Source organism: Anarhichas minor, unplaced genomic scaffold (assembly GCF_050575085.1).
Source record: "Anarhichas minor isolate MPS153535 unplaced genomic scaffold, ASM5057508v1 ptg000136l, whole genome shotgun sequence".
Lineage (NCBI taxonomy): Eukaryota > Metazoa > Chordata > Actinopteri > Perciformes > Anarhichadidae > Anarhichas > Anarhichas minor.
Genome location: NW_027466582.1, coordinates 793,639 through 936,959, shown reverse-complemented (window position 1 = coordinate 936,959; position 143,321 = coordinate 793,639). Strand labels below are relative to the sequence as shown.

General features: G+C 41.5%; 7 protein-coding genes, 4 non-coding genes and 1 pseudogene across 23 annotated transcripts in view; 8 read left to right on the top strand and 4 right to left on the bottom strand.

Annotated features, from left to right (window-relative positions):
• The window catches only part of hivep2a (HIVEP zinc finger 2a), a 106,339-nt gene extending 97,370 nt beyond the window's left edge, over positions 1-8,969 (top strand). For all 10 annotated transcript variants that reach the window (XM_076084639.1, XM_076084642.1, XM_076084641.1 and 7 more), the window contains 4 exons: positions 1,791-2,655; positions 3,360-3,459; positions 5,200-5,298; positions 5,829-8,969. In XM_076084639.1, the coding sequence (XP_075940754.1) occupies positions 1,791-2,655; positions 3,360-3,459; positions 5,200-5,298; positions 5,829-6,560 (1,796 nt within the window). In that variant the 3' untranslated portion in view covers positions 6,561-8,969. The remainder of the gene's footprint in view (positions 1-1,790; positions 2,656-3,359; positions 3,460-5,199; positions 5,299-5,828) is intronic.
• A 10,742-nt stretch (positions 8,970-19,711) lies between these two features.
• LOC142942080 (uncharacterized) lies at positions 19,712-23,181 on the top strand. 2 transcript variants are annotated; one of them, XM_076084254.1, is made up of 7 exons: positions 19,712-19,888; positions 20,104-20,445; positions 20,576-20,848; positions 20,955-21,005; positions 21,194-21,274; positions 21,357-21,382; positions 22,612-23,181. In XM_076084254.1, the coding sequence occupies exons 1-7, from the start codon at positions 19,825-19,827 to the stop codon at positions 22,690-22,692; spliced, it is 918 nt and encodes a 305-aa protein (XP_075940369.1). In that variant the 5' UTR covers positions 19,712-19,824; the 3' UTR covers positions 22,693-23,181. The 2 variants fall into 2 exon arrangements, with proteins under 2 accessions (XP_075940369.1, XP_075940368.1); XM_076084253.1 differs by having other exon boundaries at positions 20,101-20,445.
• A 5,638-nt stretch (positions 23,182-28,819) lies between these two features.
• LOC142941862 (general transcription factor II-I repeat domain-containing protein 2A-like) lies at positions 28,820-30,767 on the bottom strand (annotated as a pseudogene).
• A 374-nt stretch (positions 30,768-31,141) lies between these two features.
• LOC142942413 (uncharacterized) lies at positions 31,142-35,337 on the top strand. Of its 3 annotated transcripts, none has more exons than XM_076084716.1 (7): positions 31,142-31,296; positions 31,510-31,848; positions 31,979-32,251; positions 32,381-32,449; positions 32,638-32,718; positions 32,801-32,829; positions 34,915-35,337. In XM_076084716.1, the coding sequence occupies exons 1-7, from the start codon at positions 31,233-31,235 to the stop codon at positions 34,999-35,001; spliced, it is 942 nt and encodes a 313-aa protein (XP_075940831.1). In that variant the 5' UTR covers positions 31,142-31,232; the 3' UTR covers positions 35,002-35,337. The 3 variants fall into 3 exon arrangements, with proteins under 3 accessions (XP_075940831.1, XP_075940832.1, XP_075940830.1); XM_076084717.1 differs by having other exon boundaries at positions 31,153-31,296; positions 31,507-31,848; positions 32,033-32,251; XM_076084715.1 differs by having other exon boundaries at positions 31,153-31,296; positions 31,507-31,848.
• Positions 35,338-39,688: 4,351 nt separating this feature from the next.
• Positions 39,689-44,077, bottom strand: e2f6 (E2F transcription factor 6). Its single transcript, XM_076084344.1, has 9 exons — positions 43,815-44,077; positions 42,496-42,801; positions 42,292-42,332; positions 42,086-42,126; positions 41,710-41,896; positions 41,353-41,508; positions 40,761-40,875; positions 40,349-40,487; positions 39,689-40,238 (listed from the first exon to the last, which is right to left on the bottom strand). Exons 1-9 carry the CDS (start codon positions 43,929-43,931, stop codon positions 40,201-40,203), a joined length of 1,140 nt encoding a protein of 379 aa, XP_075940459.1. The 5' UTR covers positions 43,932-44,077; the 3' UTR covers positions 39,689-40,200.
• A 3,753-nt stretch (positions 44,078-47,830) lies between these two features.
• On the bottom strand, positions 47,831-97,067 carry myt1la (myelin transcription factor 1-like, a). Its single transcript, XM_076084196.1, has 25 exons — positions 97,013-97,067; positions 96,050-96,083; positions 90,647-90,709; positions 81,445-81,542; positions 81,227-81,375; positions 81,034-81,178; positions 80,451-80,467; positions 78,777-79,358; positions 76,429-76,813; positions 74,302-74,436; positions 71,195-71,285; positions 68,930-69,043; positions 67,335-67,555; positions 65,101-65,396; positions 63,909-64,133; positions 61,803-61,813; positions 59,751-59,873; positions 59,039-59,107; positions 58,148-58,210; positions 57,977-58,060; positions 53,104-53,325; positions 52,752-52,843; positions 52,568-52,671; positions 51,552-51,695; positions 47,831-47,971 (listed from the first exon to the last, which is right to left on the bottom strand). Exons 1-25 carry the CDS (start codon positions 97,065-97,067, stop codon positions 47,831-47,833), a joined length of 3,663 nt encoding a protein of 1,220 aa, XP_075940311.1.
• Positions 97,068-134,835: 37,768 nt separating this feature from the next.
• rnaseh1 (ribonuclease H1) lies at positions 134,836-137,558 on the bottom strand. Its single transcript, XM_076084520.1, has 8 exons — positions 137,208-137,558; positions 136,793-136,917; positions 136,313-136,492; positions 136,047-136,146; positions 135,905-135,959; positions 135,723-135,807; positions 135,511-135,635; positions 134,836-135,137 (listed from the first exon to the last, which is right to left on the bottom strand). Exons 1-8 carry the CDS (start codon positions 137,333-137,335, stop codon positions 135,039-135,041), a joined length of 897 nt encoding a protein of 298 aa, XP_075940635.1. The 5' UTR covers positions 137,336-137,558; the 3' UTR covers positions 134,836-135,038.
• Positions 137,559-138,044: 486 nt separating this feature from the next.
• Positions 138,045-143,010, top strand: rps7 (ribosomal protein S7). Its single transcript, XM_076084234.1, has 7 exons — positions 138,045-138,097; positions 138,791-138,876; positions 139,179-139,250; positions 139,703-139,846; positions 140,763-140,827; positions 141,977-142,127; positions 142,901-143,010. Exons 2-7 carry the CDS (start codon positions 138,802-138,804, stop codon positions 142,976-142,978), a joined length of 585 nt encoding a protein of 194 aa, XP_075940349.1. The 5' UTR covers positions 138,045-138,097; positions 138,791-138,801; the 3' UTR covers positions 142,979-143,010.
• On the top strand, positions 139,361-139,578 carry LOC142942991 (small nucleolar RNA SNORA73 family). The gene has a single exon (XR_012952045.1). It is a non-coding gene; the product is annotated as a small nucleolar RNA SNORA73 family (small nucleolar RNA).
• Positions 140,260-140,477, top strand: LOC142942992 (small nucleolar RNA SNORA73 family). Its single transcript, XR_012952046.1, has one exon. It is a non-coding gene; the product is annotated as a small nucleolar RNA SNORA73 family (small nucleolar RNA).
• On the top strand, positions 141,677-141,894 carry LOC142942993 (small nucleolar RNA SNORA73 family). Its single transcript, XR_012952047.1, has one exon. It is a non-coding gene; the product is annotated as a small nucleolar RNA SNORA73 family (small nucleolar RNA).
• On the top strand, positions 142,342-142,559 carry LOC142942990 (small nucleolar RNA SNORA73 family). Its single transcript, XR_012952044.1, has one exon. It is a non-coding gene; the product is annotated as a small nucleolar RNA SNORA73 family (small nucleolar RNA).
• Positions 143,011-143,321: the final 311 nt, after the last annotated feature.

The window sequence follows — 143,321 nt, the reverse complement described above, 5'->3', positions numbered from 1 at the left end:
TATTGCTGCACCGTTCCATCAAAGGGACGTGTTCCAAATGTCTCGTGCATCATCTTATTAATATTTGGCTGCTTTGGAAACTGGGGATCACCACGAAAATGTCAAATAAATGTCTGTGGGTTTGAACAGAGTTTAGTCACACAACATATGTTGTATTGGTTTATTCAGTCAATGGGTTTAAGGAGGTACGAATTACTAACGTTAGGTTGTCACGTTTGTAATCTCGATTGTTTATTTATAGCCTTTGATTTATAGGGCTCCCTTATATTTTATTTATACTCCTGGTTGTCTGAGATCTATAGGACATTGAAGCCTGCTGTACTTTACTGTTTGGCTAACCATGAGTCTGTCTACATAATTACCCAAAATGATATCTTCCAGGGAAGGAGCTTAATGTCATTTACATTGGACGTAGAGTTGTACCTGCTGGCAGGTGTTTCAAAATGAAAGTGAAGGTTTTGTTAAGACAAACTCACATTTTACCGTCACATTGTGCCAATGGCTGACTGGTAGCAGGAGGTCATTTTCCACCATTTAGACCACGAAATTAAATGTTACTTCAATTGACCCTGTGTGTGTGTGTGTGTGTTGGCTTGGCATTTAATTGGGACACAACCCACACACACACACACATGCAGTGTTTTGGGGAAAGAGAGATCTTTAGAAAGTCACTCGGTTAGTAATTGAGATGTAAACATTTGTGGTTCGTGGTTGTATATGAGAGACTAACTGGAAAAGTAGTCCGGTGTTAGCAGATCTGATTTCTGCTCATAGCAGTCGGGTGAATACAATTTAATAACTCCAAACGGTTTATGCTTCTCTACGCTGGAGGAAGTCCAGGAAAAGCAAATTAAACTGATGGAAAAAAAGAGTGATGTATATCATAAATAATTTTATATTTCTATGATTTTGACTTCTGGCTATTTTGAAACTGAAGAACTCGGAGCAGGTCAGGATTTGTGTGTATCTTCATCAACTTTGAGTCTTTTAATACAAAAGTCTCAACAATAGACCAACTTTTTTATTCCCAAAATTCCCCTTTTTGTCAGTTATCATCCAATCAGCTTCATTTTACAAGAGAGTCGGACCCACAGTGATGGTTGGTTACCTGCCAACAGTAACTGTGCTGCTACTGTACCATGAGACCCTGCCAACATTTGGCTGCAGTCCATCCTGTAGAAAAACCAAAGTGTCAAGGGTTTAGTCTCAAATAACTTTGTTTTATGTCTTTTGTATTTTATTGGTTTGAGCTGGTGGGAATGTGGTTTCAGTGGTTTTTAGTTTCACATCGAATCTCCTTCTGTTACCACATATTAATACAAACTGTTTCTCTCTCTCTCTCCACATGTCTCTTTCTTCTTCCTTTGTTTGGTGTTCGCTCCCCTTCTGCTTCTTCTTCCTTTTCTTCCACTTCCTCTACTTTACCGTTTCCTCCTTTTTTTCATTTGTTCTTCTTCCGCACCCTCCGCTTCCCTTTCTTCTTCTTCATCTTCGTCCCTCAATTATCATATTACCTCCCATTCTTCTTCTACTTCTTCTTCTACTTTCCTGCTCTTCTTCCTTTTTTGCTTCCTGTTTCCTTTCGTCTTCCTCGTTCTGCATATTCCTTTTCCTCTTCTTCGTCTGTCCCACTTCCTCTACTCTGTTCTGTCCTAACCTGCTTCATTGTCTCCTCCTACCCTCTTCTTTTTCTTCTTCTCTTCCAATCCCTCCATTTCCTCTTCTTCCTCCTCTCCTTCTTCGTACCCTCTGTTTTCCTCCTCCACCTCCTCCTCCTCCTCCTCTTCTAGATATCGGAGAGGAAGGCCAGAGGACAGAGAAGATGTCCAGAGGCTCCATGGCGGACCACCAGTTCTCAGACGCCGACGACTCAGATGGCGGGGAGGACGACGGCGACGAGGTGGACGACGACGATGACGAAGAAGACGACTACGACGGCGACTCCACCCCGAAGACCCGTTCGCGCTCCACCAGCCCGCAGCCCTACAGCCTGCCCTCCATGTCCATCACAGCCATGGCCTCCTCCTACCCGGCTCCTCACCTTTCTCATCACTCGGCGTCCGACCTCCTGGGCAACACCAACAAGCCTCCGCTGTTCGGCTACTTCACCACGGTACCGAGCATCCAGATCACTCCGCAGGCGCCGCCCAGCGACCACGGCCAGACGGAGTACCACCGAGGCCTGCAGAGGGCGCTGGGCAGCAGGCTGCTAGCTCCACCCTCCTCCTCCTCCATGGACGACGACCTCCCCGTCCCATCCCCGGACCTCTCCTCCCCGTCCTCCCGCCTGTCTTCACCCGGGCTGGACCACTCCGGCTGCCCGTCCCCGATCTCCCCTTCGTCCTCACCTTCAGCACGCCGATACCTCTCCCCGCGTCGCGACCTCTCGCCCCGCGCCAGACACCTCTCACCCCGACGGGACCTCTCTCCTCTTCGTCACATCTCACCGAAGAGGGACCTGGGGGTGGGAGGGGGATACAGGCGAGACCTCTCCCCCAGGAGGGGACACCTCTCGCTGCTCTCCCCTCTCTCTCGGCCCACGTCTCCGGCGGGAAGAGACTACAAGCGTGACCTTTCACCACGAGGCCGCCACAAGGCGATGATCCGGCCTGTTTCACCTCGCCGAGGCCTCCACCAACACCTCCACCACCAAAGGTGAGTCGAGGGGATGTGTCTGACGGAGGTTTCATTATGTCTATGAAACGTCTTCAGCAACGTCCAAATAACAGGACAGCTTAACAATATTTAAGTTATATCTTTATTCTTCAATTCACAATAACATCAAGCCAGGCTTCATGTTTATCACACCCTCATTTAAAGTACTGCAGGTTGAATCTGGTAAAAAATAACGAACAAACATAACGTAAAAAAATAAAGCATATTTCAAAGTGTCAAGATCAGTGATGCAAGACTTAATCTTGTAATAGCCTAATTTAACAATGTTTTTTAACAGTGTGTAGGAATTAGGGGGATTTATTGGCATAAAATGTAATATGATGTTCATAACTATGTTTTCATTTGTGTATAACCACCTGAAATTAAGAATCATTATGTTTGCGTTGGCTTAGAATGAGCCGTTTATATCTACATAGGGAGCAGGTCTGTGTTTCTACGGTAGCCCAGATTGGACAATCTAAACATTGGTGACATAAAAACGTAAAAAAAAGGCTTTCTGAAGAGCCAGTGTTTGGATTGCCACCGTAGTTCTTCGACACGCTTGGAAAAGGGAGGAGTGATTGCAAGAGTATTCAGTTGGTTGCAATCTACAACCTCACCACTAGATGCCACTAAACCCTCCACACTGCTCCTTTAAGTTTTGTACCTAATGTGCTATTTTGACTTTGCTATGTGACCACCAGCCAGCAGAGTGGATCGCGGGGCCTCAGGACGGGTCACCAGGGTGGCGTGCTCGGTCAGGCGGAGCTGGGACGACGCCGAACCAGCTCGGAGATGGAAACGGTAAGAGTCCGAAAAACTCCTAAATTAAACACTCTATCGTCGAATCTGAATAAATCACGCTATCATTTGTTTTATTCATATCTGTTCCCTTTAATGTGCCAACCAGCTTTTCTCATTTTTTTGGTTCAGATGAAAGTTTTTGTTATAAACTGTGGATTGGATTATATTATACAATATTTTTGAAAAGCCTTCGTTTGTCTTTTTGTAACAGAAGCAGCAGAAAATCCCCACTTAGTCGTTATATCCACATTACGAATGATTATTTATCAAATATCTCGTGTGAATATTTTGTGAAGGCACCAATAGTCAACCCGATAATATTGTCGCCATATCGATATCAACTTATTTGGGAATAAATATCGTGATGGTTGTTTTTCTCAATATCGCTGACAGAAAAGCTTTATTTTGAAAGTTGAAGTTAAACCTTAGACTGTATATAAGAAGTGGACGCCTTTAGTTAGACGTTTAGGACGTCGCCATCTTGGCTTTTTGCAACCAGTGAACAGGAAGTGACCATATCTGGACTGAGGAGGAGTGACGTAGAGACGCCGTATGCATCTCTGGTAGAGACCTGTCAATCCCCGTGTAGCCCCGCCCTAAAGCATCCCCTGCTTTATGGTCTGTGTGACTCTAAATGGACCATAATGTACTAAATGAACATCATGCTGTATTGAAGAAGACTTGAAACTAGAGATTGAGACCATAAACTCATGTTTACAATGTTTACTGAGGTAATAAATCAAGAGAGAAGTAGAGTCATTTTCTCATAGACTTCTATACAACCAGAGGAGTCGCCCCCTGGTGGACACTAGAGAGAATGCAGCTTTAACACATGAAGCTTTGACTTCACATTTCAGAACCAGAAGTTGCCTTCTGTGTGAACCCTGACTTTGTCAGCAGGGTTGGAGTTTTCACAGTTTTCCACTCCACTTCATACAACATTTAGGTGCTCGAGTGTGATTTAGTAAACTTTGTGACACTCATGCTGTGGTCTACCTGGAGCAGAGATGTGGGGAAAAGGACGGAGAGAAGAGAGAAAAAAATAAAAATGAAAGAGGGAGCAGAGAAGGAAAGCGTCTGGCAGACGGAGCAGAAACATTCAGAGAGGATGAGGGAATAAAGAGCGAGTCAGATAGACTGAGTGCGTTAGAGAGAGGGATGATTGAAGATAGGGCTGCTGGGTTTTGGTGGTAATGGGATCTTGGCCGGCGTCGGTGTGGTTAATAACACGGCTGTTTTTCTTCTTAAGAGCCCTACTTCAAACTCTGGCTTCTGCTGCTGGTCCCACTTCAACAAAGCGTGAAGCGGAGAGTGAGACTGGCTCGGCTTTGATAACCGACCGGTCTCCAAATGATAGATTAATGTTTTAACAGCCATTACTCAGGCATAAGGAGTTTGCCTTCATGCTTCGTATTTGTTTTTCTTACCAACACCTGCCGGCCAGAACAACCGCACATTTCTGTTTGAGCACTTTTCATCAAGGCTTATTCATTTATTTCGTGACTAAATATTTGGTTTTCTATTGCGTAGCCTCAAATGTGTGTTTATTGTAACTAGTGCTGTGCAATGAGTGTGTGTGTGTGTGTGTGTGTGTGTGTGTGTGTGTGTGTGTGTGTGTGTGTGTGTGTGTGTGTGTGTGTGTGTGTGTGTGTGTGTGTGTTTGACATCAAATTTTAAATGAACAGAGAGGATGAGAACCCGTTTCACTGGTTCATGATTGATGCTCATCTCTTCTTCCAGGAACATTGTCTGGTCTCATCGTCAGCAGGGGAACGGGACCAGTCCAGCCCACCTCACCAAGTCCTGTTCAGCCACCTCCCTCTTCACTCCCAACTCCAGGTATTATTCTTTTTCATTTAATTATTTCATTTATTTCTACCTGTTATATTTTCTTTTGTAAAATTCTTTAAATAATTTTATGAAATTTATTTTCTTTTGTTACTTCATTTTATTTTGTATTTATGACGTGTTTTTTTTATCTGATTTGCTTTCATATACATGATTTGTTCTATTTATTTATTATTAATTTTGTTAATTTTTGATTTATATGTTTTGTGCGTAGTTTGAGAAGTTTGTAGCTATTTTATATATTTCATTGGATTTTATTTTATGAAGCACTTCATAGAAAATGAATAAAGAAGGATGTGTTTGCACATCGTTTGCACTTTAAACATTTTTTGCAGGTCTGTTGAGCAAAATAAGTCACACACAATTAATTAACAGATCATTTTAATAACAGTAGTGTGAAAGTACATATTTTATATTTTATTCAATAGAGCTCAATGGCACAGAGGAGGAAGGTGTTCGCATAAGGAAGATAATTACCAGACTCTTTTAACATATAACTCAAACAATAACTTTCATTTCAGGTGCGTTCGCCGTTCCCAATGATCCCCATCGGAGGGATCCAGATGGTACACTCCCTCCCCACCTCCGTCACCTCCCCTCTGGGCCAGCAGGCGGCGCAGCAGAGCGCGTCCCGCCTGCTGCTGCAGAAGAGCACATCGGAGGACTCCACCACCAGCGAGGCCGCCTCCCCTCATTTCACCTCCTTCCCTGAAAGGGGAGCTCGAGGAGGAGGAGGAGGAGGCGAGAGGCTGAGGGAGTCGACTTCCCCTCACCCCTCATCGCAGGAGAGGGAAGGAGGAGGAGGAGGAGTGAGGCGGGAGCAGGAGGAGAGCATCCAGACATGCACCAAGGCCATCGCTTCGCTCTGCATCGAGTCGGAGGAGCTCGCCGAGCGAGGAGGAGGAAGAACTTTTTCCTCTCCCTCTGCGTCGTCCAACGACTCCCAACATCCGCATCGCTCGCCGTCCATCTCCATGTCGCCGCCATCTCCTCACCCTTCGCTCTCTCCCCCACAAGGTCCCGGGATTCAGCACTTTAGCGGCCTGGAGGTCAGGCCTCACCACCCGTCAATCCCCGCCTCCCCTCATCCCTCCTCCCCCTCTCCCTCCTGCTCCTCATCCTCCTCCTCCTCCTCTCCTCACCCTCACAGCCCCGCACCGGAAACCCTCCATCCTCCAACAGCGTCCAGACTTCTCAAGCCGGAGAGAGACGGGGGAGCAGAAAGCACAAAGAGAAGCAGAGACGTGTCGTAGGGCTGCAGGCGGAGAACACGAGCAGGAGGAACGATGGATTTCATTTCTGTTTTTGGATAATAGGAAGGGATGAAGTGCAACAGAGAGAGGAAAAAACATGACTTTTGCACACATATTCTACTTCAGTTTATACATACAAACTCTCTCTCTCTCTCAACATGAACACAAATACATGCATACAAAGACAAACAGCTATGGTCAAAATACAAAACGGACTAAAACACAAATGGACTCCTGCAGTTGTAATGTTTGTGTGCAGCGTGGCTGCTCTAACCGGGGCCTGCTCTCTTATTTAAGGACTCTGAGAGAGGATCTGCATTCGGTCACACATGTACGGTGACTCCCACCAACACGAGCCCGACCAAAATCTGCTCGAATAAATTAAAGGACTGTGGTTTAAGCGGTACGTTAAAGAGAAAAGTTTAAAAAAGAAGAAATCTGACAGCTACGTGTGTGCCTTTTCTTTCATCTGTTTTTGTTTGTTTGTCTTTTGCTTATATTCTTATAAGCAAACAAAGCAGGAAGGTAAATGTAAATACAATACTATCACGTATCAGCTTTGTAATAAATGCAATCCCTCCCCCTCTCCTCCCCCTCCCTCCCCCCCCCCCTCCTCCTGTGTTTCTTTTCTTTTTGGACACCTTAAAGTCTCGACAAGCGATGTGAAGTTATGGATATTACTATTACGTACGGTTGCACTAAAACATATTTTTATATGAGTGAAATTTTAAAAATGGCTTTTTTTGTGTACAGCAGCAGTTCTATAATACTATTTATTATTGTTACCATGTTTCATAAATTGTACATTTTTTCTTAAATGTCGTGGAAGCCTTTTTCTACGTAGAGCACACGGGGGTTTTGCTACGGCTTACGTTAGGGCGAGGATATGTACACTGTAATATGGCTTTATATGTTAGACCTATTTATATACGTCTGAGTGAGCCCCCTCTACTTGGAGCTATATACACATAGAAGTAAGATTTAGCAGAATATTTACCCAGCATATGAATACAGTATATAGAATCTATCAACCTGTCTCTCTATCTATCTGTCTATCTATCTATCTGCACTTAACATTTAGAATGACATTCACATTAAGGTTATGGTAGTTTGCTTGTACATTTTCTCTGCTGCTCTTTGCCTCCTTGTCCCTGGTTGTGATTTGATCTTGTTTTTTATTCACTTTTCGTGGTATTATTTCCCCTTTTTGTTTTTTTTGTACGATGCACAGACTTGCTCTCAGCATTAAGTGAATGAACATGCCTTCTGCATTGCGCCGTGGCATTCTGCTCAATTGTTGTTGTGTTTTTTTTTTAACCCACACACCGCCACCTCCACACACACACACACACACACACGAATATCGATGTGACGCAGGTTTCAAAGTAGCCCCACTTTCTGAAGAACAACTTGAATCCTGTTTTAATCGCCGGATACCTGAACGGGGAAAACATTCCAGTCCATGTAAATATTCAGACCCCCCCCCCCCCCCCCGAACACACGCATTTTATTTTGGCATTGATGCACATTGTGGCAATCAACTCACCGACACTCTTATTTAATGGCTTTATTTTTTGGGGGACGCGTATACAAACAGACACCAAACTCTCTGACAAATGCACCTTATATTTAGGACCTCTGCTATGGAAGGTCCCGGCACTCTGATCCGCTGTTCTTCTTTTTGCAGCAAACTTTGATTGAGATGGACGTGTTTAGAAGGAGAACTGTTCTGCACTCTGAACCCCAAAACTGTCAAAAAAATGAATCCTAATAATACATTTTACTGGTTGTGACATTGAGGCTTTTTCTGCACTGCTTTTTATTTTTTTTATTGTATTTGACCCTTCTGCGACCCCTCCTCCTCTCCTGGACATCCCTTTTTGTAGCTAAGCAATATTTAGCCAAAACTCTGCTCACCAGCGGGGAGTGTGTATTTGTTGCAAGGCAACAACAAGCGTTCTTAAAAATCCTAAAATCAGGATGAGGAGGGACGGCTGGAGGACTTTTGTGACAGTTTTGGGCGGAGTCGGGCCGGCTGCAATGTGAGTGTGTATCTCTGTATTCTGTATCGGTGTGTATTCAGACCAGTATATCCTCTTCTTACGACTTTTTTCTATTTTGGATCCTCCCTCTGTTATGTACACTTATCATGACGACAATGATGTCTTTAAAAAAAGTCTCTCTCTCTCTCTCAAAGATATCAAAGCACAAGTCATTGTATAGAAATGACAACGATACAAAAAGAAAAAGGACAAAAAAAAAGGTAAACGTGCATATAAAAGGGTAACTTTTGTGATGGTGTTCTGTGGAATTAATACATATATCATGTATGACCCCAGTTGCAACAAGGAATCGCAGTAGAAGTGGAAAAAATGGATTGTTGTTTTCAAATAAATATGAATAGAATAATGTTTTTGTCTGCGCTCATTTTATTGATGAAAATGTATATTTTGTTCAAAAAAATGTCATGATTTAACAAGAACGTCACCAAAGTATTTGTGCTACACTATTTTTCACTAATAGCAATAACGTACAATTACATGCAGGCGCTATTGTAGTACCAGTAGTAGTCGAAGTAAGAGTACTAGAAGCAGTAAAGGCAGCTGTGATTGGAGCAGATGTAGTACTACTGGCTTAAATAGTTCGAACTAGTAGTTGAACATTCACAAGATTCATTGATATTAGACGTTTATTTATGTATCTACATATTATTTGTACTAAATGACAAGCAATAATTGTTCATTTTGAGTATTTTTTGTGAACAAAACTGATGCATTTCTTATATTTTAAGATACTGAGGAACTTATCGGTTTGCCACGTGCAGCTGTCCCAGTTTAAGCCTTTATTTAATTTATTGAACCTTTATTAATCCAGGTAAACTCATTTAGATCTTTTACTTAAGTGACGGCACTTCCATATTCATTTGAACCCAAACGACGATCTTTTACTAAACCTAACCAAGTTGTGTTGCCTAAACCTAGCTAAGTTGTTTTATTTTGAAAAGACTGTGTGCATATAACGAGGGGAAAATGACACGTGTTGATAGATTTCTTAGGAAAACTTTTTCGTAAGATATCATGTGTACCGAGGATACGTTGAGGGGCGACATTTTAGTTATAGGCCACTCTCACTGCTACACGCTCTTTTTGCCAATTGGCATGAAACCAAACACGCACCTTACACACACACGCACTGATCTCCATGCCGTAGATCTGCTGTTCCCAGCTCTGTTTTGGCCGTGTGGATGGTGGGTGGGTAGCTGGTGAGGGATCATGTCGTTGTCGCTCGGCTCGGGACGCTGCAGTTGAAGAGGCAGCTTTTAAATCCATGCACATCACACGGCGGGCTGCACGTTCCCCAAACCAACAGCATCAGGGACTTTATTGTGAAGGGAATTAGCCACTCCAAAAATAACGATTTCCCATCACATTTGTATTTTTGCACATCAAACTCAGAAAGTGCTTGGCATGTCTTTCAAACTTGTTCATATTCTGTCTCGTGCCCCGGCTGACTCAGCTGTCAATCAAACACGTCCAAACATCCTCAGAGACTTAGAGGCTCAGTTATCGTCTTATTAATACGTTTCCTAATGTCTTTTGTTTTTAATCTTCTTATCAAATCTGTTTGCTGGACCATTAATAACTTTTATTTGACAAAAAGACAAAAGACAAGAGAGAAAAACAGATATTGGTGTCAGTATGCGGCGATATGGGAGCGGTCCATCGATCCGTTCAGCGTGTCTCCGTAGTAACACCCGTGGTAATGATCACAGTACAAACCACGGTGCTGCAGCAATAGTGTTGTCAGTTGAAGCAGCAGCACTAATTCAAAAGCCCATCACCAACAATCTATTTGAAAGAATACTCTTTGAAGAAGGTCAGCTAATAAGTCCTCACCACATATGACTCCAGCTTCCTTTATTCCGTCTTCACAACTCGTATTTCTAATTTTAATGTAGTCCCTGTCATTAGCCATGTCCCACATATGTCTACCTGTCTACTTTTCTGGTGGTGTTTTCTTTTTGTTGTTGACACAACTGGGTTGGTGTCGACTTACATTTATTCTGTCGAGTCTGTCCACGTGTCGGCGCGTCCTGTGGCCTTTGATAGAAGATGATCAAGCGAGTTATTTCGGTCCTGATTAGCGTTCGGAGGAATCACTTTCATCACTAGTTTGTAAGGTGTGAGCGTAGTTTTCATGGTTCAGCGCTGCGAGCATATGGAAATCTCCCCTGAGACTCTATGAGTTGTGTTTTGTAGCAAGAGTGTGTGTGTGTGCGTGTGTGTGTGTGTGTGTGTGTGTGTGTCTTACACTGCCTTTGTGTCTGTATTTGAAGGTGTGTCTGGATGCTGTTTGCATGCATGTGCATAACATTGTTAAATTATGCAGACAGATTGTACCTGAATATTTTTTAACAGTGTTTGAAATCACAATTTCACAAAAAAAGTGAGACATACGGTACTTTCAATGCACTGCATTTCATAGACGTGAAATTACGAATATGTAAATATATCTATATTAGCGGTGCACTTTTCTCCCGGAGAGGTTGGTTTGATCGCTTATTAATCAAAAAAAGCTCATGTGTTATGTTGTTGAAAGTGTGTTGTTGTTGTGTAGCAGGGGTCTGTAGTGTCAGTGTTGCCCTGAGGGAAATGGTGACGTCCCTCCTTCATGCAAAGATGGCGAAACAATGAAATGATTTAATTGCCTCCATGAAAAGAAGTTATTGGTCCATAAATGGAGAACCACAGGCTTTCAGATTCATTCATGCAAAAATCGTATAAAACAAAAAACATTAATGTTGGACTTTAAATCAGAGACAACTCAACAAAGATATAAAGTATGATTGCAAAGACAACGGAGACAGCATGGAGCTAGAAAAGCGTTTTCATTTCTGCGCACTTTTTGGCAGTCGACCCACTCACATGACAAAGAAATGAAACAAACATAAAACCAACATATTTCTGCTGCGGATCAACCGGCTCTTAAAATATCTCTGCTGGCTCTGAGTTCACATTCCTCTCACATATTGACAGTTATGATTTATCATGAAGCGGTTAGCGGGCGATAATTAGGCATGTTGCTGATTGCGTATCATTTTTACAACTGGGAGTTATTTTAGCAAACTCACGCTATCGTCAGAGCCGCAGCCCGACCGACACAGGACCGGTGTCCAAGTGCACCCTGGGAAAGCTCTCATGTCTGGTTGTGTGTCACCCAAATCAGCTTGTGTACATGCCTTAATGGTTAGCAGCAAACAGCCTGTGTGTGTGTGTGTGTGTGTGTGTGTGTGTGTGTGTTGAAGGGAACACCACGTTGAGCTGCAGAGCCGTTCCCAGCTGTAATTAACTCTAAAGATAAAGCAGGGGTTTCTCCTCCTGCCAGGTTTTAGGAGATTTCTCTGCCTCATTTAGAAAATGTCAGCTTGCAGATGATCCACCGAGCAGCACACACGCAGCATTTAACGTAAACAGGAAGTTCATACAAAGTTTTTTGTTTTTCTGTAGGAGATTTTAGGGAAAACATTCCTTCTGAGTTTGAGTTTAGCAATTTTGAAGTAATCTAACTTCATCTGGAGGTGATTATCTGCTGAATTACTGTTCTAGTTTCAGTGTTATATCAGCAAACAAGCAAAGTCACATGACTCCTGCATCCACCTGCTCACCTGTTTCTCATTCCACAACCCCCCCCACAGCAGCCCATCTCCACCTGCTCCAGATTGTCAAATGTTTGCTTTCCAGTCTCCTTGATTGAAGAGTCAAACTGTCTGAGTGTAAGTAAATAGATTTTTGCATCTTCAACCTCTTATATTTTACATCTACATTCTTTAAAACCACTTTAGATTTAGGAAACAACTTCATGTTCAGGCTAAAAATAAGTATGTGAATAAGTAAAGTACGTAAAAAAACAACTTTAAATCTTCTAAATCTTTTCAAAACTTCAAAATAACTCAACAGCACTTTGGGACAGCGCTTGCCTGGTTCCCTCCCGACACAAGAAGTCTTCCTCACTTTTTATTCCACCTCACTGTCTCGTTGGCGTTGTTGTTGTGCGCTCAATGACTCAATAATTGTCGTGTCATTCGTACGCCGTTTGGTGAGAGCGAGCTAATAGATGAACTGTGTTTGCTGCATCTTATAAATCCTTCTGCACTGGCTTTGATGTGACATTTTGATTGATAACTTACTTACAGTGGCCTTAATTTAGCTCATCATCTGGACATACTGTAGTCTGAACACTTCTGATTTCCACGGAGAACCGCATGAATAATGTCTTTGTGATGACTCGTGGAAAATGGCGTGTGAAGCGGACTGTGACTGGGCTTCATTAAAACTCTTTGATTGTTGGTTTTTATGTTTGGAGGAGATGTGAAGCAGCAACTGCATTTAGTCACACATCGATTTCTGTGGTGAATCTGTCGATGCGAGAACAACTCGACTTCAGCAAGAATGGGAGAAATATTATCACTGTTTTCACCAGCCACTCTGAATATTAATACGGTGCTCAGTCGCTCATCTCTCTGGGCTACCCGAGATACTGAAACCACATTTCTTTAAAGGAGCAGCTGAAAGAGGATAACTAGAAATGTTTTCAATGGAAACAGACTCTCTGGAGCTATTGTTTGTCCCACTCAGCGACCGTAGCCAGGCAGCGCGGAGGAGAGGCCAGACTTGACGAAGGGTCAATTTGGCCTGAAAGTGGTTTAAGTCTGAGCGCTCCGACGTCTCCGCCGACGCTTTTAAGATGAGCACAGATCCATTTCCTCCTGCACAGAAGAAGAATAGTCTCAGTCTTCCGTCACATCAAACAGCAAAATGAGACGACGATGCTGATCACTGCTTTACTTACCGGGGAACACACGTACGTGAGTGTGTGTGTATGTGTGTGTGTGTTTGATGTAAGATAGATAAAATGAGATGTCTGTACAGGAACACACAGCCATGGGTGGTCTGTCTGTGTGTGTGTGTGTGTGTGTGTGTGTGTGTGTGTGTGTGTGTGTGTGTGTGTGTGTCATGGCGGCATCTGTTCATTGGAATAAACAACTTTCCATTTTTAGCTGCCAGGAAAAAAAAACGGTGGAATTAGCAAAAAATCCTTCCACTCCGTGTGTGTGTGTGTGTGCGTGTGATAGCTCAATTTGTATAATTTTGGTTCTGAGGGAGATGCCAGCAGGAGCGATACTAAATTTAATTCTTTTTAGTCTTTAAAGAGGAGAAGAGGTGAAATGAACCGAGAGTAAAGAGAGTAAAATCTGTTTTTTTCTAAATTAACGTGAATACGGAGAAGATGAAGTAGAGGTCAGAAGACAAGATGAGATGCAAAAACAAGAAAGGAAGATTGAGGCTCTTATAATATCTTAAAAAACAAAAGAAAAGATGAGAGGAGGAGGTGAGACGAGAGGAGGTGAAGGGAGGCCAGGAGATGAGATGAAATTAGTGGGGAGTAGAGGAGAGGACAAAGCATTTTCCTCTGTGATCTCCACCACCAGGAGAGCGGATTAAAGATCAGGAAAGAGGAGGAACAAGACGATAGGAAACCAGAGAAATAAGAAGGGAGACTTTTAATATCTGAGGACATGGGAGGCCTAAAGGACAGGAGGATGGAAAAGACGAGAGGAAGTGAAAGATAAATGAGAAGTCTGAAACAGTGAGAAAAGACTGAGGAAAACAGGAGAAAGAGGACACTAGAGAATTAAGACCAGGAGAGGATTAGATAAAGGAGGAGAGGAAACGAAAGAAACCTTCTGTTTTTTGCTAAATTAACAAAGAGGACAAACTCAGAACACCTTCCTCTAAAAGTTTCTAAGACAATAGAAGAGGATAAGAGACGAGGGTGGAGATAAGATGAAATATAAAGTTAGCAGACAAGGAGCCAGATTAACATTCAGTGGAAACAGGAGACAAAGGAGGACACTACTGAAGCGTAAAGGACAGGTTAGGAGAGAATGAAGATGTTTCCTTTTTAAATTAACAAGACAATGAACGCCAGCAGATAAGGTGAGATGAAGAGAAGAGAGCAGACGATAAGGAAAGCATCCCAGATCTTTAATTTACAGGAACGAGGAAAATCAGGAGGACAGAAGACATGAGGTTAAAGAAAAAGACAAAAGAAACTTATAACAGGCGGAGAACATACAGAAGAGAGAGCCGGTAAGAGACAGATAGTTTTTCTTTATAAGTTCATAGAACAAAGGTACAAAGAGGGAGAAGGAGAGGACGAACACAGGAAATCTTCCTCTGTGATTACAGGAACGAGCAGGAGAAGATAAAGAGGAGAGACAAAATGAGAAAAGACTGTGGACACACTTGATATTTGAAGAACAGTAAAGAGAAGAAGAAGAAGAAGAAGTGTGGAGACTGTGGAGGTGAGAAAAGATCAGGAGAGGTGAGAGAAGATGCACCTAGAAAGACTTCCTCCTCTGTAATCTCGAAGAAGAAGAAGAAGAAGAAGAAGAAGAAGAAGAAGAAGAAGAAGAAGAAGAAGAAGAAGAAGAAGAAGAAGAAGAAGAAGAAGAAGAAGAAGAAGAAGAAGAAGAAGAAGAAGAAGAAGAAGAAGAAGAAGAAGAAGAAGAAGAAGAAGAAGAAGAAGAAGAAGAAGAAGAAGAAGAAGAAGAAGAACCACCACCAATGGAAACTAGCGAAAACCCTTCCTCCTATAATATCCAGAAGATGTGAGAGAACAAAAAGAGAAGAGAAACTCTTCTTCATATTAAGAAAACACAGGTGGAAAGAAGGAGAAGAGAATTATTGTGGAAACCAGGAAAGAAAGAAGGAGAGAGGAGAGGAAAAAGAAAAGAGGTCTTCCTCGCTGTTATGTGAAAAATAAGAATAGAGAAGAAAGAAGAGGAGCCGATGGGACCACAGTTACACACCGCCACCTGTCGGCAGGTGGAGGTACTGCACCCAAGAGGTGTGGAAGAAATGAGAAATGTTATTTTCTTCAGTTTCCTGGAAGGGCATCAAGAACCGTGGAGCCCCGTTAAACCCCCTGAGTCATGGGGACAAAACAGACACACATTATTTCATCAAAAGGACAAAACCACACCTACAACATGAAAGTAAAAACATTACTCACATTCAAACCAGCCAAGGACTTCCAGGTAGCAGCTGGCATCAGACGGCCTGAAAAACTGCTGATTGCCTCTTTTCTTCTCTTTTGTTTTTTACTCCAGCTCTGAGTTGAATAACATGAACAACAGGTGTGTGTGTGTGTGTGTGTGTGTGTGTGTGTGTGTGAGAGAGTTAATCATGTCTAACAAGTACCAGATGTGGACTCAGATAAGTTATTTACTGCCGTACGCTTGCCGGTTGTTTGTGGAGACGATATTTGTAATTTATCTGCTGCATGCTGCCTTTTGTTTGATTAAAACCACTATTTTCCATCTTAAATCAGAAGACCATGAGCAGTTAAACAGAAGGTATAACTGTGGCGACCAGAAGGAACTAAACCACAACACCAGGCTACATTAACGTTAAGCTTTTCACCTTTTAACATCTTTTTAATAAATATGTTGAGGAGATCCTGCAGAACTGCTTATATATTGAAAATATAGTCGATAAAATAAAGGTTATAATCTACAAAACTTCTCAACTAAATTGAATCATAAAGTTTTAAGCCACAGTGTCGACACAACACGTTTCCCAACTCTTTAAATTAAGCAACTGTTTGGTTTTGTTGCCTAAACCTAACTGTAGTTATTTTGAAAGCAACCACATTGTTTCTTAACCTAACGAAGTGTTTCTGTTGCTTTAACCCAACTTTTGTTTTTAACGTAATGGCGTCGGAAAAACAAAGTTGTTCGAAGGGACAAAAAAATAAAACGTACAATTCGTGTCCCCGTACACAGAACCAGTAGATCGCATTTCGAGACTATTTCACAAACTGCCGTGAGACCTTCTTCACTCCTGGTTAACGATGAAGACTTTAATCTCAGTCAGTATCAGAGCAGATCAGAAGAGAGGAAGATCTGCTGATGGTGCAGATATTCTGAAGCAGGGATCCTCCCTGTGGGTCTCCCTGTGGGTCTCGCCTTCACCTCCTGCACCTGCAGCCCTGCATGTCGGCCATATGTCTTCTTGGTCTTCAAGGGGAAGTGTTTGCTTTACTAGTTTGCAGTTCTTGTACCGTTTCCTCTTCCTGAAATACAGAGTAAAATACAGACATAATGAATAGTGCTCCAACAGCAAGCAGGACGTTCTGTGGAGACTCAGTGGGATTCTCTGTGTCAAACAATAATAAATGAACCCAACAACATCCCCACATATTACCTGGAGCTGGAATATTTATTCACAAGCTTCATCTTTACACTTTTTAATGACACCACAGACTTGTGATCTGTAGAGTCTCTCCATCTGGGTGTCCCTCGGGGGGCCATGTTGGCAGCGTCCCATCATCCAGACGGTTCATCACAGCCGAGGTGGATGGTGCCAGTCCAGCGTGACGGCCAAAAGACACACTCTACTCTCTCTAAAGAAATATCAAAAGGTTCTGTGCTATTTAAAGCCGTGAACAACATATGGTCACTGATCGGATCATCATGGTATTTGTTTTGCTTTATTCTCCAGGGTTTATTTCAGTTTAAAGACACGTGGAAAGTTATTAATATGGTCATTTTGGGTTGTTTTTTGTGTGTGTTAGTTACAGCCAGTGTTGTAGTCAAGACCACCTAAACCGAGAAGTCATAACCAAGACTAGAGGGTATCGAGACCGAGACAAGACCAAGACTTTGGAGGGGTTGAGACAAAGTCTAGACCAAGACCAAGGCAGGGCAAGACCGTGGCAAGACCAAGACTTTGACTTTTATACATCCAGGGTGCCAACAGATAGAAGTAAATCTGTTGGAAAACAATTAAGAAAAAGTGAAGAAATTGAGTATCTTCAAGGAACTTTTTTCTCCAGACCTCAACATGTAACTTGACAAATACACTTTCATCCTCACCGATAGAAACGATGTGCAAGACGACATAAAAAAGGTTGTAATGTTCCTTTAAAGTCTTATTTTAACCTTCAGCGGAGGATGTTCTGGATGTCTTTGCTTGTGATTTATTAAGCCGACGATAAACACGCTCCTCCCGTCCTCCTCGGTGCCAGACCTTGATTTTAACGGGAGTCACATTACCCACAATGCCTTGCTGGCTGTGAACTCCTGGACGTTCAGGGGGAAGACATGCAGCATAAATTTAAATTACACACAGACACACACAAAGAGACTATAAAAGTAGTAACCTGTTTATGATCCAACACGCCCTTGCCCTTTCTTACAGACATGAATTGATGGCCCTCCTGTGTGTGTGTGTGTGTGTGTGTGTGTGTGTGTCCTGCAGAAGATTTATTGTACTCGCCAATATTAAGAGAAGAACGAACATCATTAATAAACTCACACCAGCACACACACAAATCAAAGTGCACATAGTTGTGTATAAATACTGTACACACACACACACACACACACACACACACATCCAGGAACAGACTGTACCTACACATACACACACACAGTGTGAACTGAGAGCCAGGGCTCATGGAGAGACTGTGACAGGAGTGATAACTCTGGCAAGACCTGACTCACTCTGTGTGTGTGTGTGTGTGTGTGTGTGTGTGTGTGTGTGTGTGCGCGTGCGTGTGGTCAAGTTAAGCTATTCTTATGAGGATGGAGCCTTGACAGAGGACATTTTGAGACATCCCCAACAAGAGTGATACTGATTTTATTAAATTCATGGTTAATACAAAATCACCTTATAATATTTCCACAACCGCATGTGTGTGTGTGTGTGTGTGTTAGGAGGGCAGAAAGAGGCATGAATGCATTTTACATTTAGCTTATCATTCACAGAAATAAACACCGTCTGTCTTAATATCCACTTTATTTTCATTTCTCGTCATGTAGCTTTAAGGTCGAATGATCATCTTGTTACCTGGAAGCTGTATGATGTTTAATAGAATATTGAAATCGCTCAGTTCTTTATTTATTATGTCATTCCGACATATTTTGGTATGTTCGAAAAAAAATAGCTTGTGTCAGAAACACTAAACATTATAAAGTTAAAGTTACTACGAGGAACTTTCATGTTGTGTTGATTCTGTCGCCCCCTGTGGACTAAAGTGGTAGTGTCTCTGAGCACTAGAGTCCCTTTAGAAAACCTCTCCTTCTACTGCACCAGGGTCTGACAGTCTGCTGGAGGATCTGGGTCTGTCTTCAGTGGACCGGTCTCTGCTGGAGGATCTGGGTCTGTCCATGGTGAACCGGTCTCTGCTGGAGGATCTGGGTCTGTCCACGGTGAACCGGTCTCTGCTGGAGGATCTGGGTCTGTCCACGGTGAACCGGTCTCTGCTGGAGGATCTGGGTCTGTCCACGGTGGACCGGTCTCTGCTGGAGTCTGAGCTGAAGGAGGTTCTGGTGAACCTGCATGAGTTCATCTGATTTCACCAGAATCCGACCCGGTGGCTCCGATGACGAGCATTAAGAATAACTCTATAGAAACAGACCATCTTCTCTCTGATGGTCTCTTTACTGATGGAGGTCTGATAGAGGATCAGGACTACAGTGAGACTGGTTCATATAGAGGATCAGGACTACACTGAGACTGGTTCATATAGAGGATCAGGACTACAGTGAGACTGGTTCTTATAGAGGATCAGGACTACACTGAGACTGTTTAATAACTAGTTTAAAGTTGCTCACAGTACTTTAAATAAATAAGATCATATATTGTTGAACAAACATGCAGAGTTCTTATGTGTCTCATGTCCTCACTAGAGGGTCAAACCTCCAGAGCTCTGCTGCTGTTGTTTCCCACATTCCCACCAGAACACTTCCTCTTCAGTTCTAAGAAAACATCAAGACGCTGCAATGAGGAAGAAACTCCTCAAAGCACTAAGATGTCGTCACTATGAACCAGTATGAGCATATTGCAGCATGGGCTTCATGTTCTGGTGGGCGTAGAGTTTGACTAACTTATGTGTTTATGAGTGTGTCAAACATCATCATGGTTTATTTTGCATTTGACTCCAAAACACCACAAGAGAAAGGAAGTGTGAGCTGTTTAAATATCTAGATTGATATCTAGATTATTATCTACAAGACATTAAGAGAGATGAAAGGCTGATCTCTCTGCATGAATATAAGAAAAGATTCCACGTCACGATAAGGAAGTGCTGCTTCACTAATAAGAGGAAGTAAACGCTGCGTCTCTTAAAGAAACACTCGGTCAGAAGCTTTGACAGTTGAAGGCGTGAGAACCAGAGACAGAGACAGAGACACACGATGGTTGAAGTCAGATGGATTCAAATGACTTTATTTGTGACGCTGCTGCTGCTTCAGTTTACAGGTCAGAATATAAAACACATACACGACTAAAAGAAACGTGACTGGAAGTATTTGAGGAACTTGATTTAAGTTAAACGACCAAGTTTGTCGAGTGGATTCTTGTAAAAGGACATTTGATATTGTTTGTTATTAATATCATCATCACATATAACTGTAAACTAAAAAGCTTTATTCTTATCACACATTTTTTATATTTACTCATGTCTTCAACAGCAGTAACTGGACAAACGTTATCCTCCCTCATCACCAGAGCTGGAGATGACGTCACTTTGCCTTGTAACAAAGAGATAAAACATGAGGACAAATGTAACGTTACTACTTGGCTTTTCAGTCGTTCTGGTGAATCAGCAGCAGTAGAGCTGGTTAAAGTTGGGGTGATTGATAACAATAATGTGATCACCAAAGATAAATCCAACAGACTGGGTTTGACAGCAGACTGTTCTCTGGTTATAAGAAATGTAACAGCTGAAGATTTTGGTCGTTACACCTGCAGACAGTTTAACAAAACAGGAGAACAACAAGGTCACGATGCTGTGGTTGTTCTGTCTGTTATTAACAGTGAGTATTTACATCATAATGTTTTCAGATCAAACTGTCAATACACTGAAACATTACAATAATTCAGATTACTGTGATGAAGTTAATGTTACTCTTGTTGTCTTTCTCTCATTATGAACTTCTTCACCAGTGATGGAACACACATTCGATGATACGGTCTTCTTGTCCTGCTCTGCATTTACACACACTGAGTGTAAACACAGAGTAGAGTGGCTGTATGAGGGTAATGAGAAGGATGTGGAGACATCACAGAGTGACTGTTCAGCCACTGTGATATTTAAAACTCCTCATCTTAATCAGAAGTCAAAGTATTACGAGTTACTGAAGTGTAGCGTGACAGACAGACAGAGTGGAAACACGCTGCTGTGTAAAGCCGGCCCCCAGTCCTCATGTGAGAACACAGGTACGGTTGTTTTTATTTCATGACTTTTACATTTTAACGTCACATTGTTTCTTCTCTCTTGTTGAACACGAGGTATTTTATCCTGATGTGTGTTTTGTAATTTCAGTGGAGAGAAACATTACACCGTCTCCAAACAACAACCCTCCAACAACAGCAGGTAGAGACTTAACATCTTACGTCTTTCTCTCTTTATGAAGCATAAAGTATGAATGTCAGACCAACACTTGGCTGTGGGACGAGATATTCACGTTGGGAATGTTTATTTATTTTCTCTGAGCTACAGGATTTTAAATAAACAGAATGCTACAGACAAAATGTTTTTAATGTTTTTATTCTTATTTCCAGGTTGGTGGAGGTTCATCATTTTGGGTTTAGCAACTCTCGTAATGATTGTTGTGGCGGTCTACATATGGAAGAGAACTAAAGGTGAGAACATTCACAGACGTCATTGTTATAAATAAGATGTACACAGTGGAAACTTAAGTCGACTCTTTTTTTGTCTTTTCAGGGAACAAAACAATGGATGTCAATGCTGTGAGTTTTAAACCTGAACAATCAAACGCTTGTGCTTCTGATATTTCACGAGTTTACAATTAGAATAAAGAGAGGCCTGTAACACGAAGCGAGTTCAACATACCCAGACAATCTTTAGTGTATCTTTAGGGTTTCTTTAGTGTATCTTTAGTGTATCTTAAGTGTATCTTTAGGGTTTCTTTAGTGTATCTTTAGTGTATCTTTAGTGTATCTTTAGGGTATCTTAAGTGTATCTTAAGTGTATCTTTAGTGTATCTTAAGTGTATCTTAAGTGTATCTTTAGGGTTTCTTTAGTGTATCTTAAGTGTATCTTAAGTGTATCTTTAGGGTTTCTTTAGTGTATCTTAAGTGTATCTTAAGTGTATCTTTAGGGTTTCTTTAGTGTATCTTTAGTGTATCTTTAGGGTATCTTAAGGGTATCTTAAGTGTATCTTTAGTGTATCTTTAGGGTAAATAAATAAGACTGAAAGTAACACAGTTTAAACTGCCAAATGCTGGAAGGATGGGTGGCAGGAAATATCAAACTGTGTGAATGCGTAAATTAATTGATTTGTAATATCACTGTTTCATCTAGAGCACGATAGATCTGACTATAATAACATGTTTGTATTATTTTAACTTAATGTGTTGCTTTGATGTATTCTGAGTTTTTCAGCTGGAACCCCGACGGTGTGAAACAGACTTGAGTCCAAATAAAAACATAATTCTCAGCAGTAAGAAGGTTTCCTTCCATAACTTAAAATCAGCCACAGCAAACATTAAAGTAACCGGATCAGAGTAACGCTGCATCCAGTCTGTGACTGACAGACACGAGTCCGACATGTCACACTGCAACACACGGATCAAGAAGCCGACACACATAAGTGAATATGAATGTATGATGAGACAATATATACTCTCTATTTTTTTACATTTTCAAGTCTATTTCACACCGTCGGCGTTTCATCTGACAGTAAAGCTGAAACATTGTCACACGCGCCATCAGAATAACTGCTGCTCCGAGCAGGTTATGTGTTCATCAGTGAACATGGCGATCTGCCCCGGTAAGAAGTGAACCTAAAGCCCAGAGTTAACCCTGAAGGTACTTTGCTGACTCTAAATCCTGCTTCGTGTTACAGGCCTCATAACTGTAAACAGACTGTGTTTAATCCAAGTGGCTGCAGCGATGATGATGCTTCATCTCTTCCATTTATCTCAGAACCTCAGGTGTGTTGTGTTGTGTTTCACAGGTGCATCATGAAGATGAAGATGAAGGTACAGTGACCTATGAGAACGTTGGAGAACCTTCTGCTTCTGTCAGACTCCACTGATCAACATCATCCGCTCACAAAAGAACCAATAAATCTTGTAATATAATGTTGAGTATTTTCTCAGGCGTATAAAAAACTTAAGTCTAAATTTTCTTCCAGTTTAACTATTTAAACTTTACATTAAGATTGTTCTCATTGCTCTTCATATGTTCTCTATTTGACATTCTGAGCATTAATATATTATAAAACAACATTCTGCTCTGCAAAGATATGCTGACGTATATTAATTTAGCACCTTTGAGTTTAAGCTTTGCACAAGTTTTGTCTCTTTGTGTGCATAAGAGATTAATTCATTTAAATTCATAACACAGCTGTAAACATGTTGCTGTTAGTCCAGTGTATATATATATATATATATATATATATATATATATATATATTATTTTGTACACATTGTTGTGTTGGTTTGAATGAGCTGTCAGCCTTAATAGAGTCTCTTTGTTATGACTCAGAATTATATAGTCTGCAAATAAAAAATGTGCTTCATAACGACTCATGCATCGTGTTTTCTATAACTGTATCATGCATTTTGAAGTAGAAAGTTATGTAGATATTATTTCTTAAATTCTGCATGACAATTATTTAAGATACATAATGTAACGCTGTCCAGCAAAGATGTAAACTCTCTCTCTCTTTATTTCTGTGTTCCTGCTGAATCCAGATTGTTTCTGGTTGAGATTTCTGGAACTTTCCCAATTTGGTCAAAATCCAATTAGCAAGATAGAGAATACGTTGTGTCCATTTGTTACAAACAAAACACAGAAAAATGATGTGGAGATCCTCATTGGTCGACTTCTTATTACAGCTCAATCTAGCTAAAATCTCTTAATATAATTATTCAGATGCCACAAATCCTTTTCTAATGAAAGTAAACAAGTTACAAACATTAGTAAGGTCATGAACTGGGACTGAAATTCAAACAGCCACATTAGCATGAATCCAAAATGAGCCCGTTGACACTTTTTAAATGTCGTGACAGTTAAAACATTTCTGTTAGAGCGATGAAATTAAATGTGTCCATCATGGTCAGGAAGGAGTACTGTGATAAAACAGAGACACTTATGAACGAATGTGCTTCTGTTGCTTCACTACACTCTGCTCTTAAAAAACCCTGAAATAACAATTAAAGTTACTCCAAGGAATTTTAAGTTTTTTAAGCCACCAAACAGGGCAGAAACAGACTGCAACAGATTGTCAGGTCTGCAGAGAGGATCATTGGTTCCAGCCCTCCATCCTGGACTTGTACACCTCCAGAGTCAGGAAACGGGCTGGAAAGATCACTGCAGACCATCACACCCTGGACACAAGCTGTTCCAACTCCTCCCCTCTGGAGGGCGCTACAGAGCTCTGTACGCCAAAACCACCAGATACAGCAACAGCTTCTTTCTGCTGGCCGTCACTCTCATGAACAATAAATAAGTCATACTGCACTACCTCTGTTTGCACTGTTTCCACCACTTGCACTATCACCTCAATTCCATTGCCATTGTTTATAGGTTTATGTTCACATGTGTGTGTGTGTGTGTATATATATATATATATATATATATATATATTAGTGCTGGGCAACGATTCAAATATTTAATCGCGATTAATCTCATTGTTATGGCAAAGTTCAATAATGAATTCAAAAGTAGTGTATTGCGCACTTTTATTTTAAAAGTACTGCTATATGAACAAAAGGGCAATAACATTTGGTTCACGAGATGCAGGTAGCATGTTTTATACTTAATGTGAATATAATTCATACTTTGTTGGCATCTTATTCTGAAAACCGGATGTTCGTCTGAAGAAACCGGATGTTGTCTCACGTTAATCTTTCCGCTAACTTTCAAAGTCCTTCGCTCGCTCCCGATCTGTACCGTTTAAATGCGTTTACCGTGAATGTCAGCATATAGGTGCACTAACATGTAAGTGTCTGCTGACTTTACCGCAGCGATGTCCAGTAGTCTCCAGGGAGAGCAACAGCTGGTGCAGCTTCTCTCTTTATTTCTGCCCCCCCCCCTCGACCAGAAGCGGAAGTCGCCTTTTCTCTACGGCAACCCTGAAGGGACATATCATCTCCAATACAAAACGATAAACATGAGACAGTCTGTTACAATAATAACAAATAAAAATTCCCTATATTGTAGTATTTGTAGGTGTTTTAATAAGTATATAAATACCTCTAAAGCTCAAGCCCAGTGTTTGGGGTTGATTGACTGTCAGCTGCTGACACAGCTGCTTTGTGTGAACTCGTCAGCCATGTGGTCTTTATAAGGACGGCAGCCTTCTTATGATCTGGCTTGCTAGACTGTCCAGCCTTTTGTTGTTTTATGTTTGATTCCTGCATTTTAAAACTCATCTGATTTAAAGAGAGAAGAGACTTTGATATCCCTCTGTTCCCCTTAAAGAGTTTGCTTTTAGTCGTGTTCGCTCTCACCACAGTAGTGACATTTAAAAGAGACGTGAGGTGAAGAAGACACACAGTTGATCCCTCAGAATAATTCAGAACAGAAATCTGTGACTTTAGTCTTTGAATATAATCTCTCCTACTTAAAAAAGAGAAACATGAACCCCGTTGTGATTACTCAGAGAGCTCAACCTAAATGTGAATGAAATATTTTTTGTTAAATGTACAGGGAGTGCATTTCCCCAAAATGCTGCCTCATCTGGACGGTTGGGACTCGTTCAACGCTAAAAAATAATTTTTTTTATTAACAAACTGCAGTCTAGATTTGAGTACCTTTTAAATTTACAATATTTCTTTGAGAGAATTACTGAGACACAAAAACATCTTTCACTCCGTGACTTCATAGTCTGTCTTATTCAATAAGAAAAGTCTTTGTTTTTGTCTTTGTCTGCTTTTTGTTGACTTGTAACACAGAAGGAAATATAAACTATATTGTCCCAAGAGTCACCGTTGATTTTATTTGTCACGAGACTTCCGTACTTCAGTAACAACACTCCTGTAATTCTTTACCCAAATGACAATTCTTTCCTAAACCTAACTCAGTACGAAGTTGTTTCCTGTGAAGAAGGAAGTTTATTTTGAAAAGACTGTGTATGTAACGAGCAGAAATAGACGTGTGTAAGTAGATATCATACGAAGTGTTGTATGAGGATATGTTGGCTTCCAACAAATATTCAGACAGATAACAATGTGTTTTTTTGTGGCATAATAAAAAGATAACAAAAGAAATGTGCTCACACGCTGTCGATTTCAAAACGGTGAATAAAATGTGAGCAACAGTCACAAGGTCTCCACGTAAAAGTTTAAAGTTAAGAGCGTGTGGCTCAGTATGAACCTGGAGAGTGACATAGTTGCTTTCTAAGTTGCTAAAGAGACTCTGTCCCAACAGACCCCGCTCTCACTTAAAAACAATGTTCGTGTTTTTAATGCCGTTCAAGTACACTGATGTTAGGAAACATGCAAAAATCAAGACATTGTGGATGAAACAAATCTAGAAAGATGTTAAAAACTTAGACAGATAATGGTTCATCTTTAAAAAAAGGTTTTATTTCTTTTTCATGTTAATTAGCTTTGGGTGCAGTTTAGCTATCTATCATTTCCTGATAAAATGTACTAAACAGTATAAAACGAACCGATAGTTCTGATTCTCACTGAGAAGCTGCAGGTTGCAGAAATAATTTTTACTTCATATTAATCGCAGAGATTCATAAGAATAAAACAAAGAACTTAAACTGGAGTTGAACAAACGTGCAGTTAATGATTTCTCACATGCAAAATACAAAGATAGACGTCAATGGGAGGTTTGGAAAGATCACTTTGAGTTTAAAGTGATCACACTTTAAAAACTGAAAATCAAACCAAAGAGTCTGACTGGTCAGGTTTGTTTTTTGGTGTATTTAAATAACTGTGAATTTTAATCGTGAGGAAAAAGTGGAGAAAATGTTATAATAATAATAATAATAATAATAATAATAATAATGTTCATCCTACAATATGTGAGAGCAGCTCTGACTGGAGAGAGAACAGGGAGAGAGGATGGTGGCATTTATAAACTGTGTGACGCACAAGGTGGACTCCTTTCTCCTGTGTGTGTGTGTGTGTGTGTGTGTGTGTGTGTGTGTGTGTGTGTGTGTGTGTGTGTGAGGTCAAGTTAAGCTATTCTTATGAGGATGGAGCCTTGACAGAGGACATTTTGAGACATCCCCAAAAAGAGTGATACTGATTTTATTAAATTCATGGTTAATACAAAATCACCTGATAATATTTCCACAACCGCATGTGTGTGAGTGTGTGTGTGTTAGGAGGGCAGAAAGAGGCATGAATGCATTTTACATTTAGCTTATCATTCACAGAAACAAACACCGTCTGTCTTAAATCCACTTCATTTTCATTTCCCGTCATGTAGCTTTAAGGTCGAATGATCATCTTGTTACCTGGAAGCTGTATGATGTTTAATAGAATATTGAAATCGCTCAGTTCTTTATTTATTATGTCATTCCGACATATTTTGGTATGTTCGAAAAAAAGTAGCTTGTGTCAGAAACACTAAACATTATAAAGTTAAAGTTACTACGAGGAACTTTCATGTTGTGTTGATTCTGTCGCCCCCTGTGGACTAAAGTGGTAGTGTCTCTGAGCACTAGAGTCCCTTTAGAAAACCTCTCCTTCTACTGCACCAGGGTCTGACAGTCTGCTGGAGGATCTGGGTCTGTCCACGGTGGACCGGTCTCTGCTGGAGGATCTGGGTCTGTCCACGGTGGACCGGTCTCTGCTGGAGGATCTGAGTCTGTCCACGGTGGACCGGTCTTTGCTGGAGGATCTGGGTCTGTCCACGGTGGACCGGTCTCTGCTCGGGGATCTGGGTCTGTCTTCAGTGGACCGGTCTCTGCTGGAGGATCTGGGTCTGTCCACGGTGGACCGGTCTCTGCTGGAGTCTGAGCTGAAGGAGGTTCTGGTGAACCTGCATGAGTTCATCTGGTTTCACCAGAATCCGACCCGGTGGCTCCGATGACGAGCATTAAGAATAACTCTATAGAAACAGACCATCTTCTCTCTGATGGTCTCTGTACTGATGGAGGTCTGATAGAGGATTAGGACTACACTGAGACTGGTTCATAGAGGATCAGGACTACACTGAGACTGGTTCATATAGAGCAGGGGTGGGCAATTATTTTCCCCAAGGGGCCACATGAGAAACAGGGCCTGTTGTGGAGGGCCGGACCAACAGACTGAACTCAGTCCTGCTCTATATTATTCCACGTCTTAATAAAAAGCAGTATGTTGTTTGGTGTTGATGAGCTGTGAGTGGTGAGAGTAAATGTTATGATCAGTGGTGGAATGTAACTAAGTATATTTGCTTAAGTACTGTACTTATGTACAAATTCAAGGTACTTTACTTGAGTATTTCTATTTTATTCAACTTTGTACTTCTACTCCACTACATCTCAGAGGGAAATATTGTACTTTTTACTCCACTGCATTTGTCTGGCAGCTTTAGTTATTAGTTACTTTGCACATTATAATGTTTCAAACCTTTAACTACACAAACTGAACAACAGAGTATAAAGGAGTTAAAATGAGCTCCACCTGAAACATCTGCAGCAGGAATAATCCAAACAACATACTGTTTAAATTTGTAATATCCATATATAATAGTTGAACACTGACGGGGATCATGTTTTTGCAAAATTAGTACTTTTATTACTATAACTATTACTATACAAATTACCTCTTTCTGTTTTTCAGTTCAGTGCGATAAATCTAGTCTTTGTTGGGCTTAAACGAGTTCACTGAAGTCAGGCTGAATGTGTGAGATGTGAAGGACAGCTGACAGCTGATCATCAGTGAGAGAGGATCTGGATCTGGATTTGTTGAACTTCATCACGGAGAATGTTTGTTCACAGATGTAGGCAGATCCAAAGAGAAGCAACATCTTCTGAGCATGCCTCCTCATGTGTGGAACGTTCTCCTCTTTGAGAGAAGAATATAGATCCAGCAGTGATACTGACTTAAAGTGCTCTGCAGTCCTGCATCAGACTGCAGGTCAATGAGCTGGAGCTGAACATCACTGGGAGCATCATCCACACTGCACGTGAAGGAGAAGACATCATGTTTCACTCTCAACTGTTGTGAAGTCTTGAAATGGCCTTAAACTCAGCATGCAGAGCTCCTAACATGGATGATACCTGTGGAGATGTTCAACTGATGGTGTGGCTTCTTTCAGGGTGTGCAGGTGGGTGAGAGTGTTTCCTGCAACGTAGTCATGAAAGCCTTCACCAGGCTACATGTCATGTGCAGAGAGGCCCTTGCCTTGCAGTTTGGTATTCAGATCATTCATTAGTGCCGTCACATCAACAGCAAATGAAAGATCTGTCATCCAGTTTACATCAGAGAGCTCTGGGATGTTCTTGCCTTTCTTCTCACAGAGCTCTTGAATCTCTGCTCTCAGGTCCTGAACTCTTTGAAGCACTTTGCCCAGACTGAGCCACTGACAGCTGTGTGTGAGCCTCTGTCACTGTGTTCAGTCTCATGCTGCTCCAAGAGTGCAACACACTGTCTGTGATCCAATGCTCGTGCCCTGATGACGTTAACTACTTTAGTTACATCATCAGTAACATGGTTAAGTTTGAGCACTGACTTACACAACACATTCTGATGTATAACACAATGCAAAAATACACATTTCAGTTCTGGCTCTATTTCAGTCACTTTATCTTGCATCCGCTTTAAAAGTCCGACATTTTTCCCCGTCAGATTTGGACAACCATCAGTTGTGACACATGCCAGTTTGTCCCATTTCAGTCCCAGCTTGTGGAAGCATTTACCTCCGTGAACACATCACTCCCCGTCATCGTCCCTTTCATTGACTGCATTGCTGCAGCTCGTCTGTAATCACCAAGTCTTTCGTTATCCCACCTACAAAGATGAGTAACTGGGCTGTGTCGTGGACATCACAGCTCTCGTCAGAGCCAAGGAGAAAAGTTGGAAATGGTCTGATTTTTTTTGCAGCCGAAGCTCCATGTTTCCCGCGATATCCTCGATCCTCCTCGTTACCCAGTGAGCATTTTTCCGTTGAATAGACGTTTAGAGCCAAAAGACCAAGTGACACAGGCAGCAGTTCATTTGTATTCATGCAGGTTCTGGTGAACCTGCATGAGTTCATCTGGTTTCACCAGAATCCGACCCGGTGGCTCCGATGACGAGCATCAAGAATAACTCTATAGAAACAGACCATCTTCTCTCTGATGGTCTCTTTACTGATGGAGGTCTGATAGAGGATCAGGACTACACTGAGACTGGTTCATATAGAGGATCAGGACTACACTGAGACTGGTTCATATAGAGGATCAGGACTAAACTGAGACTGGTTCATATAGAGGATCAGGACTACACTGAGACTGGTTCATATAGAGGACCAGGACTACACTGAGACTGGTTCATATAGAGGATCAGGACTAGACTGAGACTGGTTCATATAGAGGATCAGGACTAGACTGAGACTGGTTCATATAGAGGATCAGGACTAGACTGAGACTGGTTCATATAGAGGATCAGGACTAGACTGAGACTGGTTCATATAGAGGATCAGGACTAAACTGAGACTGGTTCATATAGAGGATCAGGACTAGACTGAGACTGGTTCATATAGAGGATCAGGACTAGACTGAGACTGGTTCATATAGAGGATCAGGACTAGACTGAGACTGGTTCATATAGAGGATCAGGACTAGACTGAGACTGGTTCATATAGAGGATCAGGACTAAACTGAGACTGGTTCATATAGAGGATCAGGACTAGACTGAGACTGGTTCATATAGAGGATCAGGACTAGACTGAGACTGGTTCATATAGAGGATCAGGACTAAACTGAGACTGGTTCATATAGAGGATCAGGACTAGACTGAGACTGGTTCATATAGAGGATCAGGACTACACTGAGACTGGTTCATATAGAGGATCAGGACTACACTGAGACTGTTTAATAACTAGTTTAAAGTTGCTCACAGTACTTTAAATAAATAAGATCATATATTGTTGAACAAACATGCAGAGTTCTTATGTGTCTCATGTCCTCACTAGAGGGTCAAACCTCCAGAGCTCTGCTGCTGTTGTTTCCCACATTCCCACCAGAACACTTCCTCTTCAGTTCTAAGAAAACATCAAGACGCTGCAATGAGGAAGAAACTCCTCAAAGCACTAAGATGTCGTCACTATGAACCAGTATGAGCATATTGCAGCATGGGCTTCATGTTCTGGTGGGCGTAGAGTTTGACTAACTTATGTGTTTATGAGTGTGTCAAACATCATCATGGTTTATTTTGCATTTGACTGCAAAACACCACAAGAGAAAGGAAGTGTGAGCTGTTTAAATATCTATATTGATATCTAGATTATTATCTACAAGACATTAAGAGAGATGAAAGGCTGATCTCTCTGCATGAATATAAGAAAAGATTCCACGTCACGATAAGGAAGTGCTGCTTCACTAATAAGAGGAAGTAAACGCTGCGTCTCTTAAAGAAACACTCGGTCAGAAGCTTTGACAGTTGAAGGCGTGAGAACCAGAGACAGAGACAGAGACACACGATGGTTGAAGTCAGATGGATTCAAATGACTTTATTTGTGACGCTGCTGCTGCTTCAGTTTACAGGTCAGAATATAAAACATACACGACTAAAAGAAACGTGACTGGAAGTATTTGAGGAACTTGATTTAAGTTAAACGACCAAGTTTGTCGAGTGGATTCTTGTAAAAGGACATTTGATATTGTTTGTTATTAATATCATCATCACATATAACTGTAAACTAAAAAGCTTTATTCTTATCACACATTTTTTATATTTACTCATGTCTTCAACAGCAGTAACTGGACAAACGTCATCCTCCCTCTTCACCAGAGATGGAGATGACGTCACTTTGCCTTGTAACAAAGAGATAAAACATGAGGACAAATGTAACGGTTCTGTTTGGATTTACAGTCGTTCTGGTGAATCAGCAGCAGTAGAGCTGATTAAACTTGGGGTGATTAATAATAATGTGATCACCAAAGATAAATCCAACAGACTGGGTTTGACAGCAGACTGTTCTCTGGTTATAAGAAATGTAACAGCTGAAGATTTTGGTCGTTACGCCTGCAGACAGTTTAACAAAACAGGAGAACAACAAGGTCACGATGCTGTGGTTGTTCTGTCTGTTATTAACAGTGAGTATTTACATCATAATGTTTTCAGATCAAACTGTCAATACACTGAAACATTACAATAATTCAGATTACTGTGATGAAGTTAATGTTACTCTTGTTGTCTTTCTCTCATTATGAACTTCTTCACCAGTGGATGAACACACATTCGATGATACGGTCTTCTTGTCCTGCTCTGTGTTGACAGACACTGGGTGTAAACACACAGTAGAGTGGCTGTATGAGGGTAATGAGAAGGATGTGGAGACATCACAGAGTGTCTGTTCAGCCAGAGTGACATTTAAAACTCCTCATCTTAATCAGAAGTCAAAGTATTACGAGTTACTGAAGTGTAACGTGACAGACAGACAGAGTGGAAACACGCTGCTGTGTAAAGCCGGCCCCCAGTCCTCATGTGAGAACACAGGTAATGTTTCTGATAAGTTATAAGATTATATAATTGTCTCTCATTTAGTCTCAGATGGTAAACATTGAGGTATTTTATCACCATTTATTGTGTTTTGCTTTTTCTAATCATATTCAACAAAATCAAAAGGAAGCTCATCAGTGGAGAGAAACATTACACCGTCTCCAAACAACGACCCTCCAACAACAACAGCAGCAGGTAGAGACTTAACATCTTACGTCTTTCTCTCTTTATGAAGCATAAAGTATGAATGTCAGACCCACACTTGGCTGTGGGACGAGATATTCACGTTGGGAATGTTTATTTATTTTCTCTGAGCTACAGGATTTTAAATAAACAGAATGCTACAGACAAAATGTTTTTAATGTTTTTATTCTTATTTCCAGGTTGGTGGAGGTTCATCATTTTGGGTTTAGCAACTCTCGTAATGATTGTTGTGGCGGTCTACATATGGAAGAGAACTAAAGGTGAGAACATTCACAGACGTCATTGTTATAAATAAGATGTACACAGTGGAAACTTAAGTCGACTCTTTTTTTGTCTTTTCAGGGAACAAAACACAGATGGAGGTCAATGCTGTGAGTTTTAAACCTGAACAATCAAACGCTTGTGCTTCTGATATTTCACGAGTTTACAATTAGAATAAAGAGAGGCCTGTAACACGAAGCGAGTTCAACATACCCAGACAATCTCTAGGGTTTCTCTTGGGCAGGGGTCGCCAATTGGCGGAACGCGGTCCGGACCCAGACGCCGTTGTATCCGGACCCAGGACCTAAAATCGATTTTATTTTGACAGGGCGCTTCTATTTTAACCGGCGCAGCTTTTTCAGCCTTTACGGTACTTGTTGAGCGGTGCAGGAAACGCACCGACCAATGCGTTGTAAATCACATCACGTGATGCAGCTCAGCCAATCAAATATGGGTATTCTGAGATGTACACACACCGGGGGAGAGACGAGGGAAGAGAAGGACGAGCAGGAGAATAATACTGAGTCAGAGAAGTTCACATGACGTTCTCCAAAGAGAGAAAAGTGGTCAAAGAGACCAGAGTCTTTAACCAAGAATGAACAGACTCTTACAGGTTAATTCTTCACACGGACAGTTTATAACCAGTGTGTCTCACATGTTCAGAGACCGTGACGATTATTAAAAGCGGTAAATGAAGCGACACTACGAGACAAAGCACAACTCTTTATAGCAAACGTACCCACTCACATCTGAATGAAGTCACAGAAAATAAACCTGAGAGTCCAATATGATCAGAAGACTAACACATGAATTCACTGACCAATGATGTTACCAGAGAGAATAGAGCTGAAACAAGTAGTTTAATAACCACAGATAAAGTCCATGCACAAACATTTCTCTTGTTAGAAGATGAGAAAAATATAATTTCGTGGCTTTTTTGATTGACATCACTTCACACCTGAATGAACTGAATTTAAAGCTGCAGGACAATTCAGTGAAATTCATTTTTCTAAAATTAAGTACTTTATATTAAGATGCACATTTTTGAAAAGCTTTCTGTTATGTCAGTTATTCTTTAATCCAGCTCTTATTTTACTTGAAATGAGAAGAACATGTATTTATGTATTTCTATGTATTATTTATAATCCATCCAGTTAAATTTGAAAACTGAGAATAATAATTGTTAAAATATAATTGATGTGTACTTTCTTTATTTGATTTGACAGTTGTTGACTACACAGAGACATTGTTACTACTAGGTTTCTTGTGTGTGTGTGTATATATATATACATATGTATATATATATATATATATATATATATATATCCAAAACACACCAGCAAGTCCACCTCTGAATGGCTTAAGAAAAACAAAATGAAGACTTTGGAGTGGCCTAGTCAAAGTCCCGACCTGAATCCGATTGAGATGCTGTGGCATGACCTTAAAAGGCGGTTCATGCTCGAAAACCCTCCAATGTGGTTGAATTACAACAATTCTGCAAAGATGAGTGGGCCAAAATTCCTCTACAGCGCTGTAAAAGACTCATTGCCAGTTATCGCAAATGCTTGATTGCAGCTGTTGCTGCTAAGGGTGGCCCAACCAGTTATTAGGTTTAGGGGGCAATCACTTTTTCACACAGGGCCATGTAGGTTTGGATTGTTTTTCCCCTTAATAATAAAAACCTTCATTTAAAAACTGCATTTTGTGTTTACTTGTGTTATCTTTGTCTAATATTTAAATTTGTTTGATGATCTAAAACATTTAAGTGTGACAAACATGCAAAAACATAAGAAATCAGGAAGGGGGCAAACACTTTTTCACACAACTGTATGTATGTGTATATATATATATATATATATATATATATATATGCCACTAAATAGCGCAAGTTAGATATTATTGTAATGTTCTGGACCTTTGCCCGAGGAGATTTTCTCAATCTGGACCTTTTGGAATTTTAATTGAATACCCCTGCTCTAGGGTATCTTCAGGGTATCTTCAGGGTATCTGTAAGAAGTGAACCTAAAGCTCAGAGTTAACCCTGAAGGTACTTTGCTGACTCTAAATCCTGCTTCGTGTTACAGGCCTCATAACTGTAAACAGACTGTTTTTAATCCAAGTGGCTGCAGCGATGATGATGCTTCATCTGTTCCATTCATCTCAGAACCTCAGGTGTGTTGTGTTGTGTTTCACAGGTGCATCGTGAAGATGAAGATGAAGATGAAGGTACAGTGACCTATGAGAACGTTGGAGAACCTTCTGCTTCTGTCAGACTCCACTGATCAACATCATCTGCTCACAAAAGAACCAATAAACCTTGTAATATAATGTTGAGTATTTTCTCAGGCGTATAAAAAACTTAAGTCTAAATTTTCTTCCAGTTTAACAATTTAAACTTTACATTAAGATTGTTCTCATTGCTCTTCATATGTTCTCTATTTGACATTCTGAGCATTAATATATTATAAAACAACGTTCTGCTCTGCAAAGATATGCTGACGTATATTAATTTAGCACCTTTGAGTTTAAGCTTTGCACAAGTTTTTGAGTCTCTTTGTGTACACAAGAGATTAATTCATTTTAATTCATAACACGGCTGTAAACATGTTGCTGTTAGTCCAGTGTATATATATATATATATATGTATATATATATATATATATATATATGTATATATATATATATATATATATATATATATGTATATATATATATATATATATATGTATATATATATATATATATATATGTATATATATATATATATATATATATATATATGTATATATATATATATATATATATGTATATATATATATATATATATATTATTTTGTACACATTGTTGTGTTGGTTTGAATGAGCTGTCAGCCTTAATAGAGTCTCTTTGTTATGACTCAGAATTATATAGTCTGCAAATAAAAAATGTGCTTGATAACGACTCATGCATCGTGTTTTCTATAACTGTATCATAGCTGTTGTTTCCCACATTCTCACCAGAACACTTCCTCTTCAGTTCTAAGAAAACATCAAGACGCTGCAATGAGGAACAAACTCCTCAAAGCACTAAGATGTCGTCACTATGAACCAGTATGAGCATATTGCAGCATGGGCTTCATGTTCTGGTGGGCGTAGAGTTTGACTAACTTATGTGTTTATGAGTGTGTCAAACATCATCATGGTTTTGTTACTCAGCTGTATTTTAAGGTCATTGTTGGACATTTACATTTAAACTCAACTCCCTCAGAACTCCTGCTCGTCTCTTCAGGACGTCTTAAACATCATCGCCACAAAATCAAGTATTGAATGATTAAAACTGTTAAATCTAATAACAGTTAGAGCGATCTAATTAAACATCATTGAAATGATTTTATGTTGTTTTGTAAATGATTGACACAAAATAAAAGAGCAACAGTCACAAGGTCTCCACGTAAAAGTTTAAAGTTAAGAGCGTGTGGCTCAGTATGAACCTGGAGAGTGACATAGTTGCTTTCTAAGTTGCTAAAGAGACTCTGTCCCAACAGACCCCGCTCTCACTTAAAAACAATGTTCGTGTTTTTAATGCCGTTCAAGTACACTGATGTTAGGAAACATGCAAAAATCAAGACATTGTGGATGAAACAGATCTAGAAAGATGTTAAAAACTTAGACAGATAATGGTTCATCTTTAAAAAAAGGTTTTATTTCTTTTTCATGTTAATTAGCTTTGGTTGCAGTTTAGCTATCTATCATTTCCTGATAAAATGTACTAAACAGTATAAAACTAACAGATAAGAGTTTTGACTCTGTCTGAGAAGCTGCAGGTTGCAGGAAGTCCTTTGTACTTCATATTAATCGCAGAGATTCATAAGAATAAAACAAAGAACTTAAACTGGAGTTGAACAAACGTGCAGTTCATGATTTCTCACATGCAAAATACAACGATAGACGTCAATGGGAGGTTTGGAAAGATCACTTTGAGTTTAAAGTGATCACACTTTAAAAACTGAAAATCAAACCAAAGAGTCTGACTGGTCAGGTTTGTTTTTTGGTGTATTTAAATAACTGTGAATTTTAATCGTGAGGAAAAAGTGGAGAAAATGTTATAATAATAATAATAATAATAATGTTCATCCTACAATATGTGAGAGCAGCTCTGACTGGAGAGAGAACAGGGAGAGAGGATGGTGGCATTTATAAACTGTGTGACGCACAAGGTGGACTCCTTTCTCCTGTGTGTGTGTGTGTGTGTGTGTGTGTGTGTGTGTGTGTGTTATTTATAGTCCTGATTGGCGTCATCAGCTCCGAACAACCCACTGCTGTTTCAGAAAGTCACGCTGCGATGCAACATGTTAACCATCAGCATGCGTCATGGCCGAGACCCAACTGCACACCGAGCTGTCACACTTTTGTGCATTTGTGCATTTTCAATCTGTGCATATATTTTAAAGTGGAAATGTGGAAAAGTTTCTACGCGTTTCTACTGCACGTGTTTGTTTTGTTTTATTTTATTTTATTTTGTTTTGTTTTGTTCTGTTTTACGTTATTTTTCTTCAATTTATTTCATTTTATTTTTCTTCAATTTATTCAATTAATTTTTTTACTTTAAGCTTTAATAATTTAACAAACAAATAAACAAAACAAATAGAGGAGAAACAAAATAAAATACTAACTAAAATAAATGAAGTAGTTACCAGAAAGATAAAATAAAGAAAATCGTGAATATACAATCTTCTTTTCCTCAAAGAATATAAGAGTATAAGAAACCATCCAATAATAAAAGTTGGACTGACTGAGTCAAACCAGTAGCCGGTACGTAACATCTGTGTCCGTGTTACATGCAGATCTGTTCTTTTCCCTCAGCTGATGCCAGAAATGTTGAAGCCAAGTGGGTCTCAACATGTTTTCAGTGTGTTTTGTTTTTTCATTGCTTCAAAGCGTCGCTGCAGGAACTCCTCCGAGAGTCGCCAAACCCCATAAAAACAGTGAAAACACTGTAAAACTGCTACGAGGAGCAATTCACAAAGGGCTGTTTTTCTGGTTTTGATGTAATTATGACTTAAAAAATACACGAGGGGGAAAAAAAGCTTGAAGAGTTGAGCTTGAACGTATAAGCTTGGTGGTGGTGAAGCACTTGATGTGGTTATAATGGGGCTTACTGGAAACACGTTGGCAGGACGGACGATTCTACACGCTGACGTTTTGGGAGTTTGGTCCATTTGTCATCGAACAGAGCTTTTTAATAATGCTGCTGTTTCGTCTTTATTAAATATGGCTGAGCTGCAAAAATGCTGCTGGTCCAACACTTCCCAAAAGTCCCCCCCCCCCCCCCCTAACTAAGTAGTTGTGTTGGGTCAAGCTAACTAAGTAGTTTTGTTGGCTCAAGCTAACTAAGTTATTTCCTGTCTAGACAGAAGTTTAAAATAGACTGTGTGCATGTAACGAGCGGAAATTGACACGTTTTGCTGACTTTCAGAGGAAAACTCACTAAAAATGAGGAGTAACCAATATTCAGACAGCTAACATTAGCATCAACGGATGAGCCAGAAAATAAGCTCTTAAGTTTGTTACTTATTTATTTTATTATTTTTATTATTATTTTAAAGTTTTGTAAAGTGTTCAGCTTTTATAATTCAACAAACAAATAAACAGAAAAAAGGAGGAGAAACACAATAACATCCTAAATAAATGACATCACCGTCAAAAGTCATTGAATAGTTGAATAAAAAGAGTAAAATAAAAAATATATAAAATATATATTTCTGAGTAGTAAACTGACCAAGCCTCTTCTTCTTCCTGAAGCCTGACGTTAGATTTTTACTTCTGCTGATTGCATTCACGCTTCAAAAATCATAAAAGTTGTGTTGATTTGTGAAGATCAAACGGTTGTTTGCCATCTTGTGTAATACGTCATCCCTGCAGAACTCTTCATGCTATAAATGAATGGGCTTTCACCATAGATGGTGACTGAACAGACATTTATTGAAATGATTATTTAAACCAAACCACAGCTGATAAATGTTATTGTATTTCGTTTGTTTGTCTTTACGTCACGTCATTAGTCCCTGAAGCCCAGTTTGTCTTGGACCACTTTCTCTCTTTCCTGTTGTAACGTTGAAGCTCTGACCGACGCTCTCTAGAGGAACGCTTCATCTTACAAAACCTAGAAATGTAGAAGAGAGACGGTCCAAAGCGGGTCTGTGGGTCGCTCTGACAGTTTGATTGATGCAGGAGACTGTGGGAGGATCTGGCTGCAGGGTTTGAGGTTTGAATGTTGTGGTGGAGCTCATGTGAAACAGTATCTGACACACACACACACACACACACACACACACACACACAGACACACAGAGAGCCTGGCAGCCATAGTGTTGCTGTCCACAGACAAAATGAGACAATCAAGTATCATTTCCTGGATCTCTCTCTGCTCATTATTCATGTGTTCATGGGAGGAAAGTCTCTTCCTCATGTGTTTGTGATGGACAAGAAGACGGACATACAGAGTAGTTTATCAGACTACATACATTTTTACTTCAGGGTATTTGTCAACCTTCTTCCACCTATTTATTTATTTTTATTCCCAGAACAGGAGTCAGGTTTCATTTAGGAAAATGGAGACGCAGTGATGGCAACTGTCCACTGGGTGGTGCTGTAGTAAAGGCGTCCAGATCGTTTTAATCCTCCATGATCAATAATAAAAATGATCAATATTCACCCACCACTGTGGCTTGTAGAGGAGATACTCTCAAATGTTTCTGTTGATGAATAAAGTGTTTAATTGTTCCAGACGTGGAGGGAAATCCTCGGTCACATTATATGTTCAGTGCCTTGCTTAAGAGCACTTCAGTGATGGTTTCAAACATGCAGAGCATCTCTCTTCACTGATCCCTGGTGTTGCGTTTCTGTGTCAGAGTCTGTTAGCAGGTTGAGCTGCAGAGAGGTCAAAGGTTAAGATGCAACCTTAAAGGTAACAATAAGCTACTTTCACAGTTTCTTATGAGTTCATATTGTTTTATTGATTACAGCATCTTTTAGGCATTTTCTCCTTTTTCAGAAAGAAACCAAGATGAAACACAAAGAAACCAAATCAAAGACAAACAAAGTAAAATATCATACAGCACCGTAAGTCAGTAAGACGTGATCGTAACATACAAAACAAATGAGCTCATTCTCATACAAAAATAAAACTACAAAAAGCATCCCGGGTCAAACTCTTCCTCTTCGTCGTTTACATGATAATCTTCTGAACAGGACCAACGTCACGAGGAGTTCAGTTCAAAGAAAACTTTGCAACGGTGCAAATTAAATGGATCCATAAGTAGTCTTGCATGTTGATGAAGTTCTCCGCTGGTTATAATTTAAACATGGCACCACACATCTGAGCTCGGTCAGGTCAAACCCTCCTGGTACCTGGAGACGATGCCTTCAGGCTCCCGTGGTTTGTTTCAGCCTCATGTCTGAACTGTGAGGACGTCTGACGCCTCCTGGTGGTCGTCTGGTGGCTACGCTCTCTGCACGGCGCTCAGCGGACTGTTGGACTCTGCAAGAACAGCAGCAGCATCGCAGAGAAACACAATATGAATTACTGGTTGGTTGGTGTGTGTGTGTGTGTGTGTGTGTGTGTGTGTGTGTGTGGGGGGGTGTGGTTACCTGATGGCAGCTCGGCCGTCTGTATGCGGCTCTCCTCCAGCGTTACGAAGCAGCGGCTCTTCTCTCCTCTCGTCTCGATGTCACAGGTCAGAACTGCGATGGGACCCTTCCCCCCCTTCAGGTGGACCTGGATGTTGTCCTGCATCAACACACACACACACACACACATCAATATTTTATCTAAAAACACAGGTTTGAACGAGTCGCATATCTATTCTATCAATTCTATCGCCTGATGGTCGCCGAAATAATATCAGACAACAAAAGCTGTGTTGAAAAACAACAACAAACAAGACTGAAGAAATAAACCTTCACTCGTGGAGACACTCTGAGGACTGATCGAACGGTCCCTCAGTGATTATGACACCGTTGTTTTGAGTGAAGAGCCCGTCACACGTTTGACCGTCTTTACCTCTTGCGGAGCCGGAACCTCCAGCTTGGTTTCCTCCGGAGCTTTGACCACGAGCACCGTCTGCTCCTGGAAGGCTGCGAGCCGGCTGACGTCCTCGTGGGTCACGTAGGCCGACGTGCAGGAACAACAAAGGTCAAAGAAAACCTGCTCATACGATAGATTCACTCCAACACCAGAGAGTGGATTCAGGCCTCTGGGCTTCGTTTGGACTGTTTACAACAGCTGGTTGATGACCTCATGTTGATGACCTCATGTTGATGACCTCATCTGTGTTGATGCGTAACGTGACATCAATAAAACCCGGTGACATTGTTGGGCAATAGGAAGAGGACGGATTCATGGATAAAAACTGCAATAACTCTTTTGGCCACATGGGGGCAGCAAAGAAACTGATAACACATTGACATATATCACCTTATACATTTTAGCAATTAGTTGCCTTCACAGAGCAACATATCCTTCATGTTGAGTCATGTATCGGTCAACCTGATGAATCTAATATTCTCTCTCTTGGTCTCAACCACCTCCCAAAATAAACGTCTGAGCTCCTGAGCGGACGGATGGAAGTCTATCGTGAAAGTAAAAAGGATATTCGGCGTTCCCCTCGTCGTCGGTCATGTCGAAGAGCTGCTGGGCGCAGCTTTTGATGAGCGTGTCCAGCGTGTCCTCCACCAGCTTCAGGTTCTCCAACTCTCTCTGGAACTTCTGCTGGTTGATCCCCACAAAGCTGGAGATCTGACAGCTTCCTCTGGACGGACGACAGTCACAGAGAAGGTTTACGAGCAGCACGCTGTTTATTTCATCATCAGTCAGGCTCTCATGTCAAAGATGACGTTTTAAATCGTCTTTAACGTGGAGAAATAGGGATTAATAAAGAGTATAAATGTGTTCATAAAGCACCGAACTATAATAATATAATAATACAAGATGAATTCATCTCGTCACTCACATCCACTTGAACGTGTTGGCGGACTTCTTCTTGATGAGGCTGATTCCCTCCAGGACGTTGGTGATGTCGTAGACTCGGCGCCGGCGGGTCTGCAGGCTCGTGGTCACGTGACGGAGGTCCACGCAGCCGTCCGGAGACTCCAGCAGCAGCTCCAGGAAACGCTGCGTCAGCATCCACAGAGACACATCTGCATTACAACGACAAGAGTTACAGCTGGAAGACGTGGCAAAGAAACAAGAACAAAAAGATGTTCTAATTCAAACTTTGTGTCTAAGAATAGATGCAACAAAGTGTTTCCTGAGCAGAACAACCCGTCTGTGATAACTCTCTGTCCTTTAATACAGAGATGATTTCATTAAAGGACAGAAACACGCACCGGATCTCTTGGTGCGGATCCTCGTCTGCAGCGGACTGAAGCTGGAACGAAGGAGACGTCAAAACATCGTATGAAACTTTAAATGAAATTAGTCACATCTGTGCTCCACAACATCTGCCCCCAGATGTGAATCACAGCATATAAATGGAAACAATAAATAAAAAGTAGAAAGCAGATGTTAGACCGAACCAGGAGACTTTGTTTACCTCGTCTTCTTGGCCCCGGAGGTCTTCTTGGGTCCTGGATCCTGAAATTGTTGAAGCTTATTGTTATTGGATATTTTGATTAATTAAAATAAAAATACTTTTTACTCGACTTTAAATCGGTAAATATATATAAAGTAGTTCAGAGTTACACTTGACTGGTATGAATAAGAATCTAAGTGTTTAACGTGCTGATGATCTCCTGACCTGCTGTGGAGGTTCTGGTGCCGGAGGCTCCACTTGAACAGGACCATCATCTCCACCTTCATCATCATCATCATCATCACCACCACAGCCTCCACCGGGGGCCCACTGATCCTCCTCCTCGGACGACTCGGCCCCCCAGGGGCTGATGAGGCCCATGGGCCCGTCCAGGTCGGGGGGCATGATGGGGATGGCGTCTCCGTTGACCACGCCGGAGGAGATGTCCTGCGGCAGGAAGTGGTCCTCACAGATCAGGTGCTGCTCTGTCGAGTCCTGCTTGTCCGTCTCCCTCAGCGCCGCCAGCCACACCTGAACACACACACACACACACACACACACACACACACACACACACACAGTCACCCGTGTTACCGCTGCTCTGCTGCATCCGTTCACACCGGACACCTCTTCACTGCTTTGTCTTGACTTCACGAACATGAAGACGGGACTAGAGCTGCAAAGGACGATGAAAACGTACCTTTGGAGGAGGATACAGTACGAAGGCAATGCTGGGTCTTATGGCATTTCACTACAGTGTCAATGTCTAAATGTGACACAGACAATGTTACAAAGTGCTTTACATAAACTATATGTATCTGTATTATTAATCTTATGTCTTTAAGTGTCACTTTTTGTATACAGTTAGCAATAATAATGACTCGTTTAACATCGAGTTGATGCCGATATTTAGTCGTTGTTTTAGTTGTTTTGCTTCTGATAAAATACAACAATGTATTTAATGATAATGACTGAAACAAACACTTTAACAGTTATTGTCGGCACAACGCATTGTCTCTGTCATAGTATACGTTATAAGGATCACAGAGTAGTTAATAAGTGCAGATCTAACAAAAACATATTGTTTCATTCATTGATATAAAATAAATTGCTGTTTAACGACAACATGATACCGGATAGCCTTCAATCTAAATATGTCGACCACTATTCAACTCTCAACGTTAACTGAGTGAACTAATTAAATCAAAGTTCTACTAAATAGTCGATTCTGACATTTTCTATTAGAAGTCTTAACAGTTATGTCTCCTCTAAATATGTTAAAGGTGTGTTTCTGTCTGTATCACATGGTAAATACAGCAAAATAAACACGTTATTTTACATTTATTTCCCATTAATTCCCATTGAAAGTTTCCACCTCGACTATTCTCGGACCCCTGGTGTTTATAGCAGTAACGTGTTCGGTGCTGGACTCACACAGGTGAGCTAACCACCAGCCAATACAGAATAAACCTCTTTATTCCAGTAACTAGACGTTACGTTACATCAAAGTATCTCAGCTTTTGGTTAAACTCGTGCGTCCGTACCTTGACCCGCGCGGTGTCTTGTGGGAAGTTGAAAAACCTCTTCGGTGGTCGGTTGAAGATCCCCCGGTTGACGTTCGTCACGCGGTTCTGACACCCGGACACGACACACTTCACCATGTTAACGCTGACCCGAACCGACCCGGACTAACGGTGCGTCCGCGCTCCCCCCGTCTGTATAACCGATAACAACACCCGCCGCCACAACGCGACTGTCCCGGTTTGTTTACGTCGTGCTTCGTTGTTGTTTTCCAAACCGGAAAGGGTGTGTTTATGAACCGGAAATACAACAAAGGAGGGAAATATAGCAGAGCGCGCCAATGTGGCGCCACCTAGTGTCTGAGAACCGTTATTACACATATTTAGACAATAGGAAATTACAATAAATGTATTTGTTTTTGTCATTATCTACTGATTTACTTGAATAACCTATAAAGACACAACATTAACTATCTAAATATCATGTTTTTTATTTTCAATATGAGATTAAGTGACACTGAAATATTAGTTTTAAACTCCTTTCCCTTACAATAGACTATATTCTGCACAAAAATATAAACTGTTTATATTGTTATAAACAGTGATAAGATGTAAAGCCGACTCAAGTACTGTATATTAGTACAAATGTAACATGTATTTTCCTTGAGTGTTTCATTTTATGGTACTTTATACTTCTCCTCCACTGAATCTCAGATATATATATATATTTTACTTGTTACTTATTGTGGAGTAATTACATACTTTTACTTATGTAAAGGATCTGAATACTTCTCATTATTGGCTATATTACAATATTGACGTATTTGAGCAGAAGTATAGTGATATCTGTCAGTAACACCCATCCTGCCTGCTGTGATTCATCTGCAGCAGGTTTTCAGCTTCATAGAAACTATTTGAAACTAAAACAGCTGCATCGAAGGAAGGAAAATAGATTTGACAGTAATTCTGCCACTTATAAAGCTAAAGCATGCAATCCCAAATATCAGCTTCAGAAGAAGAACGGGTCGTAATCAGTGTCGCAACACAAGATTTATTCAGAGCAAGAGATGCCAACACCAGCATGATAAAAATTGTACAAACTTCACAAGTCAAATTAAAATATCACGTAGCGTATCTGGTGACCTTAAACATACAGCAAAAATATCAACAAAACCCATGCCATGTGGTAAGAAAACTGTTGTTGAAAGTTTGCGAGTAGCACAGAAAAAAAGGGGTAAAAGGAGAGAAAATGAATATTGTATAAAAACCCCTCATCGGTGCACCGCTGGAAAGAAACTAACATTTTCATAAACTGATGATTTCACAAATATTCATATGGATTTCTTTTGCATTCTTAGCATGTCACATGTTAGTGTTGAGATTCTCTATGTAAATAGTTACAGTTTAGCTTTTACATCTGATATTACAATATCTAGTCTATTGACTGTCTTTAAGTGGCAGAATTGTGCTTTAACTCCCATTTCCTTTGTTATCAGTCAGCATAACTGACTAAATAAAAATACAAGCTGTCAGTCTATCTAATGCAGTAGTTCACTGGCAGGAAGCTGCAGACACAAAGCTTTGGACAGAGATGTGAAGAATGAGGCTTTTTCAGTAAAAGTCCAAAGAAGAAGCATCTTTAAAGGAAAACTCCCCCAGCTGGCGGTTTGGTGATTGTTTTTCCTTCTTAAAAAAGAGTCACCAATCAAATGTGGGCTAAAGATTTGGCTGAAGTCAGAGATGGTGAACTCTTGATTTTCCTCTTAAATTTCTTTAAAATTACAAAAATGTTTCCAACACATTGGAGCTGTGTAACTCATGAATCTAAGTTTGGGGCTGCTTCTTCAATTCAAAGGGTCAAAAAGTACTCATATATATATATATATTATTTAACGTTTGATCCTGTTCTCTGTTGAAAGGCATGCTGGGAAATTAAGGAAATCTTAAAATGAACTAGAAATAGAAGAGGCAGGTTGAGGAAGGAGACTGATGATGTTTAGTTTTAGAGAAGTTCGATTATTTGTTTACCGTTAGTTTGTTATGGCGGATGGCGCTAAACACTTCGATACCCATGAGCCTTTGGGCCATTGCTGCCTAATTCATCCAATATTGACCCAGAATTAAAAGAATAATGTTCAGTTTTCAATTATTGCCAGAGGACAAGTGCACAAAATAGAATTTTAAGCTCTGCAATTGGATGCGTCTCCTCCAAATGCACCTTGGGAGTTTTACTCAAATGAAACAATGCATTCATGGTTTAAAGTTTTCATTTGCAACATTGTTTTAGGTGGTTAACAATGGAAAATATCTGATGCTAAATAACGTGTAATGTTTTTCTGTAACTTTTGAGACAGGAGCTTGTCAGTGTGGTTCAACACTCTTTGTCTTTTAAAATGGGTACTGGAGTGGTGGAGGTTTAGACTTCAAGGGGACCATGAGGGGGAGTTTTCCTTTAAATAACAAATCAACTCAGAGAAATTTCTTCCAGGATTCTTTCAAACAATCACCAGCACAAAGTCTTGTCAAAGTCACAGTTTCCACAAACTCGCTGTACAGTTTTTGCTTCATTTACCACGTGATAATACTTTGACATACTCCAATAAAGTGCATGCATGATCGACGGTGTTCAGAAAACATTGTTCCATCAGTACTGTGATTTCGGACTGAATGTCATCGTAAAGGCCGATTCACATCGAATACTCAGTCGGTAAAGTTCAAGTGCGCAGACGTCGCGTTACGACTGCTGGCTCTAGTTTTTATTCATCTTTTCAATCAACAATCAAAGATAATTAAAAAAAGTGCTGCTTGGTCATCATGTCGTCTGGCATCCCGACGCATGATTGGAAAGACATTTTCTACAGAACGAGTGCAATATACAATGACGGATGGGGACGTTTGACCCTGTAAGTCCAGAGGAGCCGTCAGCCTTTACAAAGAAAAATCATATCTACAAATCCTTTCGCCTGCCAAGTGCCTCTTAAATGACAATAAAAACATCAAAACATGGAAACAAAGGTGTCCCTGTGCAAAGTCGAACATGACAGAACCAAAGTCCTTTCACCCGCGTCAGATTCCTAAAACATGATTGTAGTAAAAGGTTTATACAAAACGCAATACATTTATATTTAGTAAAAAGATCTATCAGCTCTTTGCTAGTTTTATTCATAAGAAATTGCATATACCCAAACATTATTTTTCATATAGATTGCATCCCATATCCAAACAAACGATTTAAGATTATCATACCAATATTGCTGACACGTTGTCCTAATAGCTATAGTTCAAGGTTGATGATTAAAGGATTCAGAATGGCAGATTGTCTCCTACGTTTTTCTGAAGCCTTTTTGTATTTTCCCGCTTCGTTCTCCGCACCAACAAAACAAAACAAAGCGACAGAACAGGACAGTTTGAAACGAAACAACTCCGAAGGGGATGATGGGATTTGCACCAGTAAGTTTCCGTGTCATGATGTTTGAAAACCTTCCTGCTTATAGCATTGGTTCTTCTCGTAATTTTAGATTTACATTAATATTAACATCCACTTTCAAACATTACAAAATGAATGAATCACATCCGGTAAACGACCTCCAGCTTCTCAGCTCGTCTCTTCAATGATTGCTCTCAGGTTCCCCCCCCCTCGCCGCTCTGCTCCCCGTTAAACCCGTGACGCCCAGTTTTTTGATGTATCGCGTTAAATTATAGAAATGATTCAAGCTTACAATAAATAAATACATACATATACACTAGAATGTGCATACATTAGCAGCTATAAACAGTACGTCACATTATATTAGGTCATATGAAAATGTACAAAACGTGAATGTTTGTTTAAAACGTTGGTAAATTGTTTTTCAAAGCAAGGCAACGACAATCAAAATGATAAAAAACAGAGATACCCATGGAGTTGAGAGCATAACAGCAGAAGAATTAAAATAACTATGTTAGATTACAGCAGCAAAAAACAACCCATTCCCTTCTTTTAGACTTTTTTTTCTGTTGTTGTTTTTGCTTTGCATTTGTTATTTCGGCCTCAGTCAGAGCTACACCTGGATACCCTGAACGGCCTGTTTGATGTTCTCCAGCAGCGCCTTGTTCTCCGGGCTCTGGTACTGGTCCTGGTGAGTGTACATGTCTGTCAATGTACTCACATAAGTGTCAAAGTTCTGTTCACTCATTGGCTCCTGAGAGAGGAAAGAAACCCATGAAAAAGAAAAGAAGAACAGTCAGAGGGATTAGAGTTTGTGTTTCTTGACAGCCAGTATATATTTTCTCTATAAACATTGTGGGGGAAGGGTTTGGAAGAAGAGCGGGCAGCAAGGAAGGAAGGGAGGAAGGAAGGGAACACCTCGCTTACACAAACTCACTGAAATACTCCTTTCTTATTATGTTATGATTATTATCTATACTTCATCCTGTGAAGGTCTACGCAATGCAACTCCAAACCATGCAAAAAATTAGGAGCGGAATGGTTAGCTGGTGGATGGATGGAAGGTTAATGTTTAGCATATGGACACAAAATCAGGATGTTAAAAACTAATGGGTTAATGGTCCGATGAGGGAGACACAACTGGGAGTTAACGTTAGCTGAGCCGACTAGGAGGTTTTGGTCGTGAAGATATTTCTCAAAGACAGAGCAGCTTTGGCTTCAAACATATTCTTATTGGTTGAGTTTGACCTCAGTGTCAAACAACGTTAGTGTTGTTAAAACATGATTTCTGTTTGTGTGGAATGACCACAGTTTGTTTTGCATGTGGCGTCCCACAAGGCTCGATTTGAGGCCCAGTTATTTTTGTTCAATATGAGCTTTCTCAGCCCAGTATCCCCAAAAGTGATTGTCTATACAAACATTTCCAGCATCTCATGATTTACGTCCAATGCCAATGTTCACAGCTAATACAGGAAGTGGAGTGCCTTAGGTAGAAAGTAAGGCTGTGGAGCTGGTTGTGTGGCACACTGTATTTTTGTTATTTCATCATTTCTCTTTTTGTGTAATAAATCTGTATTTCATTCTTATTTGCATATTCCTGAAGGTTTTCCATGCACCCAATTGCACTGCGTTCAACTGCTCAACCAATCCCATTATTTCCTGATTTGAAATATGTTAAAAATGTTGGCATTGTACGTTTCTGCAAACTACGGATACGTTGAATGTTAATGTTTTTGCATTCTGTCAGAGCAAGTGACGTAGTGTGATGGGCAACAGTTATTGAATTCTACATGGTATAATAATGAGTATAAGAAGCGAGAGAGTTTACAAAAGGACTTGTGGGAGAGGTGGTTGACTAGTCAAACAAACAGGACTTTCACCCCCCAGGACACCGCTGTTTGTGTCCCCTGTAAAACTAAAAGTAAATATTTTCGCTTTTTTCGTAACTTTATATAAGCTGCTAACATTGCTACGCTTGCTATGTGACATTACGTAAGAAAGTCTGCAGGGCAGTTGTTTATTTTTAGTAATTATGTTGTGACAGTTATTATTTCAACAAAAAAAATCAAACCCTGATTTTTTTTCTGACATTAATCAAATAGTTTTTTGACTGAACCTCGTCAATCGTTTCACAACATTAGCCTCGAGGCGTTGTACGTTTCTGTAAGCGTGAAACAAAACTGATAGAAAACGTGTTTACAAAGCATAGTTTTGATTCACAGACGTCTACATTCAACGAATCGTATGGTTTGCATAAATGTAATTTGGTAAAAATCAAAACACATCTGATTGTTTTTATCTGGAATGGTCCACCAGTAGGTTAGCTACTGTTAATGTCACTATTGAATCCACCAAGTTACAGTCTGCAGACGCCACAGTGAGCTAAAGGAGCTTTAGGAAAGGGAGGGGGGGGGGGGGGGGGGGGTGACAGTGCAGAAGAGAAGGATAATTGGATAAAGGATAAATGGATCTCTTACTCTGGGAGGCATCTGTAAACAGCAGTTATGCTTTACTGGGGCCTCTTTCTGTGGTGGCGGTTTCTACAGGAGAGGGTGTACAGAGAAGTCTATTAGCCCGCTGGACACATGGCAGCGTCACATGGCTTCTTAAGCTACACCCAGAAAAAAAACACAACGTCCGCCTTAGCAAGTCCTTCCCCCTCCTGCTCTGTTCACACCGCAGCTGAAAGTCTCACAGATTCTGATTTATTAAAACCAAAAAACAATTCTCTTTGAGCACTCAAATCAAAAGTCAATATTTAACCATGAATTTGGGGAGAGAATAAAATAAATTGACACCATAAAGTTTGCTCGTACTGTAAGTGAACTTTAGTGAAACTAAAATGGATATCACCTATTTTTGTTATTATTATTATCATTATTATTAATATTGGGTGTATCTTATATCCTACAACACATGTGAACATTTGCTCAAAAGTTCTGCAGTGTGAAGGGAGCCTTTGATTTAGTTTTCCTGAAAACAAGAAGGGAAAAATTCCACAAAAGTCTCCACTCACGCAAATCAACTAATTTGAGGAAAATCGTGTGACTATCTGAAAAGAAGCAAGAGCTATATTAAAAAATAAATAACATCCAGTGAGCAGGATTTAGAGCTTATTTCAAGATGGATATCTTTCTTGCAGTGTGATATGAGGCAAACCCGCACATGACTAGAAGCACAAGAAGCTAAGAGTCCAGTTATCAAGTAGCTCAGGTTCATACTGCTCAAAGAGAGAATATCCAACTAGCCCCAGTCTTCTTTCTACACCGAGACGACATGACGTCAAAACAGCCGTGAGCGCTTCACTCAAACTGAAAAAGAGACGCAGGGATGTTTCTTTATGCGAAACTCTGTGAGGCATTGTCAAGCACAGAAGAAGCACAGCATGGACTGCTGGGGAAAAAAGAAGAAGGTGACGAACTGAAAGAAGCAGATGAGTAAAAAAAACCTGAGTGTCAGATCACCTCGGATCTTTTTACTTTCTCACAAAGACATTTCAGTGTTTGAAATAAAGCAGGAAACAAATTTAGCACATTAAATATGAAACAGACAAACATCTGACAGAAGCTCTGAACTCCCTTCGGATAAATTGACAAATGAAATTAATCTTTTATTTCAAGTTTGAAATTCAGCAAATTTGTCTGTTATTTAGTCGTAAAAAATAAAATTCTTCAATGCAAGAGCAAAAGAATCTGACAGTACTCATGTTTTGAGATACGACAATCATCTATAACAAATCTAAAAACAACATTTACTTAGTGAAACGAGATCCACTCTTCTGCAGTTTATCCACTTGTTATAGAATGATGTTTTAAGAATAGAATAGAAGATTATAGACAAATTTATGTCCCTCTGGAAATTTAGTACTACTTACTTCGTACTTTTGCCGTTGCAGGAATTAACGTAGAGTTCAAACAATCCCTTCATTTAATCATGTCCAATCCTCACAATATTTCTACCTAAATGGCCAAATTTGACTTTTCACTGCACTTGTTCTCAGTAAATAATTGAATTGCCTGAAGGATTATATGTTTGTTAAATGGAGGAAGAAAGCAGCTACCTGTAGACACCAGCTACCAACTATTTCTAGAATGATCAATAAGCTCTTATTGTGAAGGGAAGTTATTGACCTATTACCTACCAAAATAAAAGTTTAGAGGATTCTTACATTTCATTTCTTAAGATTTGAGATCATTTGACTAAAATGAATCTAAAGCAAAGCTGATGATGAAAGACAATATTACTTTAAGTATTTCTATTTGAAGCCTAAGACTGTAAAAAATATCATCCTTAACAAACCGTTTGCCTGAAGGTACAGTCAACTTATTTCTTACCATGTGTGGAAGCTGGATGTTTGCTAAGCTGTTGATGAGCGACTGGCTGAGGTTGGCCAGCTCGTGCAGCAGCGAGTCGTTCTGCTGCTCGATCACCTTGTTCTCATCCTCGATGGACTTCAGGCTGGTCTCCATGGTGGTGATCTGATAGACGAGGAAAGTAATCATCAGCAGCAGATACTGTTTTTGATGGCGGTGGGATTTATTAGAGAGATGACGGGGAATGAGTGCAAGATAATGGCTCATGAAAGATGTCTGTTGTGGTACTAATATAAATGTATTGTACTCACTAATCTTCTGTTCTAAGTTTCTATCTTTAACAGAAATACTGATTTTAATTACTAACTAATTCCCTTGGCTTCTACTTTGCCATTTCCTGATCACTTGCTGCAGATGTTTCAGATTAAAAGCATACCCAGAAAGCGCTAAAATGCTGCAGAAGGGCTTTTATTATGAAATATCTGTACAGGTGTTGAGTTTCATGATAGTTCTTTAACACCAATCAAAAAAACAACAAAGTAGAATCAGTTGGATTTAACTAGTAAATAAAAAACAGTATTTCTGTGAGAAAATCCACATATTAAATTGACCAAGACAACAGGTCAACATGGATGAAGTAGTTTGAAATTTGGAGCAGATAAAAAAAGATGTCTGACTAAAATAAGCTATATAACATGGGGGGAATCAGGAATAAAGGAATGTCTCTTATACAAACCTCTTTTGAATAAAGGTCTAGCTGTCTCTTTAGTTGAGGTAAACGAAGACCTCGATGCTAACTGAGAAGTTTGTTCTCTAATTTGGAAGATCTTCCACGTAAAACGCTGCATCATCTGTGAAACGTCGGCAGTGAAATATAAGGACTCCCTGTCTCTCTGCTTGTGCTGTAGTGAATTCTCAAATGCTCCACTCACATGAATTATGTTCCATATCCGATATAAACCCTTAGCACTGTCTGGTTTATTTGTATACTTCATGTATTTATACTACAGTAAACACACACTCAGAAGCCATCTTACTTGTGTCCTCAGTTTTATCATGTCGGACTCGACTGCAGTGTTGGACTCGTTCAGATCTTTGATTTCTTCATCCAGCTGTTTGATTTCTTCATCGTTTTCGATGCCTGACACAAAAAATTCATTAAATTCAGATATGTTCTTTCCCTTCCTTCTTCTCTGTTTCTGGTTCTGGTTTGGCTCTGACCTTTGCTTGCTCTTTGCTTGATTGTCAGCATTTCCACCCCGCTCATCCTGGCCTTCTTCATGGCCGAGGTGGCACGGGGACACCCGGAGAGACTGGAATAAAATGCACACATTGACGAAAACTTGCCTGCGATAAGTTATCAATCTGCTGCAAGTTTACAAGTGCGTGCTAGCTGATTCTAATTTTCACATGCGTAAATGAACAGGAAGGAAATCGATCTACGTGCATTATGATTTGCAAAATGGTCATCAAGATAAGCATTGTAGAGCAGAGGAAAACTATCAATGAAAACTGTAATAACAACAAATTTGTGTGATACAGTTGAAACAGAATGACACAGAGCCACGCCCACCTCCGATGGGTCAGGAAGCTCCCACTGACGTGTCCCGAGCCGTCGCAGCCAGGCGTCGGGCAGCTCATGCCGTCCGTCTTGCCAGATTTCCAGACAAACTGCGAGCCGTTGACGTAGCTGTCCTTCTGCCTTTTTGCCGCCAGGGGGCAGCCTGACGCGCTGCGGTGGGAGGCGTACTTCCCCGTCACATGACCCTGTCCGTCACAGCCCGGCACCGGACACCTGGGAGGAAGAAACAGAGTTGACGAAGTGCTCGAGATAAGAAAATCCATCACAGTCAGCGGTTGGTTACCTTGTTTTTTTAGTTTTTTTAACTTGAGCTTTCAAAAGTTTTATCAAATCTTCTCAAAGCAAGAAACAAATCAAATTCATGCCCTGTTGCCTACATACTCTCCATTTATATGCAGACAACAAGGAAGTAGTTTGTTTGTAGTCCGAGTGGCATTGCTAATTGGACTATAACCAATGGCCGTCGTATGGAGGAGGAAGTCTTGGCTTCACCGGAACCCCTGAAATATTGGCAGTTGCCCCCAGAGGCTGAATCGTCCTCAGACCGGGAGCCGATGGGTTGCAAAATTGTATAAATACTAATTGTCATTGCATACAATTTCTGCAGGTTGTATACAAAAAAAAGTGAAAGACACTTTTAATTTCTTTACTTACAGGAAATGACGCGATACATATGCAGCAGCATATCAGTCGAACTGAGACTTTGAAATGCCATGGAGAAATCCAAATGTTTCCTCAAAGAGAGCTGTGACTGGTGCTTGTTTTCAATGAGGTTACCGAGCAACGATACAACGAAATCTCATCCCCGCTCATCGTAGTTTGCCGCTTGGGGAAAAGACCACAGACCTTTGCGTAGTAAGGTTTGCAGTGGCGATTAGGTTTAGGAAACAAAACCACTTAGTTAGGATTAGAAAGAACATCATGGTTTGGCTTAAAATAAGTATGTTTGTACCAACATAACATCAGAAAAAACACTCCACTTTTAATTTCACACAAGACATGAACACTGGTCTCCTGAGTAAAAGTTCTGTATTTGCTTGCGATTGACCACCAGGGGGCGACTCCTCCGGTTGCAAAAAGAAGTCTGATTGTATGGAAGTCTATGAGAAAATTACTCTACTTCTCTCTTGATTTATTACCTCAGTAAACATTGTAAACATGAGTTTATGGTCTCAATCTCTATAGTTTCAAGTCTTCTTCAATACAGCATGATATTCAAAACAAACAACATGGCCACGGCCATAATCCAAAATGGTGAAATCCCCGAACTCGAGGCTTCAAAACATCAGTCCACAAACCAATGGGTGACGTCCCGATGGCCACGTCCACTTCTTATATACAGTCTGTGGTTTGTCCGTATTCAGACGTTGAGGGGCGCTGACTGGACTGAAACCAGGTTGCAACGATAACGTAACTTTGACTAAACTAAATGTTGGTTATGATGTATTATCCATTTGTAGCAAGTTTGACGTCTCAAACTGGATTTAATGGGAATGAATTAATTAAAACCAATGGTTGTCTGAAAGGAACAAAAGCTAAAAACTGATAGTTGGAAAATGTTTTCACCAAAACTAGATGCCTATAAAAAACATAACTTTATTTCTTTTGACCTCTGCATTTAACTCATTCTAAGCATGAGGAGCAACTTGGGGTTCAATGTCTCGCCAACCACCAACCATGTGATTGAAGGACAAAGCGCTCTAGCCACTGAGCTACAGCTGCCCCCAAAAGCAAGGCGTAGCTGTTGAGCTAAACGTGATAATACTGCTCGCTCTGCAGATGACACTCCGCTCTTCCTCCTGCATCCCAGAACGCCCTTTGCAGTGACATTTGTGCTGATTAGAATGAGCCGAGCGTCGGCGGGCCGCTCCCTAGCCGAGCTCAGGTTTTAGCTTAATTATGATTCCGCAGTTAACGATGATGGTGGAGGGAACGGAGGTAGCAGCAACAGCTGGCTGCAGACTGACACCAGCTGAACTTATTATTCACAAGGTCATATTGGCTTAACATTATGGCTCTGCTTTAAGGAAAATGTCAAGTGCTCACTAGTGCTAACCTTTAGTGCTCTCGGCCTGCAGGGAGCGGGAGGTGAAGTGGAGGACTGACCACCGCTCATCTCTAAAATATGCTTCCCTAAAGTTAGAAAGGTCAGCGTACACAGGCAGCATTTTAAGAGAGAGAAGATGAATCTGTTAATATGACAGACAGAGAGACGTCACTGTAATGTGGCTGCTATGATTTATATATACACACCTTTAACACTAAATATGAATCTTTTATTCATGAAGTTAACAACTGTGACATACACTAAGCTCGGTAGGTTTCAATGGGCAGAATTTCTGAGACACTGGCATTTTAAAATGACTCTTCAAACTAGTGCAGGACAATTAATCCTTATTCATCGAGCATTATCATTGTAAACTGAATATCTCAGGGTTTTAGAATGCTGGTCGAACAAAACAAGCAGAGAACTTGCAATGGGTATTTTTCACCATTTTCTTACATTTGGTATGCTAAAAAATGTATCAATCGATCCTCAATAATAATGACAATGATCGATCAATCATCGACAATAATTGTGTTTACTCAATGCGGTAATTTTTACCCATAAATTACTGAATTAATTTCCTTAAAGCTTTTATATCAACAATGGGTCAAATGACTAAATGCATGTGAGAATTATTTTTCAAAAACGGTATTCAGTATTCAGCCACTTTGTTCTGACACTTGAAATTCAGCTCAGGTGCCTCCAATTTCTCTTGATCTTCTTTTAGATGTTGCTCCAGATTGATTGGAGTCCACCTGTGTTAAATCAGCTGATTGGACATGATTTGGACAGACACACCCCTTTCTGTCTATATAACAGCTGACAAGCCATGCGGTTGAAGAAACTCCCTCCAGAGTTCAAAGACTGGATTGAGCCGAGGCACAGGTCCACAAAAAGCCATTTCTGCTGCATTAAAGAAGAGCACATTTGTTTGCGTAATATGTAAAAATGGAAGAAGTCAACAGTCAGGACTCTTCCTAGAGCCAACCGCCCACCAAACTGAACAATTGGGGGATAAAGGTAAAGAGAGGCTGAGCTCCTGTGGGGAGAAACTTCCAGAAGAAAAGCCATCACTTCAACCCTCCACCAATCTGGGCTTTATGGCTTTAGTGTCCAGACGGACGCCTCTCGTCAGGGAAAAACACAAAAAGGCTGTTTGGACTTTGTAAAACAGTACCTAAAGTGAGAAGATTATCTGGTCTGGTGAAACCAAGATTGAACTGTTAGGGTCTCAACTTTTAAGTGTCACATCTGGAGGAAACTTTTCCGTGGCAGAAACTGGGGGGACTGGTCAGGGTAAGGTTGAGGGGAAGCCAAACGGAGCACAAAGTACAAAGATGTCCTAAATGCAAACCTGGTCTTAGAGCTTCAGTACCTCAGACTTTTCTGAAACACATGGCAGAGACAAAACGGAGGGACAACTGTGTGAATGTCCTTGAGAGAAGACCGGCTGAAAATCACCAAATCCAGGTGTGCGGAGGTTGACTCCAGGCGGCAACCTCTGGTTCTGACGAGTGAAGCCAATGCGGAACGGAAGTGTTTTAAAAGCTGCATTCTCTCTACTAACCAGCAGGGGGCGACTCCTCTGGTTGTATAGACGTCTATGAGAAAATGACTCTACTTCTCTCTTGATTTATTACCTCAGTAAACATTGTAAACATGAGTTTATGGTCTCAATCTCTAGTTTCAAGTCTTCTTCAATACAGCATGATGTTCATTTAGTACATTATGGTCCATTTAGAGTCAAACAGACCATAAAGCAGGGGATGCTTTAGGGCGGGGCTACACAGTGATTGATAGGTTTCTACCAGAGACGTATACGGCGTCTCTACATCACTCCTCCTCAGTCCAGATATGGTCACTTCCTGTTCACTGGTTGCAAAAAAAACAACATAACGACGGCTGTTTCACCGAAAAATCACCGAACTCGAGGCTTCATAACATCAGTCCACAAACCAATGGGCGACGTCACGATGACTACGTCCACTTTTTATGTACAGTCTATGATTGACTTCTCATACCCAATACGACTTGAGGCTGTAATCACCACCAACAGTGCTTTAATTAAAGTATATTGAGTCCGAATACTTAAGTCAATGTAATATTTCTTCTATTTTATTTTTATAAACATGGAAAAATTCTTAAATGCTGTGTTGCCTTTGTCATCATGGGGAACAGATTTTAGATGTAGGGGGCTTTACCTGCCTGCAACTTATTCACACTTAAAAAAGCAACTTCATTTCACAATGAGGTCTTTTTTTCTGAGCTTTAAGACCGTGAATAATGTTGAGCAGAGCGGGATAAGTTCCACCTGTATCTATTAAACATCTACTCCTTTCAACCAGATCTACCTCTTCAGTTCTTACCTTTCACAATAAAGACATCAAATATTTGCAGACGAGTATTTTGCATTTTGGTGTTGTTTATTATTAATAATAAATGTCCTCAAAATACAAAACGTTGCTCTGAAATTAACTCATTAACATTCTAAAATTAATAGCGTTAAAAAATCGTCTTCACTCTGTTTTTCCTTGTCCTCTCTGTCGCAGACTGCTTGGTTTTAATAGGGATTTATTCTGGTCTTGGACTGAGAAACTCCAGGTTTTGCCTGTGAAACTGAACACTGACTGGATGTGATGAAGGTATATGAATGTCGTCCATGAGATAGAGGTGAGGAGGTAGTTTGAGAGCATCATTTAGTGAATAGAGGGAATAAAATTAGCATATCGACAGTAAAAATGACTAATTCGATGGTTAGACTTCTCATAATTCCCCTCCTGAAACTTCCCTCATTTCAAAGCTTTAAAGAAACCTTACTTGATTGGCTCCTGGTCGTCCTTGTCCTCTTTGCTGTGGAGTATTTTGATGCCGCTCTTCTTGGCTCGTGGACAGCCAGACAGACTGCAGGACAGAAGACAAATTGTACAGTGAAGTACTGTATTTGTTTCGTTTGTAGCTGCTCGGAGTCCGAAGCGCGATTACTGTTACCTCCTGTGGGAGGCGTAGTTTCCAGTGATGTGTCCAGATCCATCGCAGCTGGGGGTCGGACACCTAAGGCACAAACACAAGGGTTAAACAGCGACTTGGTCTTCAACCACGGACTTGACCCCCGAATTGGACTCCAGACTGCTCAGATCTGGTCTTGTTTAGTGGTCTGGAGTGTTCTGAACATGCTCAGAATTATTTATTGGCGCCAATTTTCACACTCACGGACTTTTAAAAAGTGGACGTAGTCATCGTGACGTCGCGCATTGGTTTGTGGACTGATGTTATGAAGCCTTGAGTTTGGCAATTTTCCTGTCGCATCTTGGATTACGGCCGTCGCAATGTTGTTTTTTTCGCAACCAGTGAACAGGAAGTGACCATATTTGGACTGAGAAGGAGTGACGTAGAGACGGCGTATACGTCTCTGGTAGAAACCTGTCAATCACCGTGTAGCCCCGCCCTAAAGCATCCCCTGCTTTATGGTCTGTTTGACTCTAAATGGACCATAATGTACTAAATGAACATCATGCTGTATTGAAGAAGACTTGAAACTAGAGATTGAGACCATAAACTCATGTTTACAATGTTTACTGAGGTAATAAATCAAGAGAGAAGTAGAGTCATTTTCTCATAGACTTCCATACAACCAGAGGAGTCGCCCCCTGGTGGACATTAGAGAGAATGCAGCTTTAAGACACTTCAACATTGACTTCACTCGACAGAACCGGAGGTTGCCGCCTGCGTTAAACACGGTTACCAGTGGAAGCCGGAGACATAAAAAAAATAAAGGTAAACAAGCCTGGCTAACTAAATGTACACAGAAACATTAAGGATTAAAGATGAAACATAAAGATGAAACACAATGGGTCTGGGTCGTGGACTTTGTAGACTCACCTGAGGTCCTGAGAGTTGGTCGTCATAATCCCGCGGATGTTCTTGTCGGCCAGCTGGCAGCTTGACAACCTGCAGGAGGGAAAGAGACACAAACTGAACTCCAACAACAATCTAACGTGATTCTGAATTTTGCCTTCAGATTAAAACGTTGTTAATGTTTTTCAACCTTTTCAACAATAAGTTCAATTCTCTTATGCAATTATTTTCCCCAATAGTAATTTTATCACTAAAAACATGTTGAAATGGATTTTTTTCATGGCTGTTGACAGTATTTTTTATTTATTTAAGGAGTGATGCAAAGAGATATCCTAAAGTCCCTCTGTAAAAACATTTGACACGTCAACAAAATTAAACAACAATTTTGAACCTGGCTTCATCCAATGTTCAGATTTATGTTTTAGAAATGTATCCAAATGAGCACATATTTAATAATATAATGCTTCATGCTATTTAAACATAACATTTCAGAAAACATCATGTCAGTAATCAATGGGGAAGTTTCATGGTGATATCATTGGTTAATTATTTTTACCCCTCTTAAAAGGAGTATTTTCTGTTTTTCTTTTGCCCTTTTCTTCTTTTGTACTGCTGGCTACTGTTCTAAATGTATGTCTGTAAGAGCACATCTTCCAGGCCAGCTTCCATTGAAGGAACAACAAAGTGAAGTACTTGTACGACAGCGCTCTGTGAACGTGGTACGAGTGAGTCTTACGTGATGAGCTCCTTCTTGCCCTCCTTGCAGGCCGGGTACTTGTGGTGTTTGGGGCTGGGCATGGTGACCTCGGCCGGGTAGCGCTGCTCGTCCAGCAGCTCCTGGAAGGGGTCCAGCTCGTCGCTCTGGTGCAGGGACGAGAAATATGCAGACTACAATACGTCACTACGGGCTCCATGATTAACATGAATATTCATCTTATCAAGTCATTTAATGTGAGGTTTTTCTAGTTTAATCTCACTTTTCTTGCACAATTTAGTTTGAGAGAAGCAAAACTCACTGGTGGATTTTTCCTTTGCTTGAATTATCTGTTATTTTATCCTCCTGTAGTACCCCATTCATAATTAATTTCCCCTTAACCTCTAATGGGGACATATGAGTGATCACATTTGTTGTGTCGCATGGCTGAACATGCAGTTTTGTGATCATTAAAGCCTTTTTTTAAGCCATTTAAAACTTTTAAATGTCACTCAAACACAATAAACATCCTTCTGCTCACTGCCAAACTTCAGCAAAATAACCTACACTGTTTTGCTGTTTATTCACCGTGTGTATTAGCAGCTTTTCTGATGATTAAAATGCACCGCTGTGTTTCCACAGTTACATACAAAAAGTCCCTTTTTTGAAATTGTGACGTTTAGACCTCTGCAGCTATTCTCAGTGTGTTTTGTAGTTTGTTTTTATTGCACAAAAAAGGCAGGGCGTATTAGCGACAAGAAATCAATGACCAAGAAGCTTTTAGGTGTCTTTAAAAAGAGTGTAAATGAGACGACCAAACGTCCTCAGTAGAACACTAGTCCTCCTTTAGCTTAGTGGTGGAGACGTTAAGTCACTGAGTTCTTTTATAGACTAACGTGAAGTCACGTGACCGTGGTGGAGTTCCTTTACAGACTAACGTGAAGTCACGTGACCGTGGTGGAGTTCCTTTACAGACTAACGTGAAGTCACGTGACTTTTCTTCATGTTATATGTGTATTATTTGATTACTCCTACACGTGGCAATGCTTCAGTGAGATAAATCAGCCCCAGTTAACCAGTTCAAAGTTCTCCTGCACCAGTTGGACTCGGTGATCGAGAGCCCTTTGTGGCAGTGAGCACTGCAGTCTGCTCTGCAGTCCACACATCACACCTCCTCAGTTGGGAGCAGAAATCGTTCAGGACTGTCTGGAGAGAAAAAAATCCCATCAGCCGGCGAGCTCCAGGCTGCGGCCTCCTCTGCAACGTCGTGCTTCATTAACGAACGCAATTACTCTCCTGATTAAAAAACCTTTCACTCCGGCGCTCCGAATCCAACGAGGCAAGTGTAGCAATTTGCTGCATGGATTGCTCTGTGTGATATCAGATCTACGAGGATTTTACAGCGTGCAGAGGATCTATCGTGTTTAACTTATGTATTAGTGGTGTAATTCAGCATTTTAATGCACCGCGCTGGAGCTCCTGGAGCGTTCATTCAGAGAGCTGCTGGGTCTGAGACGACGCAGTGCAGCTTCTGTACCACACGAGGGCGCACTCAGCCCGCTGGAGGGACGACCGCAATCCCTCCCATCAATTTATCCAACTGCTAAAAGTTTCATTTTAAACTTAAGTGAAAGACAAAAGTAAGAATCCTTTGACTCACAAATTAAAAAAATAAATGCTATCACATTTATTTTGACTTGGAGAAATGCCCTTAAGCTCCAGAGGTTTTCTAAAGATACAAATCCTAAATGTTTTGGAGCACAAAAAAAGTTATTTGAAGACACATGCATAATTAGCAATTAGCATTATTAGCAGCACAGAACTAAAGCTGGCATTGATTTAGTTTGCAATCACTTTTCACACATTGGCTGCACTTACTTGCTAGAATCACATATATTGTGGCAGAATAACGTATCACTGAGTGAAATGTAAGAATGTTAAATGTATTGACAATGGAGCCGATGTAAAGTCAATTTCTGGTTGTGTCTCTTCTATTTTATGTCTTTTCAGTGATGATGTAAATGATAAGTGCCTGAAATCTGAATTTACTCACCGAGTCTTTATGATACAGTGAGTAGTGGATGAGTGAACGACGGAGTGATTTCCTACAGGATCGACGTGGTCACGTAAGAGTTGCTCTTAAAGGTGCAATGTGTAACATCTGGCCACCTACGTCGAACCATCAGGGGGCAGCATTTCACCTCTGATGGGTCCAGGCAATATAAGCTTACAGTCAGAGGGTATGAATATTAAAAGAAGCCAGCTGCTGACTTACAGCAGGGAAAGAATACGCCAATATCACCAAACTGCTGAAACTCAGAGACAAATAACACTGGTATCGTAAAATCTTCAGCGTGGCGTCACTTTTTATAGTCCAGCCATCTGTGTGTTTACTGTGACAGTAACTGGTCTGTTTTGATAGTTTGTTTACTGGGTTCAGATCCAAAGTGGAAAGGGACTTTTAGTTAGCTGAGCTGTAGCATCTTGAATTCAGTCACTGCAAACTCCAGCACCGGGGGTCTGATCCTGGTGGACCGACCTGACTCCCCGCACTGGATCTTTTTGAGCTAACATTTTGTTTGTGGACGGCCGTTTTAAAGCCTAGAGTTTGCTGAATTTGCCGTCGCCATCTTAGTTTTTGCCACCAGTGAACAGGAAGTGACCATATCTGGACTGAGGAGGAGTGACGTAGAGACGTCGTATACGTCTCTGGTAGAAACCTGTCAATCACCGTGTAGCCCCGCCCTAAAGCATCCCCTGCTTTATGGTCTATTTGACTCTAAATGGACCATCATTTCCTAATGAACATCATGAACATCATGTGAACATTAGGTGTAATTCTCGGAAGTTTGATGAAAACGGATCTGATTCGATTTATCTTCACGCTGCCCGACATTTAAACTCTCTGCGCTTTCTGTAACACATTGTCTCCTTCTGATATCAATGTTTTTTTAAGCTCAATCAACATATTCTCTCTTACAGCACCTATCTTTGTCTCTGGACTTTTGTTTTCTTTTTAAATGATTTCTATTGAGCGGCCCCAGGGTGAGGAATAACAGCAAGAACTGAGCTGTGATGTACAACTCTGGTGAGCTCCGTGCCGTTTCTGTGCCTTTGGTTAGTGAAGTTTTACATGAGCAGATACTAGACCTTTCCAAACTCACAAAATTCTCTCCCTTCTATGTAAAGTGATGCAAAAATGACGCCCTCGCAAAATACGTCCACAACTTCTCCTTGTTGCTTTTCTGCTTTGCGTCAGAGGACCAGCATCCCTCTTTAAACAGCTCATAAAGCGTAAGTCATCTCTTAATCTATGCGAGCACCCTTTAACATAAACTCAGGGTTCCTAAAATCTCTCAATTTCATGCTTCAAATTATCTCCTTATTTTGCATGATTAGGGGACAGGCTGCCTAAATATTAAATTTGGTGGTTAAAGCCTTTAATCATGACTGTAAGGGCAGAGTGTGCAGCCTGAGTGGCATTTAGAGCTTCAATTTGGTCTAAAAATGATTCAATTTTAACATTTTCATTTCACTTATTCGATGCGTACCCTGACATTAATCTTCAAATAAAAGGTTTTAGGTTTACAGTGAAGTGACTCTATTTTCTCTGCCTCCACAGTTTTAAAGTTCCGAACGGTTTGAACTGATTGTAAAATAATTACAAGAAGAATCCATTCATGTGTGTCAGTGTAAACAAATATCTTCATCTACAAACTGTTGAGGATCTTTGGATCAAAAAGGCTTTCCTCATCCAGCGGTCATAGCTGCACCTACAAAATTCCTGCGCTGTAATTTGTAGACGAAATCAATTCATATGTAGTGGACGTGTCTTTCACCCAGGAGACGGCTGTCAGTGCTCGGTGTGAAACGAGAAGTCATCATTGATTTATTTCACGTGACTTCAATACTGAAGTAACGCCACTCGTAGATGTCTTAACCAATAACACAACCTTTTCCTAAACCTAACTAACAATTTGTGTTGCCTGAATCCAACTAACTTGTTTCTGTGAAGACAAAAGATGATTTTGAAAAGACTGTACAGGAGCAGAAACTGACACGTGTTGCTGGACTTGAGTAGTAACTTTTTTGTAAGATATCATAAGAGATAAAAACTCACTGAGGAATCTGTATGTATGACGCACGTCGACGTTTCTACTATAAGTTGTATGAGGACGACGTGGTGGACCGTCCTGTTACCTCTTTGTGGTCCTCCTCGTCCCCCAGGCGTTTGATCTTGGTGTAGTCGACGGGCAGGTCCCAGCAGTCGGCTTCGCTCAGCTGGTAGCAGCGGCTGCTGAGCAGAGCCTGCCGCTGGGGCGACATCGGCTGCAGGGCGGTCAACACCGTCCCGCTGCCCTCCGGCCCGCCGGGCTGACCGGCCACGTCCACCGCACCGCTGTCGTCCAGGTCTCCGACGGGACTCTGATGGAGACAGACAAGGGGGGGAAGATCACATTTAGAAATTTAGACCATTTGGGCGTCAAACTAGGAAACAAGATTCCAAGGGAGGATTTCTGTCATGCCTTGTCAATAGTGTGTGAAAGTGTGGCGGTGAAACAAAGGAAAGTGGTTCTGAGGTTTGGTGCAGGACACTTTAAAGCGGTCACAACTCTTCTTCATAAAGTCACAGATTAAATATAAAATGGTCAAAATCAAAGCAGCAGAGGCCGAGATGTCCTGGCTTTTAGTTCTTAATGCCAACGTCTTTCAAACTCCACGTCCCAACTTAAAACTTTAAAAGTTTGACATCTCTTCGTGGCATCATCACGATTATTTTCTTAACTCTTCACCAGTCAGTTAACTCTCTTAACATGGCCTAAGAGGTTCTTCAAAATGTTGTGTATTGGCTGATATTTCATCACTAGATGTTTTTTAATACTCTCGAATATCAATATCAGTATCTGCCTCAAAATATCATTATATCAATCTTAGACTAGGAGCTCATGGTGCCAAAGTTTCAGTTAAACTGATCGCATATTCAGATAAACAGACCAGCATGAAATCCCCCTTAAAGGGACGATGCCCACTTTATTCCAACTTGGGTCTTATTTTCACATTTCTATCAGTAATAATAACGTTGTACTCACCAAGTGGACTGCTGAGATCTGGAAACATGGAAAAACACAGGGGGGGGAAACAAACAGGTTATCCAGATTACAATGTTTATCATCACTGCCAGTAAAGATGGTCAAAACTAAACTAACACAAGTTTTCATAAATAAACCTGAATCCTTGATGAGCATGAGTCAAACTTTCACCATCTCATTTTTAATACTTGAGATGGTGCTTTATTTGACAGAATAACCTAAACTTATTCAAATATTGCGATATGTTTTCCTGCCAGTGTGTGTGTGGATGTGACGTGTTGGTGCGTGCCGCCTCACATTACCTGAGTCAGCAGGTCTTGGGGTTTCCCTCCCAGAACGTGCGGGAGCTCCCGGCACCTCGTCGACAGGTTGAGGATGGCCGTGGCCGCCATGTGGGCCGCTTCCATGTCGTGGGTGTAGTCGAAGCTGCTCTTACTGCAGGTGCTGCTGGCGCTGCTTCCTCCTCCTCCTCCTCCACCAACACCTCCTCCTCCTCCTCCAGCGCCTCCTACTCCACAGCTCAGGCTGCTGCTGCTGCTGGGAGCGTAGCTGCTGGTCGTACTGCTGGCCGGGCTCGACGTCTTACAGTAGCGCTTAGCTGCAGGGAGGCACACACACACACACACACACACACACACACGTAGGGTTGATTTGTTAGATTGGTGCTGGCGTTCGGCCAAACTGTGCAGCAGATGGATGAAAAATGAAAAAAAAAAAGGTTCTGTTCCATTTAAAAATATGCAAAAAAATAGACTGATGAAGGGAAACAGAGAGGCTGGTGATATTTATATAGTGATATTTATTAAGACTCAAATAAACATTTTTTGACGTGATAAACGACATGTTAGGACATCGACCCGTCGAACACAGAAGAGAACGACGTCACTGAGATTCACTGGTGATGAAGATGAGGAAGAGACATGAGGTCAAAATATGACCGGCTGCATGTAAATGGGAATATTAGTGGAATATTAATTTTCATTCACCATGTAAACAGCTCATTAGGAATATTTGTTTTATTGGTTTTATTGTTTTATTGTTTTGGGGAATTAGGGCAAAAAACAGAATATTTGGTGCATGTAAACATAGTTAATGTTTTAAAGGGGACAACGCATCATAAAAAAAGAAAAAAACATAAAAAGAGCAAATATAACTTTTGGAGATCCTCCCGATTACGCTATATTTGCTGCCGATACCAATTTATGATTGTTAATGATCTGTTTTGGCCGATACAGATCGTTTTTGTTGTTTTGTTTCATCCCAAAAATCCTTTAAATCACTCTGAAGTCGGTGTAAACCGTTCCACGCTTGGTGACTTGCTCCTTCGTCACTATGAACACACTCACATTAATGTATTTTAACTCAATCCCACATACAAATACTCACCAAATGTGGATTAATCCGCTGCTGAAAATAGTTCCCAGCAAATGCACTTTTTCCTCCGTTTGCTAAAAACTACAATAACCAGCTTTTTTTTGGGGGGGGGGGGGTATTCTGGACTATTTATAGAAACTACATAATTGAAGATTTATGTCTCAAGTAGAAGCGAATGGGCTTCGAGCCACAGACGAGTCGAAAAGTACTGAGACATTTTTCATGTGATTTTGTTGAAAACAAAATAAATATAGAATAACACCAGACGAGAGGAGAAATAAAACAGGGGGAGGTGAAAATAGAGGCAGCTGTAGAGACAAAGAAAACTCGATTTTTGTGTGCTGCATGGTGCGATTGTGAATCGGGGCTCGGCAGGCTGGAGCGATGCTGATGGAGGGAAGGATGCTGGAAAGGAGGGAGGGAGGGAGTCGTGACGGAGGGGAGCGCACAGACACCTCGTCTAAAAAACCTCCCTCTCTTGCCTGCGTCTCACTAATGGCTCCCAGCCAAAGAAACCGGGCTCGCCTCCATTATCTCCCTCCCGTTTCACAATCCCTCCATCTGCACCTCCTCCCTCCCTCCCATCCCTCCCATCACCTCCATCCAAAGGCTCTTGGCTCGGCATTTCCATAACTCTGCTCGGCTTTTTTTCCCACTCTAGCCATGTGGAGAGGCGGAAAACACCGGCGTTTTCAGCGCTCTAACAAAGAGAATACACTGACTATACAGAGCATGTGTGAGTGTGTTAGTGTGTGTGTGTGTTTGTCGTCAAGTACAAAATGTTCTCCCTAGAACAGGAAAAAAGAAAATAAATCTTCCATACTGGGATCATTTTGCAGGTTTTATTCCCTTAAAGGACTGACAGGAAATCTGTTTCCATCCTGTTTTTTTATGCTCATTTTGAATTTATCAATAAAAAGTAGAAATAAAAATTCAAATAAATGTTTTTTGTTTGCCAGAGGTGGAGAATGTGGCATATGAATAAACATGACACTTCTCTAACTTATTTAGATTCCAGCATTGTGCTGTAGATGCAGCACCTGCGTGCTGTTGCCACCCACTGTGACATATTTCTTTCCGCCGGGAAGCCAGAAAAGAAAACACCACACCTTCCTTTTTTCAAACAAAGGAGACAAATGCACTAAATGACGATTCTTCTTACCGTCGTATCCTTTCGGGGAGGTGTCTCGTCCGTGGTGGGACTTGGTTGCCGGGCCTCTCTTCCCGTAGCCGCCATGCTGGGCGTCGTAGCCGCTGTAGTCGTAGCTGGTCTTGGAGTATTTTTCCAGCTCCTTGGCCAGGTTGGACCGCGGCGTGCTGGTGGGGACGTTGTTTTTGTAGCCGTACTGAGGAATCTCCAGCTGCTTGACGAAGCACATCGGCCTGAAAGGCAACCGGAAAGGGATTTTGTTACTGCGCCATTCAGCATCTTTAAGTGTAAATATAATCAACATCAACACCGTTTCCCAAAGCCAAGATTATCTATCAGCAAGACAAAGTAGACAAAGTCATTTTGTATGCTGGAAACTTGACTGCACCATTGGGCTTCCCTAATTAATAAGGTTTATCTGCATGACAAAACACACTGGCTCAGGAGGGGGATGTTAGCACACTGCTCATTTCTCTGCATTATTTTTACATGCCTGCTTCATGCGACATAAGTAAATGCATACAAAATATGTTGCAAATCTTCTGAAAGAGGAAACCATTTGGCATCCTTGATTTAAGAGGCAACACATGTAAGAAGAGTTTTTTTTTTAAATGTGTGTAAAGGTATTTCCCAAAGCTTTTTATCTTATGGATTTTTTTGAGAGTGTGATTTGTTTCTGCACTATTGTGCTTCCCCACTTAATTAAAGTGTCTATGATCTACAGCTGCTTCCCACTAACGCAAGTGTGGGAATTGTACTGGACCATTTGGTGTTATTTCACTAACACTGTTAAATACAATCTACTGCTGTTTTCCCAACCAAAAATGGCAATGAACCGGGGTAAGCGCTGTATTCATGGTTTCTGCTTCCATTTTAATGCACCATTCAGCATCCTTGATTCAAATATGATAATTACAGGTTTAGCTGCATGACCAAAACATTAAAAAAATATATCCAATCTGCTACAAGAAAAGTACCCATTTTCATTACTTACTGGTGATCTACTAACAATTTAGCATCCCTGGTTTAAGAAATCTATTTTTTGTGCACAATTTGGCATCTGTAGTGTACCTGAATGGGTCATATATTTGACTGAAAGCTGTTTCAGAATGCATGTTGGCTTCCCAGACAACCCAGAAAAGTAAAAAGGTTGAGTTAATGTGCTGGTGACTTCATTGCACCATTTGGCAACCTTCATAAAGAGACGCACAAAAATGTAATCTTGAAGCATTTACCAAAGCTATGTTGTTGGTTTTTTTGGGAACTTTTTTAGAGGCACTTTTTGGCCTTGAAGTTTTACTGCACTATTGAGCTTCCCCATCTCATTAAGATTCACAAGTGTGGGGAATCCACTGCGCCATGCAGCATCCCTGATTTAAAAATAAATTGTGAATGTGACAGCAATGTCAAATAGCTAACCAAACCCAAAATGACAAAGATCAAGACAAATCAGGCTTCGTGTTTCTGGGATATCTTTAGATTTGAATGCACCATTCAGCATCCCTCATCAATGCATGACAATTAAAGGTTGCTCTTCATGATAAAAACACGTTATTATTATTAAAACACGTTATCTTAATGTTGTTCTAACTCCGCGTGGGCATTACCTGAGGACACGGTCTGACGTCTGATTGGACGTCTTACTGCCGCTCTCAATCGGGAGGATCTTCTCGTGGACCTTCGCCATCTTATCTGCGGCAGCGATGGGACAGCCGGACAGACTGGAGGAGGGAGGGAGGAGGGGGGAGACAGCACACGGCCTGGTTACATATACTGTACTGTCCACACACACACACACACACACACAGCATCTGGCTGAAGACCGGTTCAGCTGTCAGGAACAGCAGTTCACAATGAATTATGAATTGAGTATGGCCTACTTTATGATGCATTACTGGTTTACTGACTGATGGTTTGTGACTGATCACCTGACTGACTGACTGGTTTACAAAGTCTAGGTTTGACTGGTTTACTGGTTGACTGACTGGTTTACAAAGTCTAGGTTTGACTGGTTTACTGACTGTGTGTTTGACTGGTTTTCTAGCTGACTAACTGGTCAACTTCTGACTTTCTGACTGTTTTATAAATTGACTATCAACCAGTTAAGTACGGACTAGTTTACTAGTTCATTGACTGACTGGTTCTAATGACTGGTGCGGTGACTCTTTACTAACTACCATGTTACTAACTGGTTAGGCACTGGTGACTGCCTGTTGACTGACTGGTTGACTGACAGCTGAGGGCTGAAGCACACAAACACTATTTCCTCATGTGACTTTGGCGTGTTTGCAATCAAAACACTTTCCGTTTAAACAAACTCGTTACTTCACACCAACTCCCAGCAACACCCTCTAAATTTGTAGTTTTTCATTCGCTCCTTGTCAAGTGTAACCCCTCAGGTTCACAAGGTTTCATTGAACCTCCACGGGAACAAAGCTAGAAGCCATGCATCCCTTCTCCAGTTAAAAAAGAACCAAAAATAAAGTGACAATAGAACGTGTTAACTCGTGTACATAACTGTTGATTTAGCTCCTGAAAAAGCAATTTGACCACCAAACAAAACCGACAGTTTGTCCTAAATTAAGTCGTTAACGAGGCTCTAATGTCGTTTTTCTTCAGTGAATTTTGGACTAAAAGAGAAGCCTGAGAAACAGTTTGTATTTAAAACTTAGACTTCCTGCTTCTCCCTCTGTCTGTCACTCCGGGCGATTCCTAATCACTTCATACACGGGAGGAATGAAATACCGTTAAACACACACACACACTTATAAGGTTGATAGGAGCGTGTGAGCATCGTGTGACAGATCAGCACGGCAGCAGCTGCTGCTGAGGCTGAGGCTGCTGCTATGAAGGCGTTTCCATGGCGACTGCCAGACATGAAAGCTGTGTGAGCTGGTAGCTAACGGTAGCTACGCTACCTAGCTCGTGCTTTGTTTCCTCTCCCAGCGGAGCTGTGCTACATAACACACCCTGCAGCCACGTCTGAGCCAGTGTGTGTGTGTGTGAGTGCTTCTCTGTCTGCCAGCGCACGTGTGCTGCTGTCTGTGAGCTAATTTGTGTGTGTGTGTGTGTGTGTGTGTGTGTGTGCATAAAACAGTGTGCATTTCTGTGATTTGAGGCTCTACGTATGTGTGAGAAAATGAGTGTGAATCCTAATCACTTTACATAGTTTAAAAATATGTGTGTGTGTGCGTGCGCGCGTGTGTGTGTGTGTGTGTGATGCTCTGCCTCTTAAACAGCTGAACTGCTGATGTGACGCACCTTTAGCTCAAAGATGGCAACATTTAAATTAAAGCCTCGTCTTTTTTCTTCCCACCAGCTTCTAAACCCGGGAATGTTCCAGCAGCTGAGATCATTTTATACCAGAGAAAATGAGGCAATTTTCTTTTGGTATCAAGGTGGAGATAAATGCAACACTAGTGGGTAAAAAACAACCAACAACACAAAGATCTTGTATTTGAGGTTTGAGACTTCCTGTGAGCGGTTCGCCTCAGTTGACCTAAGACAATGCCGTGTTTTTAGCCGGTCAATGTCGATCTCTGTTGCGTAGAAAACACTTTTAAAAAGCTTAAGAGAAAAGACAAAGATGCTGCGTCATTTAACCGTCAGCATGTGTCGAGCCTAAAAGAATTGCAATTTGACTTGCTGAGGAATCCAGTTGCCGAATTATGCTTCATTTTGTGAGGGAATTGCTTTTTTACTTACACCTCAAGTCAGTCTGCAAAATAAACTCGTGTCTACCAATCAGTCTCAAACGTCATCCATCAAAACAACACACAGACTTACAGCTTCTGTGCTGTAAGATCTGCCACATTCACATGCCGGCGGTGCTTCTTGCTCTGCAGCCGCCGGCTGAAAGGCCGCTCACTCACCTGCGGTGCGAGTTCCTGTTGCTATTGACATGACCCCGTCCAGAGCAGCCGGGAGTGGGGCACTTTAAAACATTCTCATACATGGCAAGGACTTTGACAGACAGGAGAAGGTGAGAAAGACAGCGAAGGGTTAGGAGCAGACAAGGAGAGTTACCGGGCGTTCAGCTGCGGCGGTTCGGCATGCACAAGATCACGGCCGCACAACAGATTACAGCTGCAAGAATGAGCACGAACGCTGCCACGAATATTCAGCGTTGTGACCGACTTCAGCGTGAAAGGATTGCGGTCGATAAGAGGAAATAAACACACAACAAACCGTCCACTCGAGTAGTGAAATCTGTGCTTTACAAGTTTGAAACACTAAATAACTGGTTTGAGTTGGAGGTGAATGTGTCTCACTGTGTGTAATCCTTTCCTGCTGGGGAAACACAACACGTCTCATTTGCATTTTTAATCGCTGCGCTCGTTTCATGAAATTTCATGAACGTACTGGAAGCAAGCGTTTGTCATGCACTGTTAAAATCTACTGATGACTGTGCAGATGGTAAAGGAACAACGTGAGCACCAGAAGAACTAATTATTGTGTTGCGACAAAGGTTTCCAAATCTGTTTCCATGTTCATCCATCGACGGTGTGATGTGCATATATGCAGAAGTTGGGTTGTTTCATGGATGTCTCCACACAAAGACAATTCCTTTATACAAATATATTCTTATTTTCTATATTTCTTCTGGTATGTTGCATATTTCAGTGTATGTTTTCAAAACATGCATTCACTAAAAACATGCCACAATGCATCATTTATTCCTTCTTCATCTATATAATCTATTTAAAATCACACTGGGAAAGTTAGGACTGGATGTGTTTCGTAAACCCTAAACTTGATTATGGTAATAATATTTAGCTTCTGAGAAATCTAAGTTGTATTTTTTTGCTTAGAAATAAAAGTTATGCTTGTTACTTGAAATAAATAAGACTAAAATGCAGCAAAAAGACCGAAAATAATCTAATCTTATTTAATACTTTCTGCTATCTATATAGACAAAATGACTATTAATTGTATTCTTAGTTTGAATTCCATTGTTTTTCTTCATGTTATTCATTTTGTAGGTGTGACGCCCAGGTTTCTACCCGATCTAATGTCACACATCACCAGTTCAGTGAGCGTGATTAAAGCAGCTTTTTCTCATGCAGGTTGTTTTTTTGTTTGTTTTTTTGCAGCCGGTGGATCAAACTGATTCGTTCATGCAGCTCACGTTACATCAGCAACACAGATACCGAAACCAGACATCAGGCAGGTGTGATGAGGAGGGAGAAAAGGAAGCAAAGGAGCACACAAAAACTAAAGCAAAAAAAAACTCTTTGAAGACGACCAACTTATAAGGGCATTATGTGCACAAACAATTAAAATTCACTTCAAAAATCTTCAAAAAAAAAAATCACCAGTCGTCTAAATATGTTGTGTCACACGACTGCAGATAGAACTCTGGATTATAACAAATTATTAATTCATAAATGAGCAATAAGTCCTCAGATCAGCTTTTATCAAGTCAAACAGAACAAAGACCAAAAACACAAATGTGGAGTCATGCAGGACGAATGCATGATGGTGGACAGCAGACATGCCCAACGTTGTCCAACGTTCGCTGCTACACAACCCGTCCAACAAGTCATCTGACGTAATTCTTTTAATCTTATTCTAAAAAAATGAGATAATCCCAATTGAGTCCAATGGAATAAAGAGTTTTCTGAAATAAGGTGAAATCATTTGATCTGACCAGTAAATAAAAGTCAGTGTCATAAATGTATCGCAGCCATGACGCTGCCTGTACGGGAATTCATTTAGTCTTTGAACATTAAAGGACACAGAACAGATAGTTAATTAGTTTTGATGCAAAATTAAAAGAAAGATAATGGTTTTAGATTTGACAAACATTTCTCAGAGGCAAAGAGGAATCTGATTGTGGTTTAATTAAACCTCAAGCGTTGGAGCTGAAGAACCACAGTGATGAGCAGCATCGTTTACGCTGCATTCATGCAAACTGGGAAGTTTGGATATTCCAACATATAGTAGTAACCCCCTTTGCTAGCCTTGTAGTCACGCCAGATAAAGAGCCTAAATTAGACGTACAGTTACAAGTGAATGCAGCTTTGGATCCTATGTGACAAAGAAATACAAACGTTATAGCCACGACTACCAAACAGTCAACGACCGTAAAGCTGCATTTAACAGTCCGGGCTTTTATTTGCTCCAATCACTGAACTATATGCCTTTGATTTCTTTATTACAACTCTTGTTCAGCAAACATGGCAATTACTACTCGATTGTTTATTCTAACCAGTATAAATATTAATTGTATGTATAATAAGGCTATCGAATAAAATAATATTTACGAAATCATTAGTTTGATTCAGTTCCGAGACAGTAAACAACACTCTTCATTGTTCGGTCTTCGTTTGATGAACGACATTAGCAGACGGTGAGCAACGGATTTCACGTGACAATATTCACAACTTATATACATTTTTATGAAAAAAGGTTTTGATTCTTTTGATCGGAGGAGCCTAACGGACTAAAGGAATGTAAATAATCGAGGAATGGACACATATTGAGACTTTATGATCACTTTAAAAGGTCAGGAGTCACCACTTTATCTATGTAGGCTATCTCTTGTTTAACATGTCAGTAAATCACAATAAATTATACTTTGGTGCTCATGGTTTCAATAAAATGAACTAAACAATTGAATTGTGGAGAATCTAACCGATCAAACGTGTAGCATGTCCATATGACAAAAGTCAGTAGTTGTAGCCTAAAGCTTATGTTTATTATGCCACTGTTCCTTCTTTGCCATTTCATTTTTGTATGTTTGCCAACTCTTGCAGAGAACACAACATTTGGGGGTTTTAAGCTCCCGAGCTGAGGTTCAACTCAACCAATAAGATGTTCTGCCTCCAAAGCTGCTCCACCTCTGAGAAATGATGAAACCACCAAAACACAAACACCAGACTGGAGAACTTATCTAGCCGAAATGACTTGTCGGACTGTTATTGTTGTTCTGTTTAAAGCTGGCTTTGTAACGTAACATCCAGGCAGATGGACCTACTCTCAGGCGGGACTCTGTCTTTGTGAGGACACCCGGACAGGCTGCGGTGGTGCGGGTACAGACCCGTCACGTGACCGGTCCCGTCGCAGCCCGGCGTCGGACACTTGCTCTCCTTCTTCTCCCCCCTGGAAGAGTCTGCAGAGGACAGAGAGATGAGGTGAGTCAACAGGTGATCGGCGGCCGAGCGCCAGACGATTTCTTTGCTTTAGGGCGGGGCTTATTGTGATTGACAGGTCGCTGACACTACCAGAGACGTATATGCCAACTCTACATCACTCCTCCGCATTTCCAAAACAGGGTAACTTCTGTTTATCGGTTCCAAAAAGCCAAATCGGCGAAGGCAAAATCACGGAAACTGTGGCTTCAAAACATCAATGGGTGACGTCACGATGACTACGTCCATTTCTTATATACAGTCTATGATTATTATTATTATTATTATTATTATTATTGTGCAACAGATTACACATATGATGTTTAACAAAGAAAATGTTGCTCTTCGAGACAGTCTCAGTTTGTTGTAGCATCATTTCGTTTTGGTTTGAGAACACACAGACATCATAGACTCAGAGAGAGACGTCACTTACGAGACTTTTGGTTGGGCACTCTTGCCAATTTCGTATTTTTTATAATCTTAAACAGTTTTACGACAGAATGAAACTTTCTCGACTTGCAAAATTATCTTTTAAATTGACGAACATCATATTCATGGTACAAATCAAACGGAATTTCTCTCTTTCCGTATATTTTCTTCCAAAATAAGGTCCCATAGTCGGACTTTGCCTCCTCATAGGTCTAATGTTGTATCCATTGATGGCTGTTTGAGATGGTTGGAGAAGCACTTGACCAATCAGAGCTTTGTGTGCAGGATTAGAAATGGGTATGTCATCTTCATACGTAGCTAGCTACCTAGCCATGACAGAAATATGATTAGATCGACATATTTGTCGATCTAATCGAGATTCTTGTTGAGATTCTTGATCACAATGAAAGCTTTCCTGTGGACTAATAAAAGCCTCCTCTGTGCTAATGAAGCAGTCTGAAGCCAACGTGAGGCTGATAATTGCACAGCTCCGACTCCCAACGCCGCTGGGAGGGAGTCGTATTTGAGTGGATTTAGAGAAATAGGCCGCAGATAGCGTCCCACAGATGGATTTGCTCTCCTAACAGGCCGCGCAGATTGCCATTACTCATGCCTGACAAGCTGGCCGTCTGATGTTCCCACACCGGCCTATTTTAACAACATAAGCTGCTGTCAGAGGCGAAAAAAAAGAAACAAAAAGAAACTGTGTTGCTCCTGAATGCTGAAGATGAGCGCCCATTATCTCATCGGCGGCCATGTGCAACATTTCTGAAATAACACGATGGGATTTTAACAGGTTTTAAGAGCCAAGGGGTCAGAAACCTCAACCGGTGTGCACAGAAATGGTCCAATCTGGGGGGGGGGGCAAACATTAAAGTTACAGTTATGCGTTTTATTTTCCTGCTACAGCACTGATAGCCTGCGGCTGCTGCAGTGTTGAGGATTACAATAAGTCAGGGAGGCAAGATAAACTTCCTCCTTGCTGACCTGGGGTCAGATCTTTGGAGGGAAAAGCAGATTCAGGTCACATATGATGCAAAGAGGTGCTGCAAAATTGGCCGAATTTGGAGAGGAAACATGATGGGACGATGACTTTGGGAAGGCGGTTGAAATAGAAATATTTGTTCTCTGACAGTGGGACCTTTTCTGTTCCGTTTCACATCGAGTTTATTACTTCCTTTTACTGCCACATGTTTCTTTTATAATTGCCATGAACACTTTTATTCAGGTGCAGCGAACAGCGATGTAGTTTGATGGTGTAGAGCTACACACACTGACTGACTGGCTGAACTAAATCTGCCTCTGGAAGTCCAGCCGCCGTGGTAAAAATAGTCCTGGCATGAAAAAACAAAAACTCCCAGACAACACTTTTTCTTTCACAGATGTAAAATATCTGAGGGTAGGACCAAGTGAATGAAGACACACTGGAGACAAAACTCCCCACAAACAAACTGTGTGCAGATATAACACAAAACATTCCGTACATCCTTGCAGATCTGTGATGACACAGTGAGGGTCAGTGCGTGGGTTTTTTGGCTGCCTACCTTTAGGGTAGTACGCCCTCTTCAACCCGTCATGGTGCATCCTGGACTTGCGCTCCTCGCCGGCGCAGCTCAGCCTGGAGCTGTGCTCGCCGTGGCCTCGATGGTGATGGTGGTCCCGACGGGGCAACGAGTGCTCCGAGGCCATGCGGTCCCTCATGACTTTCGCCCTCTCCGACTCCAGGGCGATGGCCTTCTCCAGCAGCGACAGGTTTCCCTTGGCCATGTCGAAGGTCTCGTCCGAGCGGTCGGAGGCCACCGACGTGGTGTCTTCGTCGCCCTCCTGGCTGCAGCTGGTCGGATAACCTCTGGACCCCGGGCTCAGCTGCTCCTCCAGCTTCATCAGGTTCACCATGTCGGAGTAGCTGCGCTCCAGAGACCTGTGCTCCTCCTGTGCGCTCTGCTGGCAGCTGTCGTACCTGAAAAAATGACCGCCAGTGAGTGACGGATTACTGGAAAACTGTGGCTGAAAGTTGAGGTGGTCTGAGGAAGATCAACCATCTGCTTTGTAGTCTGAAATTACTGTCAATGTCAATTTGCGAAACCCAAAAGCTCATTATCTTTAACTTCTTTTGTTCCTCTAAAGCAATAGACCCCTGGGCCAGATCTGGCCATCCAGCAAATATATTTCAATAAAAGCTGAGTCTTCACTTTTATTTTTTAGTTCAAACTTTAACATGATTTATCACAAATCTACAGTTGATAACTACGGGGGATCCAAGACCTCTTGAATCCTGAATACAGCCTTGTCCCCAAGTAGAGAGAGAGGCAAACCAACGCAACCAACAAAGGATAAAGTTTGCCTATAATTGTTCCGATTTTGACAAACTGGTGCCATTTTAAGTTTGCCGAATTAGCTCTTAACAGTTCCTGTTTGCAGTGAACCCATGAATATGAAGACAACTATCACTGGATTACTTTGATACTGAAGGAAACTTAAAAATGTGACGATTCTCAGGAAAGGTCTGAAGCTACTAGGAGCATCTTTTTTTCTATGATTTCTAAGCAGCAATAATTAAGCTTTGTTTATACTCGCACTTGGCACCGTAGCACGAGTCTCCGCAGATGGCGTGCGAGCTCCCAGCATGCACAGGGGGGTTTATGCTCAACACGCAGTTCGTTGCATTATTCTCAGAAGCACCAGAGGGCGTACGAACAAAATTAACTGTGAAGAATCAAAAAGACAACGAGTGTAAATGGCAAAACGCCATAAACCAACCTCCACAACGCCAAGGAAGAATTGTAATTATCTGTAAACTCATAATCATGGACGACTGTATTGCCTTTGTACAAGCCCTGTAAAGAGAGAAATTAAGTATTAAATGTATTATAAAGAAACGAAGGTTGAATATCCTGTAAACTATTAGATTCGGCTGCAAAATATTTACTCAAATGAAGATTTTTCAGACCTCCTGTTCCTAAAGCATCTAAAAACTAATTGTCCTACTTTGTATAATCCCGAGACATGTAAATAGTTTCATTTCTATCAGCGAACTATTTGTGACAGTCACGTGATCGAGTTACAAAATTTCAGAGGTGCACAACCAAATGACGCCACCACTTGCGGAGCCCACGCGGCCTTGACTACGTTATTTTCTGGCGCAGGCACCTTGCATCGGCTTCACTACGGCGAGTATAAACTAAGCTTTAGGGTTTTAGCGTAGACTGTACCGTATATAAGAAGTGGCGTCACCCATCGGTTTGTGGATTGATGTTATGAAGCCTTGACTTTGGCGATGTCGCTGTCGTGACAGCGATCTGTCAATCACAGCAGCCCCGCCCTAAAGCATCCCCTGCTTTATGGTCTGTTTGACTCTAAATGGACCATAATGTACTAAATGAACATCATGCTGTATTGAAGAAGACTTGAAACTAGACTAAGACCATAAACTCATGTTTACAATGTTTACTGAGGTAATAAATCAAGAGAGAAGTAGAGTCATTTTCTAGTGGTGGACACTAGAGAGAATGCAGCTTTAACACGTGAAGCATCGGCTTCACTCTGCAGAAGCAGATGTTGCCGCTTTAGAGTGTTTTGTCAGCTGTTGACTGTTTTGATAAGGGGTCCAAATCATGCAATAACTAACATCCTGTTGTTTTCTGACTACCGTTATGCACTTGTCCCTTTCATCTCACACAGTACCTTTGCCTCCCTTCAAAGCCAACCAATCGAGTCTCTGAAATGTCAATGGTAATTATGCTAATATGGTTCATAAGCATAAATAATGCTTTAATCTACCTGCACAGCTTTTCATATGACACAAAGGTAGATGGAAATATGGGTATGTGGAATAAACAACAACATGATCAAAAGACTCTTTAGAGATGACGAACCTGTTCAGGTGATGCACCATCTGATGGTCCGTTGGGATTTGGAGTTGGTGGTGGAGTGCGTGGAGGGCGGGGCGATCGCACGTCTGCGTCTCGCTCAGCTTCCGAGCCAGATCGAAGCATTGGTTCCTCAGACACTCCAGGCTGCTGAGACACACCTCCTCCTCGCTCTCCTCCGCCCTCACCCTCACCCCGATGCCGGGCCGCCCGTTGGCTTGGCCGACGTGGTCCATCATGACGCCTTCCGGGTAGCCGTCCTCGGGCAGCATGACACCGTGTCCCTGCGCCAGGAGCTTCAGGGAATCCACCGTCTCCCTGACCACATCGCTGTCCAGGTCCACGCTCAGCTCGCCCTTCCGGTCGCCGTGATTGCTGCCGTCGTACTCCTCGTCGTCCTCGTCTTCCCCGGCGCTGTTGGAAGAGTTGCTGTTCATCTCGGACTCGGTCGTGGCCTGGTAGGCGGCGTCTTCTGCGATCTTCCCCAGGTTGAGCAGCGACTTGGCGACCAGCTCGTCGTAGTTCTCGTAATCCTCTCCGGTGCCGTTGCCGGCGCTGATGGTGCAGCTGTGGTTGTTGTTGTTGTCCTTCTGAAGCGGAAGGAGCTTTGATTGTCCGCCGGGTTTGTAGTGGTTCTCTACTGTCAGGAAAAGGAAGAAAGAAACCTCTCAGACATCCTGATACAAAAACCCATCTCACGTCACGGCTAGTTTCGCCCAGTATCTCGCACCATAAACTACATAAACAGGAGGTAATTGGTCAAAAATAAAAGAGGAAATGGATTCATTTTGTAGATAATATAACTATCTGTTCAGTTACAGCATAATAATCCTGCAGATGAAAAGGAAAGGAAGCTTTTACATCCTCTAATAAACTCAGCAATGCTGATGAACCCAGTTTCTTCTCATATACTCCTGAATACATTAGCAGCATCCCTCCCAATTATGATCCACTGTTTACTCACATAAAACACACAACCCAGAGCTGTGCTGAGCAGCGCCGCTCTCCCTGCTAAGCCTCGCTGTTGATTTTGGGGACAGAGACGGCGAATGAGAGCAGGGAAATTGAAAAGGGAGGCGTGTGAGGTGCTCCGATTCGGGAGCCATAAATATTCTCAGGAGGAGAAGCCGAGGCAGAGCGCATGTGACACGTCCGCCGAGACGAGGAGGCAAACGGGGACGGGAGGGGAGGGGAGAGGAGGGGAGGGTGGGAGTTAATAACTCAGCAGAGCTCCTCTCTCGATTATTCGTGAAGCGCTGTCAGAAGCGATTGAGGACAAGGGGGGTGTTGTGGAGGGGGTGTGGGGTGTGGGGGGGTCGAGGGAAACGTGGTGAGAAGGAGAGCGCGGAGCATCTGGTCGACCACAGATTCGGCTCAGCACTCTCATCACTGTCTCCTCTCCCACTGCAGATCAAGAATACAATGCAAACCCAGACTGGACTCCGGTTTGACCCGGAGCAACGAGCACGGTCCCGGGTTCATCGATGTTCGATTAAGTTTTAGCTTTGTGATTTCCATGTGGCCTCAAACATGATGGGACTCTTGCAGATCGAGATGCAGTTGTCCCGAGATAATTGGCTTTGAACACACAAGACTCAGAAAATGTCCTCCCAAAAAAGAAACTGCTCAAAAACTTGACCTATGACCTTACGTTTCCTAAAGTGATCTCTGGTGGCTGTGAATAACGACTGTAATGCTACGCATGTATCGTGGACTACAGTTAGGATGCAGACACCCTGGACAGTTTGCCAGTATATCCAACACAGTCTCACGGCAGTTCGTGAAATAGTCAGGAAATGCAATCTATTATCATTTATTTCTGTAAGACTTTACATTAAAAACAAAAGTTTGGTTTAGGCAACAAAACCACTTCGTCAGGCTATAAGAAAACATCACGGTTGGCTTTAAAATAACTACTTAAATTTAGGTTGAGGCAACAAAACCACTGCCATAAAATCCTAACACGGTGTCGAACACAAGTCTTGTGGTTGTGGTGTACTTACTGTATGCACAAGGGAGTCACCGGACACGAGGAAATCATGTAATCCAGCATTTAACCAGTTAAATACGGGGTGGGGGCTTTTATTGTGAAGCAGTCACAGGAAATTAGGTATATTTAGTTTAGCGCTGACCATAGTTTGTTTTACTTCTGAATGGATACAATCAAACAACCTTGGTTGAGATGGTGGTTTGGGTCAAAAGATGTTTTAAACCCATTTGAGGACAAACTACCAGAGAAAAACATTTCAAAATGCAGAAATCAGGAATCAGGAAACTCACCATGCTGACGATGCTGCTCCTCCTCGTCTTCCTCCTCGTCTTCCTCTCCCTCATCCTCCTGCTCCTCCTCATCATCACCATCCTCCACTTCTTCCTCCTCCTCATACATTCCCTCCTCCTCCTCTTCTTCCTCCTCCTCCTCGTCCTCCGCCCGCTCTCCTCCCATTGTCGTATTCGCTCTCCCCACCTCTACCTCCTCCTCGTCATCCTCCTCCTCTTCCTCCTCCCCTTGCTCCTCGTTGTCCTCCGAGAATTCATCCTCCACGTCTCCGTCTTCATCTCCTTCTCTCTCCACCTCCTCTTCCTCCTCGTCCTCCTCCACTACCTCCCCCTGCTCCTTCCCTGCGCCCTTCACCCCAATGGCTTCATTCTCGTAGCTGGTGTAGGCGCCGGCGTCCTCCTCCTCCTCACCTGTGCAGGAGGGGAGGAAAGGCCTCCTCTTGGCAGCCGGCTCCAGTGGTTGTTTTTCCAGAGCCTTCCTCTTCTTGGCCAGCGGGCAGCCGTAGACGCTGAGGAGAGACAGAGGGCACAAACACGATCAGTAGCCATCTTTGTTCTCTTACTAACTATTTGATCTTCGCGGCCCCAAAGCTTTTCTTCCTGCTGCCAACAGGAGACGATTCTCAGGTCAATAAGTCTGCACACTGAGCCACATACAGGCCAGAGTGGGCTCACGTTGGATCCTTCAGAGCCAGAACAAAGACCAGTGTGCCTAAACTAGCCAACTTGGTTGGCTCGCTTGATCATCTGCTATTAATATTAATATATTTATTCATATCAGAACATAAATTGTCTTCCTCTGATCATTAATTTCTACTATATACACCATGTGCAACACCAAATTTGCAGTGCACTATTTTGGGAGTTCGTACAAAAGGAAACTACTTCACAAAAAGCTCCCAAAATATGAGTCCCAATAGGGATATTACAGCGGACCCCGTGTTCAGTTGCAGCTGCAGGAGGTAATTGCAATCATTTTATGTTAATTATTTACTACAAAATGTTAGCTGAGACATTAGCCAATCAATTAGCCAGAGATTTCTACAGTGTTTAAATCAGGCGGCAACCTCCGGTTCTGTCGAGTGAAGCCGGTGCTGAAGTGTCTTAAAATCTGCATTCTCTCTAGTGTCCACCAGGGGGCGACTCCTCTGGTTGTATAGAAGTCTATGAGAAAATGACTCTACTTCTCTCTTGATTTATTACCTCAGTAAACATTGTAAACATGAGTTTATGGTCTCAATCTCTAGTTTCAAGTCTTCTTCAATACAGCATGATGTTCATTTAGTAAATTATGCTCCATTTAGTGTCAGGCCGCATTCCAAATATGGTAACTTCCGTTTATTGGTTGTAAAAAAAAAAACACGATGACGGTTGTAATCCAAGATGGTGACGGCGAAATGGCCGAACTCGAGGCTTCATAACAGCAGTCCACAAACCAATGGGTGATGTCACGACGACTACGTCCACTTCTTATATACAGTCTATGGTTTTAACAAATAAAGTATAAGTAGTTTCGTAGTAGTCTTTTGCACCATGATGCAGTTTTGTAGTGAAGAGCCCCAAAACCAAGACCAAGCCATGATCAAGACCGAAGACCAAGACTTTGAGGGGTTAAGTGTCGATGAGAAATGTCTCGATAAAACAATCAAAACGCTTTAGAGGTGAATTTTAAGTTTGGGAATTTTCCTTTTTTTCAGTAATGATGTTAACACATAAATCAGACAATGCGCTGGGAACTGAGGGATATTCCCACAGTTGTGCTCTTTACTGGTCATGAGATAAAATCCAAAGTTTTCTTTGTCTGAGACGAGACCGAGTAAAAATAATGTTGATTTTGTGATTTCAACACTTATTTATGACCTCTAAATAAGGCTCGTTACTGTCAAGATCAAAAACTATAAAAACATAACAATTTTATGACTTTGATGTTTCTATTAGCTTCAAACAGCAAGTATCAGCCACCCACACGGAGCCCTTAACGAATACATGGGACTTGAATTTTAACTTGTGTTTTACTACGTAGGGAACTGATCAAAGTTGTCACAAACTTGAATAAATCAAATGTCATTCTGTAGTGATGTTTTCTAGATCAAAGGAAAATGCCTTTCTGCGTATACATTGTCAAAAAACAGGCCGGAGTCTGATGTCGTAGTGTATTGTTATAATCAGGAGGGTCGTCAGAAGGAAGGACCAGGACTCCCTCTGATGTGGACCATGTGTTAAGACACTGCAGTGGATTCCGTCTCGTCGTCGCTGAGGAGAATCAGCCTCAAAAAAAAGAAAAACCCCAAAGCTTATTCAACCAGGGCCTCAATTACGCAAATCCCATAATAGTCATTAACTGTTGGGAAAATTCTGCTTTAATTGCTCTAAAACAGCAAGCACAATTATACACGGCTTTAATGTGGATTTTAGGAAATCAATTAGTCTATTTCCATATGAAAGAGCTTATTTTGTGTTTGGAGGGCAAGTTGGAGGAGGTGACGCTGCTTTTCTGACTGAAACCGCTGTGTTCGTCTCACGGAATTAAAAAAAACATTTAAACGTTTTACAATTACTTTTTTCTTTTACTGTCAATCTTTCCGTTAACGTCATCCTGCTACTGAACTGCTGCCATATGGATTATCAAATGCTAATGTTTAGCAGGTATAATGGTGACTATGTTCACCATCTTCCTTAAATAACTAGCCTTACAAAGATCTTAGTCAAGATCTTAGTCACCTGACACAAAAAAAATAAAAGCTCAGACTCAAACATCATGCCAAGTTTATAAATGCTATGCTTGACGTTTTTTTTTTCTACAGCCAAATAAAAAGAGAAGATATATCCAATAAACAGTCTAAATACCTGTTGCCATAATTACAGAACTTACAGTGCAACATATAGTCGAGTATCATCTTTGTATTTGCAGAACAGGATGCTGTGCTTCCAAAGAATTTGACGTCAGTGGCTGTAAATAACCGAGGGCCTCGGATTGAGCCCTGTGGAACACCACATGACTGACTAGCTATTGGAGTGTCACTTTAGTGAGACAATCAGTGAAATGAGTGAGACAATCAAGGTAATGTATATTCATTTAAGGAGAGAAATGTCTGAGTTTGTGGACTTGTGCCTGTTATACCCCTCTTTGTATTCTTTGATGGGATTATTTTTCAGTTTAAAAAAAGAGAGGACAATGAACACGTCTTTTGAATGTTTTGAGGTGTTGTAACATCCGTTGTTTTATTCAGTTGTCACGTCAATAAATATTAATTAAAAAGGAAATAAAAGGAGGAAAATATATGAATTGTCATCATAATAATAAGAAAATAGTGGATATGAGAATACCATCGCTTCAGGAAAAGACTTCATCAATTATAACTTTTCGTCTCATTCACTTGTTTCCTTATACGACCTGAATATCGATGTTTCCGTTTCGTCATGAAAAAAATCAATTGCATTAATGTGTTCACTATTTGGTAACACTTGATATGTCAGATATGCAGATAAATAATTAGGAATCGACAGAAGAAACTGTGGTTGCATCATTTTCATTCACCATATAACACTGCATCGTATATCCCTGCGAGAGAACACACACACATCTCCTCAAATGAACCCTCCATCTTTTACCTTATAGGTTGTCTGCTCGCCTGTGTGTGTGTGTGTGTGTGTGTGTGTGTGTGTGTGTGTGTGTGTGTGTGTGACCTCAGCCACCTTGCTGTCTCCCGCCAATTAAAATTCTGGTGGTAATTAAAGCAGATCAGAAACGAGGGAATGCTGCAGACAAGGGCGAGAGACTATGCATGGTAATTATGTGGAGGGAGAGAGCGAGAGGGGGAGGGGGGGGGGAGTCAACCATCACATTTTCTCTTCTTTCTAGACTGATCCTCTGCAGTCGGATACGGTGCACCGACACTTATTACATAGAGTGTGTAATCGATCGATAACTTATTGGTTTTGGTATGAAGACCTCGGCTCAAATATGAGCTAAATATCCTTTTGTTTGAGACGATGCATCATATTTGAGGAACCCTGATGTTCGTTTTGAATATCCAGCTTCTGCAGAAAATGTTGCATTATGGGTGGTTTGCAGACTTCATGTTGTTAGGCTCGTGACGTCCGTTTATAGTGTTTCTTTTAGACTTAGTTGAAGCTAAAAGTGCTTCGTTAGCCCAATTTAACCTACGACGCCTGGAGCTCCACTACTGTCTCTACAAGGACACCTGTCGTCCGTTTCTGTGTATATGAGGACACCTGCAGTCCATTGTTTCCTCTACAGGGCTGTCCATAGTCAATAATTGTCTCTATGAGGACACCTAGAGTACATTATTGTCTTTACGTGGACACCTGGAGTTCATTTTTGTCTCCATGTAGACACCTGGAGTCCATTATTGTCTCTATAAGGACACCTGCAGTCCATTATTGTCTCTACATGGACACCTGGAGTCTATTAGTGTCTTTACTCAGACACCTGGAGTCTATTATTGTCTCTACATGGACACCTGGAGTTCTTTTTAGTCTGTATGTAAAGTCTACAGGGACACCTGCAGTCCATCATTGTCTCTACAAGGACACCTGGAGTCCATTTGTGCCTCTATGTGGACACCTGGATGTCATTATTGTCTCTACATAGACACCTGAAGTGCATTAATGTCTCTACTTGGACACCTAAATTTCAATATTGTCTCCTACATTGTCATCTCACCGATGCTACGAGGAGAGTCTGTGTTTGAATCCACTTTGATGTCGTAAAGGGTGAAGCATCAGTGCTGTTGCTATGGCTACCTGACAGTTTAATATACCTCGAGCTCTTATTTAGACCAGAACTGAGCTGGAGGCCGATACCTGTCGGCCAATCAGAGGAACAGGGGGTTTCTTTTCTGCGACGGTCTAATCGTGGTCGACCGCTGAAACATAGATTTAATTTATCCCTTTTCTAGCAAACTACTCAGTTCTTCATTGATGAAAAGGGGAAATTTAAATCATTAACTCAGAATGGCAGAAGAATATTCAAATATCATCACGTTTAAAAAATAAAAACAAAAACGTGGCGTCAAATGAAGAGAGCGAGGCGACAGAAACATCAGCTGCAGTGTGATAATTAAACCGAGGTATGTGTGGTTAGGTGTGTATATAGAAGAGATTGGGCGGTGGCGGTGAGACGGGGAGAGGGGAGGGGTAATGTTCAGATCCTATACTAGCGGTTGCCATGGGAGACAGGCTGCATCCCTCCTGGTCCTCATACTGCAGCATCCGCACGGTGCTGTCGCCATGGTGACATCCTCCAGAGAGAGGGGGGGGGGGGGGGATGAAAGAGTGAGAGAGGAGAGAGAGAGACAAAGAAAGGTAGGGGAGGAAGAAAGAAACAATGACTTTGAACCCCCCCCTCCCCTCCCTCAACTCATTCAGTACAATGCACAGCACGAACCGTGTCTCTGCTTCAAGAAGTTATGGATCCCAGCAGGGCGATGTGGAGAAATGCGGCGATTTGGTCTCAAACCAGAAGATGTTGGTCTTAGGAATGAGGTCAGGTTTAATAAGGATAATAAGCAGCTTTATTCTGCTATTTCTCTTATTGTCAGCATATTCCACGAACGGATCCGACAAACTCCGAACGTCTTTGCGTGGGATTCAAACTGCATGTGTGAGTGATTCCATACGCCGTGTTCTGATTCCACACGACATACTCAACCGTTTCAAAAATCGACCAGGAGTTACGTCTCAACAACTGCGAGTTTATATCATCAATATTCATGTTGTGTTTTTGGTTTTGGTTGGTTTGTTTGTCTGTTTGGAAGGATTATGGGGAAGTACTGGCTCGGTTTTCGTGAAACTCGGTGGAAGGGTGCAGCGCGGGCCGAGGAATCCGGATCCGAATCACTGGGCGGATTAACAAATTATTATAAGATTCAGCGGAAGTCTGTGCTCTCTGAGTGCCCTTCTCGTTCCAAATGGTATCTTTCATTTGAGTCTTTTCTCCTCAGCTTTAAGGAGCATTTTAGCATCTTTCTGATTATTTTTAATCATACTTTTTTGGTCCCACAACTTAATTGTTTCTGTTCTGTTTCGTAAGCGACATCTCCCTTTTTCTAAGCCTCCGATAAAGATGTTTACCAGCAAACAGCAGACAGACTTAAAGACTACTGGTGAAGAAAGTGGAGCATTTAGCAGCTAAAGAGGCAGATATTTTCCTTAAGAGGTGGTGGAGACCAAAACCAGAGCTAAATTAAGAAGTTGATATTGGACTTACATTGCATTCAGAAACTAGTCAGACCCCTTCTCTTTTCCCAACTATTGTTTCGCTATAAAATACCCCACACTGAATACCCCATAATGACGAAGCGAAAACTAGCTTTGGGCATTCAGACCCGCCGCTGTGTCACTTGAAATGCTGCTCAGGTGCTGCCCATTTCTCTGCATCATCTTTGAGATGTTTCTACAGCTTGATTGGAGTCCACCTGTGGTAGATTTAATTGATTGGACATGATTTGGACGGACACACACCTGTCTATAAAAGGTCGCACAGCTGAAGAGGAATGAGGTGGAAGGAGCTGCCTGCAGAGCTCAGAGACCAGATTGAGTTGAAAAAAAACATTTCTGCTGCATTGAATTTCCCCCAAAAGCACAGTAGTCTCTGTAACTCTCACACTTACGTGGAAGAAGTGGGGCTTTTGTCAGTCATGGGGTGTTGACTGTAGATTAAGGAGCGAAACATTGGAACTCATTTAAAAGCCTCTCGTACGAATAGATGGTTGTTAAATTGGCTACGAGTGATTCAGGAGAACTCGCTGCATTCACCAATTCTTCTTGTATTTTGAGTTTTCTCTCTGTGGTCTAGTCATGTGACATTAAGCTGTGTTCTAAGCCTACGTTTTCATTACTTAGAAGCAATGTTGAGTTGGACAACAATAGATAAATTATATTTTATAATTATGTTGACGTTATACTGTTTGAAATATAGGCTAATGTGGAATAATTTCTTCTTTTATTTCAGTGACGGTCGACCCTTAGGTGAAGCAACATTAACTGCACAATGCGCTGGCTCTAACAGGCCTATTCATTCTGGCTCCTAATGTTAATTTACAATTCTCAAACGCACAAGTGGCATCCATCATGTTCATGCAAAGTTTGCAAAGAAACAAAACAATAAAACACCATATTTCACCTTCTTTTTCTAAACCTAATTTAAGTATTTCGTGACCTTTTCCTAAACCTAAGTAAGTTCCTGTGAAGATGGAAGTTTATTCTGAAAAGATTGACACGTGTTCCTGGACTTGAGTAGTAACTTTTTTTGGTAAGATATCACCCGAACCATTACATGAAGATGCAGTGATCTACATCCTGTCTCTCTGATTAGTCTGAACTGCATTACGCTGAGATGAAACTCATATCCGTCTCCTCATCTGACGCTGGGGGAAGACGCTTATGTCAAATAAAGCAAGTTAGATGTGGTTCATTAATGTTTGGAGGAAACTTCCCGACCTGCTATAGAAAGCAAAAACAAGGACTTGAATGATGGTGCAGATGTGTTCTCCCTCTCTGCTGCGTCTTTGTAGAATCAGACGTGTGTGTGTCGTAAGCTCCTGTGATCAGCTGATGATTAACTGATTAAGTGATTCAGCCATCGTTTCCCCCGGAGAGGAAGACATCAGACGACCTACTTCTCTCTCTCTCTCTTTCCTCCTCCGTCTGGCTCTATGTGTCTCTACCTCTCTGTCTTTCCTTCTCTGTCACTTCAGTAATTTGTCGGCACGACTATTTACGAGAGACGATGAAAGGAAAAACAGTCCCGCGGTGAGATTGTTACCGCTTGTTTCCACTGTCGAGAGAGAACTTTTTGATCCTGCAGCTTTTCAAGCCAACGTGGATGAAAAGTCCTCAAAGTGTTCAGAAAAAAAACATGGAAATTTTGAATGTCTTCAATTCTGTGACAACTGGGCAACTCCGTCTGCTGATGAAGATCATGAGATGATCAAAACAGTTTTTTACAAAAGGTGTCATTTCATAAAGCAACTCACAAATAATACAGACGATGTTTCTTTCTTTCCTCTTTTCTTTTTTTTAGAAGAAGTGTTATTTTGGTGAATATCAGAGCTCTTATTTTACAGTTTGACTATTTTCCTGAGAGTCTCTGTGCCCTTTGCAGCACCATCAGTCTGCTCTGCCAGCGATTCGCCATCCTGCCCTTCTCATTATCTCTCTTGTTACCTCAGGCGTCAAACCACCGCTGTCCTGAGCCGTGCAACCTCTACATGCCAGCCTCCCACACACACACACACACACACGCACAGCCTCTACAGTGAAAAACAATACCGTAGAGATGCTCCCAAATAACCTCAAAAACATCTCAACGAGTGCTTTGATTTCATAATGGATGTGTAAATCTGATCGTTTCACCTAAACTAAGCCCACCCAAATGAAAGACAATACTTCCACAGCCTCATATTCAGCCTTCAACATGATACTTTCTGTGAAAGCTTCTGTGGTCTTCTTCACTGCAGCTACAGTGCACCTGCTTTGATGTATATTTCACCTGTGTGATGTTTCAACCAGGATTTGTGCAGGAACAAATAAATCACATCCTATTCTAAGACAAATTAGATAATATTAAGAGTTGATGATCTTCAGAAAAACTACGATTTCAGCACCGGACACGAGCTGAAATTACTCGTTCAGGCCTCCACTATATTTTGCAGCGGCCCCCTATACGTTTGTTGGTAATTCAGCATTTCCAAAGTAATTCACCATCCAGCAGTGCGACCCCTCTGGGCTGCAGGACGGACGGCCATCGGTCGCCGTCACAGCTCCAGACTCTGTCTGATTGGTTTTCCTATCGGCGGCCCCGTGACAGAGCGCTGGATTTACCGAGCTGGAGGCTGCGAACCTGCAAACGCTGCCAATCCAGGTGGTTTGGAAAGCGTAACTCGAGCTCGTTTATTGTACAGATTCGGTTTCTGAGCTGCTGAGTGAGACGTTTGAAGCCCGCAGTCAACCAACCACCCCCCCCCTGAATAGTTCTTATTTCACAAGAAAATTCTGTACAATTTTCTGATTATTTAAAAAAAGAAAATTCCCATTTACCTTCTGTTCATTGGAATGTTCTGCTATATTTTCTGTCAATTGCATCTCCTCACATTCAGACAACAATAGTGAACACAACTGAATGATATGGAAATATTGTACATGTTTGTTTTTCTATTAAATCTCACTGAAGGATGCAGAAATATTAGAAATGAAAGGAACTGCATCACAACACGCAACACCAATGCAGCGAGGTGCAACTGGTCAATATTGGCGTTGAATTCTTTAAAAGGAAATTTTGGGGAAAGAAAATATATTCCCAAGTCCCCGTTACAGACCGTTGTTCTATGAGTCTTTTGAATTATAAGTTCTGAGAAATGGGAAACTCTGAATCACTGAAACCAAAAACTTGAAAGAATCGGATGTTCTTGTCCAGAAAAATGTATACTTTTAGAACAGTCTATCAGATCTCGTTTTCAGGGTTAAGTTTAATTAAGACAACCTGGGACCTGAGCCACGCTTCTCGAATTCATATAAACACAATCGTATTAGAAGACAAACATTGACCAAGCAGCATCAGAGAAAGTACAAGATGCCGCGGGGTTCGTACCTGCGGTGTCTGGCGTACTTCCCGCTGACGTGACCGCTGCCATCGCAGCCTGGAGTGGGACAGCTGAGGAGGAAACAGAAGCGTTGGTCAGGAGGTAGTGAGTGATTGTTTGGAACAAACAGAACTGATGGTGGAGAAGTGGATTATATTACAGGTGTGATATTTCCACAAACAGTTTCTTTGGGTCTCCTGATCTCCACAAATGCTGCATTTCTACTTTTCCGCACGTGATGGTTCAGCCCAACATCGTGGCAGGTCGTGAAAACAGTCACAAAATTCTGAATCTATCGGTTTGTGGGCATTAAAGATGTCCAACAAAGACAGGACGTTAAGCCACGAGGCCGGCGTTCGACACCGCGTTGTGGTTTTCTCGGCGAGGCTTGTCGCCTATACTGTACTTAACTTTTTGTTTTTGTAAGTTAACATCGGCCCCCCCAAAAAAAGTCATTCCGATCAACACTGCGACAAATCGTGTCCGTGTGCACGAAACCAATCGATTGCATTTTGTCACTATTTCACAAAACTGCAGTGAGATTGTGTTGGATGGTCGAGAAAGACGATGAAAGTTTGTTTATTTAAAATATATAAATAGGGGCAAGGTGAAAACATGAACAGAAACTATACTCTAGATTCTGATATCTGCTGATATCGTACATCAGATAACAATTAAGTTAATTTATATTTATCGTTACATTTTGTTTTATAAAGTTAGGAAATTCATGTTTGTGTGTTTTTGTACTGAACAAGTTGGATCCCTCTCTGCTAAACAGCCTCGACATGAGAAGTAGTTCAAACAACCAGAGAGCTAATCTAACGATCAATCTGTCATAAAAGAAGCCTGCTAGTTATGTGATTTGTTTTTATTTTATTATACGGACAATTGTATTAAAAGTTCATTCAAAAATTCAAAGAGAAAATTCTGAAACAATATTCACATAAATAATCTGCTCAAACTTCATCCGGGTCGCTCGTTTTAGACAAACTTCCTGTTGCGTTCCCTGTTTGGGTAAATGGTATGCGTTCTCAGTTGTTCTGTGCTGTTATTGTTATTGCATTGAGTATAACATGAGATACCCATGAAGTCGGTTTAAGGAGGATTAAGCATGACTTGTCAACAACATCTTGGCCTTGATTTGGAAACACTCGTCATTCAGCAGGTTGAAGTGTTCTGTTTCTGGGGTTTTTGTGTCGTGGCTGCAGATTTTCTCTGAGTCACTCTGCTGCAGCGTTCAGGCCCTGAAGGCACGCAGACCGCCGGCCAACGCACACCGCTGGGCTTCAGGGACTCCGCACCCGCAACCTCTGACCCCGCCAACACACACACACACACACCGCAGAGCTCCGCCCACCCTCCACCCGACATCACCTGATCTCTACACCCTGTAACTGTAGGCTAAAAATGAGAGCTGCACCGAGAGAGGAGGTGAAGATTTGACATCACGAGTGCAGGGAGAGAAGGAGGATGAAGGGGAGGAGGATGAAGAAGGAAGGCAGGGAGATGAAAAGGGGAAGATGGAAAAGAACGGCAAGGAGGGAGGAGGAAGGAGACAAAGACTAGGAGAAGGAAAAATAAGAGAAGGAAGGAGAGGAGGAAGAGGAAGGAGATCAGGAAGATAGAGAAAGAAGGCAATGAGATAAAAAGGGGAAGAGGGAAAAGAATGGCAAGGAAGGAGGATGAGGAAGAAGAGGGTGAGGAAGAGGAAGAAGAGGACAGGGAAGGAAATGAAGCAGATAGGAATGAGGAGGAAGACAAGGAGAAAAACAATGATGAGAAGGAGAGAGAGAGAAGTAAAAAGGAGAAGCAGGAGGAAGAGTGGAGGGATGAATAAGGGAGTAAAAAAAGGATGAGGATGAACATGGGGAAGTGGAGAGGGAGAAAAACATGAGAGGAAGAGAAAGAGGAGGAAACCCGAAGGATGAGGAACAAGAGGAAGTTAAAACATGTTGAGAAGGGAGAGAGAGAGGGAGGAAGGGAAAAGGAAGGGAAAGGAGGAGGAGGATGAACAGGAGGGAGAGGAGAGGGAGAAAACAAGATGAGAAGGAGAGAGAAGAGAGAGGAGGAGGGAAATTGAGAAAATAGGAGGAAGAGGAGAGGGAGAGAAAAAACATGATGCAAAGGAAAGAGAGAGAGGAGGAAGAAAAAGGAGGAAGAGGAGGCGGTTCGTTCAAGGTGAGGCGGCTCATCAATCAGTGTAGGAGCAAAGACTGATCGTGTTGTCGTATTGATCGCAGCTCTCTCTGTGTGTGTGTGTGTGTGTGTGTGAGATACAATGTCAAACACGCTTTCCAATCATGCCTAAAATTCCCAAAATGCATCAGTGCAACCTTAACCTTAACAAGCTGTTCTTATAATCCTCCTTTTCTTTCGACCACATATTTGTCTCCTCTGCGGAGAGAAACTTGTTTCCAAAGCAACTGAATATTTCTTTCACTAAGTTTCCTTCTCTCTGGTTCTCGGTGCAGAGATCCGTATCACGTACACAACAGGGACAGTTTAACAGAGTCCGCTTTAAAGGGAGGCAGAGACGGAAGCAGGAGGCTTTTTACAAGACGAGAAACTATCACACAGTAAAGATGTGGAGGGCAGCCCCCCCCCCCCCCCCCCCTTTTCTCCCCTTCATAGTGTTCGTCTGGTTCTAGTAGCAGAGAAGTCATCACATTGTAGTCCAGCCAATACAAGAATTCTGTCATTTTTCATCAAACATATTTCACATTTTATCTAATCAATATCTGAGGAAAAACACATGAAAGAGGAAACATTTTGACTAAACGTTTCCTAAAATGTGAAAAAAAAGAAAATAACTGGACCAAAGCATTTTGAGATTAGAACTATGAAGGAACAAAATGAATAAAATGTGACTAAAACTGAGTCTGAAGACTAAGACTAAATCTAAAATGAACACAATTCACCGTGTACGTTCTAATCAGTTTGGTAAGATTTGGGTATGAATGAAATATTACATTTAAAAAAAGGATCTTTATTTATCGATGTTATTTGTGTAATTTACATGCAAAACAGGTCGACATTTTTAAAAGTAGCCCAATGGCAACGCTGCAGCTCGATGAACCAACACTTCACTGAAGAATGTACGACAGAAACGTCCCGAAATTCTGAGTTAAACAGCGTATCTGTTGTTGAGCCGACCCTCATCGACATCAACAGGCTGGATTAAATACTAGAAAGTGTAACGCAGAACATTCCAACAGCACTTCTACATCTCTATCCTTTTTTAAAACGTTTGAACAACAACGGAACATTATAACCTTCATGGATTTATTGCTGAACCGTCGCACTAAGACTGCTTTAGTTTTTGCAACAGAGCACTTGGCGGCGCCCTGCTTGTTTGTTTTTAATCATTATGTTCTTGGCACCAGGGTTTTTGCTTTTTTCTCACTCTCACCATCAACACAATGTGAAGCAGGCTTTCGATCTCCCTCTTGAGACGTCAGGTTAAGGTGCCAGTTTGGAATGAGGGGGGGGCAGAAACACCGGCGATTTGGATCAGGAGTTATCCCGATCCATCCTCAGAGGAGCACGAATGGGTTCATGACAACGCGTTCACTGAATTTGGGTATTTCTTGTGTACAAGTGGACATTTTGGCCGAGGAGGAAGAGGTCATATCTGCCCAGTCGATCCTCCATCTTTAGACTGTCTCAGCTTGCAGGACCAACAAAAATCACTTCCAGACAAACTGGAGTTAAAATTCAGAGCTTTGATGCGTCATGAAACCGCAGCTCTAATTCCCCCTGAGCTGACAGATGTGACGAGTTTATTTAGCAATTAACATTAAGTCATGGAAGACTTTTAAAATCACGGCCACATGTCTTCTTTTCCCTCTAAATCTGCCACATCGCACCACAATGACAAATTAATTTATATGTGTTTATCCCTGCAGATTAGTCAGATTAGTCAGTGACTGGGATAGGAAGCAAATAAAAATTGATGAGAAATATTCAATGACCGCTCGTGGCATGCTTATAGTATTTACTGTCTTATTTTCTACCATTACTGCCAACTTCAAAGCTTCTCTGTCCACATCTGGCCCCTGGGTGCACGGCCCTCACCGCCACCCGTCCGAGTTAAATTCTGGGTGAGTTTTTCCGCTCGTCTGCTCGGGGCTTTTGCACGGCACAGGAAGGACATGTTGTTTACAGTAAAGCGCCGACCCGGAGCCAACCGGGTTCAACCGTAATCTGCTGCACACACCAATATTTGTCAGTTTTACTAAATGAGATTAAGTGAAGCAGAAACACACACACACACACACACACACACACACACACACACACACACACACACACACAGGTAACAGTGATATTCAGCATTTACAGGTCAGCAGCTGCTGGTGTGTTTCTACAGTCATCACGCAAAATGTAGCGAATCCTCAAAATCTGATGGTCGAATTCGACTGAAAGTTTTAACATATGAACGTACTTCTGCTGACCCGCTCTAGTGTGTGACATAATACCATGATTTACTCTAAATATCTACATTCATCTATTCACTTTGCCTTCGAGCTCAGCTCCGTCTTCGGCTAAAACTATTTGGTAAAAGCTTCTGCGTGGCTGCCAGTGCGACGCGTCAATCCACCGATGTATCTGAAGCTACATTATGTTCACACGTGAAGAAGGAAAAACATCGTGTTTGTGGCGAGGACCACTTAAGTCGCTTCATACAAATGTGCACTAGAGGACTCAACAGAAAAGCAAACGGCAAACATTTAATCCAGTGGTGTAGCGGTTCCTTTATATGTGGCTCCTTCGGCTTCTGGCCTATTTACTTTACTTAAAGTTAGGGATGCATCAATATTGTATATCGCTTTACTGACTAACAGCTGGATCTGGTGTCTGTGACAATGGGACTGATCTGTCCAATTCAATTCTAAATGTGTATATATTTATATATTATAATAATATAATATATATATTACATACTGGAATTTTAATTCCTGTCTAAGTTTTGAAGATATTTTACCAAGTATTTTGCTAATAAATAACAATTTATATCTATGTATTTATTGGTTATATTTAGTTTTACAAAGACAGGAAGTCAAACTCGTTTTTGTCTAAATCACCAGGGGCTGATACATATTTGTGGGTACTTAAGTTAAGTATACAATAAATCCCCACGCTCAAATAAAAATAAGAACTAAAAGGCACAAAATATCTGTCTCCACCTTCACTGAAAGCGAGTTTGACTTCAGCTTGTCAAGAACACTGAAACACTTCTTGCACTCATTGCTGGGTCACTCAATCAAAAAGCACATGGAGGTTAAACCTCCACGACTGGCCCGTGCTGGCCCGCTGTTCCACAACCAGGACCGAACAACGCAATACAAAACACAAGAATAATGGCTCAGTACAGTGATGGATGTGTTCTGGATCAGCGGAGGTTTTCCTACCTGAATAGCTCCTGTGTCACTGCTTCCACGGCGGCTTCAGACAGAAACACAACAAAAAACATTTCATGTTATCACTCCAACAATCTGCAGCCAACCAACAATAATTAACACATCTGCTGTATGTCAGCTTCTGCTTAACATGTAATTATGTTCAGAGTCAAGGATTAACTTATTTGTGTTCTACATAAGAGGATAGAAAGGGACACACACTGATTGTCTTCTTTGTTATCACTCCAGTTTTGAACAAATCAATGATAAAAAGAAAGGAAATTATTTACTGAGGTATCTGCTGTTCACCGTGTTTTACACAATGTACATTAATATAAAGAACATATATAATATAATATGTTGGTCATTCAATATTGTAAAGATAAGTTAAGAGTGCATTATTATTATTACTGCTAAAGCATGGACACTTTTAGACCCAGCAGGTTACCTGTAACCAGTGTAGCATTAACGCATGGTGGAATCATCAAACTAGCTAGCTAACTAGCCAGCCCATAAATTAGTGAAATTTAAAAACTTTCATCCACACACTCCTATCACAGCCTAGAAAAGCACTTTGCCATCGCCAGATGAGTGAACTTTGTTCGGCCAATTTTGTGTAAGCAGTGTAGCATTAAAGCATGGTGGGATTAGCTAAGTAGCCAGATGCTAAATTAGTTAATTTATGAATAGATAGATAGATAGATAGATTTCGGTGGCTGGTAAGTTAACATATTGTGGTTGTATTTGTACAGTTTTTCTTTACTTTGTAATTTTATTTCTAGCATTAAGTTACCCGCTGGTGTAGTTTGCTAAATTGTTTGCCTCTGCGGCTTCTAGACGGCAACAGTAGCGTCCGTGTTGCTGTTGACGTGACCACTTGCACCGATCATATAGACTTTACGTATTGTATTCACAAGCTCACGAGTCCCATTTATAGGCAGCATTAGAATAGAAAGCAGATGAACAGGTTCATACTTCTGACTCCTTTGGATCGTGTGCGGTGGCGTTTTTTAACGGCATTCACCTCCATCTGAAAAGGAAAACTAAAAGTCAAACTGTTGTGTTTTTTTTTGTTCATCACATAATTAAAGTTTCGTGCCTAGAAACTCCCTTCTGGCAAAAATACCCGCTGGGTTGTGAAAGTGTACCTTTACCTGGTCAGAGCTCAGTGTGGCACTGTCCTGTAGCTGAAGAGTCTTTATACCAAACGGAATTTCAGTAGCCGTCTTCCAGAGTCATGATCTGCAAAAAACAATAACACACAGCAGCTTTAGTCAGATTCACGTTACAGCCGTCTAACCTGTCGGCAGCTGTTTGTTCTGCTGAAGTTTTTCCGTGACCAAGACATTGAACACAAGCCTGCTCAGTTCCTGTGTGCAGCTTACAAACATTTTTGTCTCTCTGACACATGGAATTAAAATATTTTCATGGAATTTCAGCACTGGGGAGACGAACACCATCTGCACATTTCTACTGATATTTTAAAATGTGACATGTCGTTCATTCAGATTGTACAGGGTGAAAATAATTCAGTGACCTACAGGACACCATAACATTCCATTCACTCAGTCAATTAGGTGTTTCTTTGGAAAGGTTTTAAGGACTTGCTGCTAAAAACATTTCAGAGACCTGCACCATAGACAACAAATGACCCATAATAAGGCCAACAGCATGGATAAAAGAAGTCCTTTACTGCATTCATTTGACTCCTGAAAGAACGAGACGACGTCTTATTACACCAGACGAGAAAGAGAAGATTTGCATCTTGCGACAGTCGAACCACATCCCAGTCACCAGTAATTTCATTTCCAGTAGCACCTCACCAACCAGAAACAGGTTAGGTTACGGTCAGGCATTACGGCAATAGTTCATCTGAATATCTCAGCCTTGTGGGCTGAATGTCATTTGAGGAATTTTTAATGCTGCAAACACTCCAACAAAAGAAATATACACGTTTTGATATGAATTACAATAATGAATACAGTTGCAAAGTGGAGGGATTGACTTTGGGAGATCCAGGTTTCTAAAAATACAATGTCAGAGCACTTCAAGTCGAGTCGACAGTTAACTCTTTGATTCAAAGTGCCGGCAACCTCCGGTTCTGAAGAGTGAAGCCAATAAAGTGTCTTAAAGCTGCATTCTCTCTAGTGTCCACCAGGGGGTGACTCCTCTGGTTGTATAGAAGTCTATGAGAAAATGACTCTACTTCTCTCTTGATTTATTACCTCAGTAAACATTGTAAACATGAGTTTATGGTCTCAATCTCTAGTTTCAAGTCTTCTTCAATACAGCATGATGTTCATTTAGTAACTTATGGTCCATTTAGAGTCATTACATTACATTACAGACATTTAGCAGACGCTTTTATCCAAAGCGACTTACAATTCAGATTCTATCACATTTCTACACCGTAGGCACGGGAGCAATTTTGGGGTTAAGTGTCTTGCTCAAGGACACATCGACATGCGACTAGCAGAGCCGGAGCCAGGGATCGAACCGCCGACCCTCTGATTGAAGGACGGCCCTGCTATCCACTTAGCCACAGTCGCCCCCGACAAATGACAGTCAAACAGACCATAAAGCAGGGGATGCTTTAGGGCGGGGCTACACAGTGATTGACAGGTCTCTACCAGAGAGTTGACCGGTCTGGGAGTTGTCTGTGTTTTTGTGTAAGAAATTTAACCCTTTTACTCCGTGTTTTCTCTTTATGAAAGTTAATTTGGTCGCCTAAAAATGTATTATTCAGCTCTGACGTACTTGGCTGCAAGCGCTTTAGAAACTGAGATTTCAGTAGAAGCAGCATTTACTTACTACACACCACAGAGCAAACTTTCAGACAATATAATACTTTTATGTTCTCAACTCCCTTTGATGAAACCATATACACTAATTACTTTCCACTTTGCACTTAAATGTTACCCTTATATAATCATTTCTCTGCTTTTCATCTTTCTTTTCCATTTGAATGCTTAACGCTGCATTCCTGTTGAATGCATTATGTAAAGCACTTTAAACTTGCCTTGCCTAAGAAACATCCAATCACAGAGCAGCTAATGTCGGCTAACGATTCTACGTCAATTCTTGATGAATTCGTCAACAGTGACGAAGCGTTCTGAATTGATTCTCCATCCTGACTGCCTTCTTCTCCAAAGCATTGGCAGCTGAGGTTGATGGTTACTACAGCAAACTGATTTCTAAGAAACAAAGATGAGATCAGAATTCTTTAAGTATTGTTAAATAATCCAGGGTGACTCGTACGTTTCTGTGCTTTAAAACCTTCAAGGAAATTGAAATGCAAAAGAAAATGTTGAAGGTCTGACATCACTCAGGAGTTTAAAGTCCGACTTGTTTTAATCATCTTCATTAAGACCACTGCAATGCTAAAACATCACAAATGCCATCCAAACAAAACAACTGCATTTTTTTTAGGGGGTTCTTTTTCTTAAATCACACGAAAAATCTCATGAGATTGTTGCTGGGAGTGTTTCACTGCAAACAGCAACATGAAAGAGATCCGAGACAAGACTGAAACAACAGTTTGATGATGAAGACGTGAACACAGCCGCTTCTCTCTCCTCGGCTGCAGTGCAGCTCGGGGGAGGGGAGGGGGGGGGGGGGGGCTCGCAGCGTTAATATAAATGTAAATTCTGGACAGCCTCGCCTGAACTCTCAGCCTACTCCCATTATGTTGCCACAGCGTACTGAGGCCGGGTGCATCTGAGGCCGCCACTCTACTGAGCGTGCTCCAACGCAACTTACATCAAACATAGTCTTCCCTCCCTCTGCTGTGAAGAGCTCGGCCGAGAGAAAAAAATAAAAAATCCTCCACCTCCCTGGAAACTATACCACTGAGTGGGCTGCACACTCAATGTGTGTGTGTGTGTGTGTGCTGCAGTGGGTGCATGTATGTACGTACATGTGTGTGTGTGTGTACATGATGTACTAACCTCACCAGTGTCTATGTATGTCCTCACGCATGTGTGTCCATAGGCTGCGTCCTTGTTCTGCCTCTGCAACGTGTGTGTATACATTCTTGTACATCTATCTTTGTGAGGACCAATTTCAGTTTTAGACCTTCACCGTGAGGACATGTTGGATTGTCAGGACCTTTTGTATAGTGAGGACAGTTGACAATCTTTTATGGGAGGACAACAGTCGTTTACAAAGTGAGGACATTTTGGATTGTCAGGACATTTATGGAAAATGAGGACCTATTTGCAAAAGTGAGGACATTTTTTGGAAAGTGAGGATTTTTTGTATAGTGAGGACATGTGAGATTTTTTGAGGAAGAGTCACGGCATTTTGCAAAGTCTGGACATCTTTGGGAAATGAGAACATTTTTGCAAAGTGGGGACATTTTGTCCAATAATTTCTTCAGGGGTTAAAACTCGGTTTCAAGGCTAGGGAGTTTTTAATGTCCATGAGGGTCCTCACAGGTACAAAAGTACAATTACATGTGTGTGGGTGTACACAGCTATGTATAATAATGTACAATAGTATTATGCGCCTCGTGAGTTTTTTTTACAGAAGTTCTTTAATTTATTTTGGATGTTATGGCAGAGTAACCTGAATTATTGAAGCAAAATATAAAAGAACAAGCTTGAGTAGTCTGTGTGTGTGTGTGTGTGTGTGTGTGTGTGTGTGTGTGTGTGTGTGTGTGTGTGTGTGTGTGTGTGTGTGTGTGTGTGTCACAGTGTCCTATATGGCTGGATCGGCGCTGTGTGAAGAGGAGCTTCCTCCTGTTTAGTATTCAGTCCGACACTCTGCCTGTCTGGTACAATATGATGCAGAGCTCCCTATGCTGAGGCGCGCACACACACACACACACACACACACACACACACACACACATGTAGACTAACAAGCAGCACAGAGCCTCACCTATTCTGCGATAGACGTATAGTACACTCTGTACCTGTGTGATTTCTGTCTCTAGAACACGGCCTGCTGGCTGCAGCGCCCCCTGTAGGCCAAAGCCAACACTTCACACTGACGATACAACTTATTATTTTCTCACTGCTCTAACTGATCATTTAATAACCACATGATGTGCTTGGGAGAGTCAATTATTTCTATATCAAGACATCTCAGAGAGTGTTTGTTGTCAATTAAACCCAATGATTAAATACGTTTCACCCATCAGCTAGCTGCTAAGCGACAGGGATTTTTCGATGGTTACCTGCAGTTTAATATAACTTCAGTGCTGATTGAGAACAACGGTTGGATAATTGTTGGCCAGAACTACTGTATGTCTATGGATGCCTTGAAGAAAGTGTTACCAGACACCTGCCAGCCAATCACAAACAAGCATTTTTTAGGCGCCTCCAACAGATGAACCTTTGTATTTGGGGAAATGTTTCAGTCTCAAAGACTGAAATCGATTGTGACACAGGCTTTGGGGAAATTATGAGTACATTATAAAATGAAACTAATATTATTACGTCCATGACTTTTCTTTTGAGACCTTCTGATAATAAACCCACAAATCTATAATCTGATGAAATACAAAACAAATCCTCCTTTATGGGCTGGAAACATAACTATGCAGAGCATGTGGTTTCTGAAAAGAGCTGCTTATAGAATTCTATTTATGAATTAAAAATGAAAATGACTTCATAGTGCAGAGATTTGAGGATATTGCTTTCTGTTATCTTTCGGTGCAGCTTGTTAATCTGGTTCTGGGTGATTTGCAGGAGAAAAGACATCTAGCCGTCTATTAAATGTGGGCTAACTAATGCTGAAAAGTGTTATATGACGATACATCGATATGTAGGAAGGTCCACAGGACAAAGCTGTAAATCTACACACACTTAAAGTGTTATTGCGCAGGTTTACAAGTGAGATGCGGCTTGTTTACTTCCACCTACAACACAAGTTAGTCGATAAAGTCATTCTCAGCCAATTATCAGATCAAATCAGAAAAAAAATACTTCTTTGTCACATGTCACAAGTCCCTAAAAATGTTCCAGATTCAGGCTTGCAGAGCCGGCGACACACATCCAAACACTCGCAGGCAAATGTTTGTGAGCCCAAACACACAAACACACAAACACACAGCCAGGTGAGGTGTGTTGTTTGCGGCGGAGCCCGACAGCAGCTCGGTGTTTTATTACAGCAGAGCACTTTTATCAAACCCAACAAACAGAAACACCTGGTGTGTGATGTGACGCTGCAGAGCGCAAACCAAACAACACAACCGAACAGAGAGGCAGCCAGAGAGAGAGAGGTGCAGTCTGTTCGTCTGTCTGTCTGTGCATCAAGGGAGACGTTGTGTTTTTTCTGGACATAAACTGCGCACACGAGTTGCGCGTGAAGTTTCAAAATGTGTGCGTTTTTAGAAACAGTGTCATGGCTCCAGGGTCCACTACTTCAACACGTTCTTTCAACTCGTCAAATACCGACATTTGATCAACAGCCCTAAACTATGAGGCTCAAGGTTCCCCTCTGGTCTCAGTTGAAGACGTGTCAGTTTCCACTTGTTACTTGCATAGTGTCTTTTCAAAATAAACTTGCATGGTCACAGGAAACGTACACTTCATGCACGTCACATGCGTAGTGTCTTTTCAAAATAAACTTCTCTGTTCACAGGAAACGTACAGTTTAAGGTTGTTACTTGCATAGTGTCTTTTCAAAATAAACCTCCATGTTCACAGGAAAAGTTTATTTTTTCAAAATAAACTTCCAACATATTTTGTCTTAGTATTTAGATTTAACTTGGTTTGCTTTAGGCAGCAAAACTACTTGGATACGTGTCATGTTTGCGTTAAAATAAGTACATTTGTTACGTAACTTCCGTACACGGTGTTAGTTAAGTGCATATAGGTTACATTGCAAAACCAAGGTAACATAAGTCAACACAAACAGGGGCCTCCTGGGTGAAAGTCCTGTTTGTTTGACCGATGCAACCACACCAACCTCTTCCCAAAGGGGACTTTCTCGCTCTTTATACCGTGTCAGTCGATGAGGACTGGGTTGACATTGGAGTTATTTGAAAGCCTGGAGCGTCTCATGCAGACGCCAAAGGATGGGTCGGTATTTGACGAGTGTGGAGTGGACTACTTTAACCATATTTAACCAAATATTGAATGCCAGTAAATTCTGCGCTGACATTGATGTTTCCCAGAGGAAAAATCCTTATCACTTGACATTTCATTCAAGCACCTACTGCAGGTCAAAAAATCTCAACACCTGCTTGATGGATTGGCACCAAATTTGGTGCAGACATTCATAATTGCCTGATGACGAATTCTGCAGCGTTCTGATGTTCAAATGTTCTGCTGTACAGTTTGTACAGTTGGCGGTGTATAAAACACAGACGGGAAGCAGCAGCAGCCGCAGCTAAGCCCGGTGTGAAGGCCCCCCCCCGACTCCTTCCTGAACATCAGCCCCACTCCTGGTTTCCATGGAGACTGGACTGATCGGGTGATTAGCCGCGTCAATTAACCTCTGACCAATCACAGAGAGAGCCCGAGCAGCAGCAGCTGACTGTGATCTCCAGATACGATCGCAGCTGAATTCAGATGCCCGAACACTGCATGCTAAATAACAATGGAAGCTTATGGGAGTTCTGCATTAGCATAGTAAATTACATTCCTGCACTTGTTGTTGGTAAAGCCAACTCCATATTTTGTTTGTTTGCTTCTAAAGCACCATGGTCCCTGTTTTCATTGTGTGATTAATCTGGAAAATGAAAAAAAAACTGATCAAGTTTTTGTGCTTGTATTTGAGCCTAAAAAATGTGAAATGATTTCATGTTTTCCTGTTTTTCATCTTGACGTAAGTGCCCAAATAAATACCTCTTATTTCTAGTGTCATTTTTAGATTTCCACGTTTCCATTTCTTCACAGCTGGATGGATACATTTGCCCACTCCACACATGAACTTGAAAAAGCCCCTGCAGGCTTTATTGGCCGTAATGAACCCTGTACACTTCATGTTCGCCCTCTAAGCCCTTTAAATGTGGGAATGTGAAAGGAAAGGGGCCCGGACACGAATGCCTGCTCACCAACACCAGCTCGATGACCAGGTCTGAGATGTCAAGTCAGCACTTCAGAAGAGTTAAAGTCCTCTTCAGCCCTCAGACTATCTTCTGTCAGAGGATATTGGCCGTGTTACAGGGAATCTTTTTACTGAGTATCTGCACACGGTCCCAATATTTAAGGTCTGCAGGCTGAGTTGTTCTAACATTGAATTAGACTTTTAATGGTGACCAAAACCAGCTGTTTCTGTTTGTCAGACGACTGTGAAAAAGTCTCCGGGTTGAAGGTCTCCGGGAAGTTAAAGGATAAGTACTTTCTTTCATCATGGTAGTTTTATTATTTTATGTCTAAAGCTGCTTGCAAAGGCTCTGGACAGACATTTATTGTTTTTCAATGAGAATGAGGCATTTTACGCATTGATTTTGCATTGCTGAGCGACTCACATTTTTGCAGGAGCACCCTTAACGACTCGAGTTGAAATCAATTAAAATAATTGCAGAAAAGCGTCCAACGTCGTTGCCGTTCTTTCTCTTTTTGGGGACTTTTGCTGGAAACCTGGAGCTACGTGACCGTACAGCATATTAGGCTACTTGAGATTTTGGGTAATTCGTTTTCTTTAACTTAAACTGTACTTTTAACAATAAGGTAGAGTACATGGTTTGTGTTAAGCTAACGTTAGCTCACATTCGTTGGTTGCAAAGCAACAATTTCAAAAGAAAAAGCCGCAAACTGCAAAAAAAAATGCTCCATCTGATCGGCAAACAAAATGCTTTCTGCACTGCAGTGAAGAAAAGATATTTGAAATGATGCGTTCTGTTAAAGTCAAAGTGTGATTTAACATTTACGACACTACTGATTGGCCCCTCCCTCCCCCATCAGTCACCTCTGTTGACCAGAGCAGAGCAGGGGGGCTCTGTGATTGGCAGGTTGAGGGGTGGATGTGGTCAATGAGTGAAGTTTTAATGATCTGTAACAAGCACACGAGGCAGGTCGTCAGTGGACACAGAGATCCTCAATCGTTACTCCTGAAAAATGTGTGTGTGTGTGTGTGTCTGTGTGTGTGTGTGGACAGAAGACATCCAGACGGATCGCAGGCGATAATTTGTCCCCTTTCATGAATAGAAACCTGAAACAAATGAAGATATTTGACTCGAGGTTTTCTTTCTGCGTCCAGACAGACGGTCACATCGGCAGTAGAAAACTGTTCAGTCAGTTCAGAGATTCGTTACTGAGTATCCCGAGGTCAAAGGTCAGAAGGTGCAAATTAAAAAAGTTTTTCATTAATCACAGCTTTAAACCATCCGAAACCGCCATTCACATGAAGACTTTTATACACACGCTTCATGAAGAACAGGATCTACCTACGATGAATCATTATAATGTGTGTGCGTGTGTGTGTGTGTGTGTGTGTGTGTGTGTGTGTGTGTATGTGGGGTTTTTTACACTATGAGTCATTCGGAGCTCCAGAATAGAAAGTGGATGATGCCTTCTACTGTGTGTGCGTGTGTGTGTGTGTGTGTTCACTGCTGGCCTCCATTGAACAGAATGAGTTAATCAGATTGATGAGCGTCTTGGCAGCAGCTCAAATATAATAAACCACAGACAGACAGACAGACAGTTCAGCAACCCAGTCGCCAGAACAAAATCTTGGCATTGTACGTTTTGTACAAACCACGAATACGTTGAATGTCAACTGTTATAAACCAAAAAAAATGTCATCGCAACGGAACGACGTCACGGAATTATTTTATGTGCAATTTGTTCTACATTCAAATAGTTATTGTGAGAGTTCCCAGCTGAAACTATTCTCTTTACTTTGGTAAGTTGGGTAAGTTTGATTCATGAGAAAAAACGCTTCTGATACAAGAGCAATAATATGATAATCAGTGGCTTTTTAAAGGACTAGTGGATTTAGATGAGCAAGGCTGGACAACGGAGCTGGCCATGTCATTCAGTGGTATTCAAGTAAGGAAGTTACGTAACAATAAGTCAACGGTTTGGGTTACAATGAGTACAGAAGTGGCTTACTTAGGTACAGACGTTACGTCAACATAGACTTCTGGTTTCAGGCGGGACACAAACAGCTGTCTCCTGAGTGAAAGTCCTGCTTCTTTGGACCATCAAACCGTCTCCCTATACAGACCACGTCACTCTTTATACTAACGTGCATTACATAAAAATTGTCATGTGGGTTGTATATGAATTACAGTGCTTTACTTTTTATAGGTACAGCTACAAACAGTATATGAGAACAGGCCGAGCAGATACGCCATAGTCCTGATTAAGGAGCTGAGTATCTGCCTGGTTGAGAGTTGTCTTCAAAGGCACTTTAAAAACCATCGTATTTTTAGGGTAAGAGAGACACAAAATCAATTTGTAACATGCAGATTGCAAACAGCGGCAACGTCACGTTTCACAGAGCTCTCACGCTCATGCAACAAGTCTGGGCTTTGGTTTTTAATTTGCTGCAACTACGTGTCTTTGCACTGACGTTGGTGAGTAATAACAGGAACGAAAGCCAGAAACACGATAAAGCCAAGGTTGCGTTCACTGACGTTGAAAACACAACAGTTCATCCCAGAGAGCCGGTTCTGGTCTGTGACTGAGATGTGATGTGAATGGACCTCCAGGTGTGAATGTAGAATTGTATCTGTGAGCCAGCGGTCTGGTACGAGCTGAAGCTGCGTTTAATATCCTCTGTCACACACAGGTAAGAAGGTAGGTTTATTTTGTTCTGCAGCGATGAATGATCACCGGCTCTGGTCTCTCTCCGACTGCAGAGAGCAGACAGGAAATGTTTCTTTCATTAATTCTTAGCTGAGTTCACCTGATCTCAATGTTTACAAAGCAAAACAGCCGTCTCGCCTACTGGAACCACGAGCCGGGTCTAATTGAACCAGATTAGTGTTTTGTCCCGTCTCCGTCCATCTCACCGGAGAGGACAAGCTCCACACCAACACACAGCAGGTCAGAGGTCACTCAGCCTGTATTCAAATGACCCCACAATGATGATGACATAATGCTGATATAGACATTTTTGTTTAAAAAAAGAGGCAGAAAATTGCTTCCTGAACACAAAATGTCTCAAACTACTAACGAGCTAAATAACCAAACTAGAAGGGCACTCGCAGAGCGCAATGCCGCCATTTCCATTATTGAACAATAATGTCCGTATCCGCACCGTGATCTGACCCCAAAATGTAATATGTTCTTCGTTAGCCCGCACTTCAACTTTCCACCAAGTTTCATGAAAACCCGGTCCGGTATTTCTTTCGTAATTCTGCTGACAAACAAACCAACCGAACCGAAAACAAAACCTCGTTAGCGGAGGTAATAATAATTGACTAATTGGTTCACTAAGTGACTGGAACAATAACGAACAAGCTAACTGACAAACTGGAATTCTCTGGACTTCTTTGCTTAAATTAGATTTGCAGTCCAGAAACACAATATTACAGAGAATTGTTAGAACGGCATAAATTGATATCTTTGGCCACTTGGGGAAAGCAGAGCCAACTGAAAGTACAATGTGCAGCTTTAAAAAAAAAAAGGTTTACATTTTTGTTTTTTGTTTGATAATATTCTATGTGTCTATGTGTCAAAGTCAAGATTGTAAAATGTATATTTATAATTTTGGTGTTGTGGCACTTATTCTCCAAAGTGTGTCCTTGATCCGCTGTTGCTTGGATTGAAACTTATTGGTACGAAAGCGTCTCCAAAACGAATACATGTAATGTTCATTCCACACTGCTGTTACTGTACATGGACACTCTTGGCAGCAACACTGTGGTATGAAAGAAGGAAATAAATTCACAACCCAGAAATGACATCCAGCCTTCTTCCTAAAACAAAACAAGTGCCACCGAACAATACATCACTCCCAGTGTAGTTTGTGAAATAAAGCATCTTTTCATTCACTGCAAGTCGGAGAACCAAAAATAAAGTTTCAATCATTCATTCAGAACCACATCAGGAGGACGAGCAGCAACTTTCTTCTTCTGTGGTTTTGTGGGAGTCACAGTCTCCGGTGTTTAACTAGGAGACCCCTCTTCACTGCAGATATTTACTTTACCGCTGCAGCAATAACAACTTTTTTAAATCAAGCAACCGAGGTTTGACACTTTGAACCCGACATGAAGAGCAGGAATATTTGACATCGATGTTTTAAGGTCACAGTACACCTGCTAGAGAGGACGTATTATAAACTATAGGAGCATGTAGTGAAGGGTACTCTCCCCCAGTACACACAGCAGTACTGTACTGTATACTGATGAGGATGGCTGGATGTATTCCATTTTTGAACACATGCTGTCAATATTGTTTCATGAAATATTGTAGTTTTTCTATAATTTTCTATTATTATTATTGTTGTCATTTGTTGTTATTATTGTCATTCACATATTATTTTTTTGTTATGTTTTAAACTATAGTTTGCTTGTTTTTTGTTCCATTTTTCTCCTTGGATTTCAATCAAATATTTGTTGTTACACTGATTTATTGTTTTTGTACGGACCCCAGGAGAAGTAGCTTCTATAAGTAATCGGGGATTCTGGAAAAATAAATAACTGTATTTTCTTATGTTTTATGTATATGCTACTTTCCTTGTAGACAATAAAGTTTAAACTCATCCTCTAAGTACTCTCTCTCATTTATTTCAGTTTACATTAACATAAACTAGAGTGTTAATTTACCAACAACACAAGTCAATCTTCTCTTGTAAAGATTCCAGCAAATGAATTAAATACTTCAAGGATTTTTATTATTATCATCTATATTCCTCAGACACTGACAATAAATGCTCCATGTATATAATAAATGTTCGAACAGAGGACATAAACTTAATAAAAAAGGTGCCACCGCAGACTCACTAATTAGCAGCACAGACCCACTGAGGAAGCTTTACAGCGATATGATAGGAAGACCCGACACCCTGTAGGAATATAACATGTGATGCACAGCGCAGCCTGGATGATCGTCTCCTCTTCACATCTATCCTATAGCTGCACTATACAGAACAATACAGGCTCCACAGCCCCCTGTAGGAACATTACGCACATATTACAAGGATATCATAAGATATTATGGAGCGTCGGGGGCGCCTCAGAGTAATAACACGAGAAATTATGATTAATGAAACACGAGCATAAACATAATCAAAAGGTGCCATAAGGTCACGACAGACCGAGCAGCACAGCTCACTGTAGGAATGTCTATGAATATTAAAATGATTATAAGACAAAGACAGCGGAGTAAACCACTGCATCATGAGACAATATATATTACAAAACATATAAATATTATAGGAATATAACAAGGGAAACAACAGAAGCATGACCGCCACACTATAGTTATCATAAAGCAGACAATGTCCCTGCAAAGACGCACACAGACACACTATTATATTATTATATGGATATTATAGCAGACTGTCAACACATCGGAGCGCCGAAACAACAGAAGCATGACTGACACGCTGTATGAATATTATAATAACGTGACAGAGGTGACCGGAGCGACGAATGCGCATTAAAAGGCGCAAAATATAGCGTCAGAAGCAGAAGAGCATTATTAGTATTAATATTACGTGGGATGTTATAGAAAGAAAGAAAAAGGAAAAAACATACTGGAATGGCGAAGATGGAGACTCCTCTATCTCTGTCTCTTCTTCCTCCTCTCCTCTTCCTCTCTGGTCGGAAAGTCTGCAGCCTCCTTCTCTCTCTCTCTCTCTCTCTCTCTCTCTCTCTCTCTCTCTCTCTCTCTCTCTCTCTCTCGCTCTCTTTTGTCGCCGTGCCTTCACTTGATGGAGGAGGAGGAAGAGCAAGGAGGAGGGGGGGGGGAAACCCAGACAGACATACAGGAGGGAGAAGAGGATGATGATGGTGGCGATGATGAAGATGGTGGAGGGAGAATCAGACACTGCAGCAGTAGAAGAGGGAGAACACGGCGGGTTTACCTCTCTCTCTCTCTCTCTCTCTCTCTCTATCTCTCTCTCTCTCTCTCTCTCCTTCCTCCTCTTCTAATTATTTTTTTATTTCTCAGGGACGCGCACGCAAATCCCGGCGACGCGCCCGATGGAGAGCCAGCGGCGGGGTGCGCGCATGCAGGCTCTCCAAGGATGCATTCCCTGCCTCTCTCTACCACACACCCCTCTCTCTCTTTCTCTCTCTTTCTAAATTAATTCCAAGCGTGTAGTGTGTGTGTGTGTGTGTGTGTGTGTGTGTGTGTGTGTGTGTGTGTGTGGTGGCCCTGCAGTCAGTCTCTGGGTGTTGTTTTGATTTTCCACCCCAACTACCAGATCTCACACACTCACACACAGACACACACACACACACAGACACACTGACACACACAGAGACAAAAGTCTCTATAGGCGTTGAAATGCATCAGTGTGTAATTTCCTTTGTTCAGCTCTGTGTAACAAAGCAGTCAGACTCTAATTTAGACTGTAACTTTATTATTATCATTACTCGTGTGTTAGGAGGCCCATTACTAAATCTTCATTTTGTAAAGCTTACAGATCATTAATAACGCTATTAATTAAAGTAACGTCTAGGTTGTCGGATTCTTTTTAGCTCTTTACTTCATTAAGAAAACCAAAGTCCATTAACAAAATCCCAGATTTAAGAAATGACAATGTTCTATAACATCAGCTGTAAGGTGGTCACTTTGCTCACAGATGGAAGAACACCATCACAGTTTAGGTTCTGCTGTTCGTCTGTATAGCGGAGCAGCATGCAGCACAGTCTGCAGAGAGAAACGCCCCAAGAGGGAGCCCCTAAACTACTTCTAATGGTCATGTGATGAAGCCATTTAACAGGAATTAGGCTCTGACTCATGTCTGTAGAATCAAAAAAAGAGGTCAGGTGATGTTGTTAAACAGTTTTTTTTCCTGTTTTCGACCAGGCGGCAACCTCCGGTTCTGACGAGTGAAGTCAAAGCTTCATGTGTTAAAGCTGCATTCTCTCTAATGTCCACCAGGGGGCGACTCCTCTGGTTGTATAGAAGTCTATGAGAAAATGACTCTACTTCTCTCTTGATTTATTACCTCAGTAAACATTGTAAACATGAGTTTATGGTCTCAATCTCTAGTTTCAAGTCTTCTTCAATACAGCATGATGTTCATTTAGTACATTATGGTCCATCTCTCTCACTGACTATTTATATTTGTGAATAAATGTTTTTCAGTTTGAATAATGAATACTGGGCATTAATAAGCTTTTAAAAGACATTTACGTGACAAATGATAGTATTTTAATTGTTCAGACCCCCACGACATTTTGCAATAAGGCCTTCAGGGGGTCTGAAGTATTTCGCACACTGTTAATAAAAAAGACACAAATTCCATCTCGTGCAAGTTTATGTACACCGGCGCCATCTTATTAAAATCCAGGGCTCGGACCAGATCTCTGCCTGTGAAAAGCTAATTATGCACTCAGAGCAAACAGGGAGGTTTCCTTCTTCAGATCCTGGAAATTATTTTGCATTCATTTCTGGCTAGCACAAAGGTTTACAAGTGGTCAACATGCCCAAAATAATGAGGCAAATTATGGCTCCACGGCATGGATTGAGTTTTCTCACGCCTGATAGTTTGAATGATTGACAACTTTATTACAAAGATCCATAGCGGGAACGTTCAATATCATTTTCTGTTCACCTTTCCCACTATTTTGTCTTCCATCTTTGATGGTTTGCCTCCCTCATCGACTCCTTCCTCCTTCCCCTTGATCTGTTCTTTTTTTATTTCCCTCCATCCTTCCCTCTTTCTCAAGTCCTGTCCTCCACCATCCTCTTGTCCTTCACCTCTTCCTCCTCTCCTCCTCCTCCTATCCTTCCTGTCTCCCTCTTCTTCCACACCTCTCTACCATCTCTTCTACTTCTTCCTTCCGTCTCTCTCACGGCGGACCGGAGTGAACTGAGGACACAGAGACGGCGAGAGAGCGACAGGTGGAGCGAGCTTGGTTTGAACAGGCTGACCTAGTTAGAGTCACCCTTCAATAAAACATTGAGACTGAGAAAAGAAACTCAGGTCTCTCTCTCTCTCTCTCTCTCTCTCTCTCTCTCTCTCTCTCTCTCTCTCTCTCTCTCTCTCTCTCTCAGAGTTCAGTTCAAGATTTAAGCCCAAAAACCCACAAATCAATTTTCAGCTCAGTCGGTTTGAGCAACAAGCAAAGAAAATTAGTTTCACTCAATATTGAATATAGAAGTTTTAGATATAAAATTAACAAATATCTTCACATTTATTAGCAGAATCGTGTGATTTCCATTTTCTTTTTCTGTCTGTGGTCGTTGGTACAGAAATCTCTCACAGCCTCCATGTGTCGGGGTTTGAAAACTTCTGACTTTGGCGACCCCTAGTGGTAATAGTGACCCCCCCCCCCCCCCCAACATACAACAGAAATCTGAGCTGGGGGAAAAAAAAGTAAAAGACAAACTAAAAGATGAACAGTTGTGAGAAAGAAACATAAAGATTTAAAATGTGGAAATGTATTGAGTACAAACTGGTGAACATGAATCTCTCACACACCAGTTGCCAAGGCAGTATACTGTGTGTGTATTTTTAGACCAGCCTTCATTTACATCCTCAAGTCTTTTTCGAGCATTTCCAATTCCTGCATTAAAGAAATTCCTCCACAGAAAGAAAACACAAAGTCTTTAGCTGGTTCGTACTGTTACAGGCCTAAAGAGACCCAACATGTACAACTCAAGCTGAGAGGTTGTCACAGGTATCTGCAGCGGTGGAACTACTTCTACGCAAGTATACAGTTTTAAAGGACACATATCAGACTCATTTTCAGCTTCATACTTGTATTTTGGGTTTTCTACCAGAACATGTGAGCATGGTGTACGGATCAACGGTCTTCCTTTATTCACCCTCTGTCTCCTGCAAGCTCCGCCAAATGCAATGCGTGTACTTTTGTGTAATTAATTGTAGTGTCTGTGGACGTAATTTGCGTATACATTTTTGATGTTTGTCTTCTGTTTTATTATTTTAAAGGCTCCCGTGGACAGCTACTGTAAATTAGCTCTTCGCTACAAGCACCAAACACAATGCATCTGGTGTTTGTGCATAAACGTATGTTACGATTCTAATACTTCTATGATGTCCATATCAACTAAACTAAAATAAACTTCACTTCCTGTCTCCTAAGTGGGCGTGGTCATGATGTGGGCGTGGTCACGATGTGGCCACTTTAAACTTCTACTCCACTACACCTCAGAGGGAAATATTCTACTTTTTATTTATCTGACAGCTACAGGTATAAGTTACTTTACAGACCTTACAAACAAAACAACATGATGAATTTATAAAACATGATATTGTGCTATATTTTAATATATAAAACAGTATGTAAAGTAGTTAAAATGTGCTCCACTCCCACCAGCTGTAACAATATGATATAATAATATAAATCTATGTGAGGGCCCATTCTGTCTGACAAGCACTTTTACTTACACACTTGCACTGTTCGTTTATTTTATGTTATTCAAGGAATTTTAAAGTGTTCACTTATTATTAACCCAGTTTAAATGTCTTACGTTTCAGTGCACCACATTTTTAATAATGGTTATTTTTGCAGTATATTTAAGTATATTTACATCAAGGCAGACTGAAGCTTGTATTTCGAGTCAACACAACTTACAGGGTAAATAAAAGACGCACAGTGTCTGCTAAGTTTAACGTGCAGTCGTTAGCCTAATATGGTGACACCTGCTCAGGCCTCCGATGAGCTCATAAACACCAGCCCTCCTCTCAGAGCCTCTGTTTCCCTCCCGGGCTGTGGTTCGGTTTAACATTTGGTCTTTTGGAAATACTTCTGTTTGTTTATTTCTTGTAAAAATCCATTTATTGGCACTTAAACTTGACTTGTTTCCCCTCATTGTCACACGCTCTGAGCTACAGGAAGACACAAAACTCCAAGAATTCAGAGCTTTCACCAAAAAAAATTAACTTTCCCGTCATTCTTCTCGACAGTAAAACTGTCATAACTTGTGCCTCTCTTCGCTGCCTGAATCACATTCTGGAGGTTAAGTTTCAAATTTAGTGGAACTTTGTCTTCTCTCTGCGTTGGAAACAACGGCCTTGCTCTGTGCAGAGTTCCACCGGTGCTTTTGTTGTGAACGGCAAGGCAATTTTATCTGTACAGCAGCTTTTCAACAAGGCCTCGTTTAAAAGAAAAACATTACAAAAAGTCATGAATAGGATTCATAAAACGCCTCTACTCGCCGAGAAGCTATACCTGTTGACAGATTCATGCAATGAAACAAAGCAAAAGTAACAGCAGAGACATGCAGTAGTGAACCAGAGAGGTACTGTCTAGCTTCTGTCCTCAAAACTAATTATATTCACATCAAGAGATGCACTCATCTGCATTTATTTTTCCATCTCTTGGAAATTTGCACAAAATTTGGATGGAAACATATTTAATTAGTGTACATTTTTCAAATAGTGACAAAAAGACAGAGAGGACTTGTATTTGTTATTCCCCCAGTTAATGCAAACTCACATTCTTTAACCATGTTTACTTTCTGTCTTGATAAATTCTGCATCGTGTCTGTTCTCACAGAAATAATTCCATCAGTCGCCTTTTATCGACCAAACAATGGTAAGTGACAATGAGCGAGACTTCCTCCAGAATATTTTCACATTAAAAGTCTTGCAGCCTTTATGGGTAAAGGCTCAAGCGGCTGAAAAATAAAGCCGCTTGGCAAGTGCCAAAATAAGTGCAATTCCTCAAATGGCCACTCGAGTCAATCCCCGTAGACCTCGATGTTAAAATGACGAACTTTACAGCAGAAATAAACATGTTTACAGCCTGGTACAACAAACAGTTTCATCTCTATAGCTTATATCACTAACGACAACTGTACAGGAAGAGATCTTTAAGATAACTCACCTGTTTACATTATATTAAGGGTAGGCATAACTCTAAATGGGTCCATAATTTACTAAATGAACATCATAAGGCATAATTAAAGGCGTGTACAGAGAGACAAATGACTGTCGTTTGAATTGTGCCATGAATTACACACATGTGATGTTTGTCAATTTAAAAGATCATGTTGCAGGTCAGGAGAGTCACAGTTTGTCATAGATTTCTCTCAGTATCATTTAGTTTTGTTTGAAACCGAACAATGAACTACATTTCTCGTCTTGCACAATAAACGTCACCAACACCAACATGTCCGTTAGCTTGACTAGCTAGCTAGCTAACTTAGCTATGTTCCACTTCCTGCTCTCTTTATCCGCCGGCAAGAGAAGTAACGAGCGAGACCCGTTGATGGTGTGAGCACATCCTGGTACGAAACACGTCGTAGCTTCAGAGACCGACGTCTCTTACGAGGCTTTTGAGCCTCTTTCTAATTATATATTTCTTATACTTCAACAGTTTTGTGACAAAGTGCAACTTTCTTCACGTGCAATATTATCTTTTAAATTGAACATTTACATTTGAGATGATCAGAAGTACAGCAAAGAAGAAATGAAGTATGAAAACATTATTTCTGTGGTAAAAGCAGCAGATAACGAGCCTGCTGTGGTGGGATTTACTCTGTGGAAATGTACATTGTACTAAAATTACCATATACAAGTAATTTCAACCCCGTTAATGTTTTTTTCACCCGACTATTATTTGAAGTCAAACTTTGCCATGAAAATTTACGACCCACAAGAAGAAGGTGACCTTGTTTACTGTGATAGATCACAGAGACTCAAGCAAGTTTCAAGCCTCTGCAGGTTGGTTTCTGGTCTGATCCCATTCACACCTTCTCACACACACACACACACACACACACACACACACACACACCACACACACGAATCCGTCATCCTCACACAGATCTAAGTTGGTTAGTCAGATTTCTGTCGTTCCTACCTGTTTGGATCTAAACCAACAGACGCACGCTGTCGTCTTCTCTGGATGAATTCACAGACGCACTTCCTCCCCCCCCCCCCTCTCTCTCTATAGGTCTGCAGTGTGTAGGTGTGCAGCAGTGTGTAATAGGTTTTTCAGTGGAGCTCTGCAGCCTGGAGCCTCCATCGGGCTCAGTGGGAGAAAGTCAATTACAGCGGGGCTGAGCCTGGCCTGCAGGGGGGCGTATGGGAGGGAGATAAGACACGTAAAGATGGCTGCCGCCGAGTGCTTCCCCTCGGCGGCATGCATGGGCGGCGAGCTGCTGCACTTTGCCCTCCTGCATCCCTCCAGACGCAGAGCCAGAGGAGCTGCAGCAGAGAAACTAAAACACGGGAGATAATGTGACATATAGTTTATTCTAATGTACAACTTTGTTATTGATTCTTTTCAATTTAAACGCTCAGCCAGTAACTTTTTCAAGAGCTCACGTTGGAGGAAGATTCTGTAAAATGTAGTTATGTCAATTGACGTCATCGTACTAATCACATCTGGGAACATTGCAGTCGGCAACCTCTGGTTCTAGCAAGTGAAACCAACGCGGAAGTGTCTTAAAACCTGCATTCAGGAGGCGACTCCTCTGGTTGTATAGAAGTCTATGAGAAAATGACTCTACTTCTCTCTTGATTTATTACCTCAGTAAACATTGTAAACATGAGTTTATGGTCTCAGTCTCTAGTTTCAAGTCTTCTTCAGTACAGCATGATGTGTAAAAAAAAGAAACGGTCTGGTATTGCTCCACCAGAGTTGCATTGCTTTAATTGGCCGAGTGGCGAGTGCATTGAACCTGCTGGGAAATAAAATGGCAGCACTTTATATTTAAAGGTCCGTTATTTCCTTGAAGGTTTCCTCGAATGAACTATGTCGTTTGTACGAGTTGAGGAAGGTAAAGACAAAGCTCTGAGACAGTTGTTGTTGTTACAGTTGTAGTACTTAGTAGATTTACAGGCAACTGAAAAACTAACATATGAAAAATCCCAAACATTAATAACATTTAGAATATTTTAAAGGGGGAATGTTGGGGGGGGGACTTCAGCCCTGAATCACTGCGGTTTTATATCAACGAGTAACAGGAAGTAGAAGAACAGATCATCGGGAAACAGGAAGCTGAGCTGTGTGCGTGTGTGTGTGTGTGTGTGTGTGTGTGTGTGTGTGCGTGTGTGTGTGTGCGCGTGTGTGTGTGTGTGTGTGTGTGTGTGTGTGTGTGTGTGTGTGTGTGTGTGTGTGTGTGTGTGTGCGTGTGTTGTAAATCCTCGGCTCAGACAGCAGCCAGGCGACAGCAAACTGGAGGCTTTCTTGTTGTTATTGTTGTTGTCTATACACACACACACACACACACACACAAATCCAAAGACACGGAGAGATTGGACAAGCTTTCAACTGGTGTGTTTGTGTGGTCTCGTTCTTCTTTTTCATCGCAGCACAGAAAGCAGTGAAAGCGACTTTAGCCAGGCGTGTGTGTGTGTGTGTGAGATCTCGTACTTCTATATTTATGAGGACTGATTTGAGCTTTAGACCTTAACCTGCAATAAGTGATGGGTTTTTGGCCAACAATTGGACATAGCATTAACATATCAACACTTTTCAAGCTGATGCGATGAACGTGTTGGCAAACTGCTTATTTCCAGATAACCGAACAACTTGATGATTCATTAGTAGTCTGTTTTGTGTCATCACATGAATGTAAATCCAATATCCTCTCTCTTGTAGTTCAGTCTTTGGTCTCCACCACCTCCTGAGGGAAACGTCTCTCTTTAGCTGCTAAATGATCCACTTTGTTCACCAGCTGGTCTCTACCTGAGTCTGTCTGCTGTCTGCGGTTGAGCCAACAGTTCAGGTAAGAAAAAATATTATGGTTTGGGGTAAAATAATGTTAAGTAACTTCAGCTACAGATGACCCCCTGGGTGAAAGTCCTGTGTTTGTTTCACCCATTCACAACCTCCCCCTCCTTCCTGTATTCAGCAGACTTTTTCGCCCACTTTAAGACCCTAAAGTAACAAATAAACCACACGAAAATGCAAAAATACTCACCTGGGAATATTTCAAAACTATTCATACCGTCAGCGATGCAAATTTATGACAATTGCAGCACTTTTTCAATAAAAGATTTGAATAGATTCTTGCAGGCAGAGGATCAACTATCCTGCGTCTGTCAGTCTGTCTGAGGTAAACTGTTGAATAGCTGAACACTATTGGAAGATATTTTATTGAGATTCCTTCAAGCAAAATGCTGGTGAGTGAATCTGAGTTCTCTCTGGGAAACATTTACGCGGTGTATGTGTCTCGGGCTTTTATTGTGAAAGGTAAGAAAATAATTAGGAGATCTGGTCTGTGCTGACTTTAACAAGGTTGAAACGAGTAATAAAGTTTGCCGTCTTGGTTGGGACTACAGAGCCGATGTGTTGTTGTACACGATAGTGTAAGTTACACACAATGTGATTGGTTGATGCCTTTATTCTCAGTAAAAAAGCTTTTTACAGCTTCTTCTGTGAAAACGACGCCATGAGAGCCGTGAAAGTGAACCAGAAGAGTAAAGTTGAGGAGCAGACAGATAAAAAACGAGCTGAAACTCCACCATAAAGCTGAGCGGAGCTGCAGATTCAGGTTAAGATTCTCTGCAGGTTCACTACTGTCACGTTGTTTTCTCATTGTCACTTTAAGAAAAGAAAAGATCTGCTTCTAAAGTGAGGACATCTTGTCTGGTCCTCATTCCTTCAAAGCGCCGGTTGAGGGTTAAAGTTATTGTTAGCGGCTAAACAATGTGTTATGTCAGATGAGGGTCCTCACAAGGACAGGAATACAATAATGTGTGTGTGTGTGTTTCTGAAAGCCTAAAGCTCCTGGCTGCACAGGATTAGCAGTCTTGCGTTTCAAACACAGAGCGAATGTCAGCCTCATTCTCTCTCTCTCTCTCTCTCTCTCTCTCTCTCTCTCTCGCTCTCTCTCTCGCTCTCTCTCTCTCTCTCTCTCCCTCTCTCTCTCTCTCGCTCTCTCTCTCTCTCTCTCTCTCTCTCTCTCTCTCCCTCTCTCCCTCTCTCTCTCTCCCTCTCCCTCTCCCTCTCCCTCTCTCTCTCTCTCTCTCTCTCTCTCTCTCTCTGCAGAAGCTAATAAGCTCCACTGGTTTCCCTCCTGCAGAGAGCTGATTACAGTGTTATACCTCATATACCCCCATTCACCTCCCAATACACCAATATCCTCCCCAATAAACTACAACATACTGTACCTCCACACCTCGATACACCCCCATCGTGTACCCCAATGCACTATTACCGGACAGCTCACCTCGTGAGGGTTGATTTTGCAATCTAAAGTATCCCATTATACCTGTATGTGTCCTTACGTATATTCCCACAAACACTTTTAGTACTTCAAAAAGAATGAATCAATGTGTCTACTGATAGCTATTGTATGAGTCTTCTTCCTCTGAGCTCCGTTAAAACACATCGATGAGCCTCACTGTTGCACTGACTGACATACGTCTTTGTTACCATGAGCTATGTATGATATCTTTACGATAAAGTCACTCCACATTTTTCGTTTGTTTCCCTACAAAGACTCCAGAAACACATGTCGATGTGTGCTCGTAACATGCATACAGTCTTTTAAAAATAAACGTACGTCTTCACGGGAAACAACGAGAGTTACGTTTATGAAATGAATGTGAAATGAACCCACACACTGTGGTTTTATTCTGAGTTAATCCCACAAACACCGTCCTGCTTCCACAAATACTCACTGGAGCTTCAAATGTGGATTAATCCGCCGCTGAAAATAGTCCCCAACAAATGCACTTTTTACTCCGACCAGCTGTTTTAGGAAATGATTGAGACTTATAAACAAGACAATATAAAACAATATATTTGTACTTTATTTTTCAAATATTTGCCTCTTCAGAAGGAACCGATGAGCCACAGGCTGCAGAAAGAGAAGGACGGTTTGGATATTTCTGTGGGATTTTTTTGGTAATATAAAATAGAATATATCCAGCTCTTTGAAATTACCTTTGTTTGTCTCTTCCAGGCAGATAATTACCAGTATAGTGTGACGTTGCTATAGCACCACGAGACCTTTATATACCAGAACTAAATGTGCCGCACAGTAGATAACCGTGAAAACCTCAGTTTACATGGCAACACTGAGAATCAAATAACTCACACTTTTCACAATGGATTATTTGTCTTGTGGTATTTTTAGCGCTAACCTTTTAGTTGTTTTGATTTTGTGATGATGTTGAGTGGAGATGAATATGTTTCTTTCTTTACCCGTAGTGGAAAACTTTTTATTGTTCTTCGAAAAAGACAAAGGAAAAAGTCACCAGGACTTTTTCCCCGCACTTATATTTGATTATACCGCTCCATGTAGAGCCGACATACCACACCGTAGTCCTCCACTAATCTATAGTTCCCACATGCACTCTTATAAACATTCATATATTTATTTATAAACCCCCATATATCTCTAACATGTGGTTATACAGTCTGATATTGTCACAACCGTTTGGTAAATCATGATCATGGCGTCCTGATGGACCAAACTCTACTTAAATTGTTCCTAATTCTGTGTGTGTGTGTGTGTGTGTGTGTGTGTGTGTGTGTGTGTGTGTGTGTGTGTGTGTGTGTGTGTGTGTGTGTGTGTGTGTGTGTGTGTTGGGACAGACTGTGTACATCCCGAGTGTCTCTGCTCACCTGCTTTATATTCTGGTCCTGACTCTCACTTTCAAACACATACTGATGGTCTCGGGACGGAGCGATAGAAGAGAAGACTGAGAGCTACCTCTCCTTTATCCTTTCATCTTTCCTCCTTCCCTCCATCCTCATACAGAACGGGAACAGCTGATTCTTTAATGATTTTCTTTACACGCTTTTCAAACTTTCACGATACAAAGAATCATTCTGGAGACAATCTGTTTTCAAACGTGTTCATAATTTTACAGCCATTTCTGTTGGAATAAGGGAGGGGGGAAAGGTGTGGGAACTGTGTGTGTGTGTGTGTGTGTGTGTGTGTGTGTGTGTGTGTGTGTGTGTGTGTGTGTGTGTTGCATTGCTGTCCTCTCTGTAGGTCATTCAGCTGGCACACACACACACACATCCCAAACTTCTGCAAACACACAGAGAGGTGTCTCTCACACAGCAGTGCATCATGGGTAAAAAAAACTTCTGGATGGAATGGAAACACAAACTGACTCCTCATCCACCTCCTCTTCACCTCTTTCTCCTCTTCCTCTTTCTTCTTCTTATTCTTTTCTTTCTCGACTTCCATTTTTCCAACATTTCCCTCCTCCTTCTTCTCCTCCTCCTCCTCCACTCTTTCTCCTCTTCCTTCCATGTTTTTCTTCCCGTCTTCCTACGTTCCTTCCCTTGATCCTCTTGTCTCTTGTCTCCTCCTCTCCTCTCGTTTCCTTCTCTCCTCTAATCTTTTGTTTCTTCCTCTCCTATCCTCTCATTTCCTCCTCTCCTCTTTTCTCATTTCCTCCTCTTCTCTTCTTTAGCTTCCTCTCCTCTTGCTTCCTTTTCCCCTCTACTCTTGTTCCCTCCTATCCTCTCATCTTTTGTTTCCTCCACTCTCATCCTCTTGTGTCTTGCTTCCTTTCCCCCTCTACTCTTGTTTCCTCCTCTCCTCCTGTTTCCTCCTCTTCTCATCTTTTGTTTCCTCCTCTCTCATCCTCATGTCTTGTTTCCTCATCTCTCATCCTCTTATCCTTGTCCTCCCTCTTCTCCTGTCTCCCCCTCATAAACTCTCCTATCCTCATCTTCTTCATCTCCTTCTCTTCTGCTCTCCTCTCTTATTTTCTCCTCTCGCCTCCCTCTTCTCTTCTTCTTCTTTTACTTCATTTCTTCTTCTTCTCCTCTTCCTCCAGACAGAAAGTTTCAGCATGTGGTTTCTCAGCGTTGGTGCCTCAGGCACGAAGATCTCCTCCTCACACCTCCTCAAAGCCCACCACCTCCTCCAACATAGATCCATATTTGAATCCAGTTATCTAACGTTATTGAGGCCTGTCATGTTGCGGTGGGCCATACGTTCGATGTTCGGATGGGGGGGAGATTTGGGAGTCGTGTGTGCGTAAATTATTCATCGCCCCTTGAAATGCAAACGACAGCCGAGGCGAGGGAGCCGCCACGCTATGTAGGTCACTTCCTATCTTCTGGAGGAGAGCGAGGGGCGTATTGAAGTGATGAATCGCCCAATCAGAGGCCAACGCAATCGCCACCGACAGGAAGAGGAGGTGATGGTGACGGCGAAACTCTTCTTCACTGGTTTCCAGAGGCCGACGTCTCTGTGAAGTAGAAAGTGAAAATGTTAACTTTAGTTAAAGCAGAATTTCTCCATTTTTATTGACTGTTTCTAACGTCACTAACTTTTTGTTCCACGTGCAAAAGTATCGTCTAATGAACTAAAAAAACCATCTGGCTCAACGTGCTGACTTACTGTTTACACCTGTTTACATCACAGTACATATATTTAATTTATACCTGTTTACATCACAGTACATATATTTAATTTACACCTGTTTACATCACAGTACATATATTTAATTTATACCTGTTTACATCACAGTACATATATTTAATTTACACCTGTTTACATCACAGTACATATATTTAATTTATACCTGTTTACATCACAGTACATATATTTAATTTACACCTGTTTACATCACAGTACATATATTTAATTTATACCTGTTTACATCACAGTACATATATTTAATTTATACCTGTTTACATCACAGTACATATATTTAATTTATACCTCTTTACATCACAGTACATATATTTAATTTATACCTCTTTACATCACAGTACATATATTTAATTTATACCTGTTTAAATCACAGTACATATATTTAATTTATACCTGTTTACATCACAGTACATATATTTAATTTATACCTCTTTACATCACAGTACATATATTTAATTTATACCTGTTTACATCACAGTACATATATTTAATTTATACCTCTTTACATCACAGTACATATATTTAATTTATACCTCTTTACATCACAGTACATATATTTAATTTATACCTCTTTACATCACAGTACATATATTTAATTTATACCTGTTTACATCACAGTACATATATTTAATTTATACCTCTTTACATCACAGTACATATATTTAATTTATACCTGTTTACATCACAGTACATATATTTAATTTATACCTGTTTACATCACAGTACATATATTTAATTTATACCTCTTTACATCACAGTACATATATTTAATTTATACCTGTTTACATCACAGTACATATATTTAATTTTGCTGCACTCTTTTCTGAGATTCTTCAGGACTTCTGATCTTGTAATTTCCAAAGTTTTTCACATAAAAATAACCCAACCCAGGATTTCTTTAAGAAGCCAAAGCCAGCTAAGAATCAAGCCTCAATTGTAACTTTATTGTAACTGTGTTTTCAGACAGAACCTGAATGCAACACGATTCTCTCCAACAGGAACGAATGAACCTCCAGTTCACCAACACATAAAACAAAAACGAAGAAACACTGTGATCCCGCTCTCTCGTGGAAGGAGGAGAGTTTCATTCTTCTTCATGGCGGCGGTGGCGGGGGGGACGTCTGTTGTCTCCGTGGAAACAGGCAGCCATTTTGGATTCTCACAGGGAAGCTGATGGCGTAAATGTGGCTGCCATCAATCAAACCGTGGTTCACAAACGGTGGCGTCTGATCCGAGCTGTGTGTGCTCTCTCTCATTCTCACACACACACACACACACACACACACACACACACACAGTCTTATTATCTTATGTTGTTTTCTACTCTACTACATCTCAAAGGGAGATATTGTACTTTTTACTCCACTGCCTTTATTTCATAACGTTTGCTATTAGTTACTTTGCAGATTTAGAATAATTGTACAAAATATAAATAAATTATAATATATTATTATATGTTAAAGGCGCAATAACTAGGATCTTCCTTGTAAAACAATGTGTATAATCCCTCTCAATCACTTCAGTTCATCATAACAATCATAACGTAGCGAACAGGTGCCAGATGTAAGCACGCATCCAAGAGGACGCTACGCAAATGGTGAACACAGCTCAGAGAAACAAAAACCCTCAAATATAGCGACAAAACACGAAGTGGACAAAACGAGAGTAGATCTGGGGTTGGTTTTCTTTCAGTCCCAACAACCTTTTTTTCCAGCCGTTGTTTTTAAGAAAGCAAAGCACTGATGAACCCATTCAGGCTGCTTCCACACTGCTTTCGTAGCTTTAAATTAATGTGCTGTCATTTGTAAATATCCCAGGAAGTCAATTCGTATTTAATCCACGTAATCATGAACCAGCAATCGTCAACAAAAATCCATCCATAGTAGGATGGGACAAACAAAAACAGTGTTTGACCCAGGAGACCAGACCGTTGATCGTTCCTCGTGTGAAACGAGAAGTCAACGATGTAACGCTACCATAGTTATTTTAACCCAAACCACGATCTTTTCCTAAACCTAACTAAATATTTCACGATATTTTCTTAAACCTAACGAAGTATTTCACGATCTTTTCTTTAACATAACTAAGTAGTTTCCTGTGAAAAGACTGTATTCATGTAACAAGTGGAAATTTACAGGCGTTTACAGGAGGAGTGACTTGTTGTAAGACATCATTTGAATCAGACGGAATTCAGACGGACGAAGTTAGAGACGAGCCGGTGACACAAGTGGAGCATTTAGGAGCTAAATAGTTTTCCTCAGGAGTTGGTGGAGACCAAAACAGAGCTGAAAGCAGAGTGACTGTTGGACATACAGACACAAACACGACTCTAATGTGATGCTATTGTTGCTCTGCTCACAGAGAGATGTCCATCAGAACAACTACCGACCAAAAAGAACTTGAAATATGCTGTGGACAATAATATATCCCCAGAGGATGAACCACAATCATTTTTGGTGACCCTCTCCTCTGGAGACACCATCAGGGCAAAGTTTAACATCGGCAGCAATAGTGGGCAAATTACCATAAAATGTTTTGGCAGCCTTTAAGCTCCCCAGAGGATGACCCCATCATGCCCTTTCCTCTGGTGGCACCCTCAGGACAAACTCTATAAATAGCTCTCTGTCTATCTACCTTGCATTTAGGGAGCATGGCGTGTCTCTCTGCAGGGTTTTGCCTTTGAAAAAAGGGTTTTCTTTTTCTTTTTTTCAGGCTGATTTCTGCATACAGAATGAGGAGAAGATTTGGAGCTGAATTAAGAAACACGAAGCCGGAGAGAGCAGCTGAGTCTGCAGGAGGCTGATTAACATTTAATACAGCTGAGAGACAGATAGACGGAGACGGCGCTGTCTGTCTGTGTTGCTGAAGGAAGCTGCCATAAATGAAGAGAAACAATATCGCAACACTCAAACGTCTGATTATGATTTCCAGTCTCCTGCCTTCTCGTATTAAGATTTAATTCAAAGCCCCTGGAAGTATTTCTCCATAATTAAATGGTCATTCCTAGCTGTGTAACGGATCATAAAACTCACGGTTCTGATCGTACCATGGATCGGAGTCACGGATCCGATCTGCACAAAAGAAAAAAGGGAGTAAATATAACTTTTAGATCCCTGATCACGTTTGTTTTGCAGCTGATACTAATTCTGATCATTGATGATCCATATTGACAGATACAGATCCCTTTCTAGTTTGATTTTAGCAGCTGGACTACTTCTTTATGCCACCATCCCAAAAATCTTTTCAACCTCTCTGAAGTCAGTAAACTATCAAAAATACTAAATGTTACCCTTTTACTTTGTCATAGTCATTTATAATTTATTTTTCTTATAGGAAATAAAAGATTGTATTGGTGTAGGCAGAAGAGCGCGCAGTGCTCCTATTGGTCAACGTCACAGAACAATTCATTGTATTATACGAGAGAGAATGATTGTTGCACGCTTTTTTTGGAAGTCGGTTGTCGTCCACTAAACGGGATAAAACGGTCATTTGTTGTGCCCGACGGCCATTTTCATCCCCGACGCCCTACGTCTGTCGGGTCGGGCTGTTACCTCACCCAGCATTAGGTTTTACCACAGACTGTATATAAGAAGTGGACGGAGTCATCCTGACGTCACCCGTTGGTTTGTTGATTTTGAAGCCGTTCCGTTTTGAAGAGTTCGGTATTTTGTTCGTCACCATCTTGTTCTTTTGCAACCAGTGAACAGGAAGTGACCATACATGGACTGAGGAGGAGTGACGTAGAGACGCCGTATACGTCTCTGGTAGAGACCTGTCAATCACCGTGTAGCCCCGCCCTAAAGCATCCCCTGCTTTATGGTCTGTTTGACTCTAAATGGACCATAATGTACTAAATGAACATCATGCTGTATTGAAGAAGACTTGAAACTAGAGATTGAGACCATAAACTCATGTTTACAATGTTTACTGAGGTAATAAATCAAGAGAGAAGTAGAGTCATTTTCTCATAGACTTCCATACAACCAGAGGAGTCGCCCCCTGGTGGACACTAGAGAGAATGCAGCTTTAACACATGAAGCTTTGGCTTCACGTTTCAGAACCGGCGGTTGCCGCCTGGGTATCACTTACTTACTTACGAGAGAAGCTGTTAAAAAAGTCTCAAGATGTTGATCACACACTCATCTGCCTGCAGTCGTTACTGTGGGCATAATACTCACTGTTACTCATCGGTAATGAGTCATTTGTGAGGCTTTTTTTTGCCCTGACTTTTGCCTCTCGGGATGCCCTTGCTTACCACCCAAAGCACGCCCGATCTGTCATGACAACTAGATCCATTTTAATTTTTGAGTCGCTGAAACCAAACCCACACCCTCGCCTGTCAGTGCTTTCTTTTCTCCAGACACAAAAGCAGCACAACACGAATCAAATCGAAACAAAAACAATTACAGAACCCCAGCGCTGCGAGAATCTATAAAACATATCTTCTACTTATCACTACACAGTCTGTGGATCATTGCTGCGTATAGTAAGATGCTGGCAGCATGTCACAGTGGGATCTGAATCTAAGGTCACCTATAAAAACCAATCGTCCTGCAAAAGGTCGCCCCAACAAAACATCTCTTTTTGTGTGAACATTTCCCAGCGTTAAAAACAGAGATTACTGTAGATATTTCTCATTTCTTAAGTCAATTACGACGCGCCCACGTAATAATTATCCCCCGTATTAACTGCGGACTGAATCACAGAGGAAGCTCCTGTTCCTCCCCCTGAAGCCACCGATGTGAAACACTTGATACCAGTGAGATATGAGTGAAGAAACCAGCCAACAAAAAAAAGAAAGCTAATTTATGTAGAAATATGCAGATGCTCATTGGCCTGTGGCAGATCTCAGAGGGCTTCACTTTGGCTCCCTGTAATCAAGTGTTGCAGCAGGAGCACACGATATGTTGCCCGTCATCGTTTGTGTTTCGTGAAAAGACCGCGTTTCCCATCAGCCCCCTTTCCCCCCCTCGCTGATGGTGAGGATAAAACAACAGATTTTACCCTCCAAATATGACACAGAATTCTGTCTTTACTTCATGTGTTATTGTGCTAAAAACACAACCTGTGACGCCTGAACGTGTGGATGAAGGTGTATCCTGGTGAGGCAGGATGTGTGTTTGGGATTCAGACCGTCGGCCTCACTGGATCTCAGCTCGCTGCAGACCTGCACAGCATTTTTAACAGCCAGCAGGCAGCTCCAAGCGCCTCGCTGTCCCATTTCTACCACACACATCGCAGTGCTGAGAGCAGAGCACGTGCAGTTACACAAGTACTGCGTTTAAATACAGTGTTGAGACCTTCCTTCATGCGTTTCCTTCACAGGTAAATATTGTACTTTTTAATCAACACGGTTCAGGCTGGTCTCATCCAGCATTATTAGATATACCTACTAAAAATAATGCACCGGATGGATATCAATGTAATGAAGTATAAAGAATGAAATATAAAGACCACAAGAGGAGTGGAGGTCGATGGGTCCAACAAACAGAGATCGTTCAGCCGGGAAACCCGTGAGATTCAAAGCCAACGTTGATTTAACTGTCACGTAACTTGAGTACTTAAGTAACAGCAATGATGTAGTTATTCTAACCCACACGATGATCTTTCCTTCAAGTATTTCACCATCTTTTATTAAACCTAACTAAGTTGTTTCATGTGAAGCCTTAATGTAATATATTATGTAATGTATTAAATATATTCAGGTTTGTTCTGAAAATGAACTGAAATTAACTCAACATGATCTAATCTAATAAAAGCCTTATTTTAAAATGTATTTTATAATATTTTTTACAGTGTGAAGGGACACATGGCATTCAGGTGAAGTTTTGTGACCAAAGAATAAATAAAATAAAGATGAAAGACTTTCCCTCATTCAGCACCATCTCCTGTAACGGGACAACCTCGTCATGTGATTGATGTTTGAGTCACGTTGTTTCTCTCTCCATCCCGTCATTGTCTTTCCTTACAGATGTTCATCTTTTCACTTCCAGCTGATTCTTCTCCATCTCTCTCCATCATTCGTGCCTCCATTCCCTCCACCACCCTACTCTTCCTCCTCTTCGTCTTTTCCATCTTTCTTCCTGAAGTTCCTCCCTCCTCATTCATCCTCCCCCCTCTCCTTCTGTCTATCTTTGTCTTCCTATATTTCCTCAAATGTCCTCCTATTTCGCCTCCTATTTCCTCCACCTACTTCTCCACTCCCATCACATCCGTCCTCCTCTTTCGTCTCTCTGTTTCCTGCCTCCTGAAACATCAGCGCTCACAGCGGGCTGTCGAACCACCCGCAGATTCTACCCACAATTCACCTCTTCCTCATAATGAGGACGGCGGGCGCTCGCGGTGCAGAGTTCAAACACTGAGCGCAGCAATTAAAAAGAAGTTTATGAGTCAGTTTTTGGTGGAGGAAGTGAAAGTGGTGACTGTGTGATGCTGCAGTCAGCTGAGTGTTTTCCTCTGATGTCAATCGTTCTTTAAATGATAATTCTGACTTTTATTCTGTTTCAATATAACAAACACATCAACACTTATCTAATGTACCAAGTTGTTCTTCGAGAGATTCATTTATATGTTTTGGTTAAAAAAGGTTTGAACTTTCCAAACTGTTCACCTCTAGGCTACAGAAGGAGGAAGCGTTCGCCACGTTAAGACTCTTTGCTGCTTTACAGCTACACTGCCTCAGATAATGATCGCATGCACACACACACGCACACACACACACACACACACACACACACAGAGACGAACACAGATGCAGACTGACAGACAAACAGACTCCCTCTCCTCTGGAGCTCCATCTGTGTAATGACATCTCACGCTTGGTTAGGACTCTGCTGCATAATTAGAGCTCTGGCAGCTGACGGATGGCACTGCAGCACCTCCAACCCTGCCGACCTTGGCCTTGCCTCGGGCCCCGAGGTCTGCACGGGTCCCAAAATGTTTCAGCCCCCAGAAGGATCCAAAAAAAAACGAGAAGTTAGCGCACGCTGTTTGCTGTTTTTAATTGCAGACATTTTAATGACAGAGTGCCATTGAGCCCGCACCAGTGAGTCAGCAGAGACTCACACCAGGACCCTGCTCACCTGAATGGAATGCAGCCATTATTCATGTTATTGGATGCACCTGTGGAAAAGGTCGGTTAATTTGAAGTGACCTACTAGAGGGGGAAAAAACTAAGAAGCCCCCATGGCCTCGAGTATAAAAATTAACAGAAACAATCTTAGGTTTTGATTGGCTAATAAATAAGTTAGAGTGATTTGATTTTGTTAGGAGGCTGCCCTGTAAGAAATATTAAGATAAAAACATACAAAATGTACAAAACAAAAGCGACATAGAGACGCTGTATACGTCTCTGGTAGAGACCTGTCAATCACCGTGTAGCCCCGCCCTAAAGCATCCCCTGCTTTATGGTCTGTGTGACTCTAAATGGACCATAATGTACTAAATGAACATCATGCTGTATTGAAGAAGACTTGAAACTAGAGATTGAGACCATAAACTCATGTTTACAATGTTTACTGAGGTAATAAATCAAGAGAGAAGTAGAGTCATTTTCTCATAGACTTCTATACAACCAGAGGAGTCGCCCCCTGGTGGACATTAGAGAGAATGCAGGTTAAAGACATGAAGCATTGGCTTCACTTTACAGAACCTTTAACAATGACTCTGTTCCAATCAAGTGTCCCAGCATGCACACAGTACCAGGACCCTGAAACCAAAGCAGCTGAATGTCATCCAGCCAATCGTTCATTTTATTATTATCTCCATCAGAACCTGTGGGGAGATCATGTGTTCAGGTGTGTGTGCGTGTGTGCTCTCATCTGTCTGTCTGTCCACATTTTATGGCTGTATCCTCAAGGACCTCTCGTTGATTGTTAGTTTTGGTCTTTTTATGGGATTTATTGTTGATAAGTATGAAAAAATGTCTCGACGTGTCACGTTTTTCACGTTGTAATTGAACTCATCCAGAACAAATAATTACTGATTGAATCAAAACTCGTTGAGCGAGCAAAAGAAACGTCACATTTCTGTGTTTCAAGACACCACAGACACCATCCCGGAGACTGTGTCCTCGTTTGCAGGCAAATCCCATGAATAGTCAATAAGTGCAATATATTTCCATAATGAGTTTTACTTTCAAGCCCATATTTTTTTTCCTTAATCAGAGTAGGCGTCATCATTTCCAAATGCTGGAACTCTCATTTTTTGGAGTAAAAACTTTAGATGGCTGCAGGGATGCAGAGCGCAAACCAGACTCTCCAACGAGGGCACGAATTGATCCGCGGGTTTCTGTCCACGATGCAAATCAGCGGGGAGACGAGATAATGAAGCCCCCGATGACGGGACCCTGCCAAGCTGCGAATAGCTGATACACCGATCGGTCGGCATGATGAAGAAATTGATCAGGCTCCACGCAGAGAGGTCTGACGGAGGCCTGTGGTGAGTTCACTGACCTGACTGAACAACAAGCTTCCTCCACTAAACACAAGGAGATGCAGTCTTTACATGCAGCAGCCCATCAGATGCATGGATGATGTTGTCCATATGCACAATATTTCATGGTTTAAAGGGTAATTTCACTAAATTAAAAGGCACTTGCAAGGACATGAGGGAGACAGAGCTCTTACACCTCGTAGCAACAACGTTTTGCACATAAATTAAGGTGAAAAACCAACATAATACACATTATAAACAAGTAAAACTAACATTCACGAACAGGTTTCTATCATCAAGCCGTTATATGTAATTGCTGCATTTAGAGAAACCTGCTTTATGTTGTACTTCTATAAAAAATATGATGAATAATTTGAGCAAAAGCTTGAAAAAGCTTTCAGTTTGTGCCGATATATTTTTTTATAGTCTTATCGCAGCGTTATTGATTAAAGTAATGAAGTAGAGATTTGGTCTCAAAGATAAATGTGGTTTCTAGACGAGCACGTCGTTCTCTCGGACCTCTCGTACCTTCTAGTTGCTGCTGCGTTTGGTTTGTGAAAAACAAGTCGGAGGTAAAACTCAGGTCCTTGACGATCCTCAAATCGGGAGATTTCTTTGAGCCAGAAGCACACCAAAAAAAAGCTGTAAGAAACTCTCTTTTCCCTTCATATCAAACATCATGTTGGTAGAGGAGAGAGGAGGTGGACGGACAGCTGTCATGGAAACAAAGACACCACTTTGTTCATCTTCTCTCCTCGGTGCCGGATCAGAGAGGAAGGATTGGATGAAGAGATACGATGTCAGCGACCCCTAACTTTACTCAGAGACTTTGACCTCGCTGACTCGGACATGAGATTAGTAAAATAGACATGAGCTCATCTATTCCAGATGTGACCTCTGAGACTTGGATATTAACTCGGCGGTGGCGACGATGACATGAGCGCGTCATTCTTTTAGATTGCGACCTCGGCATCTCAAACATCAGTGACTTGGATTTAAACTCAGAGACGAGTACAAAGATGATGAACCATTTCATTTATAGGTATTCAACAGGAATGTCTGGTAATAGATGACTCCTGACAGTCATTTATCAAGCAAAACTACCCAATATCCTCACGTTCCATCTCCTCAAAAGTGAAGATTTGCTGTTTTTCTGTGTTTTCCATTGCTGTAAATTCAATATCTTTTGGGGGTTTTGGGATGTTTGTCAGACAAAACAAGTCAAGTGAACTTTATTTATAAAGCACAGATCACACAACGATGTTGAGAGAGTTGATATTCAGAAAAAAATGTTTTAAAGTTCTCGGAGCGCTTTTTTCGGTTACTTTTCTGCCAGAAAAAAGGCGCTAAAGTAGAATTCAGTGACGTGTTCGCGGCCTCGGTAACTGACCTCAACAATGGAAATCAACTCCGCGACTGAGACATGAGCTCAGAGACCGAACAGGACGGTAACTCTTAACTTTCGTGGGACTTGGATTTAAGTGACAACACCAGCCGTAATCTGGGGGGTTTTATTCTCCGTCGAGCTGCTGCATGAAGTTTTTCTTTCTCCTCCATTAGCTCTGCGAGCACTTTTTTAGCGAAACATCCTCCGCTCGGTGTCAGACGGTTTGTTGTGTCAGAGAGTTCCTCAACCCCGGCAGAACACTCCGGATTTATTTGAGACGCCGTCGGTCTAAAATTTGACGAAAAACCTTCCGAGTGAAGATGCGCGCAGGATGTTTCTAATGTCTGGTTTGTTAAGTTTCTTTACAGTTTGCTCGGCCTTCTCCCCCTCCAGCAGGGCAGCGGTGGACCAATGCCAGAGCTCGGTCTGCTGAGGAGAAATGTGTGTGCGTCGAGGAGGAGCGCTAACGAGGCTCAGCCAGCGAGGAGGTGAAGCTGCTGCGGGGTGACCTCTGACCTCCAGGAGGTGCTCTCTCTCTCTCTCTCTCAGCCTGGGCTGCCTCTGGCGGGGTCGTGGCGCCCCCACGCTCGCCGCGAGGCAGCGGTCGGGGTCAGAGCGAGGAACCCCGAGCCCTCCGTCCTGACGTTTTTTTTTCCAGCATCGACGCCGACCGATCGACCGGCCGCAGGAGGACGGAGGAGGACGAAGAGGAAAGGAAGCGAGCGAGGGAGGAGGAGGGGGGGGGGGGGGGGGGGGGGAGAGTCTGGATCGTCTCTTTTTCTCTCGGTTTTCCATCAGCAGAAACAAAGCTGATTATGTTTTACGAACACGTACAGTTGGCCTGCCGGAGGGAAGCAGACGAAAAGCAGCGCTGGAAGAAGTACTGAGATACTTTACTAAAGTAAAAGTAGACAAACTGATATGTAAAAATACTCTATTACAGGTTAAAGTATTGCACTTGAAAGCTTACTCAAGTAAAAGTACTGACAGAATGTACTTAAAGTTACAATCTGGAAGACCTCTGTTTGGTTCTGTTTGGTGGAACCAGTGTTTTAGGATCTCACTTTTCCAGAGATCGTCTCTATTTCCCGGGAACGTTGCCAGCGAAACCATGTGTATAAATGTACGTGTATAAACCATAGACTGTCTATGGTACAAACAATAACGATGCTGCCGAATCTACGTGTTGATGGAGCAGCTACAATGCTAGCATAGCTTAGCACCGATCGATCCGAGTAAAGTTGCTCCATGTCTGCTGGCAACTGTTTGCTCACTAGTTGTCCGTAAAAAGAAACTTTAAAAGGTGATGCGTCAGCGCTCGTTGTGTAGTGTTGTGTAAAAAAACAAACCAATTTAAGCAACTTTAATACACTGTAGTTCTTCTTCTTCTTCTTCTTCTTCTTGGCCTCTTTGTCCTCAGAACTTCCCTTCCTCCAACTTCTCCGAACTCAGTTACAGTCTGAAGGATCCTTCGGCACTCGTCTCTCCATCTGTGAGTCTGTAGTTTCCATCGACTCGTCCACATAGATGTTGGAGACCCGGTAGCGGTGAAGTGCTGCCTGTTCTTCCTCATGAAGATGCAGCAGTGTTCAGATACTCTTCACAGAACCCACCATGTCTGTATTTTCTTTGCTCTGTTGTGATACATATACATGCTACTAAGTCATCAGAACTAAAGTACCTTTATTTTGGATGAACGTTTGGATTACCATAGTATACAGGCATAGATAAAAGGTGAAGATCTTTAAAAATGTCTCCTTAAAACAGCTCCTTCTGGCTCAGTCTCCTTATCATATTAATCTCAATAAGGGGTTGAACAACTGTAATAACGGTTTATTTAACATGTTCTTGAACTGAGAAATGTTACATTGCTTACCTGGAAAGTTGTGTTTACTTATGTGTTCATGTTGTCTGTCTAACGTGTGAGACTGGATCCCAGATAGAATCGCCTCCGTTTGATGAAGCTAAAGAGGATCCTATTAAAGTAAAGTCACCCAGTAGATGACAGGAGCTCAAAATCAACTGTATCTTCCACAAGAAGTATTTATTTACAGTGAGAATGTTTTTCAGTCTTCATCATGGGAATGAGAATACAATAATGAAATACCTGTATATACGCTGCAAAACCAGTGTTGTTTGATGTGATCATGTTTTACTAGTAGCTTGTCAGACTGGGAGCAGATTAATTGTGTGAAACACATTCACTCCCAATTGGGTTTCACTGTAATCAGCTGGTTTTTTTCATGTAGTTTGAGGAGAATATTCCCAAAGCAGAGACGTGTTTGAAACAATATGCATCAAATGTGTGAACCGGTAGTCAAACAGATCCTAAAATAAAATCATCTTTGTCTGGAGCCACAACGGCGACCTGGAGCTCCTCCTGCTGGACGGTTCACTGTGTTACAGCTGGAAATAATCAAACTCCTCTTTTAATAACATTTCTTATTCCCCCTTCCTGCTCATCTCCTTCTTCCTCTCCTCCTTCAAAAGCTATTCTCACTTGTTTTGCTGCCTTCTCTCTCTCTCTCTCATCCCTTCTTTCCTTACCTCCTCCTCTCTGTTCCTCAGAACAAACCTCACACTGATCAGACTGTGATGTTCATCACGCGGTACAAAAAACAGGCGACTGAAGCAGAAACTTTATTTAGAGCAAAAACACAAACAAAAATCAACATTTAACAGAAACAACCTCACAGACTTCTCTCTCTCTCTCTCTCTGTCTCTCTGGGTTTCGGTTCAGTCACAGAGTCGCTCGTCGAGAAGAGAAACAGACGTCTGAATAAAAGCAGCAAACTGGCGGATAAACCAGAAGAAAACAGTCTCTTGAACCTCAGGAGCATCTCTGCTGCAACCGCTTCGCCGCTCCTTCTCTCGACAGTCTGTCGGCCTCCTCGTTGCCTTTGTAGCCGGCGTGACCCGGAATGTGCATCTGGAGGAAAAAAATCATTTTTCTCAACTTTAAAGTCATCAAATGTTATAACCTCCAGTTTATTTCTCATTTTCTTCGGCTGGTCGGATTTATTAAAAAATATATGTTGATGTCAACACTTAAAGTGACAACCTAGAAGGAGGCAACACAGTGATTATATATAAATATAAATATATATTTATTCACTCAATGAAGGCAGAGTAACATCAAAGTTATGACGCATTTCTGGAGGAACAATAAATCTTCTAAATTTACAAATTTTAAGAAAGTGAAAGTAACTAATGTGGTGACTTTCTTCCATTTTTATTTTACAGTAAAAACCCGTAACTCTCGACTCTTCAGAATAAAAAGCCAGAGACTGTCTGATATTTACCCAGACCACCTCCACCTCCGCGTTCAGTCGGTCCAGCTTCACAAAGTCGTCTTTGTTGGTGATCGGACCTCCGGATTTCAGCCGCCAGCCGTTCAGCTTCCAGTTCTTCACCCAGATGGTCACACCTGCAGCAAACACACCGCCGGGGTGGTGAGACACAACATAACCTGCTCCTCGCTGACCCACTGCACGACTTCCTTACTGCGACTCACCGTTGATGGTGAACTTGCTGTCGGTGTAGAGGACCAACTTCTTTATGTTGTTCTCTTTGGCTTGTTCCAGCGCTTTGCAGGCTGCCTGGTTCACACACAAACACACATGTAACAGCTCATCAACCTGTTACAGCCATGAACACACCGTTGCGTCCGTGTTGGTGCATGAACACTAAACGTACCTGGATTTCTGCACGCTGGTTGGTTTGTCTTCCATCCAGCGGCTCGGCGGCATTTCTGCAGGAAAGCAGCGATGAATGTTGACGAATTAGATCAGATTTAAGTTCAGTTAAAAGGTGACTTCTAAACGGTGTGTTTTCTCACAGCGGGTGGTTGTGGCCCCAGTAGACCCCGATGCCGGCTCGGGCGCCCTTCTGTCCGTTGCATGAGCAGCAACCGTCGGTGTAAACGACCACGGCGTCGCCTGGAGTGAGTTCATGTTGTATTTATTCACTCTAGTTTCCTCCATTTGTACTTTCACAGAGCACAGTGCGTGTGTGTTAACTAGCAGCTAAAAGACACAAAGAACTGCGTGACAGCTCAGTAAAGTCCACATTAATCTCATTTCCACAGACGTGCGATCGTCTCACCCATGTATGTGAACCCGTCTGTGCTTTCTGAAGACGAGCTCTCCGACTGTTTGACTCGTTTGGGTCGAGACTCCACGTCCTCGTCCGAGTGACACCTCTTCCTACCGATGGGGATGTACTCCAGAGGCTCCGGGCCTCTTTTAGGAAGCAGAGCGACGGCCGACTCCACACACTCAGCGACTGAAAAAGGAAAAACACAAAAGTTTTGTTTTGTTTTGCAACTTGAACAAATATTTTGTAAAGTGACATTTAGATCCAGAACCCTGTACTACGTATCCAGGTCCTGTGTGGGTACCTCCCAAAACATTTCGGTCACAAACCTGCTCATAAAATTTGCTACGAGAAGATTGTTGAAAGTGGGAAATCTTCTTAGCGACCTTAAGACAATAAAGCTGAACATCTGACAAACTACAGCCGCTAGAATGTGTTTTCTTCGGGGTGTTGTGCAGAAGACTTTCATATTTGTCTGGACCGGTTTACCTTTCTTCACCTCTGGAACTGCAGCAGGTTCGACCCCTCTGAAGAACGCCCAGGCGTCTTTCTCTGAGCCAAACTTCTTAAAAGAGGCGGCTGGAAATTTGTCCACCTGACTCTTACATTCATCCCTAAACAACAGGAACAATGGGAAACTATTCATGAAATCTGAACAGGACTCCTGCTAATCTTTCCAGACCTTATATGTCTATATTCTCTACTTAATATGATTACAAGACCGTTTTACATGATCTTTTATATATTGTGTTGTTTAGCCAAAGGTGAAGGAGACGTTAAAACACCAGATATCTGAAGGGAATTGTCGTGCAGCTCCTCTCGCTAAATGAAACTCACTTTAAGGGATCAAAGGCTTTGTTTTTCTTACTAACATGTTCTGACACTAAGATGTAAACCGTCTCACCATGAAGTGTAGACTCCTGGTTTGAATCCCTTCTTTACAGCGTAGTAAAACTTGCCCTTCGCCATGATGTCTGCAGCGCTGCAGACGGTCCTTCGTACTGCACCGAAAAGACCAGTCAGTCTAAACATCACGGACCGGAAGTGGCTGACATCCTCTTTGTTAACTCAATAAAACACAATAAATATACATATTTAAATCTGACTGGTCCAATGTGTGTTTAGCTATAAAACCCCTAAAAAAACGTGGGGCAAAATCCAGCAGCAAGGTGAACGTACACAGCCAGAAAAAGGATGTCAAAACTAGGTAATGACGTTATTAGATAGCTAGTTTGCTGCTTCTTCTTCTTCTTCATTGGGTTAAATGGCGGAATACAAACCGGCATTTAAGGTGCATCCGCCACCTACTGGATGTTTTACATCACTTCTTAAAACACATTTTTACAGACTGGTTTTATGTGATGTGGTCGCTTTTCTGTTTTATTTCTGTTTTATTTTTATCAGTTGATTTTACTCAATTATTTTACAAAATATTTATTTATATATATTTTTTATTCATTTATTAGTTTAAGTTTTTATTTGTTGATTTTACTTAAATATTTTAGTATATATATATATATATATTATTTATTTATTAGTATAGTACAGTATAACCTCTGCTGTAGTCTTCTAAATCTGGAGTTAAGTGTTTAATTAAAGTTTGTAAAGTGCAGCAACAGACCAAGAAAGTAATGTTGACAGGCACCAGTTAGTGTTAACACAAACTCTCGCGATATTCTTATCCCTCCAAACGTGGACTCAAACAACTCTCGCGATAGCTAAATATGACGCGCGGATTGGATTAAACCAACTCTCGCGATGTTCCGGCCTCTTCCTTGGCCGTCGTTGACAGAGGTTAGTCGTGCTACTTTTCACAGGACTGGCTTTTCTACTTTAAAATGTGCTTTAATGTCGTTTAATCTCTATTTAAACCCACGTAATGGTTATTAAGGCTGTGATGCGTTAGATTGTGCTGTTTCAGGCGACGGATGGCTGGTTTATATGACAAAATACAACAAAAGTAGAGAAGCTCCCGGGGATGGTGTTTCTTGTATCGGTGGAGTAACGTTAGCTAGCAGGCCGTGTGCATGTGTTCAGATAGCAGCTTTGTTATACCGAAAGAAGTAGTATTCTGTGTATATATACAACTATGTATGTGTAGATTCAAGAAACAAAACTAGTTACTTGTGTTCGTAACGTAGAACTGCTCAGCTAGAAGGTAGCGTGTGTAAATAGCAGTTATTTCAGCTAGCTAGCTAATGCTTAAGTTATTCTAGCTAACCTGTAGTTTGTCTCTGTGTATGTACAGTTTCTACTATGGCTCCATGTCTTGTCTCGTGGGAATATATTTTTCCATTAACTGTTGCCCTATGTCGGCTATCCTTGCTACTTATCCCGGCTAGCATTGAGCTTTAGCCTAGCTTAAGTATACATGCTGGTTTGCAGCAGCTAGCTCCTCCAGTGATTCATGTGGGAATCAAGATATATAGATATAACGTTCATCCGTGTATGTAACCCTTGCATGTCTTTATTTTTTTATCTTCGCAGAGACAACGGCCATGTTCAGTACCAGCGCCAAAATAGTGAAGCCGAATGGCGAAAAGCCAGACGAGTTTGAGTCTGGGATCTCCCAGGTAAGGTTTAGATCATGTCTATAGCTGGAAGAAAACAGTGAAAACTCTTGTCTGCATATATTTGTCTTGTAGGTGGACACTTTTGCAACAATAACAGACAAAATCACCTCGACTAGTTGGCTAAATTTGTCAACGTTCTTATGAAGGAATCTGGTTCTGCTCGGTTGCCAGTAAACAGAAATATAAACTGAGTAGAAGCTGCGTTAGTCAAAACTCTGTTACATTTAATAGATGCACCATTACAGTGCCTGTAAATGTATGAATGAAGCTATTCCATGCTGATTTTCCTCATCTCCCTGCAGGCTCTACTCGAGCTGGAGATGAACTCTGACCTAAAGGCTCAGCTGAGAGAGCTGAACATCACTGCAGCAAAGGTAGGACGACACTTCCACTCTTCTGTCTACGTTATAACGGCCTTAGTGCTGGTTTTACTTCTAGTCACACTCGTATTGAAACATGAATGTCTCCTTAAATGGAAAACAATCCGACGTGGTCATCCAGGAGGTTGCTCTCCTGGCTCTGTCCTGGTGGCGTATGGGAGCGTAGCTTCACGCTGAGACGTACAGTCCCGTTCCACAACGTCGGAGACAAAGCTCTGTTCCCGGCCGCCGGTCGGTGAGGACGGGCGTCCTGCATATTCCTACATCTTCCCAGAGTCCTTTGGGGCCGTGACTGGGGGGCTAAACCATGCAGTGCACATTATTTCATATCAGTTGAACTTAAGAAGACAAACATTCACCGGCTTTTGCTTCATGTTTTTAATAAGTAGGGATGTTTACAAAGCTTTTTTTTCTTTGGGTCATACAAAGACTTTTTCTCTTTAAAGGAAATCGAGGTTGGTGGCAGCAGAAAAGCTATCATCATCTTCGTTCCCGTTCCTCAGCTGAAGTCCTTCCAGAAGATTCAGGTGCGTCTGGTGAGGGAGCTGGAGAAGAAGTTCAGCGGGAAGCACGTCGTCTTCATTGCACAGGTGAGGAGGATGAAGTCTGCCTCAGCTTCTCACCCTTGGGTGGATACTGCAGGGTTGTTTGGGGGGGTCTTACCAAGTCCACGTGAGTTTTATGGACTTCCTGGGGATGTGCTGAAGGGATGCTGTGTCCATACTGGAGCTCTTCCTTCAGTATTTCCTACTGGTTCACTACTCCTCTCCATAGTAGTCTTCTTTACATGTTGCACCAACTTATTTCAGGAAATTAGACTCGTCTCTGTAGTTTGATTAATGCTGTGTGGAGGAACATTATGCACTTTTGGATATTGTACATGCAGCTGTTCAATTTTATGTTTTTCTTAAACTACAATAGACCCGTATTTAAAGCGGTCGCCGCCCAATCAGACGAGTGTATTTCCTACACCTGTGCACTCATTGGCTGGTACATGTTTAATCCGACGTGGTCATCCAGGAGGTTGCTCTCCTGGCTCTGTCCTGGTGGCGTATGGGAGCGTAGCTTCACGCTGAGACGTACAGTCCCGTTCCACAACGTCGGACACAAAGCTCTGTTCCCGGCCGCCGGTCGGTGAGGACGGGCGTCCTGCATATTCCTACATCTTCCCAGAGTCCTTTGGGGCCGTGACTGGGGGGCTAAACCATGCAGTGCACATTGTTTTACATGTCTATAATAGAAAACATCACTATTCTGTGTCTGCAAACTCTTCTACATGGTTATGATAGTTTTTTCTGTTGCAATGTATTTAATGCAGAAAGAAGCACGTTTTTTTTTACTTTAAGCTGTCGAGTAGAACTAAGAGGAACATGAATCTCAGCAGCTTATAACCAGTCTGACTCTGCTGCTTATGGTTCATGAGGTATTTCTGTTCTTGATTTATTTCAGTTTAAATGTTTGTGAATCTGATTTTGGAGATTAATGAGTTTTCTCTTGTTTTTCTAGAGGAGAATTCTGCCCAAACCCACCAGGAAAAGCCGCACAAAGAATAAGCAGAAGCGTCCCAGGAGGTGAGTACGATAATGTTACTACAATTGTATTTAATATGTATATATTCACTTTTCTGGTCTTCACTACTTTATTACACTTCAGTGATGCACATTTCAGAAACTCCTCCTGACTGAAAAGAACACCAATGGTCGTATGACGTCTTTATTATGAGACTATAATCAATAAGCAAACAAGAACCCATCAGTTGAGCCATTTTTATGCCAAAAAAATCTGCGGTTCCAGCTTCTCAAATGTGAATATTTGCTGGTTTTATTAGTCATTTTTGGGGTTTTGACTGCTGTTTGGCTAAAACAAGTCATTTAAATAAAGATTTGTGATTTGAAGTCTGAAGATCTGAGAAATTCAGAAAGACGTTTTGACATTTTATAGACGAGACAAATTGATGAATCATCACAAATTGTCGGCAGATTAATATATAATTAAAGTTATTTGTCACCTTTAAATTAATAGTTTCTTAACTAGATTTATCAGAAGCTTTTATTAGGTTTTTTTAAGTTAATATTACAGTATAAAGTTGTGTTAACACATAGTTGATGTTCATGTTGCCATCTCTAATGTTGAGCAACTTAATCTGTTTGTAGATTCTTAAATATAAAATATGTGAAATCTTCACGAATCCCCCTAAAAGCATCGTTTACACTGCAGCTGATTATTTTAATTATCGATTAATCTAACATTTGATTAAATTGGTTTCTAAATAAATTATTTGAACATTTTAATAACATAAATGAGATTTTCTTCATCTTAAAATTGCTGTTTTTGTTTTGTACTAGTACTGAAACCTATAATCGCCTAATAAACTCATTTAATCAGGTGACGATGTAAAGTATGAACCCAGTGTGTTCAATCCGACGTGGTCATCCAGGAGGTTGCTCTCCTGGCTCTGTCCTGGTGGCGTATGGGAGCGTAGCTTCACGCTGAGACGTACAGTCCCGTTCCACAACGTCGGACACAAAGCTCTGTTCCCGGCCGCCGGTCGGTGAAGACGGGCGTCCTGCATATTCCTACATCTTCCCAGAGTCCTTTGGGGCCGTGACTGGGGGGCTAAACCATGCAGTGCACATTGTTTCACCTCAGATCTTTACTCTGAGCTTGGTGTTCAGCCTGCGTGAGTGTTGAATGTTAGTCTTTCTTGATTCCTCCCTCAGCCGTACCTTAACCGCGGTCCACGACGCCATCTTGGAGGACCTGGTGTTCCCCAGCGAGATCGTTGGTAAGAGGATCAGAGTGAAGATGGACTGCAGCCGGCTCATCAAGGTCCACCTGGACAAGGCGCAGCAGAACAACGTGGAACACAAAGTACGTCATGGGACACGATCAGGGCTGCAACCATCATGTTCTCCATTAACCATTTGGTCTATAAAACATCTGAAAAATGATGATGTGACGTCATTAACCTCTGAACCCAGAAAGTCTCACTTCAACTACAATAGACCCGTATTTAAAGCGGCCGCCGCCCAATCAGAAGAGTATTTCCTACACCTGTGCACTCATTGGCTGGTACATGTTTAATCCGACGTGGTCATCCAGGAGGTTGCTCTCCTGGCTCTGTCCTGGTGGCGTATGGGAGCGTAGCTTCACGCTGAGACGTACAGTCCCGTTCCACAACGTCGGAGACAAAGCTCTGTTCCCGGCCGCCGGTCGGTGAGGACGGGCGTCCTGCATATTCCTACATCTTCCCAGAGTCCTTTGGGGCCGTGACTGGGGGGCTAAACCATGCAGTGCACAACATCTGTCTCAGATCTTTACTTTACTGTTTGTGTGGATTCAAACTTGATGTCTTTATGTTGTGTTTGTCATTTAATGGTCTGAATTTGTGCTGAAGTTGGTCGAATAGTCTGACTGAGAATCTACTAAAAGATACTTTTTGAGAACGTTTACACCAAAGTGAAGACATGAATCTGGGCGTTGCTAATTTGTAACTTGTCTTTATTGAATATTGAAATATAGAAAATATTGAGTGTCTGCTGTTGGTCGGTCACATCATCGGATCACATTTATAGTTTATATAATTATATATTATGTATAATAGTTATATAACTAAAGCTGTGTTTTTCTTTAATTGTCCTCAGGTGGAGACGTTCTCTGGTGTCTACAAGAAACTCACAGGCAAAGACGTCGTGTTCGAATTCCCAGAATTCCAGCTTTAAACCCAGATGACAAAATAAATTTGTTTACTGTCTCTGTTGTTTGTGTTTTTACTTCTATTACTGCACAGTCAACGTGGTCAGAGGTTGGTTATTTAGGGTACAAAACTCGCTGAATATAATATACAGTTACATTTCAGCAGGTTTTCCTCTTTAAAGTTAGAGTAGGATCAGTGTCTCTCTGGCGCCACCTTCAGGCCAAACACGAGACTTGTTCTCACCACTTGGAGAGACACAGTTATAAATGTTCATTTTACAGATGTTTTCTGGTTTATAATAAAAACTAAAGCATCAGAGTTGATGTTTTAAACACATTTTAAATCCATATGTTTTCTTTTGTAAAGTA

Bases quoted from the DNA above. Each gene is read 5' to 3' on its own strand.
- LOC142942080 (XM_076084253.1), top strand. From the start codon at position 19,825: ATGGTTGAAGTCAGATGGATTCAAATGACTTTATTTGTGACGCTGCTG. The intron at 20,446-20,575 runs GTGAGTATTTAC...CTTCTTCACCAG, and splicing joins TGTTCTGTCTGTTATTAACA to TGATGGAACACACATTCGAT. The intron at 21,275-21,356 runs GTGAGAACATTC...TTGTCTTTTCAG, and splicing joins CATATGGAAGAGAACTAAAG to GGAACAAAACAATGGATGTC.
- LOC142942413 (XM_076084715.1), top strand. From the start codon at position 31,233: ATGGTTGAAGTCAGATGGATTCAAATGACTTTATTTGTGACGCTGCTG. The intron at 32,252-32,380 runs GTAATGTTTCTG...CAAAATCAAAAG, and splicing joins GTCCTCATGTGAGAACACAG to GAAGCTCATCAGTGGAGAGA. The intron at 32,830-34,914 runs GTGAGTTTTAAA...TGTGTTTCACAG, and splicing joins CACAGATGGAGGTCAATGCT to GTGCATCGTGAAGATGAAGA.
- e2f6 (XM_076084344.1), bottom strand. From the start codon at position 43,931: ATGGTGAAGTGTGTCGTGTCCGGGTGTCAGAACCGCGTGACGAACGTC. The intron at 42,802-43,814 runs GTACGGACGCAC...GTGTGTGTTCAG, and splicing joins AAGACACCGCGCGGGTCAAG to GTGTGGCTGGCGGCGCTGAG. The intron at 41,509-41,709 runs GTGAGTGACGAG...TCGTCCGTCCAG, and splicing joins GCCAACACGTTCAAGTGGAT to AGGAAGCTGTCAGATCTCCA.
- myt1la (XM_076084196.1), bottom strand. From the start codon at position 97,067: ATGGAGGTGAATGCCGTTAAAAAACGCCACCGCACACGATCCAAAGGA. The intron at 74,437-76,428 runs GTAGGCAGCCAA...TGTCCTCTGCAG, and splicing joins GAGGGCGTACTACCCTAAAG to ACTCTTCCAGGGGGGAGAAG. The intron at 58,061-58,147 runs GTAACAGTAATC...TCTGTCCTGCAG, and splicing joins AACTACGCCTCCCACAGGAG to TCTGTCTGGCTGTCCACGAG.
- rnaseh1 (XM_076084520.1), bottom strand. From the start codon at position 137,335: ATGTTTAGACTGACTGGTCTTTTCGGTGCAGTACGAAGGACCGTCTGC. The intron at 136,147-136,312 runs GTGAGACGATCG...AACTCACTCCAG, and splicing joins AGACGGGTTCACATACATGG to GCGACGCCGTGGTCGTTTAC. The intron at 135,960-136,046 runs GTGAGAAAACAC...GCTTTCCTGCAG, and splicing joins TGGGGCCACAACCACCCGCT to AAATGCCGCCGAGCCGCTGG.
- rps7 (XM_076084234.1), top strand. From the start codon at position 138,802: ATGTTCAGTACCAGCGCCAAAATAGTGAAGCCGAATGGCGAAAAGCCA. The intron at 138,877-139,178 runs GTAAGGTTTAGA...ATCTCCCTGCAG, and splicing joins TTGAGTCTGGGATCTCCCAG to GCTCTACTCGAGCTGGAGAT. The intron at 140,828-141,976 runs GTGAGTACGATA...TTCCTCCCTCAG, and splicing joins AAGCAGAAGCGTCCCAGGAG to CCGTACCTTAACCGCGGTCC.